The 144,179-nt window shown below is 51.5% G+C and overlaps 1 protein-coding gene and 2 pseudogenes across 1 annotated transcript; 1 reads left to right on the top strand and 2 right to left on the bottom strand.

The window, feature by feature from the left end:
- Positions 1-13,404: 13,404 nt before the first annotated feature.
- Positions 13,405-13,484, bottom strand: LOC134946708 (U2 spliceosomal RNA; annotated as a pseudogene).
- Positions 13,485-23,524: 10,040 nt separating this feature from the next.
- On the bottom strand, positions 23,525-23,629 carry LOC134946681 (U2 spliceosomal RNA; annotated as a pseudogene).
- A 26,150-nt stretch (positions 23,630-49,779) lies between these two features.
- Positions 49,780-123,762, top strand: PHKG2 (phosphorylase kinase catalytic subunit gamma 2). The gene is made up of 9 exons (XM_063935493.1): positions 49,780-50,023; positions 58,663-58,838; positions 61,770-61,824; positions 78,494-78,559; positions 100,957-101,120; positions 101,234-101,324; positions 111,741-111,894; positions 123,107-123,232; positions 123,323-123,762. The coding sequence occupies exons 1-9, from the start codon at positions 49,929-49,931 to the stop codon at positions 123,581-123,583; spliced, it is 1,188 nt and encodes a 395-aa protein (XP_063791563.1). The 5' UTR covers positions 49,780-49,928; the 3' UTR covers positions 123,584-123,762.
- Positions 123,763-144,179: the final 20,417 nt, after the last annotated feature.

Here is a 144,179-nt window from a genome sequence, read left to right as displayed (position 1 = left end):
GTGGATCATTGCCCTCTGAATGCTCCCATACACCTCATACTGCACCAACACCCTGAGGAGAGGAGCCTAGTGGATCATTGCCCACTGAGTGCTCCCATATACCTCATACTGCACCAACACCCTGAGTAGAAGAGCCGGGCAAATCATTGTCCTCTGAGTGCTCCCATACACCTCATACTGCACCAACATAGCCTGAGAGCAGCCGGGCGAATCATTGCCCTATGAATGCTCCCATACATCTTATACTGCACCAACACTCTGAGGAGAGGAGTCTGGTGGATCATTGTCCTCTGAATGCTCCCATACACCTCATACTGCACCAACACCCTGAGGAGAGGAGCCTGGTGGATCATTGCCCTCTGAATGCTCCTATACACCTCATACTGCACCAACACCCTGAGGAGAGGAGCCTAGTGGATCATTGCCCACTGAGTGCTCCCATACACCTTATACTGCACCAACACCCTGAGGAGAGAAGCCTGGTGGATCATTGCCCTCTGAGTGCTCCCATATACCTCATACTGCACCAACACCCTGAGGAGAGGAGCCTGGTGGATCATTGCCCACTGAGTGCTCCCATACACCTCATACTGCACCAACACCCTGAGGAGAGGAGCCTGGTGGATCATTGCCCACTGAGTGCTCTCATATATCTCATACTGCACCAACACCCTGAGGAGAGGAGCCTGGTGGATCATTGCCCTCTGAATGCTCCCATACACCTCATACTGCACCAACACCCTGAGGAGAGGAGCCTGGTGGATCATTGCCCTCTGAATGCTCCCATACACCTCATACTGCACCAACACCCTGAGGAGAGGAGCCTGGTGGATCATTGCCCTCTGAATGCTCCCATACACCTCATAATGCACCAACACCCTGAGGAGAGGAGCCTAGTGGATCATTGCCCACTGAGTGCTCCTATATAGCTCATACTGCACCAACACCCTGAGGAGAGGAGCCGGGCAAATCATTGCCCTCTGAGTGCTCCCATACACCTCATACTGCACCAACATAGCCTGAGAGCAGCCGGGCGAATCATTGCCCTCTGAATGCTCCCATACATCTCATACTGCACCAACACTCTGAGGAGAGGAGCCTGGTGGATCATTGCCCTTTGAATGCTCCCATACACCTCATACTGCACCAACACCCTGAGGAGCGGAGCCTGGTGGATCATTGCCCTCTGAATGCTCCCATACACCTCATACTGCACCAACACCCTGAGGAGAGGAGCCTGGTGGATCATTGCCCACTGAGTGCTCCCATATACCTCATACTGCACCAACACCCTGAGGAGAGGACCCGGGCAAATCATTGCCCTCTGAGTGCTCCCATACACCTCATACTGCACCAACATAGCCTGAGAGCAGCCGGGCGAATCATTGCCCTATGAATGCTCCCATACATCTCATACTGCACCAACACTCTGAGGAGAGGAGTCTGGTGGATCATTGTCCTCTGAATGCTCCCATACACCTCATACTGCACCAACACCCTGAGGAGAGGAGCCTGGTGGATCATTGCCCTCTGAATGCTCCTATACACCTCATACTGCACCAACACCCTGAGGAGAGGAGCCTAGTGGATCATTGCCCACTGAGTGCTCCCATACACCTTATACTGCACCAACACCCTGAGGAGAGAAGCCTGGTGGATCATTGCCCTCTGAGTGCTCCCATATACCTCATACTGCACCAACACCCTGAGGAGAGGAGCCTGGTGGATCATTGCCCACTGAGTGCTCCCATACACCTCATACTGCACCAACACCCTGAGGAGAGGAGCCTGGTGGATCATTGCCCACTGAGTGCTCTCATATATCTCATACTGCACCAACACCCTGAGGAGAGGAGCCTGGTGGATCATTGCCCTCTGAATGCTCCCATACACCTCATACTGCACCAACACCCTGAGGAGAGGAGCCTGGTGGATCATTGCCCTCTGAATGCTCCCATACACCTCATACTGCACCAACACCCTGAGGAGAGGAGCCTGGTGGATCATTGCCCTCTGAATGCTCCCATACACCTCATACTGCACCAACACCCTGAGGAGAGGAGCCTAGTGGATCATTGCCCACTGAGTGCTCCCATATACCTCATACTGCACCAACACCCTGAGGAGAGGAGCCGGGCAAATCATTGCCCTCTGAGTGCTCCCATACACCTCATACTGCACCAACATAGCCTGAGAGCAGCCGGGCGAATCATTGCCCTATGAATGCTCCCATACATCTCATACTGCACCAACACTCTGAGGAGAGGAGCCTGGTGGATCATTGTCCTCTGAATGCTCCCATACACCTCATACTGCACCAACACCCTGAGGAGAGGAGCCTAGTGGATCATTGCCCACTGAGTGCTCCCATATACCTCATACTGCATCAACACCCTGAGGAGAGGAGCCGGGCAAATCATTGTCCTCTGAGTGCTCCCATACACCTCATACTGCACCAACATAGCCTGAGAGCAGCCGGGCGAATCATTGCCCTCTGAATGCTCCCATACATCTCATACTGCACCAACACTGAGGAGAGGAGCCTGGTGGATCATTGCCCTCTGAATGCTCCCATACACCTCATACTGCACCAACACCCTGAGGAGAGGAGCCTGGTGGATCATTGCCCTCTGAATGCTCCCATACACCTCATACTGCACCAACACCCTGAGGAGAGGAGCCTGGTGGATCATTGCCCACTGAGTGCTCCCATATACCTCATACTGCGCCAACACCCTGAGGAGAGAAGCCTGGTGGATCATTGCCCACTGAGTGCTCCTATATAGCTCATACTGCACCAACACCCTGAGGAGAGGACCCGGGCAAATCATTGCCCTCTGAGTGCTCCCATACACCTCATACTGCACCAACATAGCCTGAGAGCAGCCGGGCGAATCATTGCCCTATGAATGCTCCCATACATCTCATACTGCACCAACACTCTGAGGAGAGGAGCCTGGTGGATCATTGCCCTCTGAATGCTCCCATACACCTCATACTGCACCAACACCCTGAGGAGAGGAGCCTGGTGGATCATTGCCCTCTGAATGCTCCCATACACCTCATACTGCACCAATACCCTGAGGAGAGGAGCCTGGTGGATCATTGCCCACTGAGTGCTCCCATATACCTCATACTGCACCAACACCCTGAGGAGAGGACCCGGGCAAATCATTGCCCTCTGAGTGCTCCCATACACCTCATACTGCACCAACATAGCCTGAGAGCAGCCGGGCGAATCATTGCCCTATGAATGCTCCCATACATCTCATACTGCACCAACACTCTGAGGAGAGGAGTCTGGTGGATCATTGTCCTCTGAATGCTCCCATACACCTCATACTGCACCAACACCCTGAGGAGAGGAGCCTGGTGGATCATTGCCCTCTGAATGCTCCTATACACCTCATACTGCACCAACACCCTGAGGAGAGGAGCCTAGTGGATCATTGCCCACTGAGTGCTCCCATACACCTTATACTGCACCAACACCCTGAGGAGAGAAGCCTGGTGGATCATTGCCCTCTGAGTGCTCCCATATACCTCATACTGCACCAACACCCTGAGGAGAGGAGCCTGGTGGATCATTGCCCACTGAGTGCTCCCATACACCTCATACTGCACCAACACCCTGAGGAGAGGAGCCTGGTGGATCATTGCCCACTGAGTGCTCTCATATATCTCATACTGCACCAACACCCTGAGGAGAGGAGCCTGGTGGATCATTGCCCTCTGAATGCTCCCATACACCTCATACTGCACCAACACCCTGAGGAGAGGAGCCTGGTGGATCATTGCCCTCTGAATGCTCCCATACACCTCATACTGCACCAACACCCTGAGGAGAGGAGCCTGGTGGATCATTGCCCTCTGAATGCTCCCATACACCTCATACTGCACCAACACCCTGAGGAGAGGAGCCTAGTGGATCATTGCCCACTGAGTGCTCCCATTAACCTCATACTGCACCAACACCCTGAGGAGTGGAGCCGGGCAAATCATTGCCCTCTGAGTGTTCCCATACACCTCATACTGCACCAACATAGCCTGAGAGCAGCCGGGCGAATCATTGCCCTCTGAATGCTCCCATACATCTCATACTGCACCAACACTCTGAGGAGAGGAGCCTGGTGGATCATTGCCCTCTGAATGCTCCCATACACCTCATACTGCACCAACACCCTGAGGAGAGGAGCCTGGTGGATCATTGCCCTCTGAATGCTCCCATACACCTCATACTGCACCAACACCCTGAGGAGAGGAGCCTAGTGGATCATTGCCCACTGAGTGCTCCCATACACCTTATACTGCACCAACACCCTGAGGAGAGAAGCCTGGTGGATCATTGCCCTCTGAGTGCTCCCATATACCTCATACTGCACCAACACCCTGAGGAGAGGAGCCTGGTGGATCATTGCCCACTGAGTGCTCCCATACACCTCATACTGCACCAACACCCTGAGGAGAGGAGCCTGGTGGATCATTGCCCACTGAGTGCTCTCATATATCTCATACTGCACCAACACCCTGAGGAGAGGAGCCTGGTGGATCATTGCCCACTGAGTGCTCCCATACATCTCATACTGCACCAAAACCCTGAGGACAGGAGCCTCGTGGATCATTGCCCACTGAGTGCTCCCATACACCTCATACTGCACCAACACCCTGAGGAGAGGAGCCTGGTGGATCATTGCCCTCTGAGTGCTCCAATACATCTCATACTGCACCAACACCCTGAGAAGAGGAGCCTGGTGGATCATTGCCCTTGGAGTGCTCCAATACACCTCATACTGCACCAACACCCTGAGGAGAGGAGCCTGGTGGATCATTGCCCACTGAGTGCTCCCATATACCTCATACTGCGCCAACACCCTGAGGAGAGGAGCCTGGTGGATCATTGCCCACTGAGTGCTCCCATATACCTCATACTGCGCCAACACCCTGAGGAGAGGAGCCTGGTGGATCATTGCCCTCTGAGTGCTCCCATACACCTCATACTGCACCAACACCCTGAGGAGAGGAGTCTGGTGGATCATTGTCCTCTGAATGCTCCCATACACCTCATACTGCACCAACACCCTGAGGAGAGGAGCCTGGTGGATCATTGCCCTCTGAATGCTCCCATACACCTCATACTGCACCAACACCCTGAGGAGAGGAGCCTAGTGGATCACCTTATACTGCACCAACACCCTGAGGAGAGAAGCCTGGTGGACCATTGCCCTCTGAGTGCTCCAATACACCTCATACTGCACCAACACCCTGAGGAGAGGAGCCTGGTGGATCATTACCCACTGAGTGCTCTCATATATCTCATACTGCACCAACACCCTGAGGAGAGGAGCCTGGTGGATCATTGCCCACTGAGTGCTCCCATACACCTCATACTGCACCAACACCCTGAGGAGAGGAGCCTGGTGGATCATTACCCACTGAGTGCTCTCATATATCTCATACTGCACCAACACCCTGAGGAGAGGAGCCTGGTGGATCATTGCCCACTGAGTGCTCCCATACACCTCATACTGCACCAACACCCTGAGGAGAGGAGCCGGGCAAATCATTGCCCTCTGAGTGCTCCCATACACCTCATTTTTTTTTTTTTTTCACTTGAAGCCCGAGGTGCGGTGCTTCATCACCCAGTGTCTGTGCCAAACGTGCTGGGGGCATAGGTACTTGGACCCTCTCCCAAAGGAGAAGGGCCCCGTTACTCCCCTACCCCTCAGAGCCAAAAAGCCTACTGAGGGGAAAAAGGGACTGTGGGTCCCCCCTTGCCGAAGCGCAGAGGGACCCTCGTGTGTCCCCAGGGTTGGCCGAAGCTTCCCCCTGGGTACCGAAAACTGCGTCTGGTCCTCCCCCCGTGGGGAGGACCTCAGCAACGAAGGAGAGTGGGTGGCCCATATGGGTCTTACCTAAACCCCAAAACGAAAAACGTGTACGTGACAAACTAAACAAAAATAAGTGCTGTGCGTATATAAATAAATAAGCCCCAGCCAGAAGGCCGGGGAGGGGGTATAAAAAATTGTCCTTGCCCTAGCCAAAAGGCCAGGGCAAAGGATAAGGTGCAACAGAAGTTGGGATGTGACAGTGCTAGTGCTCTCAAAGTGCATAGGCGTCCCGCACCAGTGCAAATTAAGGCACCCATAGGGTTTTCACCCTAAGGGCACATGTCACCTCGAGCTTCGAAGCAGCTCCCGGCCTCTCAGCCAGACCAAGCTTCATACCTGCTCTATGCCAGGGTCAACCCCCAGTACGAGAGTAGATACTAAACCAGGCTGTTCCCGATCCAACGTAAGGTACTGTTAGATCTTACGAAGTAGGGATACATCCGCCCAGTTTTTCTCCGCTCTCGACCAGGGGCCCGCCACACCCCAGCACGGTACTCCACAGGATGTTTCTCCATTCCACATCTAGGAACCTCTCACGCTCCTAGTGTAGGAACAGGTACTCCACACTGTGTTTCTCTACCGCAGATACTACACCAGGCCGTTCCCTATACATCGTAGGAGTCCTTCCTTCCCCCACGAGTAGGGATAACCGTCCCGGTGATTCTCCACTGATAAGAACAGATACTGTCACAACTGAGGGCCTGAGCTGACGGGAGGCAGCCTTAGTTGTAGGGGCTGAGATGTACCGGAACCTGGGAGGTTGTATCAGACCCCTGGACATGTAAGTAACATGAATAATAACTGCCCGAAGGCGTGACCACGACAACTTGGATAAAAGTCAATGATGTTTATTATGACAACTCCGCAACACAGCAGCAGTAAAAGAAAACGTAAAAGTCAGCAAAGAATAAATACAGTTCCTGGGTACTACAGGATGGCAGGAGCCACAGGGCACTGGTAGTGTGAGATAGTTCTTATGATCTTCTAGATGGAAAGTCCTTACCAGGCCCGACTGTAGCAATGGAGATAACCCAGGATTGTGCCAGCTGGTGTTCCAGGAAAAGCTGGGTTGCTGAAGGTAAAACAGCTGCTGTGGATACTGGCTGGAACCAGACTGTTGTTAGCACGGAGTGGATACTGGCTGGAACCAGTTAAATAATAGATGAACTTGGGAGCGATGAAATATGAACTGAAATGTAGAACTTGAGAGCGGAGAAATAATAATACCGGTGGAGAGTGGTAAAGTGTAGAAAGGACACCGGCCCTTTAAGGGAAGCTGTACTCTGCTGAAAGCTGAGCTGGAAGCAGGTAATGTTGTAGCTGGAAACAGATGAATCCACAATGGATTGGAGAGTCAGGCTACACCGCAGGTGGAATGCTGGTGCGGGTCTCTATGGTGGAAGTCTTGAGACAGGAGCTGGAACCTGGAAGACAATCACAGGAGAGAGACAAACAGGAACTAGGTTTGACAACCAAAGCACTGACGCCTTCCTTGCTCAGGCACAGTGTATTTATACCTGCAGCAAGGAAGGGATTGGCTAGGCAATTATGCAGATTAACAATACTGACAACAGATTGGAGGAAATGATCAGCTGACAGAATCCAAGATGGCTGCGCCCATGCAGACACTTGGAGGGAAGTTTGGTTTGTAATCCATGTGGTAATGAAAACAGTAATGGCGGCGCCGGCCACTGGAGACAGGAGACGCCAGGCTGACAAGTGCACATCCAACCACGCGGACACAGCGGAGGCCGCGGCTGACGTAATCGCCACTCTGACACTCTGCATGCAGAAGCTCAGGGACGGCGGCGGAGGCCGCGGGAGACGCCATGCCAGATGTAATAAGGCGTTACTGTGACAGCGTCTCAGAGAGACAGGAGAGGATGCAGGAATGTGAACATTAGGATAACAGATGGGATCCGGTCCTGGAGCGCTGAGCCAGCCTTAGGAGGCATCTGATGGGTAAGAAATGGCGTCCAGATACCCGGATCGTGACAGCACCCCCCCCTTTAGGAGTGGCCCCAGGACACTTCTTTGGCTTTTGAGGAAACTTGGAATGGAATCTCCGGACCAAGGCAGGAGCATGGACATCAGAAGCATTGGTCCATGAACGTTCCTCAGGGCCGTAACCCTTCCAGTCAATAAGATACTGTAGTTGACCGTAACGGTGACGTGAGTCCAGGATTTTGGCCACTTCATACTCAACGCCTCGTTGAGTTTGGACTTTCGGAGTAGGAGGAAGTGAGGAATGAAACCGATTCAAGATCAGCGGTTTCAACAGGGAAACATGGAATGTCCTGGGTATTTTTAAGAAGGGAGGCAACTGGAGTCTGTAAGCAACAGGATTGATGACTTGTTCAATCTTGAAAGGACCGATATAGCGAGGTGCAAACTTCATACTGGGAACTCTTAACCTCAAATTCTTCGTGGATAACCATACCCGATCACCCACCTTGAGAGCAGGAACTGCTCGACGCTTCTTATCCGCAAACTTCTTGTACCTGAACGATGCCTTGAGCAGAGCTGATCGTACGCTCTTCCAGATATTGGCAAACTGATGCAAGGTGATATCCACTGCGGGAACAGAAGTTGCTGGAAGCGGTTGGAACTCAGGGACTTTAGGGTGGAATCCAAAGTTGGTGAAGAATGGTGTTGAAGAAGATGAAGAATGATACTGGTTGTTATGACAGAACTCGGCCCAGGGAAGTAATTGAACCCAGTCATCTTGAGAGGAGGACACATAGATGCGGAGGAAGGCCTCCAAGTCCTGATTCACCCTCTCGGTTTGACCATTGGTCTGAGGATGGTAAGCCGTGGAAAACTTTAGCTTGACTTGGAGGACTTGACATAAACTTCGCCAGAATTTGGCTGTGAATTGAACTCCTCGATCTGAGATAATTTCTTCAGGAAGACCGTGGAGTCGGAAGATCTCTTGTATGAATACTTGAGCCAACTTGGAAGCTGACGGAAGACCGGTGAGAGGAATGAAGTGTGCCATCTTGGTGAACCGGTCAACTACCACCCAGATGGTATTGAACTTGTTGCACATGGGTAAGTCTGTAATGAAATCCATCGACAAGTGGGTCCATGGTCGACGGGGAACGGATAGTGGAACCAGTTGCCCCGCAGGCGACTGGCGGGATACTTTATGTTGGGCACACTTTGGGCAAGATGCAATAAACTCCAAGACGTCTTTTTTCAGAGTTGGCCACCAATAGGACCTAGAGATAAACTCCAGGGTTTTTTGGATACCTGTATGTCCGGCAAAACGGGAAGCATGGGCCCAATGCATGAGCTTCTTCCTTAGCATCGGCTTCACAAAACTTTTCCCTGATGGGGGCGTAGAGTCCATCCCTACCGTGGAGAATGCCAACGGATTTATAATAGGATGCTTGTCTGAAGACTCTGACTCATTTTCTTGCTCCCATGAGCGGGAAAGGGCATCGGCCTTGCGATTCTGAGAGCCCGGACAGAACTGGAGTTTAAAGTCGAACCTGGAAAAGAAAAGTGCCCATCTGGCCTGACGAGGGTTGAGACATTGTGCGCCCTTCAGGTATAAAAGGTTCTTGTGGTCTGTAAGTATGGTGATTAAATGAGAAGCTCCCTCCAACAGATACCTCCACTCTTCTAGAGCGAGCTTGATGGCTAGCAACTCCTGGTCGCCAATGGCATAGTTGCGCTCAGCTGGGGAGAACTTCCGGGAGAAGAAACTGCAAGGATGTAAATGGCCATCTTTAGCCCTCTGAGATAACACCGCTCCTACTCCAACGGAGGAGGCATCCACCTCTAGGATGAAAGGAGAGTCGATGTCCGGCTGTTTCAGGACAGGCGCAGAGATGAACCTCTGTTTTAAAAGATGAAAAGCTTGCATGGCTTCTTCAGACCACTTGGACGGGTTAGCACCCTTCTTGGTGAAAGCAGTAATAGGCGCCACAATGGTGGAAAAGTCTCGTATAAACTTTCGGTAATAATTGGCGAACCCTAAGAACCTCTGGACCCCTTTGAGGGTTAAGGGTACCGGCCAATTCTGAATTGCTTGTAGTTTCTCAGGATCCATCTCTAGTCCGGAACCGGACACAATGTACCCTAGAAACGGAATGGACTTGACTTCAAAGACGCATTTTTCTAATTTGCAATAGAGATGATTGACACGGAGACGGGACAGAACCTCTTTAACCCAAAAACGATGTTCCTCTAAATCGTTGGCAAAAATGAGGATATCGTCTAGATAGACCACGACATGACGGTATAGAATGTCTCTGAAGATCTCATTGACAAAATGCTGGAAGACAGCTGGAGCATTGCTCAATCCGAAGGGCATGACGAGGTACTCATAATGTCCGTCACGGGTGTTAAAGGCGGTCTTCCACTCGTCACCCTCACGGATCCGGATGAGATTGTATGCACCTCGCAAGTCCAGCTTTGTAAAGATGGTAGCTCCGCTAACTCTGTCAAAGAGCTCAGTAATCAGGGGTAAAGGATAACGGTTCTTGATGGTAATGTCGTTCAAACCTCTGTAGTCGATGCACGGCCGCAGACCACCATCTTTCTTTTTTACAAAAAAGAAGCCTGCGCCGGCTGGGGAAGAAGAAGGTCGAATGAACCCCTTTGCTAGGTTCTCTTTAATGTACTCCTCCATAGAATGCGTCTCAGGCAGAGACAACGGATAAGTTCGGCCTCGAGGTGGAACCTTCCCTGGAACGAGATCAATCGGGCAGTCCCATTCTCTATGAGGAGGAAGGATATCAGCAGAAGCTTTACTGAACACATCCGTGAAATCTTGATATGGAGGAGGTGGAACATCAGACGACCTGGGGGAGGAAGAACAGACAGGCAATACTTTAAACAAACATGTCTCTGCACAGGAGGAACCCCATGCCAGGATTTGCGTAGTCGTCCAATCAATTGTAGGATTGTGAAGACGGAGCCATGGAAGGCCCAGGACCACAGGATGTGTGGCTCTTGGAATCACTAAAAGTGAAATAAGTTCGGAATGAAGAACTCCCACTCTCAGACGAACTGGTAGAGTCCTTAGAGCAATAACAGTATCAAAAATTTTACTGCCATCCACGGCAGTTAAGGAAAAGGAGGAAGGAAGTCTCTCGGTGGGTAGGGACCACCGTTTAACATAGGCTTCAGTAATAAAGTTCCCAGCTGCTCCGGAATCAAGGAGGGCAATGACGTTCCGATAACGTTGAGCAACTTGAAGCGAGACTGGGAGATTACAATCATGAGGAGATGGAGAGGAGATCATTACTCCTAGCCGGCCCTCTCCTGGGCGAGCAAGGGTTTGGAGTTTTCCCGGACGTTCGGGACAGGCATTGATGGTGTGAGACGGAGCTGCACAGTAAAGACAAAGAGACTCAGAGAGGCGTCTTCGGCGCTCAGCAGGAGTTAAACGGGAACGGCCAATTTGCATGGGCTCATCTTTAGATGGTGACAGTTGACGAGGAGGAGGAGCAGAAGATTTTGGAGCAGATGATCTTCCACGCTCAGTTGCTCTCTCTCTGAAACGTAAATCAACTTTCGTGCAGAGTGAGATTAGCTCATCTAACTTAGAAGGTAAGTCTCTGGTAGCTAACTCATCTTTAATAAGCTCAGATAAGCCATGCCAGAATGCAGCATACAGGGCCTCGTCGTTCCATGCCAGTTCGGATGCCAGGATCTGGAACTGTATCAGATATTGTCCTACAGTACGTGACCCCTGGCGTAAACGGAGAATCTCGGATGAAGCTGAGGTTACCCGGCCTGGCTCGTCGAAGATGCGCCTGAATGTTGACACGAATGCAGTGTAAGAAGATAGCAGGGTGTCGGACCTCTCCCATAACGGTGATGCCCAGTCAAGGGCGGAGCCACTGAGAAGAGAGATAATGTAGGCAATTTTTGTACGGTCACTGGGAAAATTGCCAGGTTGTAGCTCAAACTGAATCTCACACTGGTTGAGAAATCCCCTGCAGAATCTTGGAGATCCGTCAAATTTTGCTGGCGTTGGAAGATGAAGACGTGGAGCAGAAATGGGTAAGGTGGGTTGGGTTATAACTGGAGTCACTGTGGTTGACGCACCAGATGCGCCTGATCCACGGAGAGTTGTCTGAATCCCATCCAGCCGAGTAGAGAGATCCTGGAGACAGCGGATGATGTGGCCCTGTGCAGCCTCCTGATGTTCTAGTCGGGCTGCCAGTTCTTGCATCGGCCTGGCCGCTTGATCCTGGTCTCCGGCTGGATTCATTAGGTCAGTGCTTACTGTCACAACTGAGGGCCTGAGCTGACGGGAGGCAGCCTCAGTTGTAGGGGCTGAGATGTACCGGAACCTGGGAGGTTGTATCAGACCCCTGGACATGTAAGTAACATGAATAATAACTGCCCGAAGGCGTGACCACGACAACTTGGATAAAAGTCAATGATGTTTATTATGACAACTCCGCAACACAGCAGCAGTAAAAGAAAACGTAAAAGTCAGCAAAGAATAAATACAGTTCCTGGGTACTACAGGATGGCAGGAGCCACAGGGCACTGGTAGTGTGAGATAGTTCTTATGATCTTCTAGATGGAAAGTCCTTACCAGGCCCGACTGTAGCAATGGAGATAACCCAGGATTGTGCCAGCTGGTGTTCCAGGAAAAGCTGGGTTGCTGAAGATAAAACAGCTGCTGTGGATACTGGCTGGAACCAGACTGTTGTTAGCACGGAGTGGATACTGGCTGGAACCAGTTAAATAATAAATGAACTTGGGAGCGATGAAATATGAACTGAAATGTAGAACTTGAGAGCGGAGAAATAATAATACCGGTGGAGAGTGGTAAAGTGTAGAAAGGACACCGGCCCTTTAAGGGAAGCTGTACTCTGCTGGAAGCTGAGCTGGGAGCAGGTAATGTTGTAGCTGGAAACAGATGAATCCACAATGGATTGGAGAGTCAGGCTACACCGCAGGTGGAATGCTGGTGCGGGTCTCTATGGTGGAAGTCTTGAGACAGGAGCTGGAACCTGGAAGACAATCACAGGAGAGAGACAAACAGGAACTAGGTTTGACAACCAAAGCACTGACGCCTTCCTTGCTCAGGCACAGTGTATTTATACCTGCAGCAAGGAAGGGATTGGCTAGGCAATTATGCAGATTAACAATACTGACAACAGATTGGAGGAAATGATCAGCTGACAGAATCCAAGATGGCTGCGCCCATGCAGACACTTGGAGGGAAGTTTGGTTTGTAATCCATGTGGTAATGAAAACAGTAATGGCGGCGCCGGCCACTGGAGACAGGAGACGCCAGGCTGACAAGTGCACATCCAACCACGCGGACACAGCGGAGGCCGCGGCTGACGTAATCGCCACTCTGACACTCTGCATGCAGAAGCTCAGGGACGGCGGCGGAGGCCGCGGGAGACGCCATGCCAGATGTAATAAGGCGTTACTGTGACAGCGTCTCAGAGAGACAGGAGAGGATGCAGGAATGTGAACATTAGGATAACAGATGGGATCCGGTCCTGGAGCGCTGAGCCAGCCTTAGGAGGCATCTGATGGGTAAGAAATGGCGTCCAGATACCCGGATCGTGACAGATACTACACTTGATCTTAGCCAAAAGGCCGAGAAGCGACACCCTGAGGAGAGGAGCCTGGTGGATCATTGCCCACTGAGTGCTCCCATACACCTCATACTGCACCAGCACCCTGAGGAGGGCAGCCTGGTGGATCATTGCCCTCTGAGTGTTCCCATACACCTCATACTGCGCCAACACCCTGAGGAGAGCAGCCTGGTGGATCATTGCCCACTGAGTGCTCCAATACACCTCATACTGCACCAACACCCTGAGGAGAGGAGCCTGGTGGATCATTGCCCTCTGAGTGCTCCAATACACCTCATACTGCACCATCATAGCCTGAGGAGAGGAGCCTGGTGGATCATTGCCCACTGAGTGCTCCAATACACCTCATACAGCACCAACACCCTGAGGAGAGGAGCCTGGTGGATCATTGCCCACTGAGTGCTCCCATATACCTCATACTGCGCCAACACCCTGAGTAGAGGAGCCTGGTGGATCATTGCCCACTGAGTGCTCCCATATACCTCATACTGCGCCAACACCCTGAGGAGAGGAGCCTGGTGGATCATTGCCCTCTGAGTGCTCCCATACACCTCATACTGCACCAACTCCCTGAGGAGAGCAGCCTGGTGGATCATTGCCCACTGAGTCCTCCAATACACCTCATACTGCACCAACACCCTGAGAAGAGGAGCCTGGTGGATCATTGCCCACTGAGTGCTCCCATACATCTCATACTGCACCAACACTCTGAGGAGAGGAGCCTGGTGGATCATTGCCCTCTGAGTGCTCCCATACACCTCATACTGCGCCAACACCCTCAGGAGAGGAGCCTGGTGGATCATTGCCTACTGAGTGCTCCCATATACCTCATACTGCGCCAACACCCTGAGGAGAGGAGCCTGGTGGATCATTGCCCACTGAGTGCTCCCATATACCTCATACTGCGCCAACACCCTGAGGAGAGGAGCCTGGTGGATCATTGCCCTCTAAGTGCTCCAATACCCCACATACTGCGCCAACACCCTGAGGAGAGGAGCCTGGTGGATCATTGCCTACTGAGTGCTCCCATATACCTCATACTGCACCAACACCCTGAGGAGAGGAGCCTAGTGGATCATTGCCCACTGAGTGCTCCCATATACCTCATACTGCACCAACACCCTGAGGAGAGGAGCCGGGCAAATCATTGCCCTCTGAGTGCTCCCATACACCTCATACTGTACCAACATAGCCTGAGAGCAGCCGGGCGAATCATTGCCCTCTGAGACAGGAGACGCCAGGCTGACAAGTGCACATCCAACCACGCGGACACAGCGGAGGCCGCGGCTGACGTAATCGCCACTCTGACACTCTGCATGCAGAAGCTCAGGGACGGCGGCGGAGACTGGTGGATCATTGCCCACTGAGTGCTCTCATATATCTCATACTGCACCAACACCCTGAGGAGAGGAGCCTGGTGGATCATTGCCCTCTGAATGCTCCCATACACCTCATACTGCACCAACACCCTGAGGAGAGGAGCCTGGTGGATCATTGCCCTCTGAATGCTCCCATACACCTCATACTGCACCAACACCCTGAGGAGAGGAGCCTAGTGGATCATTGCCCACTGAGTGCTCCCATATACCTCATACTGCACCAACACCCTGAGGAGAGGAGCCGGGCAAATCATTGCCCTCTGAGTGCTCCCATACACCTCATACTGCACCAACATAGCCTGAGAGCAGCCGGGCGAATCATTGCCCTCTGAATGCTCCCATACATCTCATACTGCACCAACACTCTGAGGAGAGGAGCCTGGTGGATCATTGCCCTCTGAATGCTCCCATACACCTCATACTGCACCAACACCCTGAGGAGAGGAGCCTGGTGGATCATTGCGCTCTGAATGCTCCCATACACCTCATACTGCACCAACACCCTGAGGAGAGGAGCCTAGTGGATCATTGCCCACTGAGTGCTCCCATACACCTCATACTGCACCAACACCCTGAGAAGAGGAACCTGGTGAATCATTGCCCACTGAGTGCTCCCATACATCTCATACTGCACCAACACCCTGAGGAGAGGAGCCTGGTGGATCATTGCCCTCTGAATGCTCCCATACACCTCATACTGCAACAACACTCTGAGGAGAGGAGCCTGGTGGATAATTGCCCTCTGAATGCTCCCATACACCTCATACTGCAACAACACTCTGAGGAGAGGAGCCTGGTGGATAATTGCCCACTGAGTGCTCCCATACATCTCATACTGCACCAACACCCTGAGGAGAGGAGCCTGGTGGATCATTGCCCTCTGAATGCTCCCATACACCTCATACTGCACCAACACCCTGAGGAGAGGAGACTGGTGGATCATTGCCCACTGAGTGCTCCCATACATCTCATACTGCACCAACATAGCCTGAGGAGAGGAGCCTGGTGGATCATTGCCCACTGAGTGCTCCCATACATCTCATACTGCAACAACACCCTGAGGAGAGGATCCTGGTGGATCATTGCCCTCTGAGTGCTCCCATATACCTCATACTGCACCAACATAACCTGAGGGCAGCCTGGTGGATCATTGCCCACTGAGTGCTCCAATACACCTCATACTGCAACAACACCCTGAGGAGAGGAGCCTGGTGGATCATTGCCCTCTGAGTGCTCCCATACATCTCATACTGCAACAACACCCTGAGGAGAGGATCCTGGTGGATCATTGCCCTCTGAGTGCTCCCATACATCTCATACTGCAACAACACCCTGAGGAGAGGATCCTGGTGGATCATTGCCCTCTGAGTGCTCCCATACATCTCATACTGCAACAACACCCTGAGGAGAGGATCCTGGTGGATCATTGCCCTCTGAGTGCTCCCATATACCTCATACTGCACCAACATAACCTGAGGGCAGCCTGGTGGATCATTGCCCACTGAGTGCTCCAATACACCTCATAATGCACCAATACCCTGAGAAGAGGAGCCTGGTTGATCATTGCCCTCTGAGTGCTCCCATATACCTCATACTGCACCAACATAACCTGAGGGCAGCCTGGTGGATCATTGCCCACTGAGTGCTCCAATACACCTCATAATGCACCAACACCCTGAGAAGAGGAGCCTGGTTGATCATTGCCCTTGGAGTGCTCCCATACACCTCATACTGCACCAACACCCTGAGGAGAGGAGCCTAGTGGATCATTGCCCACTGAGTGCTCCCATATACCTCATACTGCACCAACACCCTGAGGAGAGGAGCCGGGCAAATCATTGCCCTCTGAGTGTTCCCATACACCTCATACTGCACCAACATAGCCTGAGAGCAGCCGGGCGAATCATTGCCCTCTGAATGCTCCCATACATCTCATACTGCACCAACACTCTGAGGAGAGGAGCCTGGTGGATCATTGCCCTCTGAATGCTCCCATACACCTCATACTGCACCAACACCCTGAGGAGAGGAGCCTGGTGGATCATTGCCCTCTGAATGCTCCCATACACCTCATACTGCACCAACACCCTGAGGAGAGGAGCCTAGTGGATCATTGCCCACTGAGTGCTCCCATATACCTCATACTGCACCAACACCCTGGGGAGAGGAGCCAGGCAAATCATTGCCCTCTGAGTGCTCCCATACACCTCATACTGCACCAACATAGCCTGAGAGCAGCCGGGCGAATCATTGCCCTCTGAATGCTCCCATACATCTCATACTGCACCAACACTCTGAGGAGAGGAGCCTGGTGGATCATTGCCCTCTGAATGCTCCCATACACCTCATACTGCACAAACACCCTGAGGAGAGGAGCCTGGTGGATCATTGCCCTCTGAATGCTCCCATACACCTCATACTGCACCAACACCCTGAGGAGAGGAGCCTAGTGGATCATTGCCCACTGAGTGCTCCCATACACCTCATACTGCACCAACACCCTGAGAAGAGGAACCTGGTGAATCATTGCCCACTGAGTGCTCCCATACATCTCATACTGCACCAACACCCTGAGGAGAGGAGCCTGGTGGATCATTGCCCTCTGAATGCTCCATACACCTACTGCACCAACACCCTGAGGAGAGGAGCCTGGTGGATCATTGCCCACTGAGTGCTCCCATACACCTCATACTGCACCAACACCCTGAGGAGAGGATCCTGGTGGATCATTGCCCTCTGAATGCTCCCATACACCTCATACTGCAACAACACTCTGAGGAGAGGAGCCTGGTGGATAATTGCCCACTGAGTGCTCCCATACATCTCATACTGCACCAACACCCTGAGGAGAGGAGCCTGGTGGATCATTGCCCTCTGAATGCTCCCATACACCTCATACTGCACCAACACCTTGAGGAGAGGAGCCTGGTGGATCATTGCCCACTGAGTGCTCCCATACATCTCATACTGCAACAACACCCTGAGGAGAGGATCCTGGTGGATCATTGCCCTCTGAGTGCTCCCATATACCTCATACTGCACCAACATAACCTGAGGGCAGCCTGGTGGATCATTGCCCACTGAGTGCTCCAATACACCTCATACTGCAACAACACCCTGAGGAGAGGAGCCTGGTGGATCATTGCCCTCTGAGTGCTCCCATACATCTCATACTGCAACAACACCCTGAGGAGAGGATCCTGGTGGATCATTGCCCTCTGAGTGCTCCCATACATCTCATACTGCAACAACACCCTGAGGAGAGGATCCTGGTGGATCATTGCCCTCTGAGTGCTCCCATATACCTCATACTGCACCAACATAACCTGAGGGCAGCCTGGTGGATCATTGCCCACTGAGTGCTCCAATACACCTCATAATGCACCAACACCCTGAGAAGAGGAGCCTGGTTGATCATTGCCCTTGGAGTGCTCCCATACACCTCATACTGCACCAACACCCTGAGGAGAGGAGCCTAGTGGATCATTGCCCACTGAGTGCTCCCATATACCTCATACTGCACCAACACCCTGAGGAGAGGAGCCGGGCAAATCATTGCCCTCTGAGTGTTCCCATACACCTCATACTGTACCAACATAGCCTGAGAGCAGCCGGGCGAATCATTGCCCTCTGAATGCTCCCATACATCTCATACTGCACCAACACTCTGAGGAGAGGAGCCTGGTGGATCATTGCCCTCTGAATGCTCCCATACACCTCATACTGCACCAACACCCTGAGGAGAGGAGCCTGGTGGATCATTGCCCTCTGAATGCTCCCATACACCTCATACTGCACCAACACCCTGAGGAGAGGAGCCTAGTGGATCATTGCCCACTGAGTGCTCCCATATACCTCATACTGCACCAACACCCTGGGGAGAGGAGCCGGGCAAATCATTGCCCTCTGAGTGCTCCCATACACCTCATACTGCACCAACATAGCCTGAGAGCAGCCGGGCGAATCATTGCCCTATGAATGCTCCCATACATCTCATACTGCACCAACACTCTGAGGAGAGGAGTCTGGTGGATCATTGTCCTCTGAATGCTCCCATACACCTCATACTGCACCAACACCCTGAGGAGAGGAGCCTGGTGGATCATTGCCCTCTGAATGCTCCCATACACCTCATACTGCACCAACACCCTGGGGAGAGGAGCCTAGTGGATCATTGCCCACTGAGTGCTCCCATACACCTTATACTGCACCAACACCCTGAGGAGAGAAGCCTGGTGGATCATTGCCCTCTGAGTGCTCCCATATACCTCATACTGCACCAACACCCTGAGGAGAGTAGCCTGGTGGATCATTGCCCACTGAGTGCTCCCATACACCTCATACTGCACCAACACCATGAGGAGAGGAGCCTGGTGGATCATTGCCCACTGAGTGCTCTCATATATCTCATACTGCACCAACACCCTGAGGAGAGGAGCCTGTGGATCATTGCCCTCTGAATGCTCCCATACACCTCATACTGCACCAACACCCTGAGGAGAGGAGCCTGGTGGATCATTGCCCTCTGAATGCTCCCATACACCTCATACTGCACCAACACCCTGAGGAGAGGAGCCTAGTGGATCATTGCCCACTGAGTGCTCCCATATACCTCATACTGCACCAACACCCTGAGGAGAGGAGCCGGGCAAATCATTGCCCTCTGAATGCTCCCATACATCTCATACTGCACCAACACCCTGAGAGGAGCCTGGTGGATCATTGCCCTTTGAATGCTCCCATACACCTCATACTGCACCAACACCCTGAGGAGAGGAGCCTGGTGGATCATTGCCCTCTGAATGCTCCCATACACCTCATACTGCACCAACACCCTGAGGAGAGGAGCCTAATGGATCATTGCCCACTGAGTGCTCCCATACACCTCATACTGCACCAACACCCTGAGAAGAGGAACCTGGTGAATCATTGCCCACTGAGTGCTCCAATACATCTCATACTGCACCAACACCCTGAGGAGAGGAGCCTGGTGGATCATTGCCCACTGAGTGCTCCCATACACCTCATACTGCACCAACACCCTGAGGAGAGGATCCTGGTGGATCATTGCCCTCTGAATGCTCCCATACACCTCATACTGCAACAACACCCTGAGGAGAGGAGCCTGGTGGATAATTGCCCACTGAGTGCTCCCATACATCTCATACTGCACCAACACCCTGAGGAGAGGAGCCTGGTGGATCATTGCCCTCTGAATGCTCCCATACACCTCATACTGCACCAACACCCTAAGGAGAGGAGCCTGGTGGATCATTGCCCTCTGAGTGCTCCCATACATCTCATACTGCACCAACATAGCCTGAGGAGAGGAGCCTGGTGGATCATTGCCCACTGAGTGCTCCCATACACCTCATACTGCAACAACACCCTGAGGAGAGGATCCTGGTGGATCATTGCCCTCTGAGTGCTCCCATATACCTCATACTGCACCAACATAACCTGAGGGCAGCCTGGTGGATCATTGCCCACTGAGTGCTCCAATACACCTCATACTGCACCAACACCCTGAGAAGAGGAGCCTGGTTGATCATTGCCCTCTGAGTGCTCCCATATACCTCATACTGCACCAACATAACCTGAGGGCAGCCTGGTGGATCATTGCCCACTGAGTGCTCCCATACACCTCATACTGCACCAACACCCTGAGGAGAGGAGCCTGGTGGATCATTGCCCTCTGAGTGCTCCCATACACCTTATACTGCACCAACACCCTGAGGAGAGAAGCCTTGTGGATCATTGCCCACTGAGTGCTCCAATACACCTCATACTGCACCAACACCCTGAGGAGAGAAGCCTGGTGGATCATTGCCCACTGAGTGCTCCCATACACCTCATACTGCACCAACACCCTGAGGAGAGGAGCCTGGTGGATCATTGCCCACTGAGTGCTCCCATACATCTCATACTGCACCAAAACCCTGAGGAGAGGAGCCTGGTGGATCATTGCCCACTGAGTGCTCCCATACACCTCATACTGCACCAACACCCTGAGAAGAGGAGCCTGGTGGATCATTGCCCTTGGAGTGCTCCCATACACCTCATACTGCACCAACATAGCATGAGAGCAGCCGGGCGAATCACTGCCCTCTGAGTGCTCCCATACACCTCATACAGCACCAACACCCTGAGGAGAGGAGCCTGGTGGATCATTGCCCTCTGAGTGCTCCAATACACCTTATACTGCACCAACACCCTGAGGAGAGAAGCCTTGTGGATCATTGCCCACTGAGTGCTCCAATACACCTCATACTGCACCAACACCCTGAGGAGAGAAGCCTTGTGGATCATTGCCCACTGAGTGCTCCAATACACCTCATACTGCACCAACACCCTGAGGAGAGAAGCCTGGTGGATCATTGCCCACTGAGTGTTCCCATATACCTCATACTGCACCAACACCCTGAGGAGAGGAGCCTGGTGGATCATTGCCCACTGAGTGTTCCCATATACCTCATACTGCACCAACACCCTGAGGAGAGGAGCCTGGTGGATCATTGCCCACTGAGTGCTCCAATACACCTCATACTGCACCAACACCCTGAGGAGAGGAGCCTGGTGGATCATTGCCCTCTGAGTGCTCCCATACACCTCGTACTGCACCAACACCCTGAGGAGAGGAGCCTGGTGGATCATTGCCCAGTGAGTGCTCCAATACACCTCATACTGCACCAACACCCTGAGGAGAGGATCCTGGTGGATCATTGCCCTCTGAATGCTCCCATACACCTCATACTGCAACAACACCCTGAGGAGAGGAGCCTGGTGGACAATTGCCCACTGAGTGCTCCCATACATCTCATACTGCACCAACACCCTGAGGAGAGGAGCCTGGTGGATCATTGCCCTCTGAATGCTCCCATACACCTCATACTGCACCAACACCCTAAGGAGAGGAGCCTGGTGGATCATTGCCCTCTGAGTGCTCCCATACATCTCATACTGCACCAACATAGCCTGAGGAGAGGAGCCTGGTGGATCATTGCCCACTGAGTGCTCCAATACACCTCATACTGCACCAACACCCTGAGGAGAGGAGCCTGGTGGATCATTGCCCACTGAGTGCTACCATATACCTCATACTGCGCCAACACCCTGAGGAGAGGAGCCTGGTGGATCATTGCCCACTGAGTGCTCCCATATACCTCATACTGTGCCAACACCCTGAGGAGAGGAGCCTGGTGGATCATTGCCCTCTGAATGCTCCCATACACCTCATACTGCACCAACACCCTGAGGAGAGGAGCCTAGTGGATCACCTTATACTGCACCAACACCCTGAGGAGAGAAGCCTGGTGGATCATTGCCCTCTGAGTGCTCCCATATACCTCATACTGCACCAACACCCTGAGGAGAGGAGCCTGGTGGATCAGTGCCCGCTGAGTGCTCTCATATATCTCATACTGCACCAACACCCTGAGGAGAGAAGCCTGGTGGATCATTGCCCTCTGAGTGCTCCCATATACCTCATACTGCACCAACACCCTGAGGAGAGGAGCCTGGTGGATCAGTGCACACTGAGTGCTCCCATACACCTCATACTGCACCAACACCCTGAGGAGAGGAGCCTGGTGGATCATTACCCACTGAGTGCTCTCATATATCTCATACTGCACCAACACCCTGAGGAGAGGAGCCTGGTGGATCATTGCCCACTGAGTGCTCCCATACACCTCATACTGCACCAACACCCTGAGGAGAGGAGCCGGGCAAATCATTGCCCTCTGAGTGCTCCCATACACCTCATTTTTTTTTTTTTTCACTTGAAGCCCGAGGTGCGGTGCTTCATCACCCAGTGTCTGTGCCAAACGTGCTGGGGGCATAGGTACTTGGACCCTCTCCCAAAGGAGAAGGGCCCCGTTACTCCCCTACCCCTCAGAGCCAAAAGGCCTACTGAGGGGAAAAAGGGACTGTGGGTCCCCCCTTGCCGAAGCGCAGAGGGACCCTCGTGTGTCCCCAGGGTTGGCCGAAGCTTCCCCCTGGGGACCGAAAACTGCGTCTGGTCCTCCCCCCGTGGGGAGGACCTCAGCAACGAAGGAGAGTGGGTGGCCCATAAGGGTCTCACCTAAACCCCAAAACGAAAAACGTGTACGTGACAAACTAAACAAAAATAAGTGTTGTGCGTATATAAATAAATAAGCCCCAGCCAGAAGGCCGGGGAGGGGGTATAAAAAATTGTCCTTGCCCTAGCCAAAAGGCCAGGGCAAAGGATAAGGTGCAACAGAAGTTGGGATGTGACAGTGCTAGTGCTCTCAAAGTGCATAGGCGTCCCGCACCAGTGCAAATTAAGGCACCCATAGGGTTTTCACCCTAAGGGCACATGTCACCTCGAGCTTCGAAGCAGCTCCCGGCCTCTCAGCCAGACCAAGCTTCATACCTGCTCTATGCCAGGGTCAACCCCCAGTACGAGAGTAGATACTAAACCAGGCTGTTCCCGATCCAACGTAAGGTACTGTTAGATCTTACGAAGTAGGGATACATCCGCCCAGTTTTTCTCCGCTCTCGACCAGGGGCCCGCCACACCCCAGCACGGTACTCCACAGGATGTTTCTCCATTCCACATCTAGGAACCTCTCACGCTCCTAGTGTAGGAACAGGTACTCCACCCTGTGTTTCTCTACCGCAGATACTACACCAGGCCATTCCCTATACATCGTAGGAGTCCTTCCTTCCCCCACGAGTAGGGATAACCGGCCCGGTGATTCTCCACTGATAAGAACAGATACTACACTTGATCTTAGCCAAAAGGCCGAGAAGCGACACCCTGAGGAGAGGAGCCTGGTGGATAATTGCCCACTGAGTGCTCCCATACATCTCATACTGCACCAACACCCTGAGGAGAGGAGCCTGGTGGATCATTGCCCTCTGAATGCTCCCATACACCTCATACTGCACCAACACCCTAAGGAGAGGAGCCTGGTGGATCATTGCCCTCTGAGTGCTCCCATACATCTCATACTGCACCAACATAGCCTGAGGAGAGGAGCCTGGTGGATCATTGCCCACTGAGTGCTCCCATACACCTCATACTGCAACAACACCCTGAGGAGAGGATCCTGGTGGATCATTGCCCTCTGAGTGCTCCCATATACCTCATACTGCACCAACATAACCTGAGGGCAGCCTGGTGGATCATTGCCCACTGAGTGCTCCCATACACCTCATACTGCACCAACACCCTGAGGAGAGCAGCCTGGTGGATCATTGCCCACTGAGTGCTCCAATACACCTCATACTGCACCAACACCCTGAGGAGAGGAGCCTGGTGGATCATTGCCCACTGAATGCTCCCATATACCTCATACTGCACCAACACCCTGAGGAGAAGAGCCGGGCAAATCATTGTCCTCTGAGTGCTCCCATACACCTCATACTGCACCAACATAGCCTGAGAGCAGCCGGGCGAATCATTGCCCTATGAATGCTCCCATACATCTTATACTGCACCAACACTCTGAGGAGAGGAGTCTGGTGGATCATTGTCCTCTGAATGCTCCCATACACCTCATACTGCACCAACACCCTGAGGAGAGGAGCCTGGTGGATCATTGCCCTCTGAATGCTCCCATACACCTCATACTGCACCAACACCCTGGGGAGAGGAGCCTAGTGGATCATTGCCCACTGAGTGCTCCCATACACCTTATACTGCACCAACACCCTGAGGAGAGAAGCCTGGTGGATCATTGCCCTCTGAGTGCTCCCATATACCTCATACTGCACCAACACCCTGAGGAGAGTAGCCTGGTGGATCATTGCCCACTGAGTGCTCCCATACACCTCATACTGCACCAACACCATGAGGAGAGGAGCCTGGTGGATCATTGCCCACTGAGTGCTCTCATATATCTCATACTGCACCAACACCCTGAGGAGAGGAGCCTGTGGATCATTGCCCTCTGAATGCTCCCATACACCTCATACTGCACCAACACCCTGAGGAGAGGAGCCTGGTGGATCATTGCCCTCTGAATGCTCCCATATACCTCATACTGCACCAACACCCTGAGGAGAGGAGCCTGGTGGATCATTGCCCTCTGAATGCTCCCATACACCTCATACTGCACCAACACCCTGAGGAGAGGAGCCTGGTGGATCATTGCCCACTGAGTGCTCCCATATACCTCATACTGCACCAACACTCTGAGGAGAGGAGCCGGGAAAATCATTACCCTCTGAGTGCTCCCATACACCTCATACTGCACCAACATAGCCTGAGAGCAGCCGGGCGAATCATTGCCCTCTGAATGCTCCCATACATCTCATACTGCACCAACACCCTGAGAGGAGCCTGGTGGATCATTGCCCTTTGAATGCTCCCATACACCTCATACTGCACCAACACCCTGAGGAGAGGAGCCTAATGGATCATTGCCCACTGAGTGCTCCCATACACCTCATACTGCACCAACACCCTGAGAAGAGGAACCTGGTGAATCATTGCCCATTGAGTGCTCCAATACATCTCATACTGCACCAACACCCTGAGGAGAGGAGCCTGGTGGATCATTGCCCTCTGAATGCTCCATACACCTCATACTGCACCAACACCTTGAGGAGAGGAGCCTGGTGGATCATTGCCCACTGAGTGCTCCCATACACCTCATACTGCACCAACACCCTGAGGAGAGGAGCCTGGTGGATCATTGCCCTCTGAATGCTCCCATACACCTCATACTGCAACAACACCCTGAGGAGAGGAGCCTGGTGGATAATTGCCCACTGAGTGCTCCCATACATCTCATACTGCACCAACACCCTGAGGAGAGGAGCCTGGTGGATCATTGCCCTCTGAATGCTCCCATACACCTCATACTGCACCAACACCCTAAGGAGAGGAGCCTGGTGGATCATTGCCCTCTGAGTGCTCCCATACATCTCATACTGCACCAACATAGCCTGAGGAGAGGAGCCTGGTGGATCATTGCCCACTGAGTGCTCCCATACACCTCATACTGCAACAACACCCTGAGGAGAGGATCCTGGTGGATCATTGCCCTCTGAGTGCTCCCATATACCTCATACTGCACCAACATAACCTGAGGGCAGCCTGGTGGATCATTGCCCACTGAGTGCTCCCATACACCTCATACTGCACCAACACCCTGAGGAGAGGAGCCTGGTGGATCATTGCCCTCTGAGTGCTCCAATACACCTCATACTGCACCAACACCCTGAGGAGAGAAGCCTGGTGGATCATTGCCCACTGAGTGCTCCCATACATCTCATACTGCACCAAAACCCTGAGGAGAGGAGCCTGGTGGATCATTGCCCACTGAGTGCTCCAATACACCTCATACTGCACCAACACCCTGAGGAGAGGAGCCTGGTGGATCATTGCCCACTGAGTGTTCCCATATAACTCGCACTGCACCAACACCCTGAGGAGAGGAGCCTGGTGGATCATTGCCCTCTGAGTGCTCCAATACACCTCATACTGCACCATCATAGCCTGAAGAGGAGCCTGGTGGATCATTGCCCACTGAGTGCTCCAATACACCTCATACTGCACCAACACCCTGAGGAGAGGAGCCTGGTGGATCATTGCCTACTGAGTGCTCCCATATACCTCATACTGCGCCAACACCCTGAGTAGAGGAGCCTGGTGGATCATTGCCCACTGAGTGCTCCCATATACCTCATACTGCGCCAACACCCTGAGGAGAGGAGCCTGGTGGATCATTGCCCTCTGAGTGCTCCCATACACCTCATACTGCACCAACTCCCTGAGGAGAGCAGCCTGGTGGATCATTGCCCACTGAGTCCTCCAATACACCTCATACTGCACCAACACCCTGAGAAGAGGAGCCTGGTGGATCATTGCCCACTGAGTCCTCCAATACACCTCATACTGCACCAACACCCTGAGAAGAGGAGCCTGGTGGATCATTGCCCTCTGAGTGCTCCCATACACCTCATACTGCGCCAACACCCTCAGGAGAGAAGCCTGGTGGATCATTGCCTACTGAGTGCTCCCATATACCTCACACTGCGCCAACACCCTGAGGAGAGGAGCCTGGTGGATCATTGCCCTCTAAGTGCTCCAATACCCCACATACTGCGCCAACACCCTGAGGAGAGGAGCCTGGTGGATCATTGCCCACTGAGTGCTCCAATACACCTCATACTGCACCAACTCCCTGAGGAGAGGAGCCTGGTGGATCATTGCCCACTGAGTGCTCCCATATACCTCATACTGCGCCAACACCCTGAGGAGAGGAGCCTGGTGGATCATTGCCCTCTAAGTGCTCCAATACCCCACATACTGCGCCAACACCCTGAGGAGAGGAGCCTGGTGGATCATTGCCCACTGAGTGCTCCAATACACCTCATACTGCACCAACTCCCTGAGGAGAGGAGCCTGGTGGATCATTGCCCACTGAGTGCTCCCATATACCTCATACTGCGCCAACACCCTGAGGAGAAGAGCCTGGTGGATCATTGCCCACTGAGTGCTCCCATATACCTCATACTGCGCCAACACCCTGAGGAGAGGAGCCTGGTGGATCATTGCCCACTGAGTGCTCCCATATACCTTGATAAAGCTGATTATTTACCTTATAACACAAGCTATTTACTAATATCGTGAAGCCGTAATGGCCGCTGAACCTCGTGCACGTGCTACGCACTCCGTACGCTATTTGCGTATGAAGACCTCGCACGTGGTACGCAAGTTACGTACACACGCTGCGCTGGGTGTACGGAATACACACAGCGAGCGTACACACAAATTATAACCTTTTAAACCTTACACAGAGTATGCTTATACTGTAATTCTTAGTGTTGAGACACTGTAATGATATAATCACTGGTTAACCTTGGTATGTAAGCTAGCTGTTTGAGCGATTGAGATGCTCAGCAACCCTTAATAACAAATAGTGAAACACACTCCTTGCTAAGGTTCCAACACCTTTACTAGACGATGTAAGTAAGTAAAAGGGAAAAAGAAACAGTAACAGCTTATACACTACAGGCTAACATTAATAACTAACAGAATAACTAAACAGAAATATACACAATAGCGAACGATCGCAAACACAAATACATATATAGACTAAGAACGAATGGCTAACATTAAACGGGTAACAAAGTGGCCACAGAGAAACATACCATACGGGGGAACACTCGCTAGCGCAACCGGATCCAGTCCTCCAATTATCAGAGATAAATGTTGATGAGAGAGAGTACTGGCCGGTCTGGGGACAGTGGCCTTTATATACACAACATACAGTACACTACAAAGGGCCCTACAGTCTTATTGTTCATTGGACACAGGAATGTCTCTCCGCATTATAACAAAAGGTCATAGGTTGGTTTGAACTGGTGGGCTGTGACTATATCGAACTGCTCAGGTGGGAGGGAATCTCAAGATTCCCGCCGCATGGATAATGAACCGCAAATATAGTAAATGTCCAGAAACTACTAATAGACATAACCATACGCAGGAGCGATTAATCTTTACCTAACCAGCACCGGATTGTTCCTAATAAAATGTTCTTTAGTTAGGTACCAAACACCACCGCTCAGACCCTATCTGACCCTTCGTATCATGCAAAGAGGAATTCCTCTGTCCAGGGACCAGTTACAATAAACAAACTTACAGTTATTATTAAGGGGAACATTACCTATAAAACATACTATTTGGATTTACTATGTAACGATTGAGTCGCCCGCTAGACGCACACAAACTCTACCGTAAATGCACATACCACGCGCTCGAGCGCATGGTTGTGGAGGCGCCGTCACGCAACTGCGAATATGCGCACGTACGGGAGAGAATGTGCATGTGCAGCGGGCAAGCACATAGGGTGGAAATATGGCAACGTGTAGCATGATATTTTTCCGACTTTGACAGTCCACCCTTTGGCAGTCATCAAATAAGGCCACTTCCTAAAACAGTTCAAAAAAGAAAAATATATGTCATCATGTAAATACCTTTTTATGATTGGGTAAAGGGAGGAGAGGAGAAGGTGGGAAAAAGGTATGACCTAGTGAGATAGTAGAAGCATGTGTGTATGAATCCATGTTTGAGGGGTCATGTATCATCGTGCCGTACGTGTTTTAAATCAAGCTTCGAGGTATTGCGAAGTATACATTTGAATCCTTCTTATCCCGTATTAAGGGTCTGTGGATGGGCTGTCAAACTTTACCGAGCTCTTTTCGGCTTTTGGTTGCAACAAATGGGGGAGCACATTTAGTTGATGATACATGAATGGGGGGATATGTGAGCGCTGATATCTGTGTCTATATTCCCTATCGACTATGTGTGTCATTACCTGAAGGTTGTAGAGGTGAAGATGAGAAGCAATTATTATAAATGCAGTCATAAACTATGTGAGTTTAATATGCATTCGCCGATTGAGGTCTTGTCTTGTGTCTTGCCTTGATGTACATGTTGTCTGATGTCTCTCGGTGCTTTTGCTATAAATGGCGACAAAAGCTTTTCCATTGTCCAGAAAGTTACAGTCACTAAAGTATTTGGGCTTTCGTAAAAATTTTAAGTCACTAGGGATATTGGGGGTCTGTGGTATGGTCCATCAATGGTCTGTATAAAAGAGGTTGTCAAATTCTTCTTCCAAGCGGATGTCTTTGTACCTTGGAGGAAAACAAAGGAGAAACGGGTGAAAGAAACGGACCGTGGAATCACATTTTCATCACAACATTGTCTCTATCGTTGGGTCATAAATCAAATTTGTTGTTGTTATTATAGTGTCCTCGCTCCTCAGACTCATCACTCTGGTATTACTTTTACACTTCGTTAAACTCCGAACGCATCTAAATATCAGACTGACCAATATGACGACTCCCAGAATACACAAGAGAAATTTCCCTACATCCATGATAATACCTTGGGCCCATTCTCCTAAGCCCGAGAACCAATTTCGTTCAACCATGACACCCAACCGGTCAGCTCATTACCCACAGCGGCGAGAGTGAGATTATGTCTCCTTCGGAACTCCCACTTTAATTGCAAAATGTCATCCATCTTTTGGTCTATGACCTCGGCCGGGTCCTCAGTGCTGTTTGTAATATACGTGCAGCACTTTACTCCGTACTGAGTCGCTAGGGTAACACAATACCCGCCTGTCACAGCTGTGAGGTAATTGAGAATCATCCTATGCTGAACCAGTTCTGTTTTATAGGCTTGTAACTCTCTCCCTGTATACCTGAATGTGTCGTCATACATTTCGGTGATATTGTCTAATAAATTTGCAAGCGCAGATATATATCTATAGTTTAACACTCCTCTGGCGGTACGAGTGATGTCTAACGCGAGTAGGACTTGAATCCCGGTGGATTCATGGATCAGGTCAGAGGCCGGATGCTCTGTTCTTTCTATCAGGTGCCGTTTAACGATGTGCTCGTAATGAGTGTGAGTATAAGGAGCTTGGGCACTGCGGTGAATATCTTTCATTTTACTATGGGATACAGTCATTACTTCAGGCAGTACTTTTCCAATGTAACACAATCCCTGAGTTTGGGGCAAGCCACTTATACGCCTTCCTCCCGCATATGAAATATGCATCATCGGGGAGAACATATGGGACGGAGTATGACATTACCATGTTACAAATTTTCCATGTGAAATCTCCTAACCCTAATTCTCCCATCTGTTTAGTACACGTATCTGTTTGTACGATATGTGCACAGTATCCTGGTGATACTTCTCCAACTCGCATGGTCCTACTTCCTAAAGTGTACCTATACCGGAAAAATCTTCCATGGTCGGCTATCTGGCGTCTAAGTTCTGTGTCTATGGGCATTCTGTCGGCTCTGTGTGAGAATGTCATGGTTTGATTACTCCATGACACTTCCCAATTTCCCAGCTTTCGGGGATTGGAAATGTTAAAGCACACTAAGGATCTATCCACATGATACTGGTGGAGCTTCAAACTAGGAGGACTAAAGATATTAAACCTCTTGTCCACCGGCCTCCCACCACTTAGCTCAAGTACCTCTCCTACAGTTAAAGGGAATGGTACTAGTCCTGATTTGCTATGGCCTTGAGGTACTTGAGAGCATACCCAACAGTCTGTCTGGTTTAACACTTTACCCACTAAGGAGTGATAGTCACTCAATGGATGCCGGTCCATGTGGATATTAAAACTGGACTGACATTTCTTGATGCACCCATCCTCAACTATATTGTCACAGTGCCTACATATGCAGTTCTCTTCAGCTAATAATCCTTCACAATTCCTTCTATTGTCAATGCTATCAGATCGTTTTCTGATACTCGCCTTTACTCGGTGATTATGTTGTTCTTGGAAATTTACGCCTCCATCCTGGTCATCAGAACCCATTCCAGATCCTTTCTCGACCTCCATGGTACTCTCACCGAAACAGACTGCTCTGGTCAACATCATGGTCAACAGGAAAATCCAGATCACAGTCTCTTGGGGCAAGTCCATCTTAGAGGAGTAAAAGGAGAAAAATAAGAAGGGGGAAGGGAAATAGGAGGGATGTGGGAACTGGAGAAAATAAAAAAATGGGAAAAAGAAATCTGGCTCGACAAACGCCTCTGGTCTTATTATTCTCAGCGCTCAGATGTCGTCTCAATCGTCCCTGAACAGACACCCTAGTGATACAACCTCTACCGTCTGTTCTTTATCACGGGACCTCTCTGGGTCAGCAACCTTTTTTCAATGAGACGAATGGACCCAAGTCTCCCTCTCGGCAACCTTCAATGCTGTTGTGCTGGTTAATAAGACTTGGTATGGTCCTTCCCATCTGTCAATAAGGCAACCTGAGCGTAGAAAATTCCGTATCATTACATAATCCCCAGGTTCAATGTCATGACAATTACTGTCTGGCAAATCAGGAATCACCAACTTTAGATTATCATTCTGATTCCTCAATTGCTTACTCATCTTAACCAAATACTTTACGGTCACTTCATTGTTGCATTTCAAATCATCCTGGGGGTTAATCATAACATGGGGTTGTCGACCAAACAGAATTTCAAAAGGAGACAGATTAAGAGGGGACCTGGGAGTGGTTCTGATGCTGTATAATACGATTGGCAAAGCTTCGGGCCATAACAGTCCTGTTTCAGTCATTACCTTGCTCAATTTATTTTTAATAGTACTGTTTACTCTTTCCACCTTCGCACTCGCCTGGGGGCGGTACGGAGTGTGCAGCTTACTATTAATTCCCATCAATTTACACATTGTTTTAAAGACTTCACCGGTAAAATGGGTACCCCTATCGCTTTCAATTATTCTAGGGATACCGTACCTACACACAAATTCTTGCACAATTTTCTTTGCAGTAAACACAGCGGTATTTGTGGCCGCGGGAAATGTTTCAACCCAATTTGAGAACACGTCAATACAGACCAATACATACTTTAAATTTCTACAAGGTGGCAATTGTATGAAATTAATTTGTATTACCTGGAAAGGGCCATCTGTCGGAGGGATATGGGATGGCTCTGTTGGTATTGCCTTTCCGATATTCTTCCTCAAGCAGGTGAGACATGTCATCGCTCTTTTACCCACATGGGAAGAAAATCCTGGGGCGCACCAATAAGCTCTTACCAATTTGCACATTCCTTCTTTGCCTAGATAAGTCAGCCCATGTGCTGCTTCCGCTAGACTTGGAAGGTATGCTCTGGGTGCCACTGGCTTACCCTGTCCATCTGTCCAGAGTCCTGAGGACTCCTGGCCATATCCTTTTGACCTCCAAACTGCCTTTTCCTGTGGGGAACACAAGTTTTGCATTTCACACAATTTCTGTGTGTTGACAGTATTGAATACCATCAATTGTGTGGTGTCTGTCTGTCTGGGGGTACCGGCTGCTGATTTAGCAGCTTCGTCTGCTCGGCTGTTACCAAGTGATACCGGGTCTTGGCTATACGTGTGAGCTTTACACTTGATAACAGCCACTCTGTCGGGTTCCTGTATCGCTGTTAGAAGTCTTTTGATGTGGGCTGCATGCGCCACGGGTGTGCCAGCTGCCGTCATAACATTTCTGAGGCGCCATAGGGCCCCGAAATCATGGACTACTCCGAAAGCGTACCTAGAATCTGTGTAGATATTGGCTGACTTGCCCTTAGCCAATTCGCATGCTCTGGTTAGGGCAACCAGTTCAGCAACTTGTGCTGAGTGTGGTGGGCCTAGCGGTTCTGCTTCTATGGTACTTTGGTCATCTACGACTGCGTATCCAGTACACAAGTCTCCCGAGTCCGTCTGTCTGTGACAACTACCGTCAGTGTAGAAAGTAAAATCTACATCTTCCAGTGGGTTGTCACTGATGTCAGGCCTTGCTGTGAAATTTTGGGTCAAATATTCCATACAATCATGTGTGTCATTTTCCTTACTAAATCCTCCTTCCCCATCACTCTCATCCTCCACCCTTTGTGGCTGTCCAGGCACACCTGGGAGATATGTTGCAGGATTTAGTGTACTGCATCTCTTTATAGTAATGTTTACCGGGGCCATCAATGCCAATTCCCACCTTGTGAACCGTGCTGATGAGACGTGTCTGGTTTGGGCAGAATTCAGCAAGGCTGACACTGCATGTGGCGTATGAATTGTGAGGTTGTGTACTAGCACTACATCTTCGCTTTTACTTACTAGCAATGCTATCGCTGCAACACTTTGCAAGCATGTGGGGAGAGATCGCGCTACCGTGTCTAGCTGAGCGCTATAGTAGGCTACCGGCCTGCTGGCATCACCATGCTTCTGGGTTAAAACACCTGCTGCGCACCCAGCACTCTCTGTTCCGTACAGCTCAAAGGGTTTCCCATAATCTGGCATACCTAATGCAGGTGCCTGCGTTAGGCACTGTTTAAGTCTCTCAAATGCCATTTCCGATTCGTCTGTGTGCGAAATCCGATCAGGTTTGCTTGATGAGACCATCTTCTACAATAAACAAACTTACAGTTATTATTAAGGGGAACATTACCTATAAAACATACTATTTGGATTTACTATGTAACGATTGAGTCGCCCGCTAGACGCACACAAACTCTACCGTAAATGCACATACCATGCGCTCGAGCGCATGGCCGTGGAGGCGCCGTCACGCAACTGCGAATATGCGCACGCACGGAAGAGAATGTGCATGTGCAGCGGGCAAGCGCATGGGGTGGAAATATGGCAACGTGTAGCATGATATTTTTCCGACTTTGACAACCTCATACTGCGCCAACACCCTGAGGAGAGGAGCCTGGTGGATCATTGCCCACTGAGTGCTCCCATATACCTCATACTGCGCCAACACCCTGAGGAGAGGAGCCTAGTGGATCATTGCCCACTGAGTGCTCCTATAAACCTCATACTGCGCCAACACCCTGAGGAGAGGAGCCTGGTGGATCATTGCCCACTGAGTGCTCCAATATACCTCATACTGCGCCAACACCCCGAGGAGAGGAGCCTGGTAGATCATTGCCCACTGAGTGCTCCCATACACCTCATACTGCGCCAACATAGCCTGAGAACAGCCGGGCAGATCATTGCCCTCTGAGCGCCCATCTAGTCTGCTCTAAACACATGTGCATGCACCATACTTACCGATAATTATCTCCTCTCTGGGGGAGATGCCCGAAGAGGCAAAACAGGTGGTCAGCGACGGGGGCGGTGCCGAGTCAAATGAGTCATTCAGTCCCGCCCACTCGCTGCGAAAAGTCAGCGATTGGTCAATATTTGCATAGGGGTGGGGCTAAATGATGCAATTAGCATATAATCGCATCATTAGTCTGTCCCCTCTGCCGGTTCCACAATTTCGCCATACTGTATTTTTCTCCCAATTCTGCCCACTTCACTAAGAAGTGTAGGAGAGGAGGGCTGAGAAAGCAGGTGGAAAGAGGGCCTGCTGCAAGCAGTTTAATCTAGGGGGTTGGGGGAGACAGACAGGTTACATGAGGTGCGAGCAAGCGGAAGGTGGCCTGATGGCAGAAAGTAAGCGAGGCAGAGATGGCCAAGGTATAGGGCAGGGGGTTAGTAGAGTGGCCTCCAGACCATGATATGCGGAAGGGTAGGCTTTGATGAACAGGTGGGTTTTCAGTGCCCGATTGAATCTTTGCAAGGTCTGGGAGAGCGAGGGAGCGCGTTGCACTGAAGAGGGGCATCATGGGTAAAATCTTGGATTCGCTCATGGGATGTAGTGACCAGGGTAGAGGAGAGGCGATGGTCATTAGCCGACCGTAGGGGGCGGGAGGGAGATGAGGTTGGAGATGTAGAGAGCAGTGGAGTTAGAGATGGCCTTGTATGTCAGGGTGAGGAATGTGAAGAGGACTCTGTAGGGCATAGGTCTTCAACCTGTGGCCCTCCAGCTGCTGCGGAACTACACATCCCAGCATGCCCTGCCTCAGTTTTACCATGCCTTAATAGCAAAACTGTGGCAGGGCATGGTGGGATGTGTAGTTCCGCAGCAGCTGGAGGGCCACAGGTTGAAGACCCATGCTGTAGGGGAATGGGAGCCAGTGCAGGTTGTGGCAGATGTGGAGCGGCGGGAGAGGAAGATAAGTCTAGCTGCGGAGTTGAGGACAGATTGGAGTGGAGCGAGATATGAGCATGGGAGGCCAGTGAGGAGAACATTGCAATAGTCGAGCCGTGAGATGAGCAGTGAGTGGATGATAAGTTTAGAGGAATGGCCTGATACCAGCAATGTTGTGTAGCTGGAACAGACAGAATTGAGCCAGAGATTGGATGTGATGGGCGAAGGAGAGGGAGGAGTCCAGAGTGACTCCTAAGCAGCCAAGATGGGGAACAGGGAAGATGATGGTCTTGTCAGCAGCGATAGAGATATTAGGGGTGGTGGAGACTCTGGAACGACACATGTAATACAAACAGTCACGGTGTCCCCTCACTCTCCGGACACACATAATACCTACTGTAACTGCAGCCCATTTATCCAGTATCTCCTCCTATGTGTCTCACTGAGACCGGGGAGCTCCCCCTGCCGCCCGTTACCCAGTATCTCCTCCTCCTATGGGTCTCACTGAGACCGGGGAGCTCCCCCTGCCACCCGTTACCCGGTATCTCCTCCTCCTATGTGTCTCACTGAGACCGGGGAGCTCCCCCTGCCGCCCGTTATCTCCTCCTCTGTGTCACGCTGAGACTGGGGAGCTCCTCCTGCCGCCCGTTACCCGGTATCTCCTCCTCTGTGTCACGCTGAGACTGGGGAGCTCCTCCTGCCGCCCGTTACCCGGTATCTCCTCCTCTGTGTCACGCTGAGACTGGGGAGCTCCTCCTGCCGCCCGTTACCCGGTATCTCCTCCTCTTCTTTGTCACACTGAGACCGGGGAGCGCCCCCTGCCGCCCGTTACCCGGTATCTCCTCCTCTTCTTTGTCTCACTGAGACCGCGGAGCTCCCCCTGCCACCATTTACCCGGTATCTCCTTCTCCTCTGTGTCACGCTGAGACCGCGGTGCTCCCCCTGTCACCAGTTACCCGGTATCTCCTCCTCCTCCTCTGTGTCATGCTGAGACCGGGGAGCTCCACCTGCCGCTCTTTACCCGGTATCTCCTCCTCCTCCATGTCACGCTGAGACCGGGGAGCTCCCCCTGCCGCCCATTACCCGGTATCTCCTCCTATGTGTCTTACTGAGACCGGGGAGCTCCACCTGCCGCCTGTTACCCAGTACCACCTCCTGCTCTGTGTCATACTGAGACCGGGGAGCTCCTCCTGCCGCCCGTTACCCGGTATCTCCTCCTCTTCTGTGTCACACTGAGACCGGGGAGCTCCCCCTGCCGCCCGTTACCCAGTATCTCCTCCTCTGTGTCACGCTGAGACCGGGGAGCTCCCCCTGCCGCCCGTTACCCGGTATCTCCTCCTCTGTGTCACGCTGAGACCAGGGAGCTCCCCCTGCCACCCGTTACCCGGTATCTCCTCCTCCTCTGTGTCACGCTGAGACCGGGGAGCTTCCCCTGACGCCCGTTACCAGGTATCTCCTCCTATGTGTCTCACTGAGACCGGGGAGCTCCTCCTGCCGCCCGTTACCCGGTATCTCCTCCTCTGTGTCACGCTGAGACTGGGGAGCTCCTCCTGCCGCCCGTTACCCGGTATCTCCTCCTCCTCTGTGTCACGCTGAGACCGGGGAGCTTCCCCTGCCACCCGTTACCCGGTATCTCCTCCTCCTCTGTGTCACGCTGAGACCGGGGAGCTTCCCCTGACGCCCGTTACCAGGTATCTCCTCCTATGTGTCTCACTGAGACCGGGGAGCTCCTCCTGCCGCCCGTTACCCGGTATCTCCTCCTCTGTGTCACGCTGAGACTGGGGAGCTCCTTCTGCCGCCCGTTACCCGGTATCTCCTCCTCCTCTGTGTCACGCTGAGACCGGGGAGCTCCTCCTGCTGCCCGTTACCCGGTATCTCCTCCTCTGTGTCACGCTGAGACCAGGGAGCTCCCCCTGCTACCCGTTACCTCCTCCTCCTCTGTGTCACGCTGAGACCGGGGAGCTCCCCCTGACGCCCGTTATCAGGTATCTCCTCCTATGTGTCTCACTGAGACCGGGGAGCTCCTCCTGCCGCCCGTTACCCGGTATCTCCTCCTCCTCTGTGTCTCCAATTTCAGTTTCCCCAGTGTCCTCTTCAGTTCCAGTTCCTGTTTGCTCAGTTTCTAGCCCTCCAGTTGCTTCTGTTCCAATGTCTCGCATCCATCTTCCTACACAGAGTAAATCTGATGGTAATTCTAAGATGTGTCGTGGATTTCTAAATCAATGCGATGTACAGTTTGAATTGCAGCCACAGAACTTACCCGGTATCTGCTCCTCCTCTGTGTCACGCTGAGACCGGGGAGCTCCCCCTGCCGCCCGTTACCCGGTATCTCCTCCTCCTCTGTGTCACGCTGAGACCGGGGAGCTCCCCCTGCTGCCCGTTACCCGGTATCTCCTCCTCTGTGTCACGCTGAGACCGGGGAGCTCCCCCTGCCGCCCGTTACCCGGTATCTCCTCCTCCTCTGTGTCACGCTGAGACCGGGGAGCTCCCCCTGCCGCCTGTTACCCGGTATCTCATCCTCTGTGTCATACTGAGACCGGGGAGCTCCCCCTGCCGCCCGTTACCCGGTATCTCCTCCTCTGTGTCACGCTGAGACCGGGGAGCTCCCCCTGCCGCCCGTTACCCGGTATCTCCTCCTCCTCTGTGTCACGCTGAGACCGGGGAGCTCCCCCTGCCGCCCGTTAATCGGTATCTCCTCCTCTGTGTCACGCTGAGACCGGGGAGCTCGCTCCACCTGCCGCCCGTTACCCGGTATCTCCTCCTCCTCTGTGTCAAACTGAGCCCGGGGAGCTCCTCCTGCTGCCCGTTACCCGGTATCTCCTCCTCCTCTGTGTCACGCTGAGACCGGTGAGCTCCCCCTGCCGCCCGTTACCCGGTATCTCCTCCTCTGTGTCACGCTGAGACCGGGGAGCTCCCCCTGCCACCCGGTATATCCTCCTCTGTGTCACGCTGAGACCAGGGAGCTCCCCCTGCTGCCCGTTACCCGGTATATCCTCCTCCTCTGTGTCACGCTGAGACCGGGGAGCTCCCCCTGCAACCAGTTACCCGGTATCTCCTCCTCTGTGTCATGCTGAGACCAGGGAGCTCCCCCTGCCGCCCGTTATGCGGTATCTTCTCCTCCTCTGTGTCACGCTGAGACCGGGGAGCTCCCCCTGCAACCAGTTACCCGGTATCTCCTCCTCTGTGTCACGCTGAGACCGGGGAGCTCCCCCTGCCGCTCATTACCCGGTATCTCCTCCTCCTCTGTGTCACGCTGAGACCGGGGAGGTCCCCCTGCCGCCCGTTACCCGGTATCTCCTCCTCTGTGTCACACTGAGACCGGGGACCTCCCCCTGCCGCCCGTTACACGGTATCTCCTCCTCCTCTGTGTCACGCTGAGACCGGGGAGCTCCCCCTGCCGCTCATTACCCGGTATCTCCTCCTCCTCTGTGTCACGCTGAGACCGGGGAGCTCCCCCTGCCGCCCGTTACCCGGTATCTCCTCCCCTGTGTCACGCTGAGACCGGGGAGCTCCACCTGCCGCCCGTTACCCGGTATCCCTTCCTCTTCTGTGTCAAACTGAGCCCGGGGAGCTCCTCCTGCTGCCCGTTACCCGGTATCTCCTCCTCCTCTGTGTCACGCTGAGACCGGGGAGCTCCCCCTGCCACCAGTTACCCGGTATCTCCTCCTCCTCTGTGTCACGCTGAGACCGGGGAGGTCCCCCTGCCGCCCGTTACCCGGTATCTCCTCCTCTGTGTCACACTGAGACCGGGGACCACCCCCTGCCGCCCGTTACACGGTATCTCCTCCTCCTCTGTGTCACGCTGAGACCGGGGAGCTCCCCCTGCCGCTCATTACCCGGTATCTCCTCCTCCTCTGTGTCACGCTGAGACCGGGGAGCTCCCCCTGCCGCCCGTTACCCGGTATCTCCTCCCCTGTGTCACGCTGAGACCGGGGAGCTCCACCTGCCGCCCGTTACCCGGTATCTCTTCCTCTTCTGTGTCAAACTGAGCCCGGGGAGCTCCTCCTGCTGCCCGTTACCCGGTATCTCCTCCTCCTCTGTGTCACGCTGAGACCGGGGAGCTCCCCCTGCCACCAGTTACCCGGTATCTCCTCCTCCTCTGTGTCACGCTGAGACCGGGGAGTTCCCCCTGCCGCCCGTTACCCGGTATCTCCTCCTCCTCCTCTGTGTCACGCTGAGACCGGGGAGCTCCCCCTGCCACCAGTTACCCGGTATCTCCTCCTCCTCTGTGTCACGCTGAGACCGGGGAGCTCCCCCTGCCGCCTGTTACCAGGTATCTCCTCTATCTCTGTGTCATGCTGAGACTGGGGAGCTCCTCCTGCCGCCCGTTAACCAGTATACCCTCCTCTGTGTCACGCTGAGACCGGGGAGCTCCCCCTGCAACCAGTTACCCGGTATCTTCTCCTCTGTGTCATACTGAGACCGGGGAGCTCCTCCTGCCGCCCGTTACCCGGTATCTCCTCCTCTGTGTCACGCTGAGATCGGGGACCTCCCCCTGCCGCCCGTTACCCGGTATCTCCTCCTCCTCTGTGTCACGCTGAGACCGGGGAGCTCCCCCTGCCGCTCATTACCCGGTATCTCCTCCTCCTCTGTGTCACGCTGAGACCGGGGAGCTCCCCCTGCCGCCCGTTACCCGGTATCTCCTCCTCTGTGTCACGCTGAGACCGGGGAGCTCCACCTGCCGCCCGTTACCCGGTATCTCTTCCTCTTCTGTGTCAAACTGAGCCCGGGGAGCTCCTCCTGCTGCCCGTTACCCGGTATCTCCTCCTCTTCTGTGTCACGCTGAGACCGGGGAGCTCCCCCTGCCACCAGTTACCCGGTATCTCCTCCTCCTCTGTGTCACGCTGAGACCGGGGAGCTCCCCCTGCCGCCCGTTACCCGGTATCTCCTCCTCCTCTGTGTCACGCTGAGACCGGGGAGCTCCCCCTGCCACCAGTTACCCGGTATCTCCTCCTCCTCTGTGTCACGCTGAGACCGGGGAGCTCCCCCTGCCGCCTGTTACCAGGTATCTCCTCTTCCTCTGTGTCATGCTGAGACTGGGGAGCTCCTCCTGCCGCCCGTTAACCAGTATACCCTCCTCTGTGTCACGCTGAGACCGGGGAGCTCCCCCTGCAACCAGTTACCCGGTATCTCCTCCTCTGTGTCATACTGAGACCGGGGAGCTCCTCCTGCCGCCCGTTACCCGGTATCTCCTCCTCTGTGTCACGCTGAGATCGGGGACCTCCCCCTGCCGCCCGTTACCAGGTATCTCCTCCTCCTCTGTGTCACGCTGAGACCAGGGAGCTCCTCCTGGCGCCCGTTACCCGGTATCTCCTCCTCCTCTGTGTCACGCTGAGACCGGGGAGCTCCCCCTGCCGCCCGTTACCTGGTATATCCTCCTCCTCTGTGTCACGCTGAGACCGGGGAGCTCACCCTGCCGCCCGTTACCCGGTATCTCCTCCTCTGTGTCACGCTGAGACCGGGGAGCTCCCCCTGCCGCTCGTTACCCGGTATATCCTCCTCCTCTGTGTCACGCTGAGACCGGGGAGCTCCCCCTGCCACCCGTTACCCGGTATCTCCTCCTCTGTGTCTTACTGAGACCGGGGAGCGCCCCCTGCCAACCGTTACCCGGTATCTCCTCCTCCTCTGTGTCACGCTGAGAACGGGGAGCTCCCCCTGCCGCCCGTTACCCGGTATCTCCTCCTCTGAGTCATGCTGAGACCGGGGAGCTCCCCCTGCCGCCTGTTACCCAGTACCACCTCCTCCTCTGTGTCATACTGAGACCGGGGAGCTCCTCCTGCCGCCCGTTACCCGGTATCTCCTCCTCCTCTTGTCAGGAATCGGCGCTCTGCTACGTCACACTTACTAGCGCGCTTGTGTGCGGGACTCCGGAGGTCATGGCCCCAGTTGCGGCTGCATGGGTGTAGTAACCGCGAGCGCTCTCTTCCGCATTGCTGAGTACTCCTGAGTTTGGTCCAGTGTGGGTTTTGCTGCGTGCCGGTATCCAGCCTGTGTGGACGTTACCATGACACCTGCACGCAGCTGATTCTGGTGTTCAATCCAGCACTATATCTCCGCCTGCAGTTTGTGTCCAATCACTGCTGAGCAGGAGGTATAACTTCCAGCTTGTGGCTCACTCATATGGCCTCGGACAACAAGTCACATACCGTGTGCCTAAGTTCTCCTGGTTCCTGTTTCCAGCGTTCCCCATGGTTATATTCATTGTTCCAGTTCTCACTTCCACAACTCTCCTGTTACTCCGGACTCCAATTACATCCAGCCACAATCCACCAGCAGCAGAGACTCTCCTTAGGTGTTCGTATTATTATTTTACCTGTGCACTTGCTATCAGTATACCATCTGTGCATCTCAGCAGTATAACAACCTTTGCTTAGAGACTGTCTCCTGCTTGAGCCTGGTTAGGCTATCTGGACTTGTGCTTTATAAAGACTGTGGGGTAAATTTACTAAGCTCCCGATTTTGACCGAGATGCCGTTTTTTCATCAAAGTGTCATCTCGGTAATTTACTAAACACTAATCACGGCAGAGATGAGGGCATTCGTAATTTTTTGCAAGTCCAAGTAAAAAATTACGAATGAATACACCATCGGTCAAAACGCGGCTGTTTAAGTATGAATCTCGGTCATTTACTAAGAAGTGCAAAGCAAAAAACAAACAAACACTGCCGTGAAAAATTACAACTCGTAAAAAAGTGCTAAAAAAAAAAACAGACCTACTTTTTTTTTCCGTGATTGGATAGGCATGCAGGGATCCATGAGATCCGTGCATGTATATCAGTGGGAAGGGGTGGGAAAGTTGTTATTTTATTAAAAAAAATTGCGTGGGGTCCCCCCTCCTAAGCATAACCAGCCTCGGGCTCTTTGAGCCGATCCTGGTTGCAGAAATATGGGGAAAAAATTGACAGGGGTTCCCCCATATTTAAGCAACCAGCATCGGGCTCTGCGCCTGGTCCTGGTTCCAAAAATACGGGGGACAAAAAGAGTAGGGGTCCCCCGTATTTTTAAAACCAGCACCGGGCTCCACTAGCTGGACAGATAATGCCACAGCCGGGGGTCACTTTGATATAGTGCCCTGCGGCCGTGGCATCAAAAATCCAACTAGTCACTCCTGGCCGGGGTACCCTGGGGGAGTGGGGACCCCTTCAATCAAGGGGTCCCCCCCCCCAGCCACCCAAGGGCCAGGGGTGAAGCCCGAGGCTGTCCCCCCCCATCCAATGGGCTGCGGATGGGGAGGCTGATAGCCTTTGTTGTAAAAGAAAAGATATTGTTTTTAGTAGCAGTACTACAAGGCCCAGCAAGCCTCCCCCGCATGCTGGTACTTGGAGAACCACAAGTACCAGCATGCGGCGGAAAAACTGGCCCGCTGGTACCTGTAGTACTACTACTAAAAAAATACCCAAAAAAAGACAAGACACACACACCGTGAAAGTATAATTTTATTACATACATACACACATACATACATACTAACCTTAAGTTCCCACGCAGGTCGGTCCTCTTCTCCAGTAGAATCCAAGGGGTACCTGTTGAAGAAATTATACTCACGAGATCCAGGGGTCCAGGCTCCTCGGGAAATCCAGGGGTAATGGTACTTGGAAAAAAAAAAAAAAACGGTGTCCCGACCACGAACTGAAAGGGGACCCATGTTTGCACATGGGTCACCTTTCCACGAATGCCAGAAACCCACTCTGACTTCTGTCTAAGTGGGTTTCTTCAGCCAATCAGGGAGCGCCACGTTGTAGCACTCTCCTGATCAGCTGTGTGGTCCTGTCCTCACTGACAGGCAGCACACGGCAGTGTTACAATGTAGCGCCTATGCGCTACATTGTAACCAATGATGGGAACTTTCTGCCCTGCGGTTGACCTAAAGTGACGTCACCGCTGAGCAGAAAGTTCCCAAAAAACAATATCTTTTCTTTTACAACAAAGGCTATCAGCCTCCCCATCCGCAGCCCATTGGATGGGGGGGGACAGCCTCGGGCTTCACCCCTGGCCCTTGGGTACCCCGGCCAGGAGTGACTAGTTGGATTTTTGATGCCACGGCCGCAGGGCACTATATAAAAGTGACCCCCGGCTGTGGCATTATCTGTCCAGCTAGTGGAGCCCGGTGCTGGTTTTAAAAATACGGGGGACCCCTACTCTTTTTGTCCCCCGTATTTTTGGGACCAGGACCAGGCGCAGAGCCCGATGCTGGTTGCTTAAATATGGGGGAACCCCTGTCATTTTTGTCCCCATATTTTTGCAACCAGGATCGGCTCAAAGAGCCCGAGGCTGGTTATGCTTAGGAGGGGGGACCCCACGCATTTTTTTTTATTATTTTACAGTGTTTAATTTAAAAAAAATAAATAAATAAACCCCAGCACGGATCACACAGATCCGGCCGAGATTGATTGTAAAAAAAGTCGGCAGTGTTTTGCTAATCACTGCCGTAAAAATAGAAAAAAAACCACGAATGACATCGACATCGGAACAAAAGAAAAACCCGAATACGACAGCTTAGTAAATTAGTCGTAATCAATTCAAAAAGTTGCAGTTTTACACTTTCGATGTCATTCGTGATTGAACTTTGACCTGAAACGGGAAAATACGAATCTTAGTAAATTTACCCCAGAGTGTTCCCAGATATATCGGAGTTCTGCTTATCAAAGTTACCTTATCCTATGTTATACCGAGACTGTGTGCTATCAAGTACTATTGGATTTTAGTTTATATCATCTGCCTTCAGTATTTGCTGTTTCATATTTTCTTTGCAAGAGACTTCAGTTATTCAGATTCGTTTACCAATCATTGTCATTACATTACCGGTTTTCTGTTCACCCAGTGTTATTCCATCTGCTCTGTTATAATAAAACATCAGCGCCTATGCGCAGGACTTTATTTTGCCTCCACGTTTTATCCATCACACCAACACTGACCCACTAGCGCCCCCACCGGGGACAGACAAACCCAGAGACCTGACACGTCTGTGTCACGCTGAGACCAGGGAGCTCCCCCTGCTGCCCGTTACCCGGTATATCCTCCTCCTCTGTGTCACGCTGAGACCGGGGAGCTCCCCCTGCAACCAGTTACCCGGTATCTCCTCCTCTGTGTCATGCTGAGACCAGGGAGCTCCCCCTGCCGCCCGTTATGCGGTATCTTCTCCTCCTCTGTGTCACGCTGAGACCGGGGAGCTCCCCCTGCAACCAGTTACCCGGTATCTCCTCCTCTGTGTCACGCTGAGACCGGGGAGCTCCCCCTGCCGCCCGTTACACGGTATCTCCTCCTCCTCTGTGTCACGCTGAGACCGGGGAGCTCCCCCTGCCGCTCATTACCCGGTATCTCCTCCTCCTCTGTGTCACGCTGAGACCGGGGAGCTCCCCCTGCCGCCCGTTACCCGGTATCTCCTCCTCTGTGTCACACTGAGACCGGGGACCTCCCCCTGCCGCCCGTTACATGGTATCTCCTCCTCCTCTGTGTCACGCTGAGACCGGGGAGCTCCCCCTGCCGCTCATTACCCGGTATCTCCTCCTCCTCTGTGTCACGCTGAGACCGGGGAGCTCCCCCTGCCGCCCGTTACCCGGTATCTCCTCCTCTGTGTCACGCGGAGACCGGGGAGCTCCACCTGCCGCCCGTTACCCGGTATCTCTTCCTCTTCTGTGTCAAACTGAGCCCGGGGAGCTCCTCCTGCCGCTCATTACCCGGTATCTCCTCCTCCTCTGTGTCACGCTGAGACCGGGGAGCTCCCCCTGCCACCAGTTACCCGGTATCTCCTCCTCCTCTGTGTCACGCTGAGACCGGGGAGCTCCCCCTGCCGCCCGTTACCCGGTATCTCCTCCTCCTCTGTGTCACGCTGAGACCGGGGAGCTCCCCCTGCCACCAGTTACCCGGTATCTCCTCCTCCTCTGTGTCACGCTGAGACCGGGGAGCTCCCCCTGCCGCCTGTTACCAGGTATCTCCTCTTCCTCTGTGTCATGCTGAGACTGGGGAGCTCCTCCTGCCGCCCGTTAACCAGTATACCCTCCTCTGTGTCACGCTGAGACCGGGGAGCTCCCCCTGCAACCAGTTACCCGGTATCTCCTCCTCTGTGTCATACTGAGACCGGGGAGCTCCTCCTGCCGCCCGTTACCCGGTATCTCCTCCTCTGTGTCACGCTGAGATCGGGGACCTCCCCCTGCCGCCCGTTACCAGGTATATCCTCCTCCTCTGTGTCACGCTGAGACCAGGGAGCTCCTCCTGGCGCCCGTTACCCGGTATCTCCTCCTCCTCTGTATCACGCTGAGACCGGGGAGCTCCCCCTGCCGCCCGTTACCTGGTATATCCTCCTCCTCTGTGTCACGCTGAGACCGGGGAGCTCCCCCTGCCACCCGTTACCCGGTATCTCCTCCTCTGTGTCACGCTGAGACCGGGGAGCGCCCCCTGCCAACCGTTACCCGGTATCTCCTCCTCCTCTGTGTCACGCTGAGAACGGGGAGCTCCCCCTGCCGCCCGTTACCCGGTATCTCCTCCTCTGAGTCATGCTGAGACCGGGGAGCTCCCCCTGCCGCCTGTTACCCAGTACCACCTCCTCCTCTGTGTCATACTGAGACCGGGGAGCTCCTCCTGCCGCCCGTTACCCGGTATCTCCTCCTCCTCTTGTCAGGAATCGGCGCTCTGCTACGTCACACTTACCAGCGCGCTGGTGTGCGGGACTCCGGAGGTCATGGCCCCAGTTGCGGCTGCATGGGTGTAGTAACCGCGAGCGCTCTCTTCCGCATTGCTGAGTACTCCTGAGTTTGGTCCAGTGTGGGTTTTGCTGCGTGCCGGTATCCAGCCTGTGTGGACGTTACCATGACACCTGCACGCAGCTGATTCTGGTGTTCAATCCAGCACTATATCTCCGCCTGCAGTTTGTGTCCAATCACTGCTGAGCAGGAGGTATAACTTCCAGCTTGTGGCTCACTCATATGGCCTCGGACAACAAGTCACATACCGTGTGCCTAAGTTCTCCTGGTTCCTGTTTCCAGCGTTCCCCGTGGTTATATTCATTGTTCCAGTTCTCACTTCCACAACTCTCCTGTTACTCCGGACTCCAATTACATCCAGCCACAATCCACCAGCAGCAGAGACTCTCCTTAGGTGTTCGTATTATTATTTTACCTGTGCACTTGCTATCAGTATACCATCTGTGCATCTCAGCAGTATAACAACCTTTGCTTAGAGACTGTCTCCTGCTTGAGCCTGGTTAGGCTATCTGGACTTGTTCTTTATAAAGACTGTGTGTTCCCAGATATATCGGAGTTCTGCTTATCAAAGTTACCTTATCCTATGTTATACCGAGACTGTGTGCTATCAAGTACTATTGGATTTTAGTTTATATCATCTGCCTTCAGTATTTGTTGTTTCATATTTTCTTTGCAAGAGACTTCAGTTATTCAGATTCGTTTACCAATCATTGTCATTACATTACCGGTTTTCTGTTCACCCAGTGTTATTCCATCTGCTCTGTTATAATAAAACATCAGCGCCTATGCGCAGGACTTTATATTGCCTCCACGTTTTATCCATCACACCAACACTGACCCACTAGCGCCCCCACCGGGGACAGACAAACCCAGAGACCTGACACGTCTGTGTCATACTGAGACCAGGGAGCCCTCCTGCCGCCTGTTACCCGGTATCTCCTCCTCTGTGTCCCGCTGAGACTGGGGAGCTCCCCCTGCCGCCCGTTACCCGGTATCTCCTCCTCCTCTGTGTCACGCTAAGACCGGGGACCTCCCCCTGCCGCCCGTTACCCGGTATCTCCTCCTCCTCTGTGTCACGCTGAGACCGGGAACCTCTCCCTTCCGCCATTTGCCCGGTATCTCTTCCTCTGTGTCACGGTGAGACCGGGGAGCTCCCCCTGCTGCCCGTAACCTGGTATCTCCTCCTCCTCTGTATCACGTTGAGACCGGGGAGCTCCCCCTGCCGCCCGTTACCCAGTATCTCCTCCTCTGTGTCATACTGAGACCAGGGAGCTCCCCCTGCCGCCCGTTACCTCCTCCTCTGTGTCACGCTGAGACCGGGGAGCTCCTCCTGCCGCCCGTTACCCAGTACCACCTCCTCCTCTGTGTCACGCTGAGACCGGGGAGCTCCCCCTGCCGCCCGTTACCCGGTATCTCCTCCTCTGTGTCATACTGAGACCGGGGAGCTCCCCCTGCCGCCCGTTACCCGGTATCTCCTCCTCTGTGTCACGCTGAGACCGGGGAGCTCCTCCTGCCGCCCGTTACCCAGTACCACCTCCTCCTCTGTGTCACGCTGAGACCGAGGAGCTCCCCCTGCCGCCTGTTACCCGGTATCTCCTCCTCTGTGTCACGCTGAGACCGGGGAGCTCCCCCTGCCGCCCGTTACCCAGTATCTCCTCCTCTGTGTCATACTGAGACCGGGGAGCTCCCCCTGCCGCCCGTTACCCGGTATCTCCTCCTCTGTGTCACGCTGAGACCGGGGAGCTCCTCCTGCCGCCCGTTACCCAGTACCACCTCCTCCTCTGTGTCACGCTGAGACCGGGGAGCTCCCCCTGCAACCAGTTACCCGCTATCTCCTCCTCTGTGTCACGCTGAGACCGGGGAGCTCCCCCTGCCGCCCGTTACACGGTATCTCCTCCTCCTGTGTCACGCTGAGACCGGGGAGCTCCCCCTGCCGCTCATTACCCGGTATCTCCTCCTCTGTGTCACGCCGAGACCGGGGAGCTCCTCCTGCCGCCCGTTACCCAGTACCACCTCCTCCTCTGTGTCACGCTGAGACCGGGGAGCTCCCCCTGCCGCCCGTTACCCGGTATCTCCTCCTCTGTGTCATACTGAGACCGGGGAGCTCCCCCTGCCGCCCGTTACCCGGTATCTCCTCCTCTGTGTCACGCTGAGACCGGGGAGCTCCTCCTGCCGCCCGTCACCCAGTACCACCTCCTCCTCTGTGTCACGCTGAGACCGAGGAGCTCCCCCTGCCGCCTGTTACCCGGTATCTCCTCCTCTGTGTCACGCTGAGACCGGGGAGCTCCTCCTGCCGCCCGTTACCCAGTACTACCTCCTCCTCTGTGTCACGCTGAGACCGGGGAGCTCCCCCTGCCGCCCGTTACCCGGTATCTCCTCCTCTGTGTCATACTGAGACCGGGGAGCTCCCCCTGCCGCCCGTTACCCAGTATCTCCTCCTCTGTGTCATACTGAGACCGGGGAGCTCCCCCTGCCGCCCGTTACCCGGTATCTCCTCCTCTGTGTCACGCTGAGACCGGGGAGCTCCTCCTGCCGCCCGTTACCCAGTACCACCTCCTCCTCTGTGTCACGCTGAGACCGGGGAGCTCCCCCTGCCGCCCGTTACCCGGTATCTCCTCCTCCTCTGTGTCACGCTGAGACCGGGAAACTCCCCCTGCCGCCCGTTACCCGGTATCTCCTCCTCCTCTGTGTCACGCTGAGACCGGGGAGCTCCCCCTGCCGCCCGTTACCCGGTATCTCCTCCTCCTCTGTGTCACGCTGAGACTGGGGAGCTCCCCCTGCCGCCCGTTACCCGGTATCTCCTCCTCTGTGTCACGCTGAGACCGGGGAGCTCCTCCTGCCGCCCGTTACCCGGTATCTCCTCCTCTGTGTCACGCTGAGACCGGGGAGCTCCCCCTGCCGCCCGTTACCCGGTATCTCCTCCTCTGTGTCACGCTGAGACCGGGAACCTCTCCCTTCCGCCATTTCCCCGGTATCTCCTCCTCTGTGTCACGCTGAGACCGGGAACCTCTCCCTTCCGCCATTTCCCCGGTATCTCCTCCTCTGTGTCATGCTGTGACCGGGGAGCTCCTCCTGCTGCCTGTTACTCGGTATCTCCTCGACTGTGTCACGCGGAGACCGGGGAGAGCCCCATGTTACTTGGGGTGTGTCCTGTCTGTATGGGGGGCGGGACAGCTGAAACCCGGGGGGTGGGACGGCAGGACAGCTGGGACTCATCAGTGGCTGGCATTGGCATAGCATAGAAGGAGAGAGGTGGGCATGTGGCGGGTGTGATGGGTGGGCGTGCGAGCAGCATGACATCATCACGTCACATCACGCTGTTTTTGTACATGGAGATGAAGCCGGGAGTTTGAAAGCCGGTGACAGTGGCACCCTTGATTAACCCAGGCATCGGTCAGTAATGCAGTGCTGACAGGGTGCAGCGCGGAGGGGACAGTAATCAGCCTGCTCGGCGATCGCTGCATCAGGCATGTGAGATGGGGGTGCCGGACATTAGGGGGCGCCGGACATTAGGGGGCGCCGGACATTAGGGGGTGCCTGTGCGCACCAGGAACCCCCCCTGCGCACACCTATGCCTGTGGCGAGCCCGCGAGCACAGATAACACAATATAACGTCAGAGTAAGGGAGAAGGACAGGACATGGAGGCGCAGTAAGGGCGGAAGTGCTCATCTGCCCTCTCCTCTGTCACTTCCGGGTCCTGATGACGAAGGGAACAGACACCACCGTGACGCAACGTGCGATCACGTGATATTAGCCGGCGTCACATGACCCGTTGTGTACCCGGAATTGAGTCCCGTTGCCTGGTGATAAGGGCGGGGTCAGCAGGTGACGTCGGTTCCGGGGAGCGGGCACCGGGAAGATGGCGGACGGGTGAGATCGGTGTGTAGCGCGGAGGAGCCGGTGCTGTGACCCGACACCATGACACGTGACCTGGAGACACGTGACGAGCTCCCGGACTGGGCCGGAGCCAAAGAGTTCTACCAGAAGTATGACCCGAAGGAGATCATTGGCAGGTAAAGGGGGCGGGGCACCGACAACGCCGCAAGGGGAGGGGCTTGTACCCTGAGAGTTAGTATCATGTTCCCAGGGGGCGTGTCCTGTCTGTATGAGGGGGCGTGTACCCTGACACCCAGAGAGGTAGTCTCATGTTCCCGGGGGCGTGTCCTGTCTGTATGAGGGGGCGTGTACCCTGACACCCAGAGAGGTAGTCTCATGTTCCCGGGGGCGTGTCCTGTCTGTATGAGGGGGCGTGTACCCTGACAACCTGAGAGTTAGTATCATGTTCCCGGGGGAGTGTCCTGTCTGTATGAGGGGGCGTGTACCCTGACACCCTGAGAGGTAGTCTCATGTTCCCGGGGGTGTGTCCTGTCTGTATGAGGGGGCGTGTACCCTGACAACCTGAGAGTTAGTATCATGTTTCCAGGGGGCGTGTCCTGTCTGTATGAGGGGGCGTGTACCCTGACACCCTGAGAGTATCATGTTCCCAGGGGGCGTGTCCTGTCTGTATGAGGGGGCGTGTCCTGTCTGTATGAGGGGGCGTGTACCCTGACACCCTGAGAGGTAGCCTCATGTTCCCGGGGCGTGTCCTGTCTGTATAAGGGGGAGTGTCCTGTCTGTATGAGGGGGCGTGTACCCTGACACCCTGATAGGTAGTCTCATGTTACTGGGGGCGTGTACCCTGACACCCTGATAGGTAGTCTCATGTTCCCGGGGGCATGTCCTGTCTGCATGGGGGCGTGTACCCTGACACCCTGAGAGGTAGCATCATGTTCCCGGGGGCGTGTCCTGTCTGCAAGGCCGGCAACAGAAATCTTGGGGCCCGGTACACTAATTTATATGGGGCCCCGCCCATAACCACCCTCGAGCCCCCCTCCTCATCCCCTCCTCCAAACATCCCTCTTCTGCATGTACATACAGTATAAGGTAGAGCTATAGATCATATATAAAATCTGTTTTTAAGATGTATATTAATGTGTTTGTATATAATATATAAAAAATGTTTTATAAAAATGTATAATGGCATAAAATGTATAACCAAAGAATGTGCAGGGTCTTTAAAAGAAAATTTGGCCTATCTTACCCTACAGACGTCTTCTCGTACCCCGAGGAGATGGTTCAGCACTGCAGATCTCACTTGCACGCTCTCTGTGGGACAGTCTGACTGCCCTCAGGTAGATGTGCTCGTTCCAGAGGCTCCCCTCAGTAATGACCTGTGCCCGATGGAATGCACAGTTTCCATGCTATGCGGGGTCCGCTGTGTTGGGATCGTGCTGCAATACAGGTGTTGGTGCCGTCACTACAGTGGCTCCCTCCGCCGTGCCTGGGTCCTGCTGCCAGACAGGGGTAAGTGCCGTGACTGTGGCTGCTCCTCGGTGGCACCAAGCAGTACTAGCACAGATAAGGGCATGGTACTGTGTACAGTATACATAATAACACTGGAATCAGAGTATATCAGATCACTGTAATGGACTGGGCATAATTAATATTTTTACCAGGCAGGTAGTTGTGTGACTTGTAGTGCTGCTACCTGTGGGTATAACTTGGTGCATAGTGTGCACATGTCGCTGCACCACAAGTCACACAGCAACTTGCCTGATAATAATAATTCCCCTTCCATTACAATGATCTGATATACTCGGTTCTGTCCTAGTCAGTTTGTGTGTTACATAGGCCATAGTGTGCACCGAGTTATAGCCTCATGTAGCAGCACCATAAGTCACACAGCAACCTGCCTGGCAAAAATAATGCCCCTCCGATTACAGTGTTATTATGTACACTCTACACAGCACCGCATCATCCTGCTCTGTACTAGTACTGCTTGCCGCCGAGGAGCAGCACTGTTGAAAGGAGTATGAGTAGTTAGAGCTCGGGATAACACTGCAGCGCTGGGCATGGTGCTGTACGGCAGCAGCAAGTGACGGGGAACGGCCGGTGCATCACAGCGTAATGACGTCAGCATCATCACACCGGGACTGGACCAAGTGAGACTGTAACGGGGGAAGGGGTGTTTGCGGCACACTTGCCTACTCTCCCGGAATGGCCGGGAGGCTCCCGAAAATCGGGTGACCCTCCCAGCCCCCCGGAAGAACAGGCAAGTCTCCCGATTGCAGGGGTTCCCCACTGCCCGGCTGCCCACTTAGCAAGTAAAGTGGGCGGTCCGGGCAGGCGATGACGCGATTCTTGTTGAATCGCGTCATCATAGCCACGCCCCCTGCTGTATAATGCCGGTAATAGCGGCATTACACAGCGGGGGGCGTGGCTTACGTGACGCAATTTCTGCAGCCACGCCCCGTTCCGCCTCTGTCACGCCCCATCACGCCTCTGGCCCGCCCCCCTCTGCACTCCCCATCACTGCCCGCCCCGCTGCTGAGCCGAACTGGCTGCTCTCTCCCGGAGAGAGCAGCCAGAAAGTCGGCAAGTGTGGTTTGCGGTTTGGTGATTAATTAAAGTTAATTAGCGGCTGAGTGGAGCAGTCCATTTAGAAATCATCAACAGGTGCTGCGGCTCCGTTTTTTTGTGTCCCTGATGCTTGGGGCCCATCTGACCTTTGGGGCCCGGTACAGGTGTCCCCTTTGACCCCCCCTGTTGCCGGGCCTGCCTGTCTGTATGAGGGTGTATTCCAGTGCAGCGTGTTAGTGACGTGTCCTGTATACACATTATCCGGTGTATTCCAGTGCAGCGTGTTAGTGACTCGTCCTGTATACACATTATCCGGTGTATTCCAGTGCAGCGTGTTACTGATGTGTCCTGTATACACATCCGGTGTATTCCAGTGCAGCGTGTTAGTGACGTGTCCTGTATACACATTATCCGGTGTATTCCAGTGCAGCGTGTTAGTGATGTGTCCTGTATACACATTATCCGGTGTATTCCAGTGCAGTGTGTTAGTGACGTGTCCTGTATACACATTATCCGGTGTATTCCAGTGCAGTGTGTTAGTGACGTGTCCTGTATACACATTATCCGGTGTATTCCAGTGCAGTGTGTTAGTGACGTGTCCTGTATACACATTATCCGGTGTATTCCAGTGCAGTGTGTTAGTGACGTGTCCTGTATACACATTATCCGGTGTATTCCAGTGCAGCGTCTTAGTGACGTGTCCTGTATACACATTATCCGGTGTATTCCAGTGCAGCGTCTTAGTGACGTGTCCTGTATACACATTATCCGGTGTATTCCAGTGCAGTATATTAGTGATGTGTCCTGTATACACATTATCCGGTGTATTCCAGTGCAGCGTCTTAGTGACGTGTCCTGTATACACATTATCCGGTGTATTCCAGTGCAGCGTGTTAGTGACGTGTCCTGTATACACATTATCCGGTGTATTCCAGTGCAGTGTGTTAGTGACGTGTCCTGTATACACATTATCCGGTGTATTCCAGTGCAGCGTGTTAGCGATGTGTCCTGTATACACATTATCCGGTGTATTCCAGTGCAGCGTGTTAGTAACGTGTCCTGTATACACATTATCCGGTGTATTCCAGTGCAGCGTGTTAGTGACGTGTCCTGTATACACATTATCCGGTGTATTCCAGTGCAGCGTGTTAGTAACGTGTCCTGTATACACATTATCCGGTGTATTCCAGTGCAGCGTGTTAGTGACGTGTCCTGTATACACATTATCCGGTGTATTCCAGTGCAGCGTGTTAGTGACGTGTCCTGTATACACATTATCCGGTGTATTCCAGTGCAGTATATTAGTGATGTGTCCTGTATACACATTATCCGGTGTATTCCAGTGCAGCGTGTTAGTAACGTGTCCTGTATACACATTATCCGGTGTATTCCAGTGCAGCGTGTTAGTAACGTGTCCTGTATACACATTATCCGGTGTATTCCAGTGCAGCGTGTTAGTGACGTGTCCTGTATACACATTATCCGGTGTATTCCAGCGCAGTATATTAGTGATGTGTCCTGTATACACATTATCCGGTGTATTCCAGTGCAGCGTGTTAGTGACGTGTCCTGTATACACATTATCCGGTGTATTCCAGTGCAGCGTGTTACTGACGTGTCCTGTATACACATTATCCGGTGTATTCCAGCGCAGTATATTAGTGATGTGTCCTGTATACACATTATCCGGTGTATTCCAGTGCAGCGTGTTAGTGACGTGTCCTGTATACACATTATCCGGTGTATTCCAGTGCAGCGTGTTAGCGATGTGTCCTGTATACACATTATCCGGTGTATTCCAGTGCAGCGTGTTAGTGATGTGTCCTGTATACACATTATCCAGTGTATTCCAGTGCAGCGTGTTAGTAACGTGTCCTGTATACACATTATCCGGTGTATTCCAGTGCAGCGTGTTAGTGACGTGTCCTGTATACACATTATCCGGTGTATTCCAGTGCAGCGTGTTAGTGACGTGTCCTGTATACACATTATCCGGTGTATTCCAGTGCAGTATATTAGTGATGTGTCCTGTATACACATTATCCGGTGTATTCCAGTGCAGCGTCTTAATGACGTGTCCTGTATACACATTATCCGGTGTATTCCAGTGCAGTATATTAGTGATGTGTCCTGTATACACATTATCCGGTGTATTCCAGTGCAGCGTGTTAGTAACGTGTCCTGTATACACATTATCCGGTGTATTCCAGTGCAGCGTGTTAGTGACGTGTCCTGTATACACATTATCCGGTGTATTCCAGTGCAGCGTGTTAGTGACGTGTCCTGTATACACATTATCCGGTGTATTCCAGTGCAGCGTGTTACTGATGTGTCCTGTATACACATTATCCGGTGTATTCCAGTGCAGCGTGTTACTGATGTGTCCTGTATACACATTATCCGGTGTATTCCAGTGCAGTATATTAGTGACGTGTCCTGTATACACATTATCCGGTGTATTCCAGTGCAGTGTGTTAGTGATGTGTCCTGTATACACATTATCCGGTGTATTCCAGTGCAGCGTGTTAGTGACGTGTCCTGTATACACATTATCCGGTGTATTCCAGTGCAGCGTGTTAGTGACGTGTCCTGTATACACATTATCCGGTGTATTCCAGTGCAGCGTGTTAGTGACGTGTCCTGTATACACATTATCCGGTGTATTCCAGTGCAGCGTGTTAGTGACGTGTCCTGTATACACATTATCTGGTGTATTCCAGTGCAGCGTGTTAGTGACGTGTCCTGTATACACATTATCCGGTGTATTCCAGTGCAGCGTGTTAGTGACGTGTCCTGTATACACATTATCCGGTGTATTCCAGTGCAGCGTGTTAGCGATGTGTCCTGTGTACACATTATCCGGTGTATTGCAGTGCAGCGTGTTAGTGACGTGTCCTGTATACACATTATCCGGTGTATTCCAGTGCAGTGTGTTAGCGATGGGTCCTGTATACACATTATCCGGTGTATTCCAGTGCAGTATATTAGTGACGTGTCCTGTATACACATTATCCGGTGTATTCCAGTGCAGTGTGTTAGTGATGTGTCCTGTATACACATTATCCGGTGTATTCCAGTGCAGCGTGTTAGTGACGTGTCCTGTATACACATTATCCGGTGTATTCCAGCGCAGTATATTAGTGATGTGTCCTGTATACACATTATCCGGTGTATTCCAGTGCAGTATATTAGTGATGTGTCCTGTATACACATTATCCGGTGTAATTCCAGTGCAGCGTGTTAGTGATGTGTCCTGTATACACATTATCCGGTGTATTCCAGTGCAGCGTCTTAATGACGTGTCCTGTATACACATTATCCGGTGTATTCCAGTGCAGTATATTAGTGATGTGTCCTGTATACACATTATCCGGTGTATTCCAGTGCAGCGTGTTAGTGACGTGTCCTGTATACACATTATCCGGTGTATTCCAGTGCAGCGTGTTAGTGACGTGTCCTGTATACACATTATCCGGTGTATTCCAGTGCAGCGTGTTAGCGATGTGTCCTGTATACACATTATCCGGTGTATTGCAGTGCAGCGTGTTAGTGACGTGTCCTGTATACACATTATCCGGTGTATTCCAGTGCAGTGTGTTAGCGATGGGTCCTGTATACACATTATCCGGTGTATTCCAGTGCAGTATATTAGTGACGTGTCCTGTATACACATTATCCGGTGTATTCCAGTGCAGTGTGTTAGTGATGTGTCCTGTATACACATTATCCGGTGTATTCCAGTGCAGCGTGTTAGTGACGTGTCCTGTATACACATTATCCGGTGTATTCCAGTGCAGCGTGTTAGTGACGTGTCCTGTATACACATTATCCGGTGTATTCCAGTGCAGCGTGTTAGTGACGTGTCCTGTATACACATTATCCGGTGTATTCCAGTGCAGCGTGTTAGTGACGTGTCCTGTATACACATTATCCGGTGTATTCCAGTGCAGCGTGTTAGCGATGGGTCCTGTATACACATCATCCGGTGTATTCCAGTGCAGTATATTAGTGACGTGTCCTGTATACACATTATCCAGTGTATTCCAGTGCAGCTTGTTAGTGATGTGTCCTGTATACACATTGGCCCTCATTCCGAGTTGATCGGTCGCAAGGCGAATTTAGCAGAGTTACACACGCTTAGTCTACGCCTACTGGGAGTGTATCTTAGCATCTTAAAAGTGCGAACGAAGTTTACGCAATATTGCGAACAAAAAAAACTTAGCAGTTTTAGAGTAGCTCCAGACTTACTCTGCCTGTGCGATCAGTTCAGTGCTTGTCGTTCCTGGTTTGACGTCACAAACACTCCCAGCGTTCGCCCAGACACTCCCCCGTTTCTCCGGCCACTCCTGCGTTTTTTCCGGAAACGGTAGCGTTTTCAGCCACACGCCCATAAAACGCCGTGTTTCCGCCCAGTAACACCCATTTCCAGTCAATCACACTACGTTCGCCGGTGCGAACAAAAAGCCGTGAGTAAAAATCCTTTCTTCATAGCAGAATTACTTAGCGCAGTCGCAGTGCGAACATTGCGCATGCGCTCTAAGCTGATTTTCACTGCGATGCGAAAAAAAAGAACGAGCGAACGACTCGGAATGAGGGCCATTATCCGGTGTATTCCAGTGCAGCGTGTTAGTGATGTGTCCTGTATACACATTATCCGGTGTATTCCAGTGCAGTATATTAGTGATGTGTCCTGTATACACATTATCCGGTGTATTCCAGTGCAGCGTGTTAGTGACGTGTCCTGTATACACATTATCCGGTGTATTCCAGTGCAGTATATTAGTGATGTGTCCTGTATACACATTATCCGGTGTATTCCAGTGCAGCGTGTTAGTGACGTGTCCTGTATACACATTATCCAGCGTATTCCAGTGCAGCGTGTTAGTGATGTGTCCTGTATACACATTATCCGGTGTATTCCAGTGCAGTGTGTTAGTGATGTGTCCTGTATACACATTATCCGGTGTATTCCAGTGCAGTGTGTTAGTGACGTGTCCTGTATACACATTATCCGGTGTATTCCAGTGCAGCGTGTTAGCGATGGGTCCTGTATACACATCATCCGGTGTATTCCAGTGCAGTATATTAGTGACGTGTCCTGTATACACATTATCCGGTGTATTCCAGTGCAGCTTGTTAGTGATGTGTCCTGTATACACATTGGCCCTCATTCCGAGTTGATCGGTCGCAAGGCGAATTTAGCAGAGTTACACACGCTTAGTCTACGCCTACTGGGAGTGTATCTTAGCATCTTAAAAGTGCGAACGAAGTTTACGCAATATTGCGAACAAAAAAAACTTAGCAGTTTTAGAGTAGCTCCAGACTTACTCTGCCTGTGCGATCAGTTCAGTGCTTGTCGTTCCTGGTTTGACGTCACAAACACTCCCAGCGTTCGCCCAGACACTCCCCCGTTTCTCCGGCCACTCCTGCGTTTTTTCCGGAAACGGTAGCGTTTTCAGCCACACGCCCATAAAACGCCGTGTTTCCGCCCAGTAACACCCATTTCCAGTCAATCACACTACGTTCGCCGGTGCGAACAAAAAGCCGTGAGTAAAAATCCTTTCTTCATAGCAGAATTACTTAGCGCAGTCGCAGTGCGAACATTGCGCATGCGCTCTAAGCTGATTTTCACTGCGATGCGAAAAAAAAGAACGAGCGAACGACTCGGAATGAGGGCCATTATCCGGTGTATTCCAGTGCAGTATATTAGTGATGTGTCCTGTATACACATTATCCAGTGTATTCCAGTGCAGCGTGTTAGTGACGTGTCCTGTATACACATTATCCGGTGTATTCCAGTGCAGCGTGTTAGCGATGTGTCCTGTATACACATTATCCGGTGTATTCCAGTGCAGCGTGTTAGTGACGTGTCCTGTATACACATTATCCGGTGTATTCCAGTGCAGCGTGTTAGTGACGTGTCCTGTATACACATTATCCGGTGTATTCCAGTGCAGCGTGTTAGTGACGTGTCCTGTATACACATTATCCGGTGTATTCCAGTGCAGCGTGTTAGTGACGTGTCCTGTATACACATTATCCGGTGTATTCCAGTGCAGCGTGTTAGTGACGTGTCCTGTATACACATTATCCGGTGTAATTCCAGTGCAGTGTGTTAGTGATGTGTCCTGTATACACATTATCCGGCTATAGTCAGCGCTGGTACACCTGATTGCACGTAGGGTGGGGAATGGGGTGTAGCGATGCTGTCCCCTGTGCTCATCTTCATCCAATGTCTTCTGGGTGTTTTCAGGGGAGTCTCGAGCACTGTCCGGCGCTGTATACACAGAGAGACGGGCCGACAGTATGCAGCGAAGATTATAGAGGTAACGCCAGAGAGGATGAGTCCAGAACAGCTACAAGAGGTGCGAATGTCCACTGCCAAGGAGCTGGAGATCCTACACCAAGTGTCCCATCACCCCTCAATCAGTGAGCACATCTAATTATCTCTGGTCTATCCACCACCACCCAGTAACACCCCCCCCCCCCCTCCTACCCCACCCCATCACCTCTAATTATCTCTGGTCTATCCACCACCACCCAGTAACACCCCCCCCCCTCCTACCCCACCCCATCACCTCTAATTATCTCTGGTCTATCCACCACCACCCAGTAACACCCCCCCCCCCCTCCTACCCCACCCCATCACCTCTAATTATCCCTGGTCTATCCACCACCACCCAGTAACACCCCCCCCCCCTCCTCCTACCCCACCCCATCACCTCTAATTATCCCTGGTCTATCCACCACCACCCAGTAACACCCCCCCCCTCCTCCTACCCCACCCCATCACCTCTAATTATCTCTGGTCTATCCACCACCACCCAGTAACACCCCCCCCCCCTCCTCCTACCCCACCCCATCACCTCTAATTATCTCTGGTCTATCCACCACCACCCAGTAACACCCCCCCCCCCCCTCATACCCCACCCCATCACCTCTAATTATCTCTGGTCTATCCACCACCACCCAGTAACACCCCCCCCCCCCCCCACCCCTCCTACCCCATCACCTCTAATTATCTCTGGTCTATCCACCACCACCCAGTAACACCCCCCCCCTCCTACCCCACCCCATCACCTCTAATTATCTCTGGTCTATCCACCACCACCCAGTAACACCCCCCCCCCTCCTACCCCACCCCATCACCTCTAATTATCTCTGGTCTATCCACCACCACCCAGTAACACCCCCCCCCCCCCTACCCCACCCCATCACCTCCCAGTAATACCCCCCCCCTCCTACCCCACCCCATTACCTCTAATTATCTCTGGTCTATCCACCACCACCCAGTAACATTCCCCCCCCCCTCCTACCCCACCCCATCACCTCTAATTATCTCTGGTCTATCCACCACCACCCAGTAACACCCCCCCCCCCTACCCCACCCCATCACCTCTAATTAGCTCTGGTCCATCCACCACCACCCAGTAACACCCCCCCCCCCTCCTACCCCACCCCATCACCTCTAATTATCTCTGGTCTATCCACCACCACCCAGTAACCCCCCCCCCCCCCCCCCCCCCTCCTACCCCATCACCTCTAATTATCTCTGGTCTATACGCCCCCCCCCCCCCCCCCCTACCCCACCCCATCACCTCTAATTATCTCTGGTCTATGCACCACCACCCAGTAACCCCCCCCCCCCCCCTCCTACCCCACCCCATCACCTCTAATTATCTCTGGTCTATCCACCACCACCCAGTAACACCCCCCCCCCCTCCTACCCCACCCCATCACCTCTAATTATCTCTGGTCTATCCACCACCACCCAGTAACACCCCCCCCCCCCCTCCTACCCCACCCCATCACCTCTAATTATCCCTGGTCTATCCACCACCACCCAGTAACACCCCCCCCCCCTCCTACCCCACCCCATCACCTCTAATTAATCTCTGGTCTATCCACCACCACCCAGTAACACCCCCCCCTACCCCACCCCATCACCTCTAATTATCTCTGGTCTATCCACCACCACCCAGTAACACCCCCCCCCCCCCCCTCCTACCCCACCCCATCACCTCTAATTATCTCTGGTCTATCCACCACCACCCAGTAACACCCCCCCCCCCCTACCCCACCCCATCACCTCCCAGTAATACCCCCCCCCCCCTCCTACCCCACCCCATTACCTCTAATTATCTCTGGTCTATCCACCACCACCCAGTAACATTCCCCCCCCCCCTCCTACCCCACCCCATCACCTCTAATTAATTATCTCTGGTCTATCCACCACCACCCAGTAACACCCCCCCCCCCCTACCCCACCCCATCACCTCTAATTATCTCTGGTCCATCCACCACCACCCAGTAACACCCCCCCCCCCCCTCCTACCCCACCCCATCACCTCTAATTATCTCTGGTCTATCCACCACCACCCAGTACACCCCCCCCCCCTCATACCCCACCCCATCACCTCTAATTATCTCTGGTCTATCCACCACCACCCAGTAACACCCCCCCCCCCTCCCCCTCCTACCCCACCCCATCACCTCTAATTATCTCTGGTCTATCCACCACCACCACCCAGTAACACCCCCCCCCCCCCCCCCCCTCCTACCCCTCCCCAGCACCTCTAATTATCTCTGGTCTATCCACCACCACCACCCAGTAACACCCCCCCCCCTCCTCCTACCCCACCCCATCACCTCTAATTATCTCTGGTCTATCCACCACCACCACCCAGTAACACCCCCCCCCCCTCCTACCCCACCCCATCACCTCTAATTATCTCTGGTCTATCCACCACCACCCAGTAATACCCCCCCCCCCTCCTACCCCACCCCATCACCTCTAATTATCTCTGGTCTATCCACCACCACCCGGTAACACCCCCCCCCCCCCCCCCCTCATACCCCACCCCATCACCTCTAATTATCTCTGGTCTATCCACCACCACCCAGTAACACCCCCCCCCCCCCCTCCTCCTACCCCACCCCATCACCTCTAATTATCTCTGGTTTATCCACCACCACCCAGTAACCCCCCCCCCCCCCCCTCCCTCCTACCCCATCCCATCACCTCTAATTATCTCTGGTTTATCCACCACCACCCAGTAACACCCCCCCCCCCCCCCCCTCCCTCCTACCCCATCCCATCACCTCTAATTATCTCTGGTCTATCCACCACCACCCAGTAACACCCCCCCCCCCCCCCTCCCTCATACCCCACCCCATCACCTCTAATTTTCTCTGGTCCAACCCCCCCCCCCCCCTCCTACCCCACCCCATCACCTTTAATTATCTATCCTTTATCTATCACTACCCAGTCCCCCCACCCCACTTCCCCACCACCTGTGTAATGACTTCTGTGTGGATGATCTCCCGCCTTTACACATATGTATTCTGTTTCTCTTGTAGTAACGCTAATCGATTCGTATGAGTCTTCCACATTTATATTCCTGGTGTTTGATCTGTAAGTATAACGTGTCAGTGTCTGGCGTTTATCAGTCTGGGGATAATGCACAGGTTTTCAAACTCGGTCCTCAGGACCCCACACAGTACATGTTTTCCAGGACTCACAGAACCACAAGTAAAATAATTAGCTCCACCTGTAGACCTTTTAAAATGTGTCCGTGAGTAATGAATACACCTGTACACCTGCTGTGTTACCTGCAAAACATGCACTGTGTGGGGTCCTGAGGGCCGAGTTTGAGAACCTATGGCATAATGTGACAGTGCGGTGTGAGAGTAATGATCCGGTGTTCATCAGTCTGGGGATAATGTGACAGTCCAGTGTGAGAGTAATGATCCGGTGTCTGGTGTTTATCAATCTGGGGATAATGTGACAGTGCGTTGTGAGAGTAATTATATGGTTTTTATCAGTCTGGGGATAATGTGACAGTGCGGTGTGAGAGTAATGATCCGGTGTCTGGTGTTTCACAGTCTGGGGATAATGTGACAGTGCGGTGTGGGAGTAATGATCCGGTGTTTATCAGTCTGGGGATAATGTGACAGTGCGGTGTGAGAGTAATGATCCGGTGTCTGGTGTTGATCAGTCTGGGGATAATGTGACAGTGCGGTGTGGGAGTAATGATCCGGTGTTTATCAGTCTGGGGATAATGTGACAGTGTGGTGTGAGAGTAATGATCCGGTGTCTGGTGTTGATCAGTCTGGGGATAATGTGACAGTGCGGTGTGGGAGTAATGATCCGGTGTTTATCAGTCTGGGGATAATGTGACAGTGCGGTGTGAGAGTAATGATCCGGTGTCTGGTGTTTATCAGTCTGGGGATAATGTGACAGTGCGGTGTGGGAGTAATGATCCGGTGTTGATCAGTCTGGGGATAATGTGACAGTGCGGTGTGAGAGTAATGATCCGGTGTCTGGTGTTTCAGTCTGCGGATAATGTGACAGTGCGGTGTGAGAGTAATGATCCGGTGTCCGGTGTTGATCAGTCTGGGGATAATGTGACAGTGCGGTGTGGGAGTAATGATCCGGTGTCTGGTGTTTCAGTCTGGGGATATTGTGACAGTGTGGTGTGGGAGTAATGATCCGGTGTCTGGTGTTTCAGTCTGGGGATATTGTGACAGTGTGGTGTGGGAGTAATGATCCGGTGTCTGGTGTTTCAGTCTGGGGATAATGTGACAGTGCGGTGTGAGAGTAATGATCCGGTGTCTGGTGTTGATCAGTCTGGGGATAATGTGACAGTGCGTTGTGAGAGTAATGATCCGGTGTCTGGTGTTGATCAGTCTGGGGATAATGTAACAGTGCGGTGTGAGAGTAATGATCCGGTGTCTGGTGTTTATCAACCTGGGGATAATGTGACAGTGCGGTGTGAGAGTAATGATCCGGTGTCTGGTGTTGATCAGTTTGGGGATATTGTGACAGTGCGGTGTGGGAGTAATGATCCGGTGTCTGGTGTTTCAGTCTAGGGATAATGTAACAGTGCGGTGTGAGAGTAATGATCCGGTGTCTGGTGTTGATCAGTTTGGGGATATTGTGACAGTGCGGTGTGGGAGTAATGATCCGGTGTCTGGTGTTTCAGTCTAGGGATAATGTAACAGTGCGGTGTGAGAGTAATGATCCGGTGTCTGGTGTTTATCAGTCTGGGGATAATGTGACAGTGCGGTGTGAGAGTAATGATCCGGTGTCCGGTGTTTATCAGTCTGGGGATAATGTGACAGTGCAGTGTGAGAGTAATGATCCGTTGTCTGGTGTTGATCAGTCTGGGGATAATGTGCCAGTGCGTTGTGAGAGTAATGATCCGTTGTATGGTGTTTATCAGTCTGGGGATAATGTGACAGTGCGGTGTGGGAGTAATGATATGGTTTTTATCAGTCTGGGGATAATGTGACAGTGCGGTGTGGGAGTAATGATATGGTTTTTATCAGTCTGGGGATAATGTGACAGTGCGGTGTGGGAGTAATGATCCAGCGTTTATCAGTCTGGGGATAATGTGACAGTGCGGTGTGGGAGTAATGATATGGTTTTTATCAGTCTGGGGATAATGTGACAGTGCGGTGTGGGAGTAATGATCCAGCGTTTATCAGTCTGGGGATAATGTGACAGTGCGGTGTGAGAGTAATGATATGGTGTTTATCAGTCTGGGGATAATGTGACAGTGCGGTGTGAGAGTAATGATCCGGTGTCTGGTGTTTCAGTCTGGGGATAATGTGACAGTGCGGTGTGGGAGTAATGATCCTGTGTCTGGTGTTGATCAGTCTGGGGATAATGTGACAGTGCGGTGTGAGAGTAATGATCCTGTGTCTGGTGTTGATCAGTCTGTGGATAATGTGACAGTGCGGTGTGGGAGTAATGATCCTGTGTCTGGTGTTGATCAGTCTGTGGATAATGTGACAGTGCGGTGTGGGAGTAATGATCCGGTGTCTGGTGTTTCAGTCTAGGGATAATGTAACAGTGCGGTGTGAGAGTAATGATCCGGTGTCTGGTGTTGATCAGTTTGGGGATATTGTGACAGTGCGGTGTGGGAGTAATGATCCGGTGTCTGGTGTTTCAGTCTAGGGATAATGTAACAGTGCGGTGTGAGAGTAATGATCCGGTGTCTGGTGTTTATCAGTCTGGGGATAATGTGACAGTGCGGTGTGAGAGTAATGATCCGGTGTCCGGTGTTTATCAGTCTGGGGATAATGTGACAGTGCAGTGTGAGAGTAATGATCCGTTGTCTGGTGTTGATCAGTCTGGGGATAATGTGCCAGTGCGTTGTGAGAGTAATGATCCGTTGTATGGTGTTTATCAGTCTGGGGATAATGTGACAGTGCGGTGTGGGAGTAATGATATGGTTTTTATCAGTCTGGGGATAATGTGACAGCGCGGTGTGGGAGTAATGATATGGTTTTTATCAGTCTGGGGATAATGTGACAGTGCGGTGTGAGAGTAATGATCCAGCGTTTATCAGTCTGGGGATAATGTGACAGTGCGGTGTGGGAGTAATGATATGGTTTTTTATCAGTCTGGGGATAATGTGACAGTGCGGTGTGGGAGTAATGATCCAGCGTTTATCAGTCTGGGGATAATGTGACAGTGCGGTGTGAGAGTAATGATATGGTGTTTATCAGTCTGGGGATAATGTGACAGTGCGGTGTGAGAGTAATGATCCGGTGTCTGGTGTTTCAGTCTGGGGATAATGTGACAGTGCGGTGTGGGAGTAATGATATGGTGTTTATCAGTCTGGGGATAATGTGACAGTGCGGTGTGAGAGTAATGATCCGGTGTCTGGTGTTTCAGTCTGGGGATAATGTGACAGTGCGGTGTGGGAGTAATGATCCTGTGTCTGGTGTTGATCAGTCTGGGGATAATGTGACAGTGCGGTGTGAGAGTAATGATCCTGTGTCTGGTGTTGATCAGTCTGTGGATAATGTGACAGTGCGGTGTGGGAGTAATGATCCTGTGTCTGGTGTTGATCAGTCTGTGGATAATGTGACAGTGCGGTGTGGGAGTAATGATATGGTGTCTGGTGTTTATCAGTCTGTGGATAATGTGACAGTGCGGTGTGGGAGTAATGATCTAGTGTTTCAGTCTGGGGATAATGTGACGGTGCGGTGTGAGAGTAATGATCTGGTGTTTATCAGTTACAATGGGGAAATAGTAGGCAGTAATTGGGAGCTGGCACTTTAAAATTCTCACACTGTGGCTAGCTCCTCCCCTACTATCTCCCTCCAAGCCAGTCTACGTAAAACTGTGCCCGAGGAGAGCTGGAATAAACAAACCGTAAGGGTAGAGGAGGTTAACTCCGCCATGTAAACCAGGATAACACAAAAACAAATCTGGAACTTAACCTAACCAAAAGGTTAAACTGAACCAAACAAACAGTCACATAGTGATCTGCAAACCCGGTAAGCCAAAACAAAATAGGAGGAAACAGCGCTGGGTGGGCGTCCAGTGGCCCCTGTGGAATCGGAGAAAGGGATTTATCGGTAAGTACCAAAATCCTGATTTCTCCTTCATCCACTAGGGGCCACTGGAGCGTAAGTTACAATGGGGACGTCCCAGAGCTCCCAAAACGGGTGGGAGAGCGCTGAGAGTCCTGTAAAACCGCTCGGCCAAACTGCGATGCAGAGGCCGCAAACGTGTCAAACTTGTAGAATTTGACAAACGTATGTCGGCCCGACCATGTAGCCGCCCGACATAAAGTAGTGATGGAGACCCCCCCGGGCAGCCGCCCACGAAGGTCCCACAGAGCGCGTAGAGTGCGCCGAAATTGAAGATGGAGGTTCCCGAGAAGCTGCCAAATAAGCTTGTCTGATGGTCAGTCGAATCCATCGAGACAAAGTCTGCTTAGAAGCCGCCAACCCCGGCGAGCAGCATCGTAGAGAACAAATAAGGAATCTGACTTTCGAATAGCTGAAGTCCTATCCACATAGATCCTGAGCGCCCTGACAACGTCCAATGATCTCGTATCCGGAGGAGTCCCCCGAGAGTGCCGGAACCACAATAGGCTGATTGATGTGAAAATCATACACCACCTTAGGTAGAAAGGACATACGAGTACGAAGCTCGGCCCTATCCGTATGAACACCAGGTAAGGCGACCTACAAGAGAGAGCCCCAAGTTCCGACACTCGTCTAGCTGAAGCCAGCGCCAAGAGAAGAACCACCTTCCAGGTGAGATATTTGATCTCCACTGATTCCAGGGGCTCAAACAATGAGGACTGCAGAAAGGAGAGGACCAGACTGAGGTCCCATGGTGTTGTCGGAGGGCGGAAAGGAGGCTGTATTCGTAGAACCCCCTGAAAGAAAGTCTGAACTTCCGCAGCAAGGCTAACCTTTTCTGGAAGAAAACCGAAAGAGCGGAGACCTGCACCTTTAGTGAACCCAGTCGTAAGCCTGCTGAAAAACCCGCCTGCAAAAACCGGAGAAGGCGGGGCTAAAGCGAAAAACTGAAGGAGAAAACTGTCGACGTTCACACCAGGCTTCATAAGCCTTCCAAATTCGTTAGTAGTGCGAAGATGTGACTGACTTTCTAGCCTGAAGCATAGTAGGTATAACCGTACGAGGAATCCCTTCCTTTTCAAGATGGCTTTCTCAACAGCCACGCCGTCAAACGTAGCCTGCGTAAGTCTGGATAAAGAAAAGTACCCTGTTGTAGAAGATCGTCTCGTAGTGGCAGGGGCCAAGGCTCGGCTACTGACAACAGGTGCATGGTGGATTACCAAACCCTGCGTGGCGTGTCCTGTCTGTATGAGGGGGAGTGTCCTGTCTGTATAAGGGGGAGTGTCCTGTCTGTATGAGGGGGAGTGTCCTGTCTGTATGAGGGGGAGTGTCCTGTCTGTATGAGGGGGAGTGTCCTGTCTGTATGAGGGGGAGTGTCCTGTCTGTATGAGGGGGCGTGTCCTGTCTGTATGAGGGGGCGTGTACCCTGACACCCTGAGAGGTAGCCTCATGTTCCCGGGGCGTGTCCTGTCTGTATAAGGGGGAGTGTCCTGTCTGTATGAGGGGGCGTGTACCCTGACACCCTGAGAGGTAGTCTCATGTTACTGGGGGCGTGTCCTGTCTGTATGGGGGCGTGTACCCTGACACCCTGATAGGTAGTCTCATGTTACTGGGGGCGTGTACCCTGACACCCTGAGAGGTAGTCTCATGTTACTGGGGGCGTGTCCTGTCAGTATGGGGGGCGTGTACCCTGACACCCTGATAGGTAGTCTCATGTTACTGGGGGCGTGTACCCTGACACCCTGATAGGTAGTCTCATGTTCCCCGGGGGCATGTCCTGTCTGCATGAGGGCGTGTACCCTGACACCCTGAGAGGTAGCCTCATGTTCCCGGGGGCGTGTCCTGTCTGCAGGGCCGGCAACAGAAATCTTGGGGCCCGGTACACTGATTTATATGGGGCCCCGCCCATAACCACCCTCGAGCCCCCCTCCTCATCCCCTCCTCCAAACATCCCTCTTCTGCATGTACATACAGTATAAGGTAGAGCTATAGATCATATATAAAATCTGTTTTAAGATGTATATTAATGTGTTTGTATATAATAAATGTTTTATAAAAATGTATAATGGCATAAAATGTATAACCAAAGAATGTGCAGGGTCTTCAAAAGAAAATTTGGCCTATCTTACCCTACAGACGTCTTCTCGTACCCGCGCAGTGTGGGAGTTACGATCCTGTGTCTGGTGTTTCAGTCTGGGGATAATGTGACAGTGCGGTGTGAGAGTAATGATCCGGTGTCTGGTGTTTATCAGTCTGGGGATAATGTGACAGTGCGGTGTGGGAGTAATGATCTGGTGTCTATCAGTCTGGGGATAACATGACAGTGCGGTGTGAGAGTAATGATCCGGTGTCTGGTGTTTATCAGTCTGGGGATAATGTGACAGTGCGGTGTGGGAGTAATGATCTGGTGTCTATCAGTCTGGGGATAATGTGACAGTGCGGTGTGAGAGTAATGATCCGGTGTCTGGTGTTTATCAGTCTGGGGATAATGTGACAGTGCGGTGTGGGAGTAATGATCTGGTGTCTATCAGTCTGGGGATAACATGACAGTGCGGTGTGAGAGTAATGATCCGGTGTCTGGTGTTTATCAGTCTGGGGATAATGTGACAGTGCGGTGTGGGAGTAATGATCCGGTGTTGATCAGTCTGGGGATAATGTGACAGTGCCGTGTGGGAGTAATGATCCGGTGTTGATCAGTCTGGGGATAATGTGACAGTGCGTTGTGAGAGTAATGATATGGTTTTTATCAGTCTGGGGATAATGTGTCAGTGGGGTGTGAGAGTAATGATCCGGTGTCTGGTGTTGATCAGTCTGGGGATATTGTGACAGTGCGGTGTGGGAGTAATGATCCGGTGTCTGGTGTCTCAGTCTGGGGATAATGTGACAGTGCGGTGTGAGAGTAATGATCCGGTGTCTGGTGTTTATCAGTCTGGGGATAATGTGACAGTGCGGTGTGGGAGTAATGATCTGGTGTCTATCAGTCTGGGGATAACATGACAGTGCGGTGTGAGAGTAATGATCCGGTGTCTGGTGTTTATCAGTCTGGGGATAATGTGACAGTGCGGTGTGGGAGTAATGATCCTGTGTTGATCAGTCTGGGGATAATGTGACAGTGCGGTGTGGGAGTAATGATCCGGTGTTGATCAGTCTGGGGATATTGTGACAGTGCGGTGTGAGAGTAATGATCCTGTGTCTGGTGTTGATCAGTCTGGGGATAATGTGACAGTGCCGTGTGGGAGTAATGATCCGGTGTCTGGTGTTGATCAGTCTGGGGATAATGTGACAGTGCCGTGTGGGAGTAATGATCCGGTGTCTGGTGTTGATCAGTCTGGGGATAATGTGACAGTGCCGTGTGGGAGTAATGATCCGGTGTCTGGTGTTGATCAGTCTGGGGATAATGTGACAGTGCCGTGTGGGAGTAATGATCCGGTGTCTGGTGTTGATCAGTCTGGGGATAATGTGACAGTGCCGTGTGGGAGTAATGATCCGGTGTCTGGTGTTGATCAGTCTGGGGATAATGTGACAGTGCGGTGTGGGAGTAATGATCCGGTGTCTGGTGTTTATCAGTCTGGGGATAATGTGACAGTGCGGTGTGAGAATAATGATCCGGTGTCTGGTGTTTATCAGTCTGGGGATAATGTGACAGTGCGGTGTGGGAGTAATGATCTGGTGTCTATCAGTCTGGGGATAACATGACAGTGCGGTGTGAGAGTAATGATCCGGTGTCTATTAGTCTGGGGATAATGTGACAGTGCGGTGTGAGAGTAATGATCCGGTGTCTGGTGTTTATCAGTCTGGGGATAATGTGACAGTGCGGTGTGGGAGTAATGATCCGGTGTTGATCAGTCTGGGGATATTGTGACAGTGCGGTGTTAGAGTAATGATCCTGTGTCTGGTGTTGATCAGTCTGGGGATAATGTGACAGTGCCGTGTGGGAGTAATGATCCGGTGTCTGGTGTTGATCAGTCTGGGGATAATGTGACAGTGCCGTGTGGGAGTAATGATCCGGTGTCTGGTGTCTCAGTCTGGGGATAATGTGACAGTGCGGTGTGAGAGTAATGATCCGGTGTCTGGTGTCTCAGTCTGGGGATAATGTGACAGTGCGGTGTGAGAGTAATGGTCCGGTGTCTGGTGTCTCAGTCTGGGGATAATGTGACAGTGCGGTGTGAGAGTAATGATCCGGTGTCTGGTGTTTATCAGTCTGGGGATATTGTGACAGTGCGGTGTGGGAGTAATGATCCGGTGTCTGGTGTCTCAGTCTGGGGATAATGTGACAGTGCGGTGTGAGAGTAATGATCCGGTGTCTGGTGTTGATCAGTCTGGGGATATTGTGACAGTGCGGTGTGGGAGTAATGATCCGGTGTCTGGTGTTGATCAGTCTGGGGATAATGTGACAGTGCGGTGTGGGAGTAATGATCCAGCGTTTATCAGTCTGGGGATAATGTGACAGTGCGGTGTGAGAGTAATGATCCGGTGTCTGGTGTTGATCAGTCTGGGGATAATGTGACAGTGCGGTGTGAGAGTAATGATCCGGTGTCTGGTGTTGATCAGTCTAGGGTTAATGTGACAGTGCGGTGTGAGAGTAATGATCTGGTGTCTGGTGTTTATCAACCTGGGGATAATGTGACAGTGCGGTGTGAGAGTAATGATCTGGTGTCTGGTGTTTATCAACCTGGGGATAATGTGACAGTGCGGTGTGAGAGTAATGATCCGGTGTCTGGTGTTTTATCAGTCTGTGGATAATGTGACAGTGCGTTGTGAGAGTAATGATCCGGTGTCTGGTGTTTTATCAGTCTGGGGATAATGTGACAGTGCGTTGTGAGAGTAATGATATGCTTTTTATCAGTCTAGGGATAATGTGACAGTGCAGCGTGAGAGTAATAAACCGGTGTCTATTAGTCTGGGGATAATGTGACAGTTCGGGTGAGAGAAATGATCCGGTGTCTGGTGTTTATCAATCTGGGTATAATGTGACAGTGCGGTGTGGGAGTAATGATCTAGTGTTTCAGTCTGGGGATAATGTGACAGTGCGGTGTGGGAGTTACGATCCGGTGTCTGGTGTTTCAGTCTGTGGATAATGTGATAGTGCGTTGTGAGAGTAATGATATGGTTTTTCTCTAACGTCCTAGTGGATGCTGGGGACTCCGTCAGGACCATGGGGAATAGCGGCTCCGCAGGAGACTGGGCACAAAGTAAAAGCTTTAGGACTAGCTGGTGTGCACTGGCTCCTCCCCCTATGGCCCTCCTCCAAGCCTCAGTTAAGATTTTGTGCCCGAACGAGAAGGGTGCAATCTAGGTGGCTCTCCTGAGCTGCTTAGAGTAAAAGTTTAAATAGGTTTTTTATTTTCAGTGAGACCTGCTGGCAACAGGCTCACTGCATCGAGGGACTAAGGGGAGAGAAACGAACTCACCTGCGTGCAGAGTGGATTGGGTTTCTTAGGCTACTGGACATTAGCTCCAGAGGGACGATCACAGGCCCAGCCATGGATGGGTCCCGGAGCCGCGCCGCCGGCCCCCTTACAGATGCTGAAGCAAGAAGAGGTCCATAAATCGGCGGCAGAAGACTTTGCTGTCTTCATAAGGTAGCGCACAGCACTGCAGCTGTGCGCCATTGCTCTCAGCACACTTCACACTCCGGTCACTGAGGGTGCAGGACGCTGGGGGGGGGGCGTCCTGGGAAGCAATGAATTTACCTTAGTTGGCAAAAAATACATCACATATAGCTCCTGGGCTATATGGATGTATTTAACCCCTGCCAGTTTTCCAGAAAAAAGCGGGAGAAGAGCCCGCCGTGAAGGGGGCGGGGCCTATCTCCTCAGCACACAGCGCCATTTTTCCCACACAGCTCCGCTGGTAGGAAGGCTCCCAGAATCTCCCCTGCATCCTGCAACTACAGAAACAGGGTAAAAAAGAGAGGGGGGCACTTATTTGGCAAAATAACAGATATAAGCAGCTATAAGGGATAGACACTTATTGTAAGGTTGTCCCTATACATATATAGCGCTCTGGTGTGTGCTGGCAAACTCTCCCTCTGTGTCCCCAAGGGGCTAAGTGGGTCCTGTCCTCTATCAGAGCATTCCCTGTGTGTGTGCTGGGTGTCGGTACGTGTGTGTCGACATGTATGAGGAGGAAAATGATGTGGAGGCGGAGCAGAGTGTCTGTAACAGTGATGTCACCCCCTAGGGGGTCGACACCTGAGTGGATGTACTGTTGAAAATTACGTGACCGTGTCAGCTCTATATAAAAAAACAGTGGTTGACATGAGACAGCCGGCTACTCAGCTTGTGCCTGTCCAGACGTCTCATAGGCCGTCAGGCAGATGGCAGATACAGACGCCGACACGGATACTGACTCCTGTGTCGACGGTGAAGAGACAACCGTGATTTCCAGTAGGGCCACACGTTACATGATTGAGACAATGGAAAATGTTTTTATACATTTCTGATAATACGAGTACCACCAAAAAAGGGGGTATTATGTTCGGTGAGGGAAAAACTACCTGTAGTTTTCCTGAATCTGAGAAATAAAATGAGGTGTGTGATGATGCGTGGGTTTCCCCCCGATAACAATTAATAATTTCTTAAAAAGTATTGGCTGCATACCCTTTCCCGCCAGAGGTTAGGATGCATTGGGAAACACCCCCTAGGGGGGATAAGGCGCTCACACGCTTGTAAGAACAAGGGCTCTACCCTCTCATGAGATGGCCGCCCTTAAGGATCCTGCTGATAGAAAGCAGGAGGGTATCCTAAAATGTATTTACACACATACTGGTGTTATACTGCGACCAGCTATCGCCTCAGCCTGGAGGTGCAGTGCTGGGTTGGCATGGTCGGATTCCCTGACTGGAAATATTGATATCCTAGATAAGGATAGTATATTATTGCCTATAGAGCATTTAAAAGATGCATTTCTATATATGCATGATGCACAGCGGAATAATTGCCGACTGGCATCAAGTATAAGTGCGTTGTCCAATTCTACCAGTAAAATGGTCAGGTGATGCGGATTCCAAACGGCATTTGGAAGTATTGCCTTTGAAAGGGGACATTTGGGGTCGGTCTTTTAGACCTGGTGGCCACGGCAACAGCTGGGAAATCCACGTTTGTACCCCAGGTCGCCTCTCAAAATAAGACGCCGTATTATCAGGCGCAGTCCTTTGTTGGCAAGCGGACAAAAGGTTCCTCTTTTCTGCTCGTGACAGAGGGAGAGGAAAAAGGCTGCAGAGATCAGCCAGTTCCCAGGAACAGAAACCCTTTCCAGCCTCTGCCAAGCCCTCAGTATGACGCTAGGGCTTTACAAGCTCAGGCACGGTGGGGGCCCGTTCTCAATGAATTTCAGTGCGCAGTGGGCTCACTCGCAAGTAGACCCCTGGATCCTTCAGGTAATATCTCAGGGGTACATATTGGAATTCGAGACGTCTCCCCCTCGCCGTTTCCAAAAGTCGACTTTACCGACGTCTCCCTCTGACAGGGAGGCAGTTTTGGAAGCCATTCACAAGCTGTATTCCCAGCAGGTGATAATCAAGGTACCCCTCCTGCAACAGGGAACGGGGTATTATTCCACACTATTGTGGTACCGAAGCCAGACGGCTCGGTGAGACCGATTCTAAAATCTTTGAACACTTACATACAGAGGTTCAAATTCAAGATTGAGTCACTCAGAGCAGTGATTGCGAACCTGGAAGAAGGGGACTACATGATGTCTCGGGACATCAAGGATGCTTACCTTCATGTCAAAATTTACCCTTCTCACCAAGGGTACCTCAGGTTTATGGTACAGAACTGTCACTATCAGTTCAGACGCTGCCGTAGGGATGGTCCACGGCACCCCGGGTCTTTACCAAGGTAATGGCCGAAATGATGATATTCCTTCGAAGGAAGGGAATTTTAGTTATCCCTTACTTGGACGATTCCCTGATAAGGGTAAGATCCAGGGAACAGTTGGAGGTCGGTGTAGCACTATCTCAGGTAGTGTTGCGGCAGCACGATTGGATTCTCAATATTCCAAAATCGCAGCTGGTTCCGTCGACATGTCTTCTGTTCCTAGGGATGATCCTGGACACAGTCCAGAAAAAGGTGTTTCTCCCGGAGGAGAAAGCCAGGGAGTTATCCGAGCTAGTCAGGAACCTCCTCAAACCGAGCCAAGTCTCAGTGCATCAATGCACAAGGGTTCTGGGTAAAATGGGGGCTTCCTACGAAGCAATCCCATTCGGCAGATTCCACGCAAGAACTTTCCAGTGGGACCTGCTGGACAAATGGTCCGGGTCGCATCTTCAGATGCATCAGCGGATAACCCTGTCACCAAGGACAAGGGTGTCCCTCCTGTGGTGGTTGCAGAGTGCTCATCTTCTAGAGGGCCGCAGATTCGGCATTCAGGACTGGGTCCTGGTAACCACGGATGCCAGCCTGCGAGGCTGGGGAGCAGTCACACAGGGAAGGAATATCCATGACTTATGGTCAAGCCTGGAGACATCACTTCACATAAATATCCTGAAGCTAAGGGACATTTACAATGCTCTAAGCTTAGCAAGACCTCTGCTTCAAGGACAGCCGGTGTTGATCCAGTCGGACAACATCACGGCAGTCACCCACGTAAACAGACAGGGTGGCACAAGAAGCAGGAGGGCAATGACAGAAGCTGCAAGGATTCTTCGCTGGGCGGAAAATCATGGGATAGCACTGTCAGCAGTATTCATTCCGGGAGTGGACAACTGGGATGCAGACTTCCTCAGCACGACCTCCACCCGGGGAGGGTGGGGACTTCACCCAGAAGTCTTCCACATGATTATAAACCGTTGGGAAAAACTCGACAGGTATTGCGCCAGGTCCAGGGACCCTCAGGCAATAGCTGTAGACGCTCTGGTAACACCGTGGGTGTACCAGTCAGGGTATGTGTTCCCTCCTCTGCCTCTCATACCCAAGGTACTGAGATTGATAAGATGGTGAGGAGTAAGCACTATATTCGTGGCTCCGGATTGGCCAAGAAGGACTTGGTAACCGGAACTTCAAGAGATGCTCACGGAGGATCCGTGGCCTCTACCTCTAAGAAGGGACCTGCTCCAGCAAGGACCCTGTCTGTTCCAAGACTTACCGCGGCTGCGTTTGACGGCATGGCGATTGAACGCCGGATCCTGAAGGAAAAAGGGCATTCCGGATGAAGTCATCCCTATCCTGATCAAAGCCAGGAAGGATGTAACCGCAAAAACATTATCACCGCAATTGGCGAAAATATGTTGCGTGGTGCGAGGCCAGTAAGGCCCGACGGTGGAAATTCGACTGGGTCGATTCCTACATTTCCTGCAAACAGGAGTGTCTATGGGCCTGAAATTGGGGTCCATTAAGGTTCAAATTTCGGCCCTGTCAATTTTCTTCCAAAAAGAACTAGCTTCAGTCCCTGAAGTTCAGACGTTTGTAAAAGGGGTACTGCATATACAGCCTCCTTTTGTGCCTCCAGTGGCACTTGGGATCTCAATGTAGGTTTTTGGGTTCCAAAAGTCACATTGGTTTGAACCACTTAAATCTGTGGAGTTAAAATATCTCACATGGAAAGTGGTCATGCTGTTGGCCCTGGCCTGGGCCAGGCGCGTGTTTGAATTGGCGGCTTTATCCTGTAAAAGCCCTTATCTGATTTTCCATTCGGACAGGGCGGAATTGAGGACTCGTCCTCAATTTCTCCCTAAGGTGTTTTCAGCATTTCACTTAAACCAACCTATTGTGGTGCCTGCGGCTACTAGGGACTTGGAGGATTCCAAGTTGCTGGACGTAGTCAGGGCCCTGAAAATATATGTTTCCAGGACGGCTGGAGTCAGAAAATCTGACTCGCTGTTTATCCTGTATGCACCCAACAAGCTGGGTGCTCCTGCTTCTAAGCAGACTATTGCTCGTTGGATTTGTAGTACAATTCAGCTTGCACATTCTGTGGCAGGCCTGCCACAGCCAAAATCTGTAAAAGCCCATTCCACACGGAAAGTGGGCTCATCTTGGGCGGCTGCCCGAGGGGTCTCGGCTTTACAACTTTGCCGAGCAGCTACTTGGTCAGGGGCAAACACGTTTGCTAAATTCTACAAATTTGATACCCTGGCTGAGGAGGACCTGGAGTTCTCTCATTCGGTGCTGCAGAGTCATCCGCACTCTCCCGCCCGTTTGGGAGCTTTGGTATAATCCCCATGGTCCTGACGGAGTCCCCAGCATCCACTAGGACGTTAGAGAAAATAAGAATTTACTTACCGATAATTCTATTTCTCATAGTCCGTAGTGGATGCTGGGCGCCCATCCCAAGTGCGGATTGTCTGCATTACTTGTACATAGTTATTGTTACAAAAATCGGGTTATTGCTGTAGTGAGCCATCTTTTCAGAGGCTCCTTCTGTTATCATGCTGTTAACTGGGTTCAGATCACAAGTTGTACGGTGTGATTGGTGTGGCTGGTATGAGTCTTACCCGGGATTCAAAATCCTTCCTTATTGTGTACGCTCGTCCGGGCACAGTATCCTAACTGAGGCTTGGAGGAGGGTCATAGGGGGAGGAGCCAGTGCACACCAGCTAGTCCTAAAGCTTTTACTTTGTGCCCAGTCTCCTGCGGAGCCGCTATTCCCCATGGTCCTGACGGAGTCCCCAGCATCCACTACGGACTATGAGAAATAGAATTATCGGTAAGTAAATTCTTATTTTATCAGTCTGGGGATAATGTGACAGTGCGGCTGAGAGTAATGATCCGGTGTCTGGTGTTGATCAGTCTGGGGGTAATATGACAGTGCGGTGTGAGAGTAATGATCCGGTGTCTGGTGTTTATCAGTCTGGGGATAATGTGACAGTGCGGTGTGAGAGTAATGATCCGGTGTCTGGTGTTTATCAGTCTGGGGATAATGTGACAGTGCGGTGTGAGAGTAATGATATGCTTTTTATCAGTCTAGGGATAATGTGACAGTGCGGCGAGAGAGTAATAATCCGGTGTCTATTAGTCTGGGGATAATGTGACAGTTCGGGTGAGAGTAATGATCCGGTGTCTGGTGTCTATCAGTCTGGGGATAATGTGACAGTGCGGTGTGAGAGTAATGATCCGGTGTCCTGTGTTTATCAATCTGGGGATAATGTGACAGTGCAGTGTGGGAGAAATGATCCGGTGTTAATCAGTCTGTGGATAATGTGACAGTGCGGTGTGAGAGTAATGATATGGTTTTGATCAGTCTGGGGATAATGTGACAGTGCGGTGTGAGAGTAATGATCCGGTGTTTATCAGTCTGGGGATAACATGACAGTGCGGTGTGAGAGTAATGATCTGGTGTTTATCAGTCTGGGGATAATGTGACAGTGCGGTGTGGGAGTAATGATCCGGTGTCCTGTGTTTATCAGTCTGTGGATAATGTGACAGTGCGGCTGAGAGTAATGATCCGGTGTCTGGTGTTGATCAGTCTGGGGATAATGTGACAGTGCGGTGTGAGAGTAATGATCCGGTGTCTGGTGTTGATCAGTCTGGGGATAATGTGACAGTGCGGCTGAGAGTAATGATCCGGTGTCTGGTGTTGATCAGTCTGGGGATAATGTGACAGTGCGGTGTGAGAGTAATGATCCGGTGTCTGGTGTTTATCAGTCTGGGGATAATGTGACAGTGCGGTGTGAGAGTAATGATATGCTTTTTATCAGTCTAGGGATAATGTGACAGTGCGGCGAGAGAGTAATAATCCGGTGTCTATTAGTCTGGGGATAATGTGACAGTTCGGGTGAGAGAAATGATCCGGTGTCTGGTGTTTATCAATCTGGGTATAATGTGACAGTGCGGTGTGGGAGTAATGATCTAGTGTTTCAGTCTGGGGATAATGTGACAGTGCGGTGTGAGAGTTATAATCCGGTGTCTGGTGTTTATCAGTCTGGGGATAATGTGACAGTGCGGTGTGGGAGTAATGATCCGGTGTCCTGTGTTTATCAGTCTGTGGATAATGTGACAGTGCGTTGTGAGAGTAATGATCCGGTGTCCTGTGTTTATCAATCTGGGGATAATGTGACAGTGCGGTGTGAGAGTAATGATCCGGTGTTTCAGTCTCGGGATAACATGACAGTGCGGTGTGAGAGTAATAATCCGGTGTCTATCAGTCTGGGGATAATGTGACAGTGCGGTGTGGGAGTAATGATCCGGTGTCCTGTGTTTATCAGTCTGGGGATAATGTGACAGTGCGGGGGAGAGAAATGATCCGGTGTCTGGTGTTTATCAATCTGGGTATAATGTGACAGTGCGGTGTGGGAGTAATGATCTAGTGTTTCAGTCTGGGGATAATGTGACAGTGCGGTTTGAGAGTAATGATCCGGTGTCCAGTGTTTATCGGTCTGGGGATAACATGACAGTGCGGTGTGAGAGTAATGATCCGGTGTCTGGTGTTTCAGTCTGGGGATAATGTGACAGTGCGGTGTGGGAGTTATAATCCGGTGTCCGGTGTTTATCAGTCTGGGGATAACATGACCGTGCCGTGTGAGAGTAATGATCCGGTGTCTGGTGTTGATCAGTCTGGGGATAATGTGACAGTGCGGTGTGAGAGTAATGATACGGTGTCTGGTGTTTATCAGTCTGGGGATAACATGACAGTGCCGTGTGAGAGTAATGATCCGGTGTCTGGTGTTGATCAGTCTGGGGATAATGTGACAGTGCGGTGTGAGAGTAATGATCCGGTGTCCGCATTTATCAGTCTGGGGTTTTCTCCGCTAGGATGAAGAGGGGAGAACTCTTTGACTACTTGACAGAGAAGGTGACCCTGAGTGAGAAGGAGACAAGGTGAGCTTCTGTCTGTGTTCCCTGTATGTTTCTGCTCGTGTCCTACACAGTTTTATCACTTTTTTTTTATTTTTTTATTTTTTAGCAGTGATGAGGCTGGATCTGATTCTTGTGTGTGTGTGTACCATGAGTAATCCAAAACTTTATAGAAGCCACTTACCTTCTCACTGTTCCTGCCCCTAGCCTGCTCTCCACCTCCCTGGGCCAGCTCCTAGCCCGCTCTCCACCTCCCCGGGCTGGCCCCTAGCCCGCTCTCCAGCCGCTCACCATGCCTGTCCTTCTCTTCCTTAGAACCTGCTCACCATGCCTGTCCTTCTCTTCCTTAGAACCCGCTCACCATGCCTGTCTCTCTCTCCCCTAGAACCCGCTCACCATGCCTGTCTCTTTCTTCCCTAGGACCCGCTCACCATGCCTGTCTCTCTCCCCCTAGAACCTGCTCACCATGCCTGTCTCTCTCTCTTTCTCCCCTAGAACCCACTCACCATGCCTGTCTTTCTCTTCCCTAAGACCCGCTCACCATGCCTGTCCTTCTCTTCCCTAGAACCTGCTAACCATGCCTGTCTCTCTGCTAGAACCCGATCACAATTCCTGTCTTTCTCCGTTAGAACCTGCTCACCATGCCTGTCTCTCTCTCCCCTAACACCCGCTCACCATGCCTGTCTCTCTCTTCCCTAGAACCCGCTCACCATCCCTGTCTCTCTCTGCTAGAACCCGCTCACCATGCCTGTCTCTCTCTACGCTAGAACCTGCTCACCATGCCTGTGTCTCTCTTCCCTAGAATCCGCTCACCATGCCTGTGTGTGTGTCTCTCTCTCTTTCTCTCTCTCCCTCCCCTAGAACCCGCTCACCATGCCTGTCTTTCTCTTCCCTAGAACCCGCTCACCATGCCTGTCTTTCCCCCACTAGAACCCCGCTCACCATACCTCTCTCTCTCTGCTAGAACCCGCTCACCATGACTGTCTCTCTCTCCGCTAGAACCTGCTCACCATGCCTCTCTCTTCCCTAGAACCCGCTCACCATGCCTTTCTCTCTCTTTTCCCTAGAACCTGCTCACCATGCTTGTCTCTCTCTCCCCTAGAACCCACTCACCATGCCTGTCTCTCTCTCCCCTAGAACCTGCTCACCATGCCTGTCTTTTTCATCCCCAGAACCCCGCTCACCATGCCTGTCTCTCAGCTAGAACCCGCTCACCATGACTATCTCTCTCTGTTCCCTAGAACCCGCTCACCATGCCTGTCTTTCTCTTCCCTAGAACCCGCTCACCATGCCTGTCTTTCTCTTCCCTAGGACCCGCTCACCATGCCTGTCTTTCTCTTCCCTAGAACCCGCTCACCATGCCTGTCTTTCTATTCCCTAGAACCCGCTCATCAGGGGTAATTAATTCCAAGTTGATCCCAGCAGGAAATTTTTTAGCAGTTGGGCAAAACCATGTGCACTGCAGGGGGGGCAGATATAACATGTGCAGAGAGAGTTAGATTTGGGTGGGTTATTTTGTTTCTGTGCAGGGTAACTACTGGCTGCTTTATTTTTACACTGCAATTTAGATTGCAAATTGAACTCGCCACACACAAATCTATCTCTCTCTGCAAATGTTATATCTGCCCCCCCTGCAGTGCACATGGTTTTGCCCAACTGCTAAAAAATGTACTGCTGCGATCAACTTGGAATTACCCCCATCATGCCTGTCTTTCTCTTACGTCCTAGAGGATGCTGGGGACTCCGTAAGGACCATGGGGTATAGGCAGGCTCCGCAGGAGACATGGGCACTCTAAAGACTTTAGATGGGTGTGCACTGGCTCCTCCCTCTATGCCCCTCCTCCAGACCTCAGTTAGATCCTGTGCCCAGAGGAGACTGGGTGCATTACAGGGGAGCTCTCCTGAGTTTCTCTGTAAAAATAATTTTGTTAGTTTTTTTATTTTCAGGGAGCACTGCTGGCAACAGGCTCCCTGCATCGTGGGACTGACCTACTTAAATGATAGGCTCTGCTTCTTAGGCTACTGGACACCATTAGCTCCAAAGGGTCGGAACGCAGGTCTCACCCTCGCCGTTCACCCCGGAGCCGCGCCGCCGTCCTCCTCACAGAGCTGGAAGATTGAAGCCGGGTGAGTATTAAGAAGAAAGAAGACTTCAAAGGCGGCAGAAGACTTCAGATCTTCACTGAGGTAACGCGCAGCGGTAACGCTGCGCGCCATTGCTCCCACACATACACAGCGGGCACTGTAAGGGTGCAGGGCGTGGGGGGGCGCCCTGGGCAGCAATATTAACCTCAAGGGACACTGGCATAGAGATTAGATACTGCGGAGGCAGTATATTGAAAACCCCCCGCCAGTATAAATAATTTGAGCTGGACCAAAGCCCGCCGCTGAGGGGGCGGAGCTTGATCCTCCAGCGCTAACCAGCGCCGTTTTCTCCACAGCACACTGCAGAGAAGCTGGCTCCCCGGACTCTCCCCTGCTGAACACGGTTACAGAGGGCAAAAAGGGGGGGGGGGGGCACATTTAATTGGCGCAGTGAGTGTAATTATATATATTTATATAAAAGCGCTGTACTACTGGGATTTTATTCCGGTGGCGCTGGGTGTGTGCTGGCATACTCTCTCTCTCTGTCTCCCCAAAGGGCCTTATTGGAGGACTGTCTCCATATAGATATATCCCTGAGTGTGTGGGGGTGTCGGTACGTGTGTGTCGGCATGTCTGAAGCGGAAGGCTCGTCTAGGGAGGATGCAGAGCAGATGGTGGTGGTGTCTCCGTCGGCACAGCCGACACCTGATTGGCTGGATATGTGGAATGTTTTAAATGAAAATGTGTCTTTATTACATAAGAGATTGGACAAAGCAGAGTCCAGGGATAGAACAGGGAGTAAATCCATCGCTTTGACTGTGTCACAGGGCCCTTCAGGGTCTCAGAAACGTCGCCTGTCCCAAGTAGCAGACACTGATACCGACACAGATTCTGACTCCAGTGTCGACTACAATGAGGCGAGGTTGCACCCAAGGGTGGCCAGAAGTATTCATTATATGATTATGGCAATAAAATATGTTTTGCATATCACAGATGACCCCTCTGTCCCTGACAAGAGGGTACACATGTTTAAGGAAAAGAAACCCGAGGTAACCTTTCCCCCATCTTATGAGCTGAACGCGTTATTTGAAAAAACTTGGGAAACTCCGGACAAGAGACTGCAGATTCCCAAGAAAATTATTATGGTGTATCCTTTCCCGGCACAGGACAGGTTACGGTGGGAATCCTCGCCCAGGGTGGACAAGGCTTTAACGCGCTTGTCCAAAAAGGTGGCGCTACCGTCTCCAGACACGGCGGCCCTCAAGGATCCTGCTGATCGCAGACAGGAAATTACCTTAAAATCAATTTATACACATACGGGTGCCTTGCTCAGAACGGCAATAGCGTTGGCTTGGGTTTGTAGCGCTGTAGCAGCGTGGACAGATACCTTGTCAGCTGACATTGATACCCTAGATAGGGATACCATTTTATTGACATTAGGTCACATTAAAGACGCAGTCCTATATATGAGAGACGCTCAGAGAGACATTGGGCTGCTAGGTTCGAGAGCCAACGCCATGGCGATTTCTGCTAGGCGAGCCCTGTGGACCGCCAATGGACGGGTGATGCCGACTCAAAGAGGCATATGGAAGTTTTGCCTTACAAGGGTGAGGTTTTATTTGGGGAAGGTCTCGCGGACCTGGTTTCCACGGCTACCGCGGGTAAATCTACTTTTTTACCTTATGTTCCCCCACAGCAAAAGAAAACACCACAGTATCAGATGCAGTCCTTTCGGTCGCATAAGTCCAGAAGAGGTCGGGGCTCTTCCTTCCTCGCCAGAGGTAAGGGTAGAGGGAAAAAGCAGCCTGCTACGGCTAGTTCCCAGGAGCAGAAGTCCTCCCCGGCTTCTACTAAATCCACCGCATGACGCTGGGGCTCCACTGAGGGAGTCCGCACCGGTGGGGGCACGTCTTCGACTCTTCAGCCACGTCTGGGTTCAATCAGACGTGGATCCTTGGGCAGTGATCGCAAAATACGCGCTATAGCGCGTTTTTACGCGGTACAGGGAGAAAGAGACTCACATTTTAAAAATGAGCGGGTCCTGCAGGACGCGCTGTGAGTCAGAGTCCTGTTTGCGCCTTAGCCGATACTGAAATGGTATTGGCTAAGCCGCACATAGACTAACAGCGCGTCCTGCAGTCATACTTCTGTGCCGGCCTCTCCAGCCAATCACTGCCAGTGCCAGCGGCATGTCCCCATCATAGGCGTGCGCACACCCTAATGTTGGCCAGCCCCCACACACCGGACGGCTCGGTACCTACGCTGCTGACATCCGCGGGCAGTCCTGCACGCTACTGAGCACAGGTCCGCCTCGCGGCGGGCGGTAAGCCCCGACCTGACATCACATCGGGGCTTGTAGAGAGGAACAGCAGCGCACCGCAGCCCAGGACTCAGAAGGAGTCATGAGGACGGTTACTTGGAGGCAAAGTCGGATTAATGACAATGCTGACTGGGGCTTCCAGGAGCATCTTCCACCCTCACCTCTCCGGAAGCACCAGGCGGGAGCAACTGCTACTGTGCTAGGAGCCTTGGATATATTGTACTGGAAGAATCTGTTCCAGCTGCTGTTACTCCAGCTGCTGGCATCACCACGTTAGCTTGGCATTGGTGGACAGTTTGGAGCAGGACTAGAGGCTGTGTGTTGGGGACTTACTCATCAGTAACCAGGAGGAGAGAGGTGGAGGTGGCCTTTGCAGAGGCATCATGTGGAATGCAGGCAACATAGATTCTAACCAGACCACTTTCAGGGCACACAATATGCCATTTAAACTGCCCGTGTCTGAGCCAGGTGAACTGAAGGTTTCTCATCGTCTTGGTGAGTGCTTAGAGACCAATTTTGGTCTTGGACAGACCCCCTGATTTGTGGATGTGTTGATGCCGTAACTAACATTACAGTGCCGACTTGTAGTGTAAGAAATTAGCATTTTATTATACGGTAAAAAAGCTAATCCTCTCAGTAGTAGGGCATAGGGGAGGGGGCACTAGAAATCTGCATTTCTCTGACGTCCTAGTGGATGCTGGGAACTCCGTAAGGACCATGGGGAATAGCGGCTCCGCAGGAGACTGGGCACAAAAGTAAAGCTTTAGAACTACCTGGTGTGCACTGGCTCCTCCCCCTATGACCCTCCTCCAAGCCTCAGTTAGATTTTTGTGCCCGAACGAGAAGGGTGCACACTAGGGGCTCTCCTGAGCTCTTAGTGAAAGTTTAGTTTTAGGTTTTTTATTTTCAGTGAGACCTGCTGGCAACAGGCTCACTGCATCAAGGGACTAAGGGGAGAAGAAGCGAACTCACCTGCGTGCAGAGTGGATTAGGCTTCTTAGGCTACTGGACACCATTAGCTCCAGAGGGACCAAACACAGGCCCAGCCTCGGAGTCCGGTCCCGGAGCCGCGCTGCCGGCCCCCTTACAGAGCCAGAAGCAAGAAGAGGTCCGGAAAATCGGCGGCAGAAGACATCCTGTCTTCACCAAGGTAGCGCACAGCACTGCAGCTGTGCGCCATTGCTCCTCAGCACACTTCACACTTCGGTCACTGAGTGTTATGATTCCCGTACTCCAGACCAGAGGAGATCTAATGGCAGAGGTCTGAGTACTGGGAAGATTTGCTGGTTGTGGGAGCAGGAGAGCCTAGTAACCCCTGGCGCCCTAACTCCGTTGTCTCGCCCGTGTTATCAGAAATCCCCTGCGAGACTATGGTTGCTTGAGCCCATGGCAGCCGCGTTCGAAGGGCGGATTATGTCTGCCCAACCCCGATGCCCCCTCAGGTCTTAATGGGAGACAAAGGGAAATCCGAGACAGGGTGATAACAAGGGGCCCTCTGACTAAGCAACCAGGCCAGGGGTTACAAGCTAACTAACTTAAACCAAGGTATGTGCGGACTAGCCGTCAGGGAAAAGGACAACCAAAGATCCACTGATCCGTTACTCCTATCCAGCACCGCTGGATACCAGAGTGGATCTGTGGGAGCGGAATCCTCCGCAAAAGCTCCAGAACACAAATAAACTAAATAATAAACAGTAAGCGGACAAGCCGCAACACACGGCTGCGCCGCGACTCACGAACACCACAGGATGTTAAAGGTGCTCGGTCAGACTCCAGGAATAGATGACAAATATCCGAGTACAGGACCACTGAGGACAGGAACAACCGGATAGAGCAGGACTGGAAACTCTCTGCAACTGACAAAGGCAAACAGGAAGCTATCACCGGCGTCTGTGAGAAGTCCAAAGGGTGCTTATAAGTGTGAGCTCCCCAATCAGGAGCCAGACTGGGTCATCACAATTAATGCCGTGCAGCTTGCATGCTGCACGGCCAGCACACCATGATACAATCAGTACATCATGATACAATTAGAACAGACCCAGCAACGGGGAACGCGGCCCGAACGTGGCGTCCCTGTTGCTAGGGTCAGAGCGGCTCCGTGCGCCCGGCGTCTAGCGTTGCCAGGGAGCCGGCGGCTGTACGCGCACGGCGTCCCTGTTTGCTAGGCGCCGGGCCGCACCGACGAGCGGACCCCGGCGCCTAACAGTACCCCCCCCTTGAGGAGGGGTCAAGGAACCCCTAAAGCCAGGTTTCTGAGGAAATTCTCGAAAAAATGCCCTTTTGAGCCTCGGGGCATGAAGATCCTCATCCAGGACCCAAGACCTTTCCTCTGGCCCATAACCTCTCCAATGTACCAAAAAATAAAGCCGACCCCGGGACAACTTGGAATCGAGAACCTTCTCCACCAAGAACTCCTGCTGACCCTGTACATTTATAGGTGATCTCCCCTGAGATATTTTACGAGGAAATCTACTGGACGAAACATATGGTTTCAGCAATGAGCAATGGAAGGTATTTCCGATCCGTAAAGTTTTTGGTAAACGTAACCGGAAAGCAACTGGATTGACTTTTTTGATAATGTGAAATGGTCCAATAAATTTAGGACCCAATCTGGCTGAGGTTTGTCGAAGTTTAATGTTGCGAGTCGACAACCACACCTTATCTCCTACTTTAAAAGTGCACGGCCGCCGGAGCCTGTCAGAAAATCTTTTTTCCCGGAATGCCGCTTTTCTGAGAGCCAGGTGCACTTTTCTCCAAATAAGTTTAAGATGAGAGGTCAGGGCCAGTGAGGAGACAGAGGAATGTTGAAAAAATGAATTAGCTCTGGGGTGAAAACCAAAAACTGCAAAAAATGGAGACACATTGGTGGAAGAATGACAGGCATTATTATAAGCAAACTCCGCCAATGGAAGAAACTCCGACCAGTCATTTTGGAGTTTGGCCGAGTACAAACGCAAATATTGTTTTAGAGATTGATTAACTCGCTCAGTCTGCCCATTGGATTGGGGATGATAGCCGGACGTTAAAGATAACTTCATCTTTAATGAAGCACAAAAAGACTTCCAAAATTGTGCAATGAATTGTGGACCCCGATCAGAAACAATATCAGTGGGTAAGCCATGGAGTCTGAAAACATGGCGGAGGAACAAGACTGCCAATCCCTGGGCAGATGGCAATCGGGGAAGAGCAATGAAATGGGCCATTTTGCTAAAACGGTCCACTACCACCCATATGACTCGGCATCCGGCTGACAGAGGGAGGTCCACCACAAAATCCATGGAGATATGCGACCATGGCCTAAGAGGAACATTCAAGGGCATAAGTTGACCGATGGGTAAAGAACGGGGAACTTTATGCTGTGCACAGACCTGACACGAAAAAACAAACTCTTTAATGTCTTTGGAAAGACCAGGCCACCATACTGAACGGGAGACTAATTCCAAAGTCTTAGCGATTCCCGGATGCCCGGCAACTTTGCTATCATGAAACTCCGTCAAAACAGTTGGTCTCAAAAACTCAGGGACAAAAAGACGACCAGCAGGAGTATTTCCAGGAGCTTGATGTTGAAGCAGCTTTAACTGGGTAAATACATCCTGTGTGAGGCCTGCCCGAATGGTAGAGGACGGCAGTATGGGAGTAACAGGACTGTTGTCTTGAACTGGAAGAAAACTGCGTGACAGGGCATCTGCCTTAGTATTCTTGGAACCTGGCCTGAAGGTGATAATGAATTTGAAACGAGTAAAAAATAAAGCCCAACGAGCCTGCCGGGCATTCAGTCGCTTAGCTGATTCAATGTATTGAAGATTTTTGTGATCAGTCAAAACTGAAATAGTATGAGTCGCTCCTTCAAGCCAATGTCTCCACTCCTCGAAAGCCCATTTAATAGCCAGCAATTCCCGGTTACCAACATCGTAGTTGGATTCTGCAGATGAGAATTTCCTGGACATAAAGGCACAAGGATGTAATTCAAGGGAATCCGGATCCTTCTGAGATAGGATAGCCCCCACTCCAACCTCCGAGGCATCAACCTCAACAATGAAAGGCAATTCTGGGTTGGGATGTCTGAGGACAGGGGCTGAGACAAAGGCTTGTTTCAAGGCCTGAAAAGATAACTCAGCTTCACGTGACCAATTGGTAGGATCTGCTCCCTTCTTAGTTAGTGCCACAATGGGAGCAACTAGGTCAGAGAAAGAGTGAATAAATCTTCTATAGTAGTTCGCAAACCCTAAAAAGCGCTGAATTGCTTTTAAGTTGGTGGGTTGCGCCCAACTAAGGATGGCTTGGAGCTTCTTTGGTTCCATACAGAATCCCCGAGGGGAAATAATGTACCCTAAAAAGGATACCTCCGTAACATGAAATTCACACTTCTCCAGCTTGGCATACAGGTGATTTTCACGTAATTTTTTTAGAACTTGACGCACCTGGGTAACATGTTGTTCTACAGAATCAGAATATATCAAAATATCGTCTAAGTAGACTACAACGAACCTTCCAAGAAATTCACGGAGCACATCGTTAATGAGATCCTGGAAGACTGCCGGAGCGTTAGACAGGCCAAATGGCATGACCAGATACTCATAGTGGCCTGACTGAGTACTGAATGCCGTTTTCCACTCATCCCCTGACTTGATTCTGATGAGGTTATATGCTCCTCTCAGGTCAATCTTAGAAAAAATCACAGCCGAACGTAGCTGATCAAAGAGGACAGAGATCAGCGGCAGAGGGTAAGTATTCTTTACTGAGATTTTATTCAAAGCTCTAAAATCAATGCAGGGTCTGAGAGAACCATCCTTCTTCTCTACGAAGAAGAAACCTGCACTTAAAGGGGATTTGGATGGCCTGATAAATCCTTTCCCAAGGCTTTCTTTCACATACTCATTCATGGCCACAGTTTCAGGACCAGACAATGCATATAACCTTCCTTTAGGCAACGTGGCACCAGGAATTAGCTCAATGGCACAATCATAAGGCCTATGGGGAGGCAGAATATCCGCATTGCCCTTGGAAAATACATCAACAAAATCCTGGTATTCCACAGGAATGGGTGCGGGAACGGCGGCAGCTACTCGGATAGGAAGCGTAATACATTCTTTATTACAGATGGTACCCCATTGTAAGATCTCCCCCGACTGCCAATCAATGATGGGATTATGAAAGGCCAGCCAAGGGTGACCCAGAACCACAGGAACTGCTGGACAATGGGTAAGGAAAAACTCAATCTTTTCAGAATGTAGAGCTCCTACCGAAAGTAAAACAGGAGGTGTACAGAGAGAAATAACCCCATTGGACAAGGGACTCCCATCTAAACCATGCATGGTGACACACCTACCCAAGGTTAACTGAGGAATACCTAAGGCCTTGGCCCATGTTAAATCCATAAAGTTCCCTGCAGCTCCACTGTCCACAAAAGCAGAGACCGAGGAACAGAGGCTGCCAAAGGAAACTTTAGCAGGAACTAACAGTGAATTATTTGAGGAGATAAGCTGCAGACCAAAGTGAACCCCCTCACAACTCACTTGGTCGGGAAATTTCCCGACTTGTTCGGACAACTACGGGCAAAATGTCCCTTACCTCCACAGTATAAACAAAGACCAGAATTTTGCCTCCTGGTTCTTTCTTCAGGAGACAATTTGGAGAGACCTATCTGCATAGGCTCCTCCATGTCCACAGGGATGGAAAAAACACAAGGAGTAGACCCGACAGACGCTCCTTTTTCAGCCCTCCGCTCTCTGAGCCGACGATCTATCTTAATAGAGAGCTCCATGAGTTTATCGAGAGTCTCAGGAGCGGGATACTGAAGGAGACTGTCTTTAATAGATTCAGATAAGCCGAGGCGAAACTGACTGCGCAGGGCTGGGTCATTCCATCCACAGTCGTTCGACCAACGGCGAAACTCCGTACAATAAATCTCTGCGGGATTCCTACCCTGTCTGAGAGCACGCAACTGACTCTCAGCGGACGCCTCTCTATCAGGGTCGTCATACAGTAGCCCTAACGATTTTAAAAAGGCGTCTACCGACAATAAGGCTGGATCGTCTCTCTTTAAACCAAAAGCCCAGGTCTGAGGATCCCCCTGAAGCAGAGAAATAATAATTCCAACCCGCTGAGCCTCCGTACCTGAGGAGACTGGTCTTAAACGAAAATAAAGTTTACAAGACTCTTTAAAATTAAAAAACTGTTTTCTATCCCCAGAAAAACGGTCAGGCAGATGCATCTTTGGTTCAGGAATGACCCTCGGGGAAGTCCGTAACAGATCTTCCTGTGACCTCACCCGGAGGGACAGATCCTGAACCATCTGAGTAAGTTCTTGAATCTGACTAACTAGAAGCTGGCCAGGATTTGGCCCAACACCGGTGGGATTCATGAGGCCGACAAAAATCTCCCAACTGAATAAGTAAAAAAAATCAACTCCTGTTAATTTTAATTTTTTTTTTTTTGTCTGGCCGGTGATAATGTTATGATTCCCGTACTCCAGACCAGAGGAGATCTAATGGCAGAGGTCTGAGTACTGGGAAGATTTGCTGGTTGTGGGAGCAGGAGAGCCTAGTAACCCCTGGCGCCCTAACTCCGTTGTCTCGCCCGTGTTATCAGAAATCCCCTGCGAGACTATGGTTGCTTGAGCCCATGGCAGCCGCGTTCGAAGGGCGGATTATGTCTGCCCAACCCCGATGCCCCCTCAGGTCTTAATGGGAGACAAAGGGAAATCCGAGACAGGTTGATAACAAGGGGCCCTCTGACTAAGCAACCAGGCCAGGGGTTACAAGCTAACTAACTTAAACCAAGGTATGTGCGGACTAGCCGCCAGGGAAAAGGACAACCAAAGATCCCCTGATCCGTTACTCCTATCCAGCACCGCTGGATACCAGAGTGGATCTGTGGGAGCGGAATCCTCCGCAAAAGCTCCGGAACACAATGAAACTAAATAATAAACAGTAAGCGGACAAGCCGCAACACACGGCTACGCCGCGACTCACGAACACCACAGGATGTTAAAGGTGCTCGGTCAGACTCCAGGAATAGATGACAAATATCCGAGTACAGGATCTCTGAGGACAGGAACAACCGGGTTGAGCAGGACTGGAAACTCTCTGTAACCGACACAGCAAACAGGAAGCTATCACCGGCGTCTGTGAGAAGTCCAAAGGGTGCTTATAAGTGTGAGCTCCCCAATCAGGAGCCAGACTGGGTAATCACAAGTAATGCCGTGCAGCTTGCATGCTGCACGGCCAGCACACCATGATACAATCAGTACATCATGATACAATTAGAACAGACCCAGCAACGGGGAACGCGGCCCGAACGTGGCGTCCCTGTTGCTAGGGTCAGAGCGGCTCCGTGCGCCCGGCGTCTAGCGTTGCCAGGGAGCCGGCAGCTGTACGCGCACGGCGTCCCTGGTTGCTAGGCGCCGGGCCGCACCGACGAGCGGACCCCGGCGCCTAACACTGAGGGTGCAGGGCGCTAGGGGGGGGCGCCCTGAGCAGCAATAGAAACACCTTGGCTGGCGAAAATACATCACATATAGCCCCCAGGGCTATATGGATGTACATTAACCCCTGCCAGAATACACATAAAAGCGGGAGAAAAGGCCGCCGAGAAGGGGGCGGAGCCTATCTCCTCAGCACACAGGCGCCATTTTCCTTCACAGCTCCGCTGAAAGGACGTCTCCCAGGCTCTCCCCTGCAGTCCTGCACTACAGAAACAGGGTAAAAAAGAGAGGGGGGCACTAATTGGCGTAATAATTACAAATAGCAGCTATAAGGGGAAAAACACTTATATAAGGTTATCCCTGTATATATATAGCGCTCTGGTGTGTGCTGGCAAACTCTCCCTCTGTCTCCCCAAAGGGCTAGTGGGGTCCTGTCCTCTATCAGAGCATTCCCTGTGTGTGTGCTGTGTGTCGGTACGTTGTGTCGACATGTATGAGGAGGAAAATGATGTGGAGGCGGGGCAATTGCCTATAATAGAGATGTCACCCCCTAGGGAGTCGACACCTGAGTGGATGATCTTATGGAAGGAATTACGTGACAGTGTCAGCTCTGTATAAAAGACAGTGGTTGACATGAGACAGCCGGCTACTCAGCTTGTGCCTGTCCAGGCGTCTCAAAAGCCATCAGGGGCTCTAAAACGCCCGTTACCTCAGATCGTAGATACAGACGTCGACACGGATACTGACTCCAGTGTCGACGGGGATGAGACAAACGTGACTTCCAGTAGGGCCACACGTTACATGATTGAGGCAATGAAAAATGTTTTACACATTTCTGATAATACGAGTACCACCAAAAAGGGTATTATGTTCGGTGAGGAAAAACTACCTGTAGTTTTTCCTGAATCTGAGAAATACAATGAGGTGTGTGATGATGCGTGGGTTTCCCCCGATAAAAAACTGATAATTCCTAAAAAAATATTGGCATTATATCCTTTCCCGCCAGAGATTAGGGTGCGTTGGGAAACACCCCCTAGGGTGGATAAAGCGCTCACACGCTTGTCAAAACAAGGGCTCTACCCTCTCCTGAGATGGCCGCCCTTAAGGAACCTGCCGATAGAAAGCAGGAGAATATCCTAAAATGTATATACACTCACATGGGTGTTATACTGCGACCAGCAATCGCCTCAGCCTGGATGTGCAGTGCTGGGGTGGCTTGGTCGGATTCCCTGAATGAAAATATTGATACCCTAGATAGGGACAGTATATTACTGACTATAGAGCATTTAAAAGATGCATTTCTATATATGCGTGATGCACAGCGGGATATTTGCCGACTGGCATCAAGAGTAAGTGCGCTGTCCATTTCTGCCAGAAGAGGGTTATGGACGCGACAGTGGTCAGGTGATGCGGATTCCAAACGGCATATGGAAGTATTGCCTTATAAAGGGGAGGAGTTATTTGGGGTAGGTCTATCAGACCTGGTAGCCACGGCAACTGCTGGAAAATCCACATTTTTACCCCAGGTCGCCTCTCAACATAAGAAGACGCCGTATTATCAGGCGCAGTCCTTTCGTCCCCATAAGGGCAAGCGAGCGAAAGGCTCCTCATTTCTGCCCCGGGGCAGAGGAAGGGGAAAAAGGCTGCAACAGACAGCAAATCCCCAAGAACAGAAGCCCTCTCCCGCTTCTGCCAAGTCCTCAGCATGACGCTGGGGCTTTACAAGCGGACTTAGGCGCGGTGGGGGCACGTCTCAAGAATTTCAGCGCGCAGTGGGCTCACTCGCAGGTAGACCCCTGGGTCCTTCAGTTGGTATCTCAGGGGTACAAATTGGAATTCGAGACACCTCCCCCTCGCCGGTTCCTAAAGTCTGCTTTACCGACGTCTCCCTCCGACAGGGAGGCGGTATTGGAGGCCATTCACAATCTGTATTCTCAGCAGTTGATAATCAAGGTACCCCTCCTGCAACAGGGCAAGGGGTATTATTCAACGCTGTTTGTGGTACCGAAGCCGGACGGCTCGGTGAGACCTATTTTAAATCTGAAATCTTTGAACACTTACATACAAAGGTTCAAATTCAAGATGGAGTCACTCAGAGCAGTGATCGCGAACCTGGAAGAAGGGGACTATATGGTGTCTCTGGACATTAAGGATGCTTACCTCCATGTCCCAATTTACCCTTCTCACCAAGGGTACCTCAGGTTTGTGGTACAGAACTGTCACTATCAGTTTCAGACGCTGCCGTTTGGATTGTCCACGGCACCCCGGGTCCTTACCAAGGTAATGGCCGAAATGATGATACTTCTTCGAAGAGAAGGCGTCTTAATTATCCCTTACTTGGACGATCTCCTGATAAGGGCAAGGTCCAGAGAACAGTTAGTAGTCGGAGTAGCACTATCTCAAGTAGTGTTACGACAGCACGGGTGGATTCTAAATATCCCCAAATCACAGCTGATTCCGACGACACGTCTGCTGTTCCTAGGGATGATTCTGGACACAGTCCAGAAAAAGGTGTTTCTTCCGGAAGAAAAAGCCAGGGAGTTATCCGAGTTAGTCAGGAACCTCCTGAAACCAGACCGGGTCTCAGTGCATCAATGCACAAGGGTCCTGGGAAAAATGGTGGCTTCCTACGAAGCGATTCCATTCGGCAGATTCCACGCAAGAACATTTCAGTGGGATCTGCTGGACAAATGGTCCGGATCGCATCTTCACATGCATCAGCGGATAACCCTGTCCCCAAGGACAAGAGTGTCTCTCCTGTGGTGGTTGCAGAGTGCTCATCTTCTAGAGGGCCGCAGATTCGGCATTCAGGACTGGATCCTGGTGACCACGGATGCCAGCCTGAGAGGCTGGGGAGCAGTCACACAGGGAAGAAATTTCCAGGGCTTGTGGTCAAGCCTGGAAACGTCACTTCACATAAATATCCTGGAACTAAGGGCCATTTACAATGCTCTAAGCCAAGCAAGACCTCTGCTTCAGGGTCAGCCGGTGTTGATCCAGTCGGACAACATCACGGCAGTCGCCCACGTAAACAGACAGGGCGGCACGAGAAGCAGGAGGGCAATGGCAGAAGCTGCAAGGATTCTTCGCTGGGCGGAAAATCATGTGATAGCACTGTCAGCAGTGTTCATTCCGGGAGTGGACAACTGGGAAGCGGACTTCCTCAGCAGACACGACCTCCACCCGGGAGAGTGGGGACTTCATCCAGAAGTCTTCCACATGATTGTAAACCGTTGGGAAAAACCAAAGGTGGACATGATGGCGTCCCGCCTCAGCAAAAAAACTAGACGGGTATTGCGCCAGGTCAAGGGACCCTCAGGCAATAGCTGTGGACGCTCTGGTAACACCGTGGGTGTACCAGTCAGTGTATGTGTTCCCTCCTCTGCCTCTCATACCCAAGGTACTGAGAATCATAAGAAGGAGAGGAGTAATGACTATACTCGTGGCTCCGGATTGGCCAAGAAGGACTTGGTACCCGGAACTTCAAGAGATGCTCACGGAGGACCCGTGGCCTCTACCTCTAAGAAAGGACCTGCTCCAGCAGGGACCCTGTCTGTTCCAAGACTTACCGCGGCTGCGTTTGACGGCATGGCGGTTGAACGCCGGATCCTGAAGGAAAAAGGCATTCCGGATGAAGTCATCCCTACCCTGATCAAAGCCAGGAAGGATGTAACCGCACAACATTATCACCGTATTTGGCGTAAATATGTTGCGTGGTGCGAGGCCAGGAAGGCCCCTACAGAGGAATTTCAACTAGGTCGTTTCCTGCATTTCCTGCAAACAGGACTGTCTATGGGCCTAAAATTAGGGTCCATTAAGGTTCAAATTTCGGCCCTGTCGATTTTCTTCCAGAAAGAACTGGCTTCAGTTCCTGAAGTTCAGACGTTTGTCAAGGGGGTACTGCATATACAACCTCCTTTTGTGCCTCCAGTGGCACCTTGGGATCTCAATGTAATTTTGGGGTTCCTAAAATCACATTGGTTTGAACCACTCACCACTGTGGACTTAAAATATCTCACATGGAAAGTGGTCATGCTGTTGGCCCTGGCTTCAGCCAGGCGCGTATCAGAATTGGCGGCTTTATCCTGGAAAAGCCCTTATCTGATCTTCCATTCAGACAGGGCGGAATTGAGGACTCGTCCTCAATTTCTCCCTAAGGTGGTTTCAGCGTTTCACATGAATCAACCTATTGTGGTGCCTGCGGCTACTAGGGACTTGGAGGACTCCAAGTTGCTGGACGTAGTCAGGGCCCTGAAAATATATGTTTCCAGGACGGCTGGAGTCAGGAAATCTGACTCGCTGTTTATCCTGTATGCACCCAACAAGCTGGGTGCTCCTGCTTCTAAGCAGACGATTGCTCGTTGGATTTGTAGTACAATTCAGCTTGCACATTCTGTGGCAGGCCTGCCACAGCCAAAAATCTGTAAATGCCCACTCCACAAGGAAGGTGGGCTCATCTTGGGCGGCTGCCCGAGGGGTCTCGGCGTTACAACTTTGCCGAGCAGCTACTTGGTCAGGGGCAAACACGTTTGCTAAATTCTACAAATTTGATACCCTGGCTGAGGAGGACCTGGAGTTCTCTCATTCGGTGCTGCAGAGTCATCCGCACTCTCCTGCCCGTTTGGGAGCTTTGGTATAATCCCCATGGTCCTTACGGAGTTCCCAGCATCCACTAGGACGTCAGAGAAAATAAGAATTTACTTACCGATAATTCTATTTCTCGTAGTCCGTAGTGGATGCTGGGCGCCCATCCCAAGTGCGGATTGTCTGCAATACTTGTACATAGTTATTGTTACAAAAATCGGGTTATTATTGTTGTGAGCCATCTTTTCAGAGGCTCCTCTGTTATCATACTGTTAACTGGGTTCAGATCACAGGTTGTACGGTGTGATTGGTGTGGCTGGTATGAGTCTTACCCGGGATTCAAAATCCTTCCTTATTGTGTACGCTCGTCCGGGCACAGTATCCTAACTGAGGCTTGGAGGAGGGTCATAGGGGGAGGAGCCAGTGCACACCAGGTAGTCCTAAAGCTTTTACTTTTGTGCCCAGTCTCCTGCGGAGCCGCTATTCCCCATGGTCCTTTCGGTGTACCCAGCATCCACTACGGACTATGAGAAATAGAATTATCGGTAAGTAAATTCTTATTTTAATTAACATCGGTAGGGTGACACTTCTTAACTAGGTGTCTTTTAATTTTAAGAAGGTTGTTAAGAGATTTGTGCTGGGAGGATCTTCGGTGCTGAGCGGATATCTATGTGGGGGTGGGCTTGTGCTACAGGGAGATCTGTGTGATGGGAGACATTTGTGCTTGGGGGTGCTATATAAGGGAAAGAGCTGTGTGATGTGTGTATAGCTGTGTGAGGAGAGAGAGCTATGGGTTGGGGGGGGAGAACTGAGTATGTATTTATATACTGTATACATTAATCATGCCCCAAACCTGTATCTTGCCTAGCGACCCATTAAGTCCCAATGGTAAAATAGTGCTAGACACCCCCGATCGGCGATGCTAGATACGCCATTCTGGCAGTGAACACCCTAATAAAATGTGCTTTGCATGCCTATGGTTCCCATGTAGGCGTCTCCCGAGACCTACGTCCTCCTTGCCGCCAGCGTGCTGCTCAGCACTGTGCTGTTCTATGTAACAACGACCGTCTCCCTGCACACAGCGTGATCATTGCCCAGCGTTGCATGTATTTAACATCATCGCTGACTAAAGGACAATCCTCCCACCGGTTTGTCTGAGGTTTCACCACGTAGTGCCTTCCAAATTGAGGTGCAGTGATTTGAAATCCTCTCACAGAAGGTACATGTCGTCATACCGACGTAAGCTAGTCCGCAAGGGCAGGTTAATAGATAGATAATGTGGTCCATCTGGTAGTGAAATGTATTTTAAAATCGCTGCACCACTGTGATGATGTGGATGTGTGTGTGTGTGTGTGTGTGTGTATATGTATGTATGTATATATATATATATATATAATATAATATAATATAATATAATATAATATAATATAATATAATATTCGGTTCGATCCGGCACTCAGTATTGCCAAGGTCTCATAAGGTACTTGCTCCGGTGCCCTCCCCAGGTCAGTAACCCAGTAATAACATGCAAGTAAACGGGCGGCACTCTCCAGACTTTCAAGTTTCAATAGCGTCCTTTAATCCTACGTGACGTTTCGGGCTCTCGCCTGTCGTCAGGGACAATCATACACATGATTGTCCCTGACGACGGGCGGGAGCCCGAAATGTAACGTAGGATTAAAGGACGCTATTGAAACTTGAAAGTCTGGAGAGTGCCGCCCGTTTACTTGCTATATATATATATATATATATATATATATATATATATATATATATATATATATATATATATATATATATATATATATATATATATATATATATATATATATATATTATATATATATATATATATTCTCCTGTGCAGGTCACATACATTTTATACTCTGTGTGTGTGTGTCTAGCTATCACTACAGAGATCTTATTGCCTGGTCCTAACCCCTCCTTCTTTCTACTCTTACCCCCTCCATGTCCCAGAGCTTCTGCCCCTAACCCCCTCCCTAGCCCCAGCACTGCCCTCTGTATGCCCAAGTACTGTCCATACTGCTATCAACCTTTACCCCCTCCATACTCCTAGCACTGTCTGCCCTTAGTATTGCCCCAAGTGCTACCTTTACCCCCTCAATTACCCCAGCACCGCCCCAACTGTTATCTACTCTTACCCCCTCCTTAGCTCCAGTACGGCCTGCCCCTAACCCACTCCTTTCCTTCAGTACTGCCCCAACTGCTGTCAGCCCTCGCCCCCTATAATATGTGATGGGACCCAGCAATAGTGGAGCAGGACCCCAATTTTTTAAATTAAGGGGTCCCTGGGACCCACAATTTTTTTCGCTCAGCGCGATCACTGCTTGGGCGATGGAAATTGTATCCCAAGGATACAAGCTGGAATTCGAAGAGGTGCGTCCGTGCCGATTTTTCAAGTCGGCTTTACCGGCTTCTCCCCCAGAGAGGGAGATAGTTTTAGCTGCAATTCAAAAGCTGTATCAACAGCAAGTGATTGTCAAGGTTCCCCTAATACAACAGGGGAAGGGGTACTATTCAACGCTGTTTGTGGTTCCGAAACCGGATGGCTCAGTCAGGCCCATTCTAAATCTAAAATCCCTAAACCTGTACTTGAAAAAGTTCTAATTCAAGATGGAATCGCTCCGGGCGGTTGTCTCCAGCCTGGAAGGGGGGGATTTTATGGTGTCACTAGACATAAAGGATGCATACCTTCATGTCCCCATATATCCTCCTCATCAGGCGTACCTGAGATTCGCTGTACGGGACTGTCATTACCAGTTTCAGACGTTGCCGTTTGGGCTTTCCACGGCCCCGAGGATTTTCACCAAGGTAATGGCGGAGATGATGGTGCTCCTGCGCAGGCAGGGAGTCACAATTATCCCATACTTGGACGACCTCCTGATAAAAGCGAGATCGAGAGATCAGTTGCTGAAAAGCGTGTCGCTCTCCCTGAGAGTGCTGCAGCAACATGGCTGGATTCTGAATCTACCAAAGTCACAGTTGATTCCAACGACTCGACTGTCCTTCTTGGGCATGATTCTGGACACGGAACAGAAGAGGGTTTTTTTCCCGATTGGAAAAAGCCCTGGAACTCCAAAACATGGTCAGAGACCTGTTAAAACCGAAAAGAGTGTCAGTCCATCAATGCACTTGAGTACTGGGGAAGATGGTGGCGACTTACGAGGCCATCCCCTTCGGCAGGTTTCATGCGAGGACATTTCAGTGGGACCTTCTGGACAAGTGGTCCGGGTCCCATCTTCAAATTCATCAGAAAATTAGCCTGTCCCCCAGGGCCAGGGTGTCTCTCCTGTGGTGGCTGCAAAGTGCTCACCTTCTAGAGGGTCGCAGGTTTGGCATTCAAGACTGGGTTCTGGTGACCACGGACGCGAGCCTCCGAGGATGGGGAGCAGTCACACAAGGAAGAAATTTTCAGGGAACATGGTCAAGCAAGGAGGCTTGTCTACACATCAACATACTGGAATTAAGGGCCATATACAACGGCCTACGACAAGCGGAGAATCTTCTTCGCGACCTACCGGTTCTGATTCAATCAGACAACGTCGCAGCCGTGGCTTATGTAAACCGCCAAGGCGGGACAAGGAGCAGAGTGGCAATGGCAGAAGCCACAAGGATTCTGCGCTTGGCGGAAAATCACGTAAGCGCTCTGTCAGCAGTCTTCATTCCGGGAGTGGACAACTGGGAAGCAGACACGATCTCCATCCAGGACAGTGGGAACTTCATCAAGAAGTTTTTGCAGAGATAACAAGTCATTGGGGACTACCTCAAATAGACATGATGGACGTCTCAACAAGAAGCTTCGGAGGTATTGTGCCAGGTCAAGGGGCCCTCAGGCAGTAGCGGTGGATGCCTTGGTGACACCATGGGTGTTTCAGTCGGTCTATGTATTCCCTCTTCCTCTCATCTCCAAAATATTGAGAATCATAAGAAGAAAGAGTGCAGACAATACTCATTGTTCCAGATTGGCCTCGATGGGCCTGGTATTCAGATCTTCAGGAGATGCTCACAGAAGATCCATGGCCTCTTCCTCTCAGGGAGGACCTGTTGCAGCAGGGGCCCTGCGTGTTCCAAGACTTACCGCGGTTACGTTTGACGGCATGGCGGTTGAACACCGAATCCTAGCTGGGAAAGGTATGCCGGAGGAAGTTATCCCTACTCTGATAAGGGCTAGGAAGGAGGTGACGGCGAAACATTATCACCGTATCTGGAGGAAGTATGTTTCTTGGTGTGAAGCCAAGAATGCTCCTACGGAAGATTTCCACCTGGGCCGTTTTCTCCATTTTCTACTGACAGGAGTGGATATGGGCCTGAAGTTAGGCTCCATTAAGGTACAGATTTCGGCTCTATCTATATTCTTTCAGAAGGAATTGGCTTCTCTCCCTGAAGTCCAGACTTTTGTAAAGGGAGTGCTACACATCCAGCCTCCTTTTGTGCCCCCAGTGGCACCATGGGAACTTAACGTGGTGTTACAGTTCCTTACGTCTCACTGGTTTGAACCTCTTCAAACAGTTGAGTTGAAATTTCTCACTTGGAAAGTGGTCATGTTATTGGCCTTGGCATCTGCGAGGCGGGTGTCCGAATTGGCGACTTTGTCTCACAAGAGCCCCTATCTGATTTTCCATGTGGATAGAGCAGAGTTGAGGACTCGTCCTCAATTTCTGCCTAAGGTGGTTTCATCGTTTCATATGAACCAACCTATTGTGGTGCCTGTGGCTACGGGAGACTTGGAGGATTCCACGTCTCTTGATGTGGTCAGGGCCTTAAAAGTTTATGTAGCCAGGACGGCTCAGGTTAGGAAAACAGAGGCACTGTTTGTCCTGTATGTGACCAGCAAGGTTGGCGCTCCTGCTTCTAAGCAGACTATTGCTCGCTGGATCTGTAACACGATTCAGCAGGCTCATTCTACGGCTGGATTACCGGTTCCAAATTCGGTAAAGGCCCATTCCACTAGGAAGGTGGCCTCTTCTTGGGCGGCTGCCCGAGGCGTCTCGGCATTACAGCTTTGCCGAGCAGCTACTTGGTCGGGTTCAAACACTTTTGCAAAATTCTACAAGTTTGATACCCTGGCTGATGAGGACCTTGTGTTTGCTCAGTCGGTGCTGCAGAGTCATCCGCACTCTCCCGCCCGGTTGGGAGCTTTGGTATAAACCCCATGGTCCTTACGGAGTCCCCAGCATCCTCTAGGACGTAAGAGAAAATAAGATTTTAAACCTACCGGTAAATCTTTTTCTCCTAGTCCGTAGAGGATGCTGGGCGCCCGTCCCAGTGCGGATTAAATTCTGCAAGGCTTGTATATAGTTATTGCTTACATAAGGGTTATGTTACAGTTTGGATCAGTCTTTAGCTGATACTGTTTTGTTCATACTGTTAACTGGTTTATATATTCCATGTTATACGGTGTGGATGGTGTGGGCTGGTATGAATCTTACCCTTAGATTAACAAAAATCCTTTCCTCGTACTGTCTGTCTCATCTGGGCACAGTTTCTCTAACTGAGGTCTGTAGGAGGGGCATAGAGGGAGGAGCCAGTGCACACCCATAGCTAAAGTTCTTTATAGTGCCCATGTCTCCTGCGGAGCCCGTCTATACACCATGGTCCTTACGGAGTCCCCAGCATCCTCTACGGACTAGGAGAAAAAGATTTACCGGTAGGTTTAAAATCTTATTTACTCTTCCCTAGAACCCGCTCACCATGCCTGTGTCTCTCTCACCCCTAGAACCCGCTCACCATGCCTGTGTCTCTCTCACCCCTAGAACCCGCTCACCATGCCTGTCTCTCTCACCCCTAGAACCCACTCACCATGCCTGTCTCTCTCACCCCTAGAACCCGCTCACCATGCCTGTCTCTCTCACCCCTAGAACCCACTCCCCATGCCTGTCTCTCTCACCCCTAGAACCCACTCCCCATGCCTGTCTCTCTGATGCAGGGACAGTCTCTGCCTTTTCTTGTCTGTTGGGGGATTGTGACTTACTTGTTGTGTTCTAGGTGCATCATGCGCTCTCTGCTGGAGGCTGTCTCTTACCTGCACGTGAATTCCATTGTACACCGTGATCTGAAACCGGAAAATATTCTAATGGACGACTGTCTCAATATCAAACTCTCGGATTTTGGTTTCAGCTGCGTCTTAAAGCCTCCAGAGAAGTTGCGCGGTAAGGCCTGTTTCTGTGCGCTGTCCCTGTGATAATTATACTGGGGGGTGGAGGGGAATGTCCTATAATGCATCTTCTCTATCATCTTAAACTTTCTCTCTGATGGCCGGCAGAGCTCTGCGGGACACCCGGATATCTGGCTCCAGAGATTCTTAAGTGCTCTATGGATGAGACTCACCCCGGATATGGAAAGGAGGTGGACCTGTGAGTATGTGACAGGGCGATGTCATGTGTATGTGTGTGAATATTACACTGGTAGATGGGGGAGGCTGAGCACACAGTCACATGGGTGTGTATATTACACTGGTAGATGGGGAGGCTGAGCACACGGTCACATGGGTGTGTATATTACACTGGTAGATGGGGAGGCTGAGCACACGGTCACATGGGTGTGTATATTACACTGGTAGATGGGGAGGCTGAGCACACGGTCACATGGGTGTGTATATTACACTGGTAGATGGGGGAGGCTGAGCACATGGGTGTGTATATTACACTGGTAGATGGGAGGCTGAGCACACGGTCACATGGGTGTGTATTACACTGGTAGATGGGGAGGCTGAGCACACAGTCACATGGGTGTGTATATTACACTGGTAGATGGAGGAGGCTGAGCACACGGTCACATGGGTGTGTATATTACACTGGTAGATGGGGAGGCTGAGCACACGGTCACATGGGTGTGTATATTACACTGGTAGATGGGGAGGCTGAGCACACGGTCACATGGGTGTGTATATTACACTGGTAGATGGGGAGGCTGAGCACACGGTCACATGGGTGTGTATATTACACTGGTAGATGGGGGAGGCTGAGCACATGGGTGTGTATATTACACTGGTAGATGGGGAGGCTGAGCACACGGGTGTGTATATTACACTGGTAGATGGGGGAGGCTGAGCACACGGTCACATGGGTGTGTGAATATTACACTGGTAGATGGGGGAGGCTGAGCACACGGTCACATGGGTGTGTATATTACACTGGTAGATGGGGGAGGCTGAGCACACGGTCACGTGTGTGTATTACACTGGTAGATGGGGAGGCTGAGCACACAGTCACATGGGTGTGTATATTACACTGGTAGATGGGGGAGGCTGAGCACACGGTCACATGGGTGTGTATATTACACTGGTAGATGGGGAGGCTGAGCACACGGTCACATGGGTGTGTATATTACACTGGTAGATGGGGAGGCTGAGCACACGGTCACATGGGTGTGTATATTACACTGGTAGATAGGGGAGGCTGAGCACACTGTCACATGGGTGTGTATATTACACTGGTAGATGGGGGAGGCTGAGCACACGGTCACATGGGTGTGTATATTACACTGGTAGATAGGGGAGGCTGAGCACACTGTCACATGGGTGTGTATATTACACTGGTAGATGGGGGAGGCTGAGCACATGGGTGTGTAAATTACACTGGTAGATGGGGGAGGCTGAGCACACGGTCACATGGGTGTGTGTATGTTACACTGGTAGATGGGGGAGGCTGAGCACACGGTCACATGGGTGTGTATATTACACTGGTAGATGGGGGAGGCTGAGCACACGGTCACATGGGTGTGTATATTACACTAGTAGATGGGGGAGGCTGAGCACACGGTCACATGGGTGTATATTACACTGGTAGATGGGGAGGCTGAGCACACGGTCACATGGGTGTGTATATTACACTGGTAGATGGGGGAGGCTGAGCACACGGGTGTGTATATTACACTGGTAGATAGGGGAGGCTGAGCACACGGTCACATGGGTGTGTATATTACACTGGTAGATGGGGGAGGCTGAGCACACGGTCACATGGGTGTGTATATTACACTAGTAGATGGGGGAGGCTGAGCACACGGTCACATGGGTGTATATTACACTGGTAGATGGGGAGGCTGAGCACACGGTCACATGGGTGTGTATATTACACTGGTAGATGGGGGAGGCTGAGCACACGGGTGTGTATATTACACTGGTAGATAGGGGAGGCTGAGCACACGGTCACATGGGTGTGTATATTACACTGGTAGATGGGGGAGGCTGAGCACACGGTCACATGGGTGTGTATATTACACTGGTAGATGGGGGAGGCTGAGCACACGGGTGTGTATATTACACTGGTAGATGGGGGAGGCTGAGCACACTGTCACATGGGTGTGTGTATTACACTGGTAGATGGCGAGGCTGAGCACACGGTCACATGGGTGTGTTTATTACACTGGTAGATGGGGGAGGCTGTGCACATGGGTGTGTTTATTACACTGGTAGATGGGGGAGGCTGAGCACATGGGTGTGTATATTACACTGGTAGATGGGGGAGGCTGAGCACATGGGTGTGTATATTACACTGGTAGATGGGGGAGGCTGAGCGCACGGTCACATGGGTGTGTGTATTACACTGGTAGATGGGGAGGCTGAGCACACGGGTGTGTATATTACACTGGTAGATGGGGGAGGCTGAGCACACGGTCACATGGGTGTGTGTATTACACTGGTAGATGGCGAGGCTGAGCACACGGTCACATGGGTGTGTATATTACACTGGTAGATGGGGGAGGCTGAGCACATGGGTGTGTAAATTACACTGGTAGATGGGGGAGGCTGAGCACACGGTCACATGGGTGTGTGTATTACACTGGTAGATGGGGGAGGCTGAGCACACGGTCACATGGGTGTGTGTATTACACTGGTAGATGGGGGAGGCTGAGCACACGGTCACATGGGTGTGTGTATTACACTGGTAGATGGGGGAGGCTGAGCACACGGTCACATGGGTGTGTATATTACACTGGTAGATGGGGGAGGCTGAGCACACGGTCACATGGGTGTGTGTATTACACTGGTAGATGGGGGAGGCTGAGCACATGGGTGTGTATATTATACTGGTAGATGGGGGAGGCTGAGCACATGGGTGTGTGTATTACACTGGTAGATGGGGAGGCTGAGCACATGGTCACATGGGTGTGTATATTACACTGGTAGATGGGGAGGCTGAGCACACGGTCACATGGGTGTGTATATTACACTGGTAGATGGGGGAGGCTGAGCACATGGTCACATGGGTGTGTATATTACACTGGTAGATGGGGGAGGCTGAGCACATGGGTGTGTATATTACACTGGTAGATGGGGGAGGCTGAGCACACGGGTGTGTATATTACACTGGTAGATGGGGGAGGCTGAGCACACGGGTGTGTATATTACACTGGTAGATGGGGGAGGCTGAGCACACGGGTGTGTATATTACACTGGTAGATGGGGGAGGCTGAGCACACGGTCACATGGGTGTGTATATTACACTGGTAGATGGGGGAGGCTGAGCACACGGTCACATGGGTGTGTATATTACACTGGTAGATGGGGGAGGCTGAGCACACGGTCACATGGGTGTGTATATTACACTGGTAGATGGGGAGGCTGAGCACACGGTCACATGGGTGTGTATATTACACTGGTAGATGGGGGAGGCTGAGCACACGGTCACATGGGTGTGTATATTACACTGGTAGATGGGGGAGGCTGAGCACACGGTCACATGGGTGTGTATATTACACTGGTAGATGGGGGAGGCTGAGCACATGGGTGTGTATATTACACTGGTAGATGGGGAAGGCTGAGCACACGGTCACATGGGTGTGTATATTACACTGGTAGATGGGGGAGGCTGAGCACACAGTCACATGGGTGTGTATATTACACTGGTAGATGGGGGAGGCTGAGCACACGGTCACATGGGTGTGTGTATATTACACTGGTAGATGGGGAGGCTGAGCACACGGTCACATGGGTGTGTATATTACACTGGTAGATGGGGGAGGCTGAGCACATGGGTGTGTATATTACACTGGTAGATGGGGGAGCCTGAGCACACGGTCACATGGGTGTGTGTATTACACTGGTAGATGGGGAAGGCTGAGCACATGGGTGTGTATATTACACTGGTTGGATGGGGGAGGCTGAGCACACGGTCACATGGGTGTGTATATTACACTGGTAGATGGGGGAGGCTGAGCACATGGGTGTGTATGTTACACTGGTAGATGGGGGAGGCTGAGCACACGGTCACATGGGTGTGTATATTACACTAGTAGATGGGGGAGGCTGAGCACACGGTCACATGGGTGTGTATATTACACTGGTAGATGGGGAGGCTGAGCACACGGGTGTGTATTTCTCCTTCATCCACTAGGGGCCACTGGAGCGTAGTTACAATGGGGAAATAGTAGGTAGTGATTGGGAGCTGGCACTTTAAAATTCTCACACTGTGGCTAGCTCCTCCCCTACTATCTCCCCTCCAAGCCAGTCTTAGTTAGTGCCCGAGGTAGCTGGTTCACTTTGGTTTAGCTGAAGAATTTTTTCCTTTTTCTTTATTATTTTATTTTTCTTTCACACACGCACAGACTGGCAGCTCTGCCACTGCCAGTCTGCACCGTGGGAGCTGCCGGCGGGGTCCCATCGCAGCTGCGTGCGGCTCGGGATGGGCCCCGGCTGAGGGAGACACTGTGCTCTCCTGAGTTGGCGGACACCGCTGCATGCGGCGCGTGTCGGGACCACTCCATCCAGCAGAAGATTCCGGCAGCATGGCAGCGGTAAGTCTAAAAAGGGGCCGGACACCGCTGCGTGCGGCGCGTGTCGGGGCCGTTCTGTCGAGCAGTGTACAACGCCTGACGGAACTACGGGAAAGCGGTGAGTACAATCTCCCCCCTCCTCCAGACTGATTTATATTATACTGTATCACCCGGCTGCCTGAAGTGTCTTCACAGCTGATAGAGAACTTATGACTGGCGGGTTATTGTGAGACTTGTAGTTCCACAGTAACTGGTATCTACAAGATCAAAATAAATATATATATATATATATATATATATATATATTTATTTTTTCCCCCCCGCTTATTTTTTTTTACAGGGCGGAGCTAACTCCCGCTCCGTGCAGTGGGCTAGGCGCTCCCCGCTCCCCGGCCGCAGCATACAGACGGCCGGGGAGATACAGGGCGCTTCCCGCTTACTTACACTGCAGCGGGTTTCATTTTCAAATTGGGCGCCGAAGCGGAGGGGCGGAGCTAACTCCCGCTCTGTACGGCGGGCTCAGCGCTCTCCGCCCCCCGGCCGCTACAGCTCCCCGGCCGCTGCAGCAGCGCGTACAGGTCCTTCCCCGGCCGCTACAGCACCTCCGCTCCCCGGCCGCTGCAGCAGCGCATACAGGTCGATCCCCGGCCGCTTCAACACCGCCGCATCTCCGGGCTGTTACAACAGCGCTTACAGGTCCCCCGGGCCGCTGCAAGGCAGTTATTTTACAGGTAACGGTGGGGGTGAAGCTCATTCCCGCTTTGCTCAGCGGGCTCCCGGCGGCGGTTCCCAGCGCTCAGGGTCAGGCAACATAGCCTGTCTTAGGGGGATTTTAGTTTTCTCTGTGGGCGACATTCCTCCCTGCAGAGGAGTCCTTTTCCAGGCATATTATAAAGGCTGTAGATCAGGGAGTCTGCTCTATAACAGGAGCTGGGGCTCAGCTCATTAATGATTGAAATCTAGTATGCAATATTTATTTACAGTATTTCATATTCACTGTGTGTGTGTGTGTGTGTGTGTGTGTGTGTGTGTGTGTGTGTGTGTGTGTATATAGATATATATATACATATATATATGTGTATATATATATGCAGGCAATACCATATATAGGGTAGAACACTTCCGCAATGTTTTATAATAACAAAATACCGAAAACATCTGGTGCACCTTAATTAGCGGTACACTACAGCCTTCCCTTTATTATTCCTGGGTGTCACTGGGTACTAATGATATTGGTAATTCGGGGAATGTGTATATATCAGACAGTGTGGCTCAGCACACTAATCCCCTAAACACCCAACTACAGAGGCCTGGGTCCAAGTACCTCCACAGATACTTTAAGGCATCAGACAAATAGCGCTGCGACTCGGTACGCTAGTAGCGGGTATATGAACAGGGGGACCAGGGTTTGAATCCCAACAAAAAGAGCTCCTATAGCCTAGTGGCTAAGACTCCTGTCCCACAGCGCAGCGCTACTGGTTCAGGTCTCCGCTGCTCCAGACAGTTTATTTGCATCGTGTCGGTCACTACACATTATAGTGCAGACCTTACATAGGGCTCTGTTTATTTAACCCACCTTTTCTCCTTTCGTTTGTCTCACCGGGGACAGTCAAAGAAAGTATGCGGTGAAGCCATCTGCTTAGCCCTCCACGCACCTGCAGGACACTCCTGTTTGAACAGCTCAGATTATACAGGTAATGTCACTGTTAACCAGAGACCTTGTACGTCATTCCCCCTCTCCAGGTTTCTAGATGAACCTTGATAGCCTTCCATGTTACACGACTCAGAGGTGGAAAGGCCTCTCTGGGAGAAGGCGAGAGATGTCCAGGATACGGAGGATGTCTGGTTTCGGTGCAGTCTGAACCTGTGTCTCAGAATATCCAGGTGCATTATACAGCAGTTCGTCTAATACTGAAGGTAAGGGAGGCGGACACGTCAGGTCCATCACGACGCCGATGACGAAATGGTCCAGTTTCGGAGGGGCTGCGCAGGCTCCGGTAGGAGGCTTACAGACACCCGAATACACAATTTCAGGTATCAAACTATGTTGGTTTTCCTATCCTTTCCCCGCAGACGGCAGGAAATGGTATCAGGACCTCTCCAGGGTATACCCCTCAATGTATCACCGGTCCAACAGGCTGCCATTTTCCTGAGGCAACATTGCTCAGGTATCTATCGAAGACACATATACGGCAGCGGGGTTCTACCTTGTCCGGAGCAGGTAGGTTGTGGAACAATTGTCCTCTAGGTTACAGGATATTTCGCATCAGGATCAATTGATACTTTGGTACAGATCAGAATCACGATTCTGCTTTTATATTCTTTTGAGGTCTCCACGTCTGCAGACTCGGAACCTGCATTTTCATTTGGGCTGTCTTAACCCGACGACCTCTGGGGCTGCGACAGTGACAGGTGAACATGAAATCCTACGGGGCAGATGGTTCAGGGGAAGGAACTTTCTGCAGGATTTCTTGAACCATTGGAGGTAAGTCCACTTTTCTTTCTCCTACTACTGCCTCAGCTCCAAGACGGACCTTCACCGGTCTTTCCTTTAGATCTTTCCGTGCCCTTTCAGGCTTCCGATTCTACACGGGCGATATCTCCGTCGCCAGGTAATCTCAGGGTAACAGGCTGAAGCAGAGGCTCAGGATCCTCGGTCCATTCTGATTTTAGGTCATCCTATACACCCACTACAGGTTAGACCTTCCTACCACCTGGAGGGTCCCAGGGTAGGCGCAGGTCGGTGGTCCTACGGGGAGATCTGAGAAGGCTTAGGCGGTTACAGACTAGATTTTGGAGTACAGCCGTCTCAGGAGTCCTTCGGCATGGGTCGGCCGATTTACAAGGATAAGAGAGTCATAATGCAGGCGGTGCTCCATATGCTTCTAACCGCAAAGGGTGTTGATCCCTGTTTTTCACATATCATTTGAATCGGGACAGTTCTCAGGCCTTTGTTTTCTTTTCGTTCCAAAGCCTCTTCTGGCTCGGCCAGGCCTATTTTGTCCTTTAGAATCCTTTCAGTCTGTGACTGCTAAGGGGGTTTTAAGCGTCCCTTGTCTTCAGGGATACCTGTTTACTCATTTCCGTTGGGGTTTTCCGCATCGGGCTTTTCTCAGATTCCCGTTACAGGATACTCATTTTCACTGTCAGTCCTTTCCATTCAGTCTCTCTTCCGCTCCCACAGGGTTCAGGAAGATCACAGAATAACTCTTTTTCAAGGGCAGGAAGTGACGTTAGTTCCCTAATGGGACAATCTACTGCTACAATCCCACTCTGTACATTAGGTGGCTTCTGAATTTCCGGAAGATCCAGGAGCTTCTGGTTCGACACGGATCCAATTTATGCTCCTCGTAGGCTTTTCTCAACACGGTCTGTCAGAGGATTTTTCTTTCCTCGGCACCAGGTACTCTATTTCTTAAGTCAGGTTGCGACGCAACGAGTGGTCGCCTACACTCCCCTCTGCCTACACTCCCCTCTGAGCGGAGGAAAACAATCTTCTTTCCAGGTCAAGCCGCCAGGTCAGACTCCCGGGTGAGGGGACATTTCCCGGAGTTTTGTCAGCTGGTCCGCTGTTGGCGGAGATTTCGGATCGACCTCAGGGCGTTCTGACTGACTCTTTAACCCTTTCCTACTCTCGGACGTGAGCTCTGGTGGCAGTAGCCGAGGATGCCCTCAGGGCTCCTGGGAGTTTTCTGGTTATTCTATCTTGCCTCCTTTTCTATTTCTCCCTCACTTTCGGTAACACAGGAGGGGAATATGCGTGCTAGTCCTCTCGGTGGCTCTGGTTGGGCCACGCAGGGCTTGAAGATACAGCTACACCTGTTGTCAGTAGAGGAGCCTTGGCTCCTACCTCGACTGAACTGTCTACTTCAACAGGGTCCTTTTTCTTTGTTCAATCTTACACTGGTCTTGTTTAACCGTGTGACTGTTCACGAGACCTCAGAAGGGAGGAGTTCCCTAGTTCGGTTAGGTCTACTGGGCCCCGATTGCAGAAGTCTGTTACCTCTTTTTGCTTCTGCCCCTTTTGGAAAACTTTATCGGACATAATAAGGATAAAAGAGTTTTCCCCTTCCTTCAATTACCATTCAGCCGTCATCTTGGGTTTCTCTGGGAGGTTTTGCTCCGCTGCGCTTCAAACCACATTGACCTGAATTTTAGGTCTCTGCCTTTTTCTGTTTTCTTCCAAAAAGAGATTAGCCTGGCGGCCGTAAGTTCGGGCTCTCTTTCAGGGAGTACTCTATTGGCAACTCCCCCGGCTGAGCTTCGGCCTCAGCGGTCGTTTTTTCCAAAGGGGATGTTCGTTTTTCATATAAATCTGACACTAGTGTTTTTCAATCCTCTTTGACTGTTGTCAGGGCTCGCCGACTCTCTCTACAGAGGTCTCAGGCTATTCGACGAAGTGTTTTTCTTCTTTGTTCTGTACGATGCTCCCGTACTAAATAGCCGGGGTCCCAGCATATGCTGGGCTGTTGGATACATCTGACCATCAGACAGTCTTCTTGGCGGTTGCTCGGGAGCCTCCGTTTTCCATTTCAGCGCACTTTACGCGCGTTGTGGGACCTTCGTGGGCAGCTGCCCGTAGGGTCTCCATGTCTTATGTCGGGCGGCGACTATATGTCGCGCGGCTACTTGGTCGGACCGACATTCGTTTTGTCAAATTCTACAAGTTTGACACTTTTGTGGCCTCTGCATCACAGTTTGGCCGAGTTATTTTACAGGACTCTCAGCGCTCTCCCACCCATTTTGGGAGCTCTGGGACGCCCCCATTGTAACTACGCGTGGCCCCTAGTGGATGAAGGAGAAATCAGGATTTTGGTACTTACCGATAAATCCCTTTCTCCGATTCCACAGGGGCCACTGGACGCCCGCCCAGCGCTGTTCCTCCTTGTTTTTTGCTTAACGGTTTGCAGATCACCATGTGACTGCTTGTTGAGTTCGGGCTAGCCGGTTGTTGGTTAGGTTCTGTTCCAGGTTTGGTTTGTGTTATCCTGGTTTACAGGGCGTCATTAACCTCCTCTACCTTACGGTTTGTTTATTCCAGCTCTCCTCGGGCACAGTTTTACGTAGACTGGCTTGGAGGGGAGATAGTAGGGGAGGAGCTAGCCACAGTGTGAGAATTTTAAAGTGCCAGCTCCCAATCACTGCCTACTATTTCCCCATTGTAACTACGCTCCAGTGGCCCCTGTGGAATCGGAGAAAGGGATTTATCGGTAAGTACCAAAATCCTGATATTACACTGGTAGATGGGGGAGGCTGAGCACACGGTCACATGGGTGTGTATATTACACTGGTAGGTGGGGGAGGCTGAGCACACGATCACATGGGTGTGTATATTACACTGGTAGATGGGGGAGGCTGAGCACATGGGTGTGTATATTACACTGGTAGATGGGGGAGACTGAGCACACGGTCACATGGGTGTGTGTATTACACTGGTAGATGGCGAGGCTGAGCACACGGTCACATGGGTGTGTATATTACACTGGTAGATGGGGGAGGCTGAGCAAATGGGTGTGTGTATTACACTGGTAGATGGGGAGGCTGAGCACACGGTCACATGGGTGTGTATATTACACTGGTAGATGGGGGAGGCTGAGCACACGGTCACATGGGTGTGTATATTACACTGGTAGATGGGGGAGGCTGAGCACACGGTCACATGGGTGTGTATATTACACTGGTAGATGGGGGAGGCTGAGCACACGGTCACATGGGTGTGTATATTACACTGGTAGATGGGGGAGGCTGAGCAAATGGGTGTGTGTATTACACTGGTAGATGGGGAGGCTGAGCACACGGTCACATGGGTGTGTATATTACACTGGTAGATGGGGGAGGCTGAGCACACGGTCACATGGGTGTGTGTATATTACACTGGTAGATGGGGGAGGCTGAGCACACGGTCACATGGGTGTGTATATTACACTGGTAGATGGGGGAGGCTGAGCACATGGGTGTGTTTATTACACTGGTAGATGGGGGAGGGTTACCAGTGATGGAGATGGGTGTAAGGGTGTCTGCAGGCTCAGGTATGGATACATGTATTCTGTTTGCAGTTGGGCGTGTGGGGTGATCATGTTTACACTGCTGGCTGGGTCGCCTCCTTTCTGGCACAGAAGACAAATGTTGATGCTTCGTATGATCATGGACGGGCGCTTCCAGTTCGGTTCCCCGGAGTGGGATGACAGATCTACAACGGTGAAAGACCTGGTGAGGATAATAGCGCTGATGACTGTAATGGAAACATTCGCCTCATCCTGATTATTTCTGTAGAACAAACAGTGATTCCTGGGCCACAGAGACAGAGGAAATACTAACAGTGCAGCACACACAAACCGGAAGTACAGATACCAACAGTGCAACACACACACAGAGACAGAGGAAATACTAACAGTGCAGGACACACAAACAGGAAGTACAGATACCAACAGTGCAACACACACAGAGACAGAGGAAATACTAACAGTGCAGCACACACAGACAGAGGAGATACTAAGAGTGCAGCATGTACAGAGACAGGAAGTATAGATACCAACAGTGCAGCACACACAGAGACAGAGGAGATACTAACAGTGCAGCACACACAGAGACAGAGGAAATACTAATAGTGCAGCACACACAAACAGGAAGTATAGATACCAACAGTGCAGCACACACAGACAGAGCAGATACTAAGAGTGCAGCATGTACAGAGACAGGAAGTACAGATACCAACAGTGCAGCACACACAGAGACAGAGGAAATACTAACAGTGCAGCACACACAAACAGGAAGTATAGATACTAACAGTGCAGCACACACAGAGCAGATACTAACAGTGCAGCACGCACAGACAGGAAGTACAGATACTAACAGTGCAGCACACACAGAGACAGAGGAAATACTAATAGTGCAGCACACACAGAGACAGAGGAGATACTAAGAGTGCAGCATGTACAGAGACAGGAAGTACAGATACCAACAGTGCAGCACACACAGAGACAGAGGAAATACTAACAGTGCAGCACACACAAACAGGAAGTATAGATACCAACAGTGCAGCACACACAGAGACAAGAGCAGATACTAACAGTGCAGCACGCACAGAGACAGGAAGTACAGATACTAACAGTGCAGCACACACAGAGACAGGAGATACTAACAGTGCAGCACGCACAGAGACAGGAAGTACAGATACTAACAGTGCAGAACACACAGTGACAGTGGAGATACTAACAGTGCAGCACAAACAGAGACGGAGATACTAACAGTGCAGCACACATAGACAAGTTGATGCTAACAGTGCAGCACACACAGAGACAGGGAGATACTAACAGTGCAGAACACACAGAGACAGAGGAGATACAGTGCAGCACACACAGACAGGAAGTACAGATACTAACAGTGCAGCACGTACAGAGACAGGAAGTACAGATACTAACAGTGCAGCACCCACAGAGACAGGAAGTACAGATACTAACAGTGCAGCACGCACAGAGACAGAGGAGATACGAACAGTGCAGCACGCACAGAGACAGAGGAGATACTAACAGTGCAGCACGCACAGAGACAGAGGAGATACTAACAGTGCAGCACGCACAGAGACAGGAAGTACAGATACTAACAGTGCAGCACACACAGACAGAGGAGATACTAACAGTGCAGCACGTACAGAGGAGATACTAACAGTGCAGCACGCACAGAGACGGAGGAGATACTAACAGTGCAGCACGCACAGAGACGGAGGAGATACTAACAGTGCAGCACGCACAGAGACGGAGGAGATACTAACAGTGCAGCACGCACAGAGACGGAGGAGATACTAACAGTGCAGCACGCACAGAGACGGAGGAGATACTAACAGTGCAGCACGCACAGAGACGGAGGAGATACAGTGCAGCACGCACAGAGACGGAGGAGATACTAACAGTGCAGCACGCACAGAGACGGAGGAGATACTAACAGTGCAGCACGCACAGAGACGGAGGAGATACTAACAGTGCAGCACACACAGACAGAGGAGATACTAACAGTGCAGCACGCACAGAGGAGATACTAACAGTGCAGCACGCACAGAGACAGAGGAGATACTAACAGTGCAGCACGCACAGAGACGGAGGAGATACTAACAGTGCAGCACGCACAGAGACGGAGGAGATACTAACAGTGCAGCACGCACAGAGACGGAGGAGATACTAACAGTGCAGCACGCACAGAGACGGAGGAGATACTAACAGTGCAGCACGCACAGAGACGGAGGAGATACTAACAGTGCAGCACGCACAGAGACGGAGGAGATACAGTGCAGCACGCACAGAGACGGAGGAGATACTAACAGTGCAGCACGCACAGAGACGGAGGAGATACTAACAGTGCAGCACGCACAGAGACGGAGGAGATACTAACAGTGCAGCACGCACAGAGACGGAGGAGATACTAACAGTGCAGCACGCACAGAGACGGAGGAGATACTAACAGTGCAGCATGGCACAGAGAAGGAGGAGATACTAACAGTGCAGCACGCACAGAGACGGAGGAGATACTAACAGTGCAGCACGCACAGAGACGGAGGAGATACTAACAGTGCAGCACGCACAGAGACGGAGGAGATACTAACAGTGCAACATGCACAGAGACAGAGGAGATACTAACAGTGCAGCATGCACAGAGACAGAGGAAGTACAGATTCTAATATTGCAGCACACATGGCCACAAAGACAGAGGAAATACAAATACTAAGTGCAGCACACACAGCCACAGAGGAAATACAGGTACTAATAGTGCAGCACACACAGCCACAGAGGGATGCTAATAGTGCAGCACACACAGCCAGAGACAGAGGAAGTACAGATATTAACGGTGCAGCACACATGGCCACAGAGACAGAGGAAGTACAGATACTAATAGTGCAGCACACACAGCCACAGAGGAAGTACAGATACTAATAGTGCAGCACACACAGAGACAGAGGAAGTACAGATACTAACAGTGCAGCACACACATCCACAAAGGAAGTACAGATACTAATAGTGCAGCACACACATCCACAGAGACAGAGGAAGTACAGATACTAATAGTGCAGCACACACATCCACAGAGACAGAGGAAGTACAGATACTAACAGTGCAGTACACACATCCACAGAGGAAGTACAGATACTAATAGTGCAGCACACACATCCACAGAGACAGAGGAAGTACAGATACTAATAGTGCAGCACACACATCTACAGAGACAGAGGAAGTACAGATACTAATAGTGCAGCACACACATCCACAGAGACAGAGGAAGTACAGATACTAATAGTGCAGCACACACATCCACAGGGACAGAGGAAGTACAGATACTAATGATGCAGCACACACATCCACAGAGACAGAGGAAGTACAGATACTAATAGTGCAGCACACAGCCACAGAGACAGAGGAAGTACAGATACTAATAGTGCAGCACACACATCCACAGAGGAAGTACAGATACTAATAGTGCAGCACACACATCCACAGAGACAGAGGAAGTACAGATACTAATAGTGCAGCACACACATCCACAGAGACAGAGGAAGTACAGATACTAATAGTGTAGCACACATAGCCACAGAGGAAGTACAGATACTAATAGTGCAGCACACGCAGCCACAGAGGAAGTACAGATACTAATAGTGCAGCACACACAGCCACAGAGACAGAGGAAGTACAGATACTAATGGTGCAGCACACATAGCCACAGAGGAAGTACAGATACTAATGGTGCAGCACACATGGCTACAGAGGAAGTACAGATACTAATGGTGCAGCACACACAGCCACAGAGGAAGTACAGATACTAATGGTGCAGCACACATGGCTACAGAGGAAGTACAGATACTAATGGTGCAGCACACACAGCCATAGAGGAAGTACAGATACTAATAGTGCAGCACACACATCCACAGAGACAGAGGAAGTACAGATACTAATAGTGCAGCACACATGGCCACAGAGACAGAGGAAGTACAGATACTAATAGTGTAGCACACACAGCCACAGAGGAAGTACAGATACTAATAGTGTAGCACACACATCCACAGAGACAGAGGAAGTACAGATACTAATAGTGCAGCACACATGGCTACAGAGACAGAGGAAGTACAGATACTAATAGTACAGCACACACAGAGACAGAGGAAGTACAGATACTAACAGTGCAGCACACACATCCACAGAGACAGAGGAAGTACAGATACTAATAGTGCAGCACACACATCCACAGAGACAGAGGAAGTACAGATACTAATGGTGCAGCACACACAGCCACAGAGACAGAGGAAGTACAGATACTAATAGTGCAGCACACACATCCACAGAGACAGAGGAAGTACAGATACTAATAGTGTAGCACACATAGCCACAGAGGAAGTACAGATACTAATAGTGCAGCACACACAGCCACAGAGGAAGTACAGATACTAATAGTGCAGCACACACATCCACAGAGACAGAGGAAGTACAGATACTAATAGTGCAGCACACACATCCACAGAGACAGAGGAAGTACAGATACTAATAGTGTAGCACACATAGCCACAGAGGAAGTACAGATACTAATAGTGTAGCACACATAGCCACAGAGGAAGTACAGATACTAATAGTGTAGCACACACAGCCACAGAGGAAGTACAGATACTAATAGTGCAGCACACACATCCACAGGGACAGAGGAAGTACAGATACTAATAGTGCAGCACACACAGCCACAGAGGAAGTACAGATACTAATAGTGTAGCACACACATCCACAGGGACAGAGGAAGTACAGATACTAATAGTGCAGCACACACATCCACAGAGACAGAGGAAGTACAGATACTAATAGTGCAGCACACACATCCACAGAGACAGAGGAAGTACAGATACTAATAGTGCAGCACACACAGCCACAGAGGAAGTACAGATACTAATAGTGCAGCACACACATCCACAGAGACAGAGGAAGTACAGATACTAATAGTGCAGCACACACATCCACAGAGACAGAGGAAGTACAGATACTAATAGTGCAGCACACACATCCACAGGGACAGAGGAAGTACAGATACTAATAGTGCAGCACACACATCCACAGAGACAGAGGAAGTACAGATACTAATAGTGCAGCACACACATCCACAGAGACAGAGGAAGTACAGATACTAATAGTGTAGCACACATAGCCACAGAGGAAGTACAGATACTAATAGTGCAGCACACACATCCACAGGGACAGAGGAAGTACAGATACTAATAGTGCAGCACACACATCCACAGAGACAGAGGAAGTACAGATACTAATAGTGTAGCACACATAGCCACAGAGGAAGTACAGATACTAATAGTGCAGCACACACAGCCACAGAGGAAGTACAGATACTAATAGTGTAGCACACACAGCCACAGAGACAGAGGAAGTACAGATACTAATAGTGCAGCACACACAGCCACAGAGGAAGTACAGATACTAATAGTGTAGCACACACATCCACAGAGACAGAGGAAGTACAGATACTAATAGTGTAGCACACATAGCCACAGAGGAAGTACAGATACTAATAGTGCAGCACACACATCCACAGGGACAGAGGAAGTACAGATACTAATAGTGCAGCACACACATCCACAGAGACAGAGGAAGTACAGATACTAATAGTGTAGCACACATAGCCACAGAGGAAGTACAGATACTAATAGTGCAGCACACACATCCACAGAGACAGAGGAAGTACAGATACTAATAGTGTAGCACACATAGCCACAGAGGAAGTACAGATACTAATAGTGCAGCACACACAGCCACAGAGGAAGTACAGATACTAATAGTGTAGCACACACAGCCACAGAGACAGAGGAAGTACAGATACTAATAGTGCAGCACACACAGCCACAGAGGAAGTACAGATACTAATAGTGCAGCACACACATCCACAGAGACAGAGGAAGTACAGATACTAATAGTGTAGCACACACAGCCACAGAGGAAGTACAGATACTAATAGTGCAGCACACACATCCACAGAGACAGAGGAAGTACAGATACTAATAGTGTAGCACACATAGCCACAGAGGAAGTACAGATACTAATAGTGCAGCACACACAGCCACAGAGGAAGTACAGATACTAATAGTGCAGCACACACATCCACAGAGACAGAGGAAGTACAGATACTAATAGTGCAGCACACACAGCCACAGAGGAAGTACAGATACTAATAGTGTAGCACACACATCCACAGAGACAGAGGAAGTACAGATACTAATAGTGCAGCACACACATCCACAGAGACAGAGGAAGTACAGATACTAATAGTGTAGCACACATAGCCACAGAGGAAGTACAGATACTAATAGTGTAGCACACATAGCCACAGAGGAAGTACAGATACTAATAGTGTAGCACACACAGCCACAGAGGAAGTACAGATACTAATAGTGCAGCACACACATCCACAGGGACAGAGGAAGTACAGATACTAATAGTGCAGCACACACATCCACAGAGACAGAGGAAGTACAGATACTAATAGTGTAGCACACATAGCCACAGAGGAAGTACAGATACTAATAGTGCAGCACACACAGCCACAGAGGAAGTACAGATACTAATAGTGCAGCACACACATCCACAGGGACAGAGGAAGTACAGATACTAATAGTGCAGCACACACATCCACAGAGACAGAGGAAGTACAGATACTAATAGTGCAGCACACACATCCACAGAGACAGAGGAAGTACAGATACTAATAGTGCAGCACACACATCCACAGAGACAGAGGAAGTACAGATACTAATAGTGTAGCACACATAGCCACAGAGGAAGTACAGATACTAATAGTGCAGCACACACAGCCACAGAGGAAGTACAGATACTAATAGTGTAGCACACACATCCACAGAGACAGAGGAAGTACAGATACTAATAGTGCAGCACACACATCCACAGGGACAGAGGAAGTACAGATACTAATAGTGCAGCACACACATCCACAGGGACAGAGGAAGTACAGATACTAATAGTGCAGCACACACATCCACAGAGACAGAGGAAGTACAGATACTAATAGTGTAGCACACATAGCCACAGAGGAAGTACAGATACTAATAGTGCAGCACACACATCCACAGAGACAGAGGAAGTACAGATACTAATAGTGCAGCACACACATCCACAGAGACAGAGGAAGTACAGATACTAATAGTGCAGCACACACATCCACAGAGACAGAGGAAGTACAGATACTAATAGTGCAGCACACACATCCACAGGGACAGAGGAAGTACAGATACTAATAGTGCAGCACACACATCCACAGAGACAGAGGAAGTACAGATACTAACAGTGCAGCACACACATCCACAGAGGCAGAGGAAGTACAGATACTAATAGTGCAGCACACACATCCACAGAGACAGAGGAAGTACAGATACTAATAGTGCAGCACACACATCCACAGAGACAGAGGAAGTACAGATACTAATAGTGCAGCACACACAGCCACAGAGGAAGTACAGATACTAATAGTGCAGCACGCACAGCCACAGAGACAGAGGAAGTACAGATACTAATAGTGCAGCACACACATCCACAGAGACAGAGGAAGTACAGATACTAATAGTGCAGCACACACATCCACAGAGACAGAGGAAGTACAGATACTAATAGTGCAGCACACACATCCACAGAGACAGAGGAAGTACAGATACTAATAGTGCAACACACACATCCACAGAGACAGAGGAAGTACAGATACTAATAGTGCAGCACACACATCCACAGAGACAGAGGAAGTACAGATGCTAATAGTGTAGCACACACATCCACAGAGGAAGTACAGATACTAACAGTGCAGTACACACATCCACAGAGGAAGTACAGATACTAATAGTGCAGCACACACAGCCACAGAGGAAGTACAGATACTAATAGTGCAGCACACACAGCCACAGAGACAGAGGAAGTACAGATACTAATGGTGCAGCACACACAGGCACAGAGGAAGTACAGATACTAATGGTGCAGCACACATGACTACAGAGGAAGTACAGATACTAATGGTGCAGCACACACAGCCACAGAGGAAGTACAGATACTAATGGTGCAGCACACATGGCTACAGAGGAAGTACAGATACTAATGGTGCAGCACACACAGCCATAGAGGAAGTACAGATACTAATAGTGCAGCACACACATCCACAGAGACAGAGGAAGTACAGATACTAATAGTGCAGCACACACATCCACAGAGACAGAGGAAGTACAGATACTAATAGTGCAGCACACACATCCACAGAGACAGAGGAAGTACAGATACTAATAGTGCAGCACACACATCCACAGAGACAGAGGAAGTACAGATCCTAATAGTGCAGCACACACATCCACAGGGACAGAGGAAGTACAGATACTAATGATGCAGCACACACATCCACAGAGACAGAGGAAGTACAGATACTAATAGTGCAGCACACATAGCCACAGAGACAGAGGAAGTACAGATACTAATAGTGCAGCACACACATCCACAGTAGAAGTACAGATACTAATAGTGCAGCACACACATCCACAGAGACAGAGGAAGTACAGATACTAATAGTGCAGCACACACAGCCACAGAGGAAGTACAGATACTAATGGTGCAGCACACACATCCACAGAGACAGAGGAAGTACAGATACTAATAGTGCAGCACACACATCCACAGAGACAGAGGAAGTACAGATACTAATAGTGTAGCACACATAGCCACAGAGGAAGTACAGATACTAATAGTGCAGCACACACAGCCACAGAGGAAGTACAGATACTAATAGTGCAGCACACATAGCCGCAGAGACAGAGGAAGTACAGATACTAATAGTGCAGCACACACATCCACAGTAGAAGTACAGATACTAATAGTGCAGCACACACATCCACAGAGACAGAGGAAGTACAGATACTAATAGTGCAGCACACACATCCACAGAGACAGAGGAAGTACAGATACTAATAGTGTAGCACACATAGCCACAGAGGAAGTACAGATACTAATAGTGCAGCACACACAGCCACAGAGGAAGTACAGATACTAATAGTGCAGCACACACAGCCACAGAGACAGAGGAAGTACAGATACTAATGGTGCAGCACACACAGCCACAGAGGAAGTACAGATACTAATGGTGCAGCACACATGGCTACAGAGGAAGTACAGATATTAATGGTGCAACAGAGACAGAGGAAGTACAGATACTAATGGTGCAGCACACACAGCCACAGAGGAAGTACAGATACTAATGGTGCAGCACACACAGCCACAGAGGAAGTACAGATACTAATAGTGCAGCACACACAGAGACAGAGGAAGTACAGATACTAATGGTGCAGCACACACAGCCACAGAGGAAGTACAGATACTAATGGTGCAGCACACATGGCTACAGAGGAAGTACAGATACTAATGGTGCAGCACACATGGCTACAGAGCTCAGTGGCTGAGACTGGGGTGAGGGTGCACCAGTCACCATATCAGGGGCTCTGCATACACCTGGCTGTATGGGAGGGTGGCTAGGAACAGGTTCCCTGTCGGCAGAATAATGATCCCAAGAAGAAGGCCAAAGGTGAGTGATCTACAGTGAATCCGGAAAGTATTCACAGCGCTTCGCTTTTTCCACATTTTGTTATGTTACAGCCTTATTCCAAAATGGAATAAATTCATTTTTTCCCTCAAAATTCTACACACAATACCCCATAATGACAACGTGAAAAAAGTTTTTATTTTTTTATTTTTGTGTGCAAATTTCTTAAAAAAAAAAAAAACCTAAGAAATCACATGTACATAAGTATTCACAGCCTTTGCTCAATACTTTGTTGATGCACCTTTGGCAGCAATTACAGCCTCAAGTCTTTTTGAATATGATGCCACAAGCTTGGCACACATATCTTTGGGCAGTTTCGCCCATTCCTCTTTGCAGCACCTCTCAAGTTCCATCAGGTTGGATGGGAAGCGTCGGTGCACAGCCATTTTCACATCTCTCCAGAGATGTTCAATCGGATTCAAGTCTGGGCTCTGGCTGGGCCACTCAAGGACATTCACAGAGTTGTCCTGAAGCCACTTCTTTGATTTCTTGGCTGTGTGCTTAGGGTCATTGTCCTGCTGAAAGAAGAACCGTCGTCCCAGTCTCAGGTCAAGAGCGCTCTGGAGCAGGTTTTCATCCAGTATGTCTCTGTACATTGCTGCATTCATCTTTCCCTCTACCCTGACTAGTCTCCCAGTCCCTGCTGCTGAAAAACATCCCCACAGCATGATGCTGCCACCACCATGCTTCACTGTAGGGATGGTATTGGCCTGGTGATGAGCGGTGCCTGGTTTCCTCCAAACATGACGCCTGGCATTCACGCCAAAGAGTTCAATCTTTGTCTCATCAGACCAGGGAATTTTGTTTCTCATGGTCTGAGAGTCCTTCAGGTGCATTTTGGCAAACTCCAGGCGGGCTACCATGTGCTTTTTACTAAGGAGTGGCTTCCGTCTGGCCACTCTACCATGCAGGCCTGATTGGTGGATTGCTGCAGAGATGATTGTCCTTCTCGAAGGTTCACCTCTCCACAAGAATGCTGTAGCTCTGACAGAGTGACCATCGGGTTCTTGGTCACCTCCCTGACTAGAGCCCTTCTTCCCCGATCACTCAGTTTAGATGGCCGGCCAGCTCTACAAAGAGTCCTGGTGGTTCCGAACTTCTTCCATTTACGGATGATGGAGGCCACTGTGCTCATTGGGACCTTTAAAGCAGCAGATATTTTCTGTACCCTTCCCCAGATTTGTGCCTCGAGACAATCCTGTCTCGGAGGTCTACAGACAATTCTTTTGACTTCATGCTTGGTTTGTGCTCAGACATGCACTGTCAAGTATGCAACCTTATATAGACAGGGGTGTGCCTTTCCATATCATATCCAATCAACTGAATTTATCACAGGTGGACTCCAATTAAGCTGTAGGAACATCTCAAGGATGATAAGTGGAAACAAGATGCACCTGAGCTAAATTTTGAACTTCATGGCAAAGGCTGTGAATACTTATGTACATGTGATTTCTTAGCTTTTTATTTTTAATAAGTTTGCAAAGAACTCAAACTTTTTTCACGTTGTCATTATGGGGTATTGTGTGTAGAATTTTGAGGGTAAAAATTAATTTTATTCCATTTTGGAATAAGGCTGTAACATAACAAAATGTGGAAAAAGTGAAACGCTGTGAATACTTTACGGATGCAATGTACACAGTCCAGATCTTAGTCCAAGTAAGAATAGGTAGCACTGTATGGTAATTGTAGCCCACAAGCCTCATCCAACCAACTGGATCAAATCTGCAAGGAAGAATGGGCAAATAGTCTGCAGGGTTTGATTATTTATGCAAGGAACATGCCTGCCAGTCTGACCTTCCTTTCCCTTTAGATCTCTCGTCTTCTTGAGGTGTCTCCAGAAAAGCGTCTCACAGCGGACCAGGCCCTCCAGCATCCGTTCTTCCAGAGCCACCAGCGGGAGCGAGGGTGTAAGGTCACTCCGTATCACCGCTTCCGGGTCAGTCTGGTCATGTAGCTGTTTATGGCACCAGGTACATGATGACGCTGTGTATATAGAAAGGTAGATAACTGGATTCTGTCTCCACAGGTGGCCGCTTGGGCATCCTTGGCTTGTGTGCGTATTCTGGTCAGATGGCGACGAGCTCGGCCAGTTACAAGTGAACTCCTTACACGGGACCCGTATGGCGTGAAGGGCGTCCGGCGGCTTATCGATGCCTGTGCGTTCCGCATTTATGGTCACTGGGTGAAAAAGGGAGAAAGGCAGAATCGCGCGGCGCTGTTCCAGAACCATCCCAAAGCCCTTTTACTGACTATGGGGGAAGACGAGGAACGAGACGGGGACCAGTAGCGGCGGCTCAGTCATCACAGAATGTGTATAATGCAGAGACTTGTGGAGAACGTAGATCCAGACCAGCGGAATGTCAGCGGTATCAGGGACCACGGGCCGGAGGCAGAGATTTGTTTCATAATGTCTTAGGTTCCAGAGTTCATCCTCTTATTGTAAATAAAAGTGATTTCTTTTCTGTATGGCGGAGCAGACTGCGTGTGTTACCCGGTACTCTGGTGTATGGCGGAGCAGGCTGCGTGTGTTACCCGGTACTCTGGTGTATGGCGGAGCAGGCTGCGTGTGTTACCCGGTACTCTGGTGTATGGCTGATCAGGCTGCGTGTGTTACCTGGTACTCTGGTGTATGGCGGAGCAGGCTGCGTGTGTTACCTGGTACTCTGGTGTATGGCGGAGCAGGCTGCGTGTGTTACCCGGTACTCTGGAGTATGACGGAGCAGACTGCGTGTGTTACCTGGTACTCTGGTGTATGGCGGAGCAGACTGCGTGTGTTACCTGGTACTCTGGTGTATGGCGGAGCAGACTGCGTGTGTTACCTGGTACTCTGGTGTATGGCGGAGCAGACTGCGTGTGTTACCTGGTACTCTGGTGTATGGCGGAGCAGACTGCGTGTGTTACCTGGTACTCTGGTGTATGGCGGAGCAGACTGCGTGTGTTATCTGGTACTCTGGTGTATGGCGGAGCAGACTGCGTGTGTTACCTGGTACTCTGGTGTATGGCGGAGCAGGCTGCGTGTGTTACCTGGTACTCTGGTGTATGACGGAGCAGGCTGCGTGTGTTACCCGGTACTCTTTAGTATGACGGAGCAGACTGCGTGTGTTACCCGGTACTCTGGTGTATGGCGGAGCAGGCTGCGTGTGTTACCTGGTACTCTGGAGTATGGCGGAGCAGGCTGCGTGTGTTACCTGGTACTCTGGTGTATGGCGGAGCAGGCTGCGTGTGTTACCTGGTACTCTGGAGTATGGCGGAGCAGGCTGCGTGTGTTACCTGGTACTCTGGAGTATGGCGGAGCAGGCTGCGTGTGTTACCTGGTACTCTGGTGTATGGCGGAGCAGGCTGCGTGTGTTACCTGGTACTCTGGTGTATGGCGGAGCAGACTGCGTGTGTTACCCGGTACTCTGGTGTATGGCGGAGCAGGCTGCGTGTGTTACCTGGTACTCTGGAGTATGGCGGAGCAGGCTGCGTGTGTTACCTGGTACTCTGGAGTATGGCGGAGCAGACTGCGTGTGTTACCTGGTACTCTGGTGTATGGCGGAGCAGGCTGCGTGTTACCTGGTACTCTGGTGTATGGCGGAGCAGGCTGTGTGTGTTACCTGGTACTCTGGAGTATGGCGGAGCAGGCTGCGTGTGTTACCTGGTACTCTGGAGTATGGCGGAGCAGACTGCGTGTGTTACCTGGTACTCTGGTGTATGGCGGAGCAGGCTGCGTGTGTTACCTGGTACTCTGGAGTATGGCGGAGCAGGCTGCGTGTGTTACCTGGTACTCTGGAGTATGGCGGAGCAGACTGCGTGTGTTACCTGGTACTCTGGTGTATGGCGGAGCAGGCTGCGTGTGTTACCTGGTACTCTGGAGTATGGCGGAGCAGGCTGTGTGTGTTACCTGGTACTCTGGAGTATGGCGGAGCAGACTGCGTGTGTTACCTGGTACTCTGGAGTATGGCGGAGCAGGCTGTGTGTGTTACCTGGTACTCTGGAGTATGGCGGAGCAGGCTGCGTGTTACCTGGTACTCTGGAGTATAGCGGAGCAGGCTATGTGTGTTACCTGGTACTCTGGTGTATGGCGGAGCAGGCTGCGTGTGTTACCCGGTACTCTGCTGTATGGCTGATCAGGCTGCGTGTTACCTGGTACTCTGGAGTATGGCGGAGCAGGCTGTGTGTGTTACCTGGTACTCTGGAGTATGGCGGAGCAGGCTGCGTGTGTTACCTGGTACTCTGGAGTATGGCGGAGCAGGCTGCGCGTGTTACCTGGTACTCTGGTGTATGGCGGAGCAGGCTGCGTGTGTTAGCTGGTACTCTGGTGTATGGCGGAGCAGGCTGCGTGTGTTACCTGGTACTCTGGAGTATGGCGGAGCAGGCTGCGTGTGTTACCTGGTACTCTGGAGTATGGCGGAGTAGGCTGCGCGTGTTACCTGGTACTCTGGTGTATCGCGGAGCAGGCTGCGTGTGTTACCTGGTACTCTGGAGTATGGCGGAGCAGGCTGCGCGTGTTACCTGGTACTCTGGTGTATGGCGGAGCAGGCTGCGTGTGTTACCTGGTACTCTGGAGTATGGCGGAGCAGGCTGCGCGTGTTACCTGGTACTCTGGAGTATGGCGGAGCAGGCTGCGTGTTACCTGGTACTCTGGAGTATAGCGGAGCAGGCTGTGTGTGTTACCTGGTACTCTGGTGTATGGCGGAGCAGGCTGCGTGTGTTACCTGGTACTCTGGTGTATGGCGGAGCAGGCTGCGTGTGTTACCTGGTACTCTGGAGTATGACGGAGCAGACTGCGTGTGTTACCTGGTACTCTGGTGTATGGCGGAGCAGGCTGCGTGTGTTACCCGGTACTCTGGTGTATGCCGGAGCAGGCTGTGTGTGTTACCTGGTACTCTGGAGTATGGCGGAGCAGGCTGTGTGTGTTACCTGGTACTCTGGAGTATGACGGAGCAGACTGCGTGTGTTACCTGGTACTCTGGTGTATGGCGGAGCAGGCTGCGTGTGTTACCTGGTACTCTGGTGTATGGCGGAGCAGGCTGCGTGTGTTACCTGGTACTCTCGAGTATGACTGAGCAGACTGCGTGTGTTACCTGGTACTCTGGTGTATGGCGGAGCAGACTGCGTGTGTTACCCGGTACTCTGGTGTATGGCGGAGCAGGCTGCGTGTGTTACCTGGTACTCTGGAGTATGGCGGAGCAGGCTGTGTGTGTTACCTGGTGCTGGGAGTATGGCGGAGCAGGCTGCGCGTGTTACCTGGTGCTGGGAGTATGGCGGAGCAGGCTGCGTGTGTTACCTGGTACTCTGGTGTATGACGGAACAGGTTGCGTGTGTTACCGGGTGCTGGGGGTATGGCGGAGCAGGCTGCGTGTGTTACCTGGTACTCTGGTGTATGGCGGAGCAGGTTGCGTGTGTTACTGGGTGCTGGGGTTATGGCGGAGCAGGCTGCGTGTGTTACCTGGTACTCTGCTGTATGGCGGAGCAGGTTGTGTGTGTTACCGAGTGCTGGGGGTATGGCGGAATAGGCTGGGCGTGTTACTGGGTGCTGGGAGTATGGCGGAGCAGGCTGCGTGTGTTACCTGGTACTCTGGAGTATGGCGGAGCAGGCTGTGTGTGTTACCTGGTACTCTGGAGTATGGCGGAGCAGGCTGCGTGTGTTACCTGGTACTCTGGAGTATGGCGGAGCAGGCTGTGTGTGTTACCTGGTACTCTGGAGTATGGCGGAGCAGGCTGCGTGTTACCTGGTACTCTGGAGTATAGCGGAGCAGGCTGTGTGTGTTACCTGGTACTCTGGTGTATGGCGGAGCAGGCTGCGTGTGTTACCCGGTACTCTGGAGTATGACGGAGCAGACTGCGTGTGTTACCTGGTACTCTGGTGTATGGCGGAGCAGGCTGCGTGTGTTACCTGGTACTCTGGAGTATGACGGAGCAGACTGCGTGTGTTACCCGGTACTCTGGTGTATGGCGGAGCAGACTGCGTGTGTTACCCGGTACTCTGGTGTATGGCGGAGCAGGCTGCGTGTGTTACCTGGTACTCTGGAGTATGGCGGAGCAGGCTGTGTGTGTTACCTGGTACTCTGGAGTATGGCGGAGCAGGCTGCGTGTGTTACCTGGTACTCTGGAGTATGGCGGAGCAGGCTGTGTGTGTTACCTGGTACTCTGGAGTATGGCGGAGCAGGCTGCGTGTTACCTGGTACTCTGGAGTATAGCGGAGCAGGCTGTGTGTGTTACCTGGTACTCTGGTGTATGGCGGAGCAGGCTGCGTGTGTTACCCGGTACTCTGCTGTATGGCTGATCAGGCTGCGTGTGTTACCTGGTACTCTGGAGTATGGCGGAGCAGGCTGTGTGTGTTACCTGGTACTCTGGAGTATGGCGGAGCAGGCTGCGTGTGTTACCTGGTACTCTGGAGTATGGCGGAGCAGGCTGCGTGTTACCTGGTTCTCTGCTGTATGGCGGAGCAGGCTGCGTGTGTTACCAGGTACTCTGGAGTATGGTGGAGCAGGCTGCGTGTGTTACCTGGTGCTGGGAGTATGGCGGAGCAGGCTGCGTGTGTTACCTGGTACTCTGGAGTATGGCGGAGCAGGCTGCATGTGTTACCTGGTACTCTGGTGTATGGCTGAGCAGGCTGCATGTGTTACCTGGTACTCTGGTGTATGGCGGAGCAGGCTGCGCGTGTTACCTGGTGCTGGGAGTATGGCGGAGCAGGCTGCATGTGTTACCTGGTACTCTGGGGTATGGCGGAGCAGGCTGCGTGTGTTACCAGGTACTCTGGAGTATGGCGGAGCAGGCTGCGTGTGTTACCTGGTGCTGGGAGTATGGCGGAGCAGGCTGCGTGTGTTACCTGGTACTCTGGAGTATGGCGGAGCAGGCTGCATGTTACCTGGTACTCTGGAGTATGGCGGAGCAGGCTGCATGTGTTACCTGGTTCTCTGCTGTATGGCGGAGCAGGCTGCGTGTGTTACCAGGTACTCTGGAGTATGGCGGAGCTGGCTGCGTGTGTTACCTGGTGCTGGGAGTATGGCGGAGCAGGCTGCGTGTGTTACCTGGTACTCTGGTGTATGACGGAACAGGTTGCGTGTGTTACCGGGTGCTGGGGGTATGGCGGAGCAGGCTGCGTGTGTTACCTGGTACTCTGGTGTATGGCGGAGCAGGTTGCGTGTGTTACTGGGTGCTGGGGTTATGGCGGAGCAGGCTGCGTGTGTTACCTGGTACTCTGCTGTATGGCGGAGCAGGTTGTGTGTGTTACCGAGTGCTGGGGGTATGGCGGAATAGGCTGGGCGTGTTACTGGGTGCTGGGAGTATGGCGGAGCAGGCTGCGTGTGTTACCTGGTACTCTGGAGTATAGCGGAGCAGGCTGCGAGTGTTACCGGGTGCTGGGGGAATGGCGGAGCAGGCTGCATGTTACCTGGTACTCTGGAGTATAGCGGAGCAGGCTGCGAGTGTTACCGGGTGCTGGGGGTATGGTGGAGCAGGCTCCGTGTGTTACCTGGTACTCTGGAGTATAGCGGAGCAGGCTGGGCATGTTACCGGGTGCTGGGAGTATGGCGGAGTGGGCTGGGCGTGTTACCGGGTGCTGGGGGTATGGCGGAGCGGGCTGGGCGTGTTACTGGGTGCTGGGAGTATGGCGGAGCAGGCTGGGCGTGTTACATTGTGCTGGGAGTATGGCGGAGCAGGCTGCGCATGTTACCGGATGCTGGCGGAGCAGGCTGCGCGTGTTGCCGGGTGCTGGCGGAGCAGGCTGCGCGTGTTACCGGGTGCTGGCGGAGCAGGCTGCACATGTTACCGGATGCTGGCGGAGCAGGCTGCGCGTGTTGCCGGGTGCTGGCGGAGTAGTCTGCGCGTGTTGCCGGGTGCTGGCGGAGTAGGCTGCGCAGGTTACCGGGTGCTGGCGGAGCAGGCTGCGCATATTACCGGGTGCTGGCAGTATGGCGGAGCAGGCTGCGCATGTTACCGGATGCTGGCGGAGCAGGCTGCGCATGTTACCGGGTGCTGGCAGTATGGCGGAGCAGGCTGCGCATGTTACCGGGTGCTGGCGGAGCAGGTGGCGTGTGTTTTGGAGAGATGCAGATGACAGCACCTGGGGAGGACTCGGGACGGAGGAGCCATTCTGCTCCAGAAGGAAGGACCTACAGGCGTTCCCCGGCAGTTGGGTGTTCTATGGTGTTTCCGGCTAGGCAGTGTCTATGGAAGGGATCATTGTACCATTGTCACCAGCCTGGCTGGACGGCACCACTGCGGCAGAGGGTCCCACAGGAAGTGCCGGAAGGTGGTCTGGTGTCTGCCGCTGAGAGCCCAGAAGTCGCAGCCTCAGTATCCCCAGCACGAGTAGGTGGGGGACAGATGTAGCAGTACGGTAAGGGTCAGGGTTACTGGCTCCGATATATAAATGTGATACAGGCAGTGATCACAGTAATCCAGATGCTGGAGCAAGGTAGTGACCTAATATACAGTGGCGCAGTCACATGACCCTCCCTTTACCCTGCGTCAGAGCCATGCGCCCACCACGAGGGCCGGAATCAGTGCAGAGAGACACAGGCAGGAGGGGGCAGGGCGGTGTGCTCATACTGTGCACTTATTCCCTGTGGGCGGAACCTGCCGCAATTGCTAATGTCTGTGTATGTGCTGCCGCCACTACCTGCTGGATAACATCCGCTGCAATGTGTAATAGTAGTGGTGTGTCCGGCTCCTCTGCTGGGTGCACCACTATTATACACTGCAGCAGGCAGCACTGTGGTTACCTGCCACTTTCTCTAACGTCCTAGAGGATGCTGGGACTCCGTAAGGACCATGGGGGAATAGACGGGCTTCGCAGGAGACATGGGCACTTTAAGAAAGAACTTGACTCTAGGTGTGCACTGGCCCCTCCCTCTATGCCCCTCCTCCAGACCTCAGTTAGATCCTGTGCCCAGAGGAGACTGGGTGCACTGCAGGGAGCTCTCCTGAGCTTGCTGTAAGAAAGTATTTTGTTAGGTTTTTTATTTTCAGGGAGCTCTGCTGGCAACAGACTCCCTGCATCGTGGGACAGAGGGAAGAGAAACAGCCCTACTTTAATGTTAGGCTCTGTTTCTCCTTCATCCACTAGGGGCCACTGGAGCGTAGTTACAATGGGGAATAGTAGGCAGTAATTGGGAGCTGGCACTTTAAAAAACTCTAACACTGTGGCTAGCTCCTCCCCTACTATCTCCCCTCCAAGCCAGTCTTAGTTAGTGCCCGAGGAGAGCTGGTTCACTTGGGTTTAGCTGAAGAATTTTTTCTTTTTTCTTTATTATTTTATTTTTCTTTCACACACTCACAGACTGGCAGCTCTGCCACTGCCAGTCTGCACCGTGGGAGCTGCCGGCGGGGTCCCATCGCAGCTGCGTGCGGCTCGGGATGGGCCCCGGCTGAGGGAGACACTGAGCTCTCCTGAGTTGGCCGGACACCGCTGCGTGCAGCGCGTGTCGGGGCTGCTCAACCAGCAGAAGATTCCGGCAGCATGGCAGCGGTGAGTATCTGCGGCCGGACACCGCTGCGTGCGGCGTGTGTCGGGGCCACCCTCCACCACTGAAAGGTGAGTGTGTGTATTTCCCCCTCTTCCCCCCAGAGTGTTGGGATGAAGGGGTGACAGGGGGGTTTTGAAGAGAATTAATTTTATTAATGGTGACTGACTGACAGGGGGACAGTGACAGAACACCCCTCCAGCACCCAATCCCCCCCCCCCTTCGGATTATTATTTATTATTTATTTAACAAACAAAAAAAAAGAAGAAACAGCAGCGCAGTGCCGCGCTCCCGACCGCCCTCCTCCCTGCTCGGATCCCCGCCAGCGCGGCTCACAGAGCCGCTACGGGGATCTGGCATAAGGAGACACAGCAGCTTTGAATTTGGCGCCGTCGAGGAGGGGGGCGGGGCTTAGTCCCGCTCTGCGCGCCCGGAAGTAGCACGCGCTGGGGACCCGTCCTTTTCCCTTCAGCAGCAGCGCGGGACGGAGGCCACGCGACCACAGTGAGCGGTTACAGTGGGGAAGGGGGGCACTCGGGGGCACTGCAAGGCACATATATTTAGCTTGCTTCAGCCTGTCACTGCACACAGTATCGTGGAGGACAGATCGGGCTGCTGTGGCTGTATTCTTTTCTCTGCTTCCCTCCCCTCCCTCCCATTCTGCCTAGTGCTGTTTCTCTGATGTCCTAGTGGATGCTGGGAACTCCGTAAGGACCATGGGGAATAGCGGCTCCGCAGGAGACTGGGCACAAAAGTAAAAGCTTTAGGACTACCTGGTGTGCACTGGCTCCTCCCCCTATGACCCTCCTCCAAGCCTCAGTTAGATTTTTGTGCCCGGCCGAGAAGGGTGCACACTAGGGGCTCTCCTGAGCTTCTTAGTGAAAAGTTTAAGTTTAGGTTTTTTATTTTCAGTGAGACCTGCTGGCAACAGGCTCACTGCATCGAGGGACTAAGGGGAGAAGAAGCGAACTCACCTGCTTGCAGAGTGGATTGTGCTTCTTAGGCTACTGGACACCATTAGCTCCAGAGGGACCGAACACAGGCCCAGCCTCGGAGCTCGGTCCCGGAGCCGCGCTGCCGGCCCCCTTACAGAGCCAGAAGCAAGAAAAGGTCCGGAAAAATCGGCGGCAGAAGACATCAGTCTTCAACAAGGTAGCGCACAGCACTGCAGCTGTGCGCCATTGTTACTCAGGCACACTTCACACTCCGGTCACTGAGGGTGCAGGGCGCTAGGGGGGGGCGCCCTGAGCAGCAATGTAAAACACCTTGGCTGGCATAAATACACCACATATAACCCCCAGGGCTATATGGGTGTATTTTAACCCCTGCCAGAATTACCAAAAAAGCGGGAGAAAAGGCCGCCGAGAAGGGGGCGGAGCCTATCTCCTCAGCACACGGGCGCCATTTTCCATCTCAGCTCCGCTGGAAGGACGTCTCCCTGACTCTCCCCTGCAGTCCTGCACTACAGAAAAGGGTAAAAAAGAGAGGGGGGGCACTAATTTGGCGCAGTTTTATATAAACAGCAGCTATATAAGGAAAAGCACATTTTATAGTGGTATTCCTGTCTATATATAGCGCTCTGGTGTGTGCTGGCATACTCTCCCTCTGTCTCCCCAAAGGGCTAGTGGGGTCCTGTCCTCTATCAGAGCATTCCCTGTGTGTATGCGGTGTGTCGGTACGATTGTGTCGACATGTTTGAGGAGGAAAATGAGATGGAAGCGGAGCAATTGCCTATTATACAGTTGTCACCCCCTGGGGAGTCGACACCTGAATGGATGAGCTTATGGAAGGAATTGCGTGACAGTGTCAGCTCCTTTACGACAGACAGTTGACGACATGAGACAGCCGGCAAATCAGCTTGTGCCTGTCCAAGGGTCTCAAACGCCATCAGGGGCTTTAAAACGCCCGTTACCTCAAATGGCAGACACAGACACGGATACTGACTCCAGTGTCGATGATGAGGAGACAAACGTGACTTCCACTAGGGCCACACGTTACATGATTGAAGCAATGAAAAATGTATTGCATATCTCTGATAATACAAGTACCACTAAAAAGGGTATTATGTTTGGTGAGAAAAAACTGCCTGTAGTTTTTCCTGTATCCGAGGAATTAAATGAAGTGTGTGATGAGGCGTGGGTTTCCCCCGATTAAAAAACTGATAATTCCTAAAAAGTTATTAGCATCGTACCCTTTCCCGCCAGAGGATAGGGCACGTTGGGAAACACCCCCAAGGGTGGATAAAGCGCTCACACGCTTGTCTAAACAGGTAGCACTACCCTCTCCTGATACGGCCGCCCTTAAGGAACCTGCCGATAGAAAGCTGGAGAATATCCTAAAATGTATATACACTCATACGGGAGTTATACTGCGACCAGCAATCGCCTCAGCCTGGATGTGCAGTGCGGGCCTGGCGTGGTCGGATTCCCTGACTGAAAATATCGATACCCTTGATAGGGACAGTATATTATTGACTGTAGAGAATTTGAAGGATGCATTTCTATATATGCGAGATGCACAGAGGGATATTTGCCGACTGGCATCAAGAGTTAGCGTGCTGTCCATTTCTGCAAGAAGAGGTTTATGGACGCGGCAGTGGTCAGGTGATGCGGATTCTAAAAGGCACATGGAAGTATTGCCTTATAAGGGGGAGGAGTTATTTGGGGTAGGTCTATCAGACCTGGTAGCCACAGCAACTGCTGGAAAATCCACATTTTTACCCCAGGTAGCTTCTCAACCTAAGAAGACGCCATACTATCAGGCGCAGTCCTTTCGGCCCCATAAGGGTAAGCGGGCAAAAGGCGCCTCATTTCTGCCCCGTGGCAGAGGGAGAGGAAAAAGGCTACAACAAACAGCCAGTTCCCAGGAACAAAAGCCCTCTCCCGCCTCCGCAAAGTCCTCAGCATGACGCTGGGGCTTTACAAGCGGACTCAGGCACGGTGGGGGCCCGTCTCAAGAAGTTCAGTGCGCAGTGGGCCCACTCGCAAGTGGACCCCTGGATCCTTCAGGTGGTATCTCAGGGGTACAAATTGGAATTCGAGACATCTCCCCCTCGCCGTTTTCTAAAGTCTGCTTTACCGACGTCTCCCTCAGACAGGGAGGCAGTATTGGAAGCCATTCACAAGCTGTATTCCCAGCAGGTGATAATCAAAGTACCCCTCCTACAACAGGGAAAGGGGTACTATTCCACACTATTTGTGGTACCGAAGCCGGACGGCTCGGTAAGACCAATTTTAAACCTAAAATCCTTGAACACTTACATACAAAGGTTCAAATTCAAGATGGAGTCACTCAGAGCAGTGATTGCAAACCTGGAAGAAGGGGACTATATGGTGTCTCTTGACATCAAAGATGCTTACCTACACGTCCCAATTTACCCTTCTCACCAAGGGTACCTCAGGTTTGTGGTACAGAACTGTCACTATCAGTTTCAGACGCTGCCGTTTGGATTGTCCACGGCACCCCGGGTCTTTACCAAGGTAATGGCCGAAATGATGATACTCCTTCGAAGGAAGGGAGTTTTAGTTATCCCTTACTTGGACGATCTCCTGATAAGGGCAAGATCCAGGGAACAGTTGGAAGTCGGGGTAGCACTATCTCAGATAGTGCTGCGCCAGCACGGTTGGATTCTCAATTTTCCAAAATCGCAGCTGATCCCGACGACACGACTTCTATTCCTAGGGATGATCCTGGACACAGTCCAGAAAAAGGTGTTTCTCCCGGAGGAGAAAGACAGGGAGTTATCCGAACTAGTCAGAAAGCTCCTAAAACCAGGCCAAGTCTCAGTGCATCAATGCACAAGGGTTCTGGGAAAAATGGTGGCTTCTTACGAAGCAATCCCATTCGGCAGATTCCACGCAAGAACCTTCCAGTGGGATCTGCTAGACAAATGGTCCGGGTCGCATCTTCAGATGCATCAGCGGATAATCTTGTCTCCAAGGACAAGAGTGTCTCTCCTGTGGTGGTTGCAGAGTGCTCATCTTCTAGAGGGCCGCAGATTCGGCATTCAGGACTGGGTCCTGGTAACCACGGATGCCAGCCTGAGAGGCTGGGGAGCAGTCACACAGGGAAGAAATTTCCAGGGCTTGTGGTCAAGCCTAGAGACATCACTTCACATAAATATCCTGGAGCTAAGAGCCATCTACAATGCTCTGAGCCTAGCAAGACCTCTGCTTCAAGGTCAGCCGGTGCTGATCCAGTCGGACAACATCACGGCAGTCGCCCACGTAAACAGACAGGGCAGCACAAGAAGCAGGAGGGCAATGGCAGAAGTTGCAAGGATTCTTCGCTGGGCAGAAAATCATGTGATAGCACTGTCAGCAGTGTTCATTCCCGGAGTGGACAACTGGGAAGCAGACTTCCTCAGCAGACACGACCTCCACCCGGGGGAGTGGGGACTTCACCCAGAAGTCTTCCACATGATTGTGAACCGTTGGGAAAAACCAAAGGTGGACATGATGGCGTCCCGCCTCAACAAAAAACTAGACAGGTATTGCGCCAGGTCAAGGGACCCTCAGGCAATAGCTGTGGACGCTCTGGTAACACCGTGGGTGTACCAGTCAGTGTATGTGTTCCCTCCTCTGCCTCTCATACCCAAGGTACTGAGGATCATAAGAAGGAGAGGAGTAAGGACTATACTCGTGGCTCCGGATTGGCCAAGAAGGACTTGGTACCCGGAACTTCAAGAGATGCTCACAGAGGACCCGTGGCTTCTACCTCTAAGAAAGGACCTGCTCCAGCAGGGACCCTGTCTCTTCCAAGACTTACCGCGGCTGCGTTTGACGGCATGGCGGTTGAACGCCGGATCCTGAAGAAAAAAGGCATTCCGGATGAAGTCATCCCTACCCTGATCAAAGCCAGGAAGGATGTAACTGTACAACATTATCACCGTATTTGGCGTAAATATGTTGCGTGGTGCGAGGCCAGGAAGGCCCCTACAGAGGAATTTCCACTGGGTCGTTTCCTGCATTTCCTGCAAACAGGCGTGTCTATGGGCCTCAAATTAGGGTCCATTAAGGTTCAAATTTCGGCCCTGTCAATTTTCTTCCAAAAAGAACTGGCTTCAGTTCCTGAAGTACAGACGTTTGTCAAGGGGGTACTGCATATACAACCTCCTTTTGTGCCTCCAGTGGCACCTTGGGATCTCAATGTAGTTTTGGGATTCCTAAAATCACATTGGTTTGAACCACTTTCCACTGTGGACTTAAAATATCTCACATGGAAGGTGGTAATGCTGTTAGCCCTGGCTTCAGCCAGGCGTGTCTCAGAATTGGCGGCTTTATCCTATAAAAGCCCTTACCTAATTTTTCATACGGACAGGGCAGAATTGAGGACTCGTCCTCAATTTCTCCCTAAGGTGGTTTCAGCATTTCACTTGAACCAGCCTATTGTGGTACCTGCGGCTACTAGGGACTTGGAGGACTCCAAGTTGCTGGACGTAGTCAGGGCCCTGAAAATATATGTTTCCAGGACGGCTGGAGTCAGAAAATCTGACTCGCTGTTTATCCTGTATGCACCCAACAAGCTGGGTGCTCCTGCTTCTAAGCAGACGATTGCTCGTTGGATTTGTAGTACAATTCAGCTTGCACATTCTGTGGCAGGCCTGCCACAGCCAAAATCTGTAAAAGCCCATTCCACAAGGAAAGTGGGCTCATCTTGGGCGGCTGCCCGAGGGGTCTCGGCTTTACAACTTTGCCAAGCAGCTACTTGGTCAGGGGCAAACACGTTTGCTAAATTCTACAAATTTGATACCCTGGCTGAGGAGGACCTGGAGTTCTCTCATTCGGTGCTGCAGAGTCATCCGCACTCTCCCGCCCGTTTGGGAGCTTTGGTATAATCCCCATGGTCCTTACGGAGTTCCCAGCATCCACTAGGACGTCAGAGAAAATAAGAATTTACTTACCGATAAATCTATTTCTCGGAGTCCGTAGTGGATGCTGGGCGCCCATCCCAAGTGCGGATTGTCTGCAATACTTGTACATAGTTATTGTTAACTAAATCGGGTTATTATTGTTGTGAGCCATCTTTTCAGAGGCTCGTCTGTTATCATGCTGTTAACTGGGTTCAGATCACAGGTTGTACGGTGTGATTGGTGTGGCTGGTATGAGTCTTACCCGGGATTCAAAATCCTTCCTTATTGTGTACGCTCGTCCGGGCACAGTATCCTAACTGAGGCTTGGAGGAGGGTCATAGGGGGAGGAGCCAGTGCACACCAGGTAGTCCTAAAGCTTTTACTTTTGTGCCCAGTCTCCTGCGGAGCCGCTATTCCCCATGGTCCTTACGGAGTTCCCAGCATCCACTACGGACTACGAGAAATAGAATTATCGGTAAGTAAATTCTTATTTTTCCTGTGGGGGAAGGGTATCAAGTTTAGGTGCTGCCATGGCCACCAAAGGCTCCAAGGCAACACAAAAGCAGGGTCAGGTTTTAGGTGAGGAGTCACAGCCATTGGCTCAGCCCTCCTCAGAACCCCAGAGCGCCCCGACATGGACGACACAACTCACAGAGGTGATGTCCCTGCTGACTGGGGAACTTAAAGCCTCTCGGGAAGATAGAGAGGCGGCCCGGTTCCGACAGCTTGTCCCGGTACCGGCGCCAGAACCTGCATGGGCTGTCTCATTGGCAAAGTCAGTGGAAGGGCTTTCCAGGGCTGTAATACCTTCCCAAGCCCCGTCCTTTAGCCCCCCCCCAACAGGCTGCAAAAAAGAGATTGCTAGCCTCTGTGTTACAGGACTTTGATGATGATATGCCTCAATTAGATGAGGCGGGGTTAGATGTGCAGGACATACAGGATGTGGATATCCAGGATACTGAGGACGATCAGGTATATGGGGACTGTGAACCAATAGGTCAGGGTATAGAGGCTCTTATTACTGCTATGCGCTCAGTCTTACAGGTGGAAGAGACGGAAGACACCTTACGCCCTTCAAGGTTTGGCACCGACCAATACCTGCCGGTGACCTTTCCAGTTTCGGAGGAGCTGGATGCGCTTATAACAACAGCCTGGAAGCATCCAGACGCGAAATTTCAGGTATCAAGAAAACTGTTGTCTTCCTATCCTTTTCCCGCAGATAGCAGAACGCGCTATGAGACCTCTCCGATTGTGGATCCTTCGGTGTCTCATCTGTCCAAAAAGACGGTCCTGCCTGTTCCGGGGGCAACTTCACTTAAGGAGGCGTCAGATAGGAAGTTGGAATCTACCTTAAAGAATATTTATTCTGCGGCAGGGGTTTTACATCGCCCGGCGCAGGTAGGTTGTTGGGCCATTGGGCCAACAAGGCGATCGAAGCTTGGGCGGAACAATTGTCCTCTGGAATTCGTGACGAATTACCGGCGGATCAATTGATAGAGTTGGCAGAACACATCCGTGAATCAGCCCTTTATCTTTGCGAAGCGTCCAAGGACATAGGTGTTCTCGGAGCTAGAATTTCCGCTTTAGCAATTGCGGCCCGCAGAGCTCTATGGCTCCGGCATTGGCATGCGGATACGGAATCCAAAAGGGCGGCAGAGGCGTTGCCCTTTACGGGTGAGTTTCTGTTTGCTAAAGATCTGGATGCCTGGATCTCTACGGCCACCGGGGGTAGGTCGGCTTATCTTCCTTCTGCTGCTCCAGCCGCTCGCAGACCATATAGGGGTCCCTCTTTTCGATCCTTTCGTGCCCCTTCCAGGTTTCGAGGACAGGCCAGGGGTGGAGCTTCTACCTTCAGTGGCCATAGAGGTAGAGGCGGCGGCAGGGGCAGAGGTTCCGCAGCCTCAGCCCAGTCAGACGTTAAGTCTTCTACCACTGCCACCGCATGACGGGCCTCCCTCCCACCTGGGAGATCACAGGGTGGGAGCTCGTTTGTGGGATTTCAAGGAGGTCTGGATACAGTCCTGCCCAGATTCTTGGGTCCAGGACCTCATCACTTGCGGTTACAAGCTCGTTTTTCAGGAACAACCGCCCCAGCGGTTCTTTACCACGGGTTTGCCAGTTTCCGACAACCGGGGAGTTGCCTTACAAGCCGCGGTCCAGAAGCTTCTATCTGCAAGGGTTGTGATCCCTGTTCCCTCGCATCATCGGAAACAGGGCTATTACTCAAGCCTGTTTCTAGTACCGAAGCCGGACGGCTCAGTCAGACCAATCCTGAACTTGAAAGATCTCAATCCGTATTTGAAGGTATTCAAGTTCAAGATGGAGTCCCTCCAGTCTGTTATTGCGGGGTTGGAAAAAGACGAGTTTCTGGCATCCTTAGACATCAAGGATGCATACTTACATGTTCCCATTTGGCCTCCTCATCAGGCTTTTCTCCGGTTCGCAATACAGGACGCTCATTTACAGTTCCAGGCCCTTCCTTTCGGTCTCTCTTCTGCCCCCAGAGTGTTCACAAAGGTCATGGCGGTCATGATGGCCCTACTTCGGAAGCAGGGTGTGACAATTGTTCCCTATCTGGACGATCTGCTAATAAAAGCAAGCTCAGCAGAACGGTTACTTCAGAATATCCGGATGACACAGGACCTTCTGATTCGACACGGGTGGATCCTGAATTTCCCGAAGTCTCACTTATGCCCCTCACAACGGCTGTTGTTTCTGGGAATGATTCTCGACACAGTCCATCAGAGGGTTTTCCTTCCGCGGGACAAGTTACTGTCTTGCAGACACTGGTAAGATTGGTCCTTCAACACCGTCGGGTGTCAGTGTATCTGTGCATTCGCCTACTGGGAAAGATGGTAGCAGCGTTCGAAGCTCTTCCGTACGGTCGCTTCCACTCTCGACCGTTTCAGCTGTGTCTTCTAAATCAGTGGTCAGGATCTCATCTGTTCCTTCATCAGCGGGTGACGCTATCTCCAAAGGCACGGTCGTCGCTGCTCTGGTGGCTCCAGTCGACCCATCTGTTGGAAGGAAGATGGTTCGGCATATGGGATTGGACTCTCCTCACCACGGACGCCAGTCTGCGAGGCTGGGGGGCAGTGACCCTGGGACATCAGTTTCAGGGGCGCTGGTCAATCCACGAATCCGCTCTCCCCATAAACATTCTCGAACTAAGGGCGGTGTACAACGCCCTGCTTCAGGCACATCACCTCCTACACGGTCGAGCGGTCAGAGTTCAGTCCGACAACGCCACAACGGTAGCGTACATCAACCGTCAGGGCGGCACTCGCAGCCGCGCGGCGATGAGGGAGGTCACCAACATCCTTCTCTGGGCGGAGAAGTATGCTCTGTCCTTCTCTGCAATATTCATTCCGGGAGTGGACAATTGGGAAGCCGACTATCTAAGCCGACAGGACATGCACCTGGGAGAGTGGTCGCTACATCCCCAGGTGTTTTGGCAACTGGTACGTCGGTGGGGAAAACCACAGATCGACCTCATGGCATCCTGCCTGAACCATCAGTTGCCTCTTTATTACTCTCGGACAAGGGACCCGGCGGCGGCGGCCGTGGATGCCCTCACGGCTCCTTGGAATTTCCGGTTCGTTTACCTCTTTCCTCCTTTCCCGCTGTTGCCGAAGGTTCTGCAACGCATCAAGAGGGAAGACGCTCTGGTTCTCCTAGTGGCTCCGGATTGGCCACGCAGGGTTTGGTACTCCACTCTACATCTGTTGTCGGTGGCCGAGCCTTGGACCCTGCCACTACGAGACGACCTTCTACAACAGGGTCCTTTTCTTTATCCAGACTTACGCAGGCTACGTTTGACGGCGTGGCTGTTGAGAAAGCCATCTTGACAAGGAAGGGGATTCCTCGTACAGTTATACCTACTATGCTTCGAGCTAGAAAGTTAGTTACATCTTCTCACTACTACTGCATTTGGAAGGCTTATGTAGCATGGTGTGAACGTCGAGAATTTTCTCCTTCCGTGTATAGCTTAGCCCGTCTTCTCCGTTTTTTGCAGGCGGGTTTTTCAGCAGGCTTAAGACTGGGCTCGCTAAAAGTGCAGGTCTCTGCTCTTTCAGTTTTCTTCCAGAAAAGGTTAGCCTTGCTTCCTGAGGTTCAGACCTTCTTTCAAGGGGTTCTTCGAATACAGCCTCCCTTCCGTCCTCCGACAGCGCCATGGGACCTCAGTCTGGTCCTGTCTTTTCTGCAGTCTTCATTGTTTGAGCCCCTGGAATCAGTAGAGATAAAATATCTCACCTGGAAGGTGGTTCTACTCCTGGCACTGGCTTCAGCTAGACGGGTGTCGGAACTGGGGGCTCTCTCTTGCAGGTCTCCTTACCTGGTGTTTCATGCGGATAGGGCCGAGCTTCGTACTCGTATGTCCTTTCTACCTAAGGTGGTGTCGGATTTTCACATCAATCAGCCGCTCGTCGTCCCGGCCCTCTCGGGGGACTCTCCGGATACGAGATCATTGGACGTTGTAAGAGCGCTCAAGATCTATGTGGATAGGACTTCAGCTATTCGGAAGTCAGATTCCTTATTTGTTCTGTACGACGCTGCCCGCCGTGGTTGGCCGGCCTCTAAGCAAACCTTGTCTCGATGGATTCGACTGACCATCAGACAAGCTTATTTGGCAGCTTCTCGGGAACCTCCATCTTCCATTTCAGCACACTCCACACGCTCTGTGGGACCTTCGTGGGCGGCTGCCCGGGGGGTCTCTATGACTACTTTATGTCGGGCGGCTACTTGGTCCGGCCGTCATACGTTTGTCAAATTCTACAAGTTTGACACTTTTGCGGCCTCTGCATCTCAGTTTGGCCGAGCGGTTTTACAGGACTCTCAGCGCTCTCCCACCCGTTCTGGGAGCTCTGGGATGTCCCCATTGTAACTACGCTCCAGTGGCCCCTAGTGGATGAAGGAGAAATCAGGATTTTGGTACTTACCGATAAATCCCTTTCTCCGATTCCACAGGGGCCACTGGACGCCCACCCAGCGCTGTTCCTCCTTGTTTTTTGCTTAACTGTTTGCGGTTCAATAAATGACCGCTTGTTGAGTTCAGGTTAGCCTGTTTGTTGTTAGGTTCTATTCCAGGTTTAGTTTGGGTTATCCTGGTTGACTGGACGTCATTAACCTCCTCTACCTTAAGGTTTTCAATATTACAGCTCTCCTTGGGCACAGTTTTACGTAGACTGGCTTGGAGGGGAGATAGTAGGGGAGGAGCTAGCCACAGGGTTAGAGTTTTTTAAAGTGCCAGCTCCCAATTACTGCCTACTATTCCCCCATTGTAACTACGCTCCAGTGGCCCCTGTGGAATCGGAGAAAGGGATTTATCGGTAAGTACCAAAATCCTGATTTCTTAGGCTTCTGGACACCATTAGCTCCAGAGGGAGTCGGAACACAGGTTCGCCCTGGACGTTCGTCCCAGAGCCGCGCCACCGTCCTCACAGAGCCAGAAGAAAGAAGCCGGGTGAGTATGAGAAGAAAGAAGACTTCAAAGGCGGCAGAAGACTTTGTGAGCTTCACTGAGGTAACGCGCAGCACTGCAGCTGTGCGCCATTGCTCCCATACACCTCACACACGGCAGTCACTGTAAGGGTGCAGGGCGCAGGGGGGGCGCCCTGGGCAGCAATAAAAACCTCTCCTATGGCATAAAGATGTATATACATGTACAGCTGGGCACTGTACATGTATATAAAAGAGCCCTCTGCCATGTTTTGAATATTTTGAGCGGGACAGAAGGCCGCTGCCGAGGGGGCGGGGCTTCTCCCTCAGCACTTACCAGCGCCATTTCTCTCCACAGCACAGCGCTGAGAGAAGCTCCCCGGACTCTCCCCTGCTTACAGACGGTGATGACAGTGGGTTTTCAAGAGGGGGGGGGGGGGGGCACATAATTGGCGGTAAACAAGTATTTCAGCGCTACTGGGTAAACATACTGGGTTTTTTACTGGGTTTATAGCGCTGTGGTGTGTGCTGGCATACTATCTCTGTCTCTCCAAATGGCCTAGGGGGAACCTGTCTTCAGAAAAGAGATTCCCGGTGTGTGTGTGGAGTGTGTCGGTACGCGTGTGTCGACATGTTTGACGCTGAAGGCTCACCTAAGGAGGAGGGGTAGTGTATGAATGTCAGGTCGCCGTCGGCAGCGACGACACCGGACTGGATGGATATGTGGAATGTCTTGAATGCAAATTTATTACATAAGAGATTAGACAAAGCTGAGGCTAGGGAACAGGCAGGTAGTCAGACCATGCCTGTCCCAGTGACACCCGGACCTTCCGGGTCTCAGAAGCGCACATTATCCCAAATCACTGACACAGATACCGACACGGATTCAGATTCCAGTGTCGACTATGAGGATGCAAAATTACAGCCAAAAGTGGCTAAGGGTATTCGTTACATGATTATGGCCATTAAAGAGGTTTTGCATATCACTGAGGAACCCCCTGTCCCTGACACGAGGGTACACATGTATAAAGAGAAAAAACCTGAGGTCACCTTTCCGTCCTCCTATGAGCTGAGCGACTTGTGCGAAAAGGCCTGGGAATTTCCAGACAGGAAACTGCAGATTCCCAAAAGGATTCTTATGGCGTATCCTTTCCCACAGAAGGACAGGATACGATGGGAATCTTCGCCTAAGGTGGACAAGGCATTAACACGTTTATCAAAAAAGATAGCACTGCCATCCCAGGGTACTGCTACCCTCAAGGATGCTGCTGATCGCAAGCAGGAAGTTACCATGAAGTCCATTTACACGTATTCTGGTACAATTATTAGACCGGCTATGGCGTCGGCCTGGGTTTGTAGTGCTGTCGCAGCATGGACTGATTCCTTGTCAACGGAGATTGAAACTCTGGATGAGGATACCATTTTAATGACCCTAGGGCATATAAAAGATGCTGCTTTATATATGAGGGATGCTCAAAGAGACATTTGTTTACTAAGCTCCAGAATAAATGCTATGTCTGTTTCTGCTAGGCGACTCTTATGGACCCGGCAGTGGACGGGGGATGCCGACTCAAAGCGGCATATGGAGTCGTTGCCTTACAAGGGGGAGGAGTTGTTTGGAGAAGGCCTCTCGGACCTTGTCTCTACTGCTACTGCAGGTCAATCGAATTTTTTGCCTTATGTTCCCCCGCAAACTAAGAAGGCGCCTCATTATCAAATGCAGTCCTTTCGTTCAAATAAAGGCAAGAAGGTGCGGGGATCGTCCTTTCTTGCCAGAGGTAAAGGCAAGGGGAAAAGGCTGCACACAGCTAGTTCCCAGGAGCAGAAGTCCTCCCCTGCGTCTGCAAAATCCACCGCATGACGCTGGGGCTTCCCTGGGGGAGTCAGCCACATCTTGGTTCACAGGTGGATCCATGGGCAATAGACATTGTTTCTCAGGGATACAAGCTGGAATTCGAAGAGGTGCCTCCTCGCCGGTTTTTCAAATCTGCTCTGCCAGCGTCTCCTTCAGAGAGGGAGTTAGTGTTAAGTGCAATTCAAAAATTGTATCTTCAACAGGTGGTAGTCAGGGTTTCCCCTTCTGCAACAAGGACAGGGGTATTACTCAACCCTGTTTGTGGTCCCGAAACCGGACGGTTCGG

This window comes from Pseudophryne corroboree, chromosome 7, assembly GCF_028390025.1.
Source record: "Pseudophryne corroboree isolate aPseCor3 chromosome 7, aPseCor3.hap2, whole genome shotgun sequence".
NCBI classification, from domain to species: domain Eukaryota; kingdom Metazoa; phylum Chordata; class Amphibia; order Anura; family Myobatrachidae; genus Pseudophryne; species Pseudophryne corroboree.
This window is presented reverse-complemented; position numbering and strand designations above follow the sequence as displayed.

Excerpts from the sequence above, each read along its gene's own strand:
- PHKG2 (XM_063935493.1), top strand. The coding sequence starts at position 49,929 with ATGACACGTGACCTGGAGACACGTGACGAGCTCCCGGACTGGGCCGGA. Across the intron at positions 101,121-101,233 it reads GCCTCCAGAGAAGTTGCGCG|AGCTCTGCGGGACACCCGGA; the intron begins GTAAGGCCTGTT and ends GATGGCCGGCAG. Across the intron at positions 123,233-123,322 it reads CTCCGTATCACCGCTTCCGG|GTGGCCGCTTGGGCATCCTT; the intron begins GTCAGTCTGGTC and ends CTGTCTCCACAG.